Below are 142,063 nucleotides of genomic sequence, written 5' to 3' on the forward strand. Positions count from 1 at the left end.
TGGGCAAAATTTGGCTCTCAGTGATACTCATACAAATACTTTTAGTTCTTTCCTTATTGATTTTAGGCATTTGTCTGACACTTATCTCTGTAGAATCTGAACATGTCACTAATTTGAATGAATTTACCTTCACAACACTGCTGAGAAATAAAAAATTATTATCCCTGTTTTACAGGTGAATAAACCGAGGTACAGTGAGGTAAGTTACTTGCCCGAGATAATATGGAAAGTATGTAGCAGAGCAGGGAAAAGGACCCAGATCTTCTCACTCCAAGTCCCATTTCAGCCACCCTCCTTCATGAACCAAGTTCTGATCCTGGAGTCATTAGGTTTGCATAGAAATAACTGAAGGCAGAATTTGGCCACATATGGGTAAATCTTATGCAACTCTCGGAAAATTTAGAGGAACCCCAGTAATAACAGTACCCATCTATCTAAGGTACTTATATAAAATGACTATCATTTTGTTATTGAAGCACCAAACAAAATTGTGAAGAACTATAAAAGTCTAGAACAACAATCATTTACTCTCTTGGCTCTCCTGGGTTTGTGAATTTCTGTATGAAAGAATTTTTTAAAAAATATTTCTTAAAGTGTGTCATTCCTGGGGAAAGGCTTTACTGAAAAGGTGTGTCTGACACTCACACTGACTGAACAGAGTCTGGTATCTTGTGTCCGGGGTTCCATAGTTGGGGACCTGCCACAAAGAACACCACTCCTGGCAGTCTAAATGAGTCTCTCTCCATCTGTGTTGATTTTGTGAAGTGCAGTTGAAGGGTCACAGAAAGTGGGCAGTTTCTGAGTATGCTAAGCCTCAGTCTATTATGGTCTTTGTCAATTAACACCAGGGGTTTGAATTTTGTTCTGAAGCGAAGAGGGGGAGTCAGCGTAGCTCATGAAGCTCAGGTCTGAAATGTTCACTACTGCCTTTCTTTATGGGTTGTCTTTAGCAGAGAAGTAACTTTTTGTTCTTGTTAACTCACCCCCCCATTCAGACATGTAGGGCAGTGCATGAGTTAGTTTGCCTGGCTGTTTGCTTACTTGGTGTGTCCCTACTGAGAATTATGAGGTGCGCTGCTGAGCAATGTACCATTGTGGTGGAGGCTGTGTTCTTAGCATTTGGCATGTTTTGTCTTCAACAAAACCCTATATAAGGGTATTTATTATTAACAATATCTATAATGTTAACTATAATGTAAAAATTAGGCTGTGTCCATAATGGGTTTAATCCAGCTCCCACTGAAGCCAATGAGAGAGCTGGGTTCAGTGAAAGCAGGATAAGGACCAAGGGCCAGGTGTTCAAAGTATTTAGGTGCCTAAAGATGCAGATAGGCACCTAGAGAGATTTTCAAAAGCATCTAGGCACCTAACTCCCATTGATATGAGCTCGTTGCTACTACCGATTTTAAATGTTGTGGCAGCTGCATTGTTCTAGCCTGCTATCCCTGACTAGAAGAGACAGGGATTTTTATTTTATTTTTTGTTTTGTCTGAGAACTGTATTAGCCAAATCCTTCTATGGGTAGTCTGTAATCCCTGCCTACATTGGTCAAGGAAACCTTGCTAGCAATTACCACGTTGAAATATGGTGGTGGCTGTTACAGTTCTGATTCCAGAGAGGACAGAGTTTTAGTGGAATCATTTGACTAGTCATCTGTTCATTTCCTTTCTTTTGTCCCTGTGAGCTAGTGGAATAGCTCAGCAGGAAAAAAAATAGAAAAATGTATTTGTGGTTCAGCAAGATCTCCTCGAGAGTAAAGTAAGTTAACATAAGAAGAAAAGAACATGGAAATCTGCCCAGGACTGTGACCCCAAGGTAGAGCCTGGCCATCCCAAAACCATTTTCCCCCTCTGTCTCCTAGACAGTCATTCTTAGAACCATTCCTCTGAACTTCTAAACTGAGCTTCACCAGGAGCTAGGTAGTGCCCTTTACTGGGTCACAGTCTAATTGTCAGGTCAGTCAGAACAAAGCACTCGTTTGAATGCCCTTTTGTACGTCTGTAAGTTACATTTTTACCCTGAGAAATATTGATTTTTCTTTCATTATTTACTGATAATTGCATCTGCAGTTAGTGTAGTGTGACCCATGGTCAGCACATGGACACTGCTGGCTTTGGGTATACGGTCCATCATGTGCAGAGTGTGTGAAATAATTTTAGTTGAGAAATATGAAAATTGAGGTCTGGGGTAAAACAAGCCATTGGAAATGTATCAAGAAACAGTCACTAGTGGGAATGAATTGATAAAAGGAAGTGAGATGGCCAAAACGCTTTTTCTTGTCTCTATTAGTGGGTGGAACTGGTCTGGCATAAGAGAACATGAAGAAACCAACTGAACAGGTATGAAATTATCATTCCTGTTGTATGGCAAACTTGCTGTGTTGAGTTCTACATGCAGCCATCGTAGACTAACCCGCCCTGGTGATTCAGTCTAGACAAATGTTCATTACAGGTGATGGGGCTGGATCACTTTGCCCAATTAGTGTCTTCCTGAGCAATACAAAAAAAGCAGTCAGAACTATTATGAGTAATGTCCTCTGAAAAAAAACATGTCTCTCTTCAGCAGCCTAAACAATTTGAGCTGTGGAGTGCCTGGCCTGATCTAGTATCGGAGGACCTGGAGAAACCAAACTAACAACAAATACCTTTCTCCAGTCTCCTCCTGTTCCTGCACAGGTCAGTGGGAACTTCAGCAGCTATACTTAGCATGCAAACCAAAACAGATGTGAGTAACAATTAATATGGTAAACCTAAATGACTGTTTTCTGAGTAGCAGCCGTCTTAGTCTGTATCCGCAAAAAGACAAGGAGGACTTGTGGCACCTTAGAGACTAACACATAAATCGGTTAGTCTCTAAGGTGCCACAAGTCCTCCTTGTCTAAATGACTGTGACATCCATTGTAAGCTGCTACTTCAGTTCAATAGTAACAGAAGGAAGTGTATAGTGATACTCATATGTTTGCCCTTTATAATTCTAAAGGACAAAAACTGCTCTCTTGGACCAAGATGTAGATTACTAGCTGTAACAGAATGGACCTTAGCTGAGGTTTCTGATTAAAATCTCAAAAGTCTCTGAGACTCAGAGCCTGTATATAAGCCACTAAGTCCTACTTTGGGTGTCCAAACAGAACAGTCAAATTATCATAAGAACATGAGAATGGCCATATTAGGTCAGACTAATGGTCCATCTAGCTCAGTATCCTGTCTTCTGATAGTGGGCGGTGCCAGATGCTACAGAGGATATGAACAAAATGGCAATTATCAAGTGATCTGCCAGTCAGAGGGTTAGGGTTAGGGTTACCCAGAGCATGGGATTGCGTCAATTACCTTCTTGGCTAACATGAACTTACCTAATTCTTTTTTTAACCCAATTATAGTTGTGGCCTTCACAACATTCCCCGGCAATGAGTTCCAGAGATGGATTGTCATTGTGTGAAGAAGTACTTCCTTATGTTTATTTTAAACCTGTTGCCTTTTAATTTCATTGTGTGACGCCTGGTCCTTGTGTTATGTGAAGGGGTAAATAACATTTCCTTCTTCATTTTCTCCACACCATTCATGATTTTATAGATCTCTCTCATATCCCCCCTTAGTCATCTCTTTTGTAAATTGAATAGTTCCAGTCTTTTTTAATGTCTCCTCATATGGAAGTTGTTCCATACCCCTAATACTTTTTTTGCCCTTCCCTGTATTTTTCCAATTCTAATATGTCTTTTTAGAGATGGGGCAACCAGAACTGCATTCAGTATTTAAGGTGTGGGCATACACTGAATTTATACAGTGGGATTGTGATATTTTCTGTCTTATGATCTATCCCTTTCCTAATGGTTCCTAACATTCTGTTAGCTTTTCTGACTGCCACTGCACACTGAGCAGATGATTTCAGAGAACCATCCTTGATGATTTCTAGATCTCGTTCTTGAGTGATAACAGCTAATTTAGACCCATTCATTTTATCTGTATAGCTCAGATTATGTTTTCCAACGTGCATTACTTTGCAATTATCGCCACTGAATTTCATCTGCCATTTTGTTGCCCAGTCACCCAGTTTTGTGATATCCCTTTGTAACTCTTTGCAGTCAGCTTTGGCCTTCAGTATATTAATTTTGTATTGTTGGCAAACTTTGCCACCTCACTGTTTACCCCCTTTTCCAGATCATTTATGAGTTTGTTGAACAGCACTGGTCCCAGTACAGATCCTTGGGGGACCCTGCTATCTACCTCTCTCGTCTGTGAAAACAGACCTTTTATTCCTATCCTTTTTTCCAGTCTTTTATCCATGAGAGGACCTTCCCTCTTATCCCATGACAGATTACTTTGCTTAAGAGCTTTCGGTATGGGACCTTGGGACCTTGTCGAAGGCTTTCTGAAAATCCAAGTACACTATTTCAACTGGATCACCCTTGTCCACATGCTTGTTGACCACCTCAGACAATTCTAATAGATTGGTGAGGCATGATTTCCCTTTACAAAAGTCACATTGAATCTTCCGCAACATATCTTGTCTGATAATTCTGTTCTATAGTGTTAACCAATTTGCTTGGTACTGAAGTTAAGCTTACTAGCCTGTAATTGCCAGGATATCTGCTGGAGCCTTTTTTTAAAACTGGTGTTAATTAGTTATCCTTCAGCCACCTGGTTACATATCACAGTTAATAGGTCTGCAGATTCATATTTGAGTTCCTTCAGAGCACTTGGATGAATACCATCTAGTCCTGGTGAGTTACTACTGTTAATTGATCAATTTGTTCCAAAATCTCCTCTACTACACCTCATTCTGGGACAGATCCTCAGATATGTCACCTAAAAAAGAATGACTCAGGTATGGGAATCTCCCTCACATCCTCTGCAGTGAAGATTGATGCAAAAAATTCATTTAGCTTCTCACAATGCCATTGTCTTTGAGTGCTCTTTCAGCACCTCCATCATCCAGTGGCCCCACTGATTGTTTGGCAGGTTTCTTGCTTCTGACATACTTAACATTTTTTGTTGTTGTTAGTTTTTGTGTCTTTTGCTAGTTGCTCTTTAAATTCTTTTTTGGCCTGCCTAATTATACTTTCACGCTTGATTTGTCAGAGTTTATGCTCCTTTCCTATTTTCTCCAGTGGGATTTGAATTCAAACTTCAAAGGATTTTTTTCTTTGCCTCTGCCTCTTTTACTCTGTTTAGCCCTGCTGGCATTCTTTTTTGGTCTTCTGTATTTTTTTATGGTATACATTTAGTTTGAGCCTCTATTATGGTGTTTTAAAATAGTTTCCATGCATTTCACTCTTGTGACTATTCCTTTAATTTCTGTTTAACTAGCTTTCTCATTTTTGTGCAGTTCCCCACCCTACTCTGGTGAGTTTCTTCCCCCATGTTAAATTTAATTACATTATGATTGCTATTACTGAGTGTTATTCAGCTTCCGACTCTGAATGGAACCCTAAAATAATCCTAAACACAATCTTCATGGTGAGACAGAGGCAGAATAAGAGGACTCTGCCAGACTCATATGAAGAGGGGAAATCACTTGCAAAGAATGTGTGGCACTGGTTTGAGAACTTTTTTTTTATTATGTTGAAAAAACATACTTAAGAGTCTCTACATGACAAAGGAAGAACCCTCTTGGCTGAAGAGATAAAGCATTTGGAACATTAACAGAGGAAGAATAAACAGTATTAGAATTTTTTGTCTTATAGCAGCATTTATCAAGGTGTAGAATCCATCACTTGAATCATTTTAAACTAGATGGGACTGAACAGTTGAGAACGCAGTGGAAAGAACTCTTGCACTGGCTGGGGGAAGACTACGTGAGCTAATAGATCTTCCCATCACTGATTCCCAATAATTCTGTAAAAAAGAAAAAATAACAATACAGCTAAACAGCCAATCATGCCTAACTTTCCTACACTGACCTAGAGCTTCTTCCACATGGTGCAGGCAGAAAAAAAATGAACTAGCTAGGAACTCTGCTTTCTCTTGTTCATATCTGCTAGGGGGAGGAACCAAACACGTTAATCTGCACTGCTACAAAAGGATCCAGTCCCCTTTGTTGAGAGCACATTCATAGCGCATACTGTTAACACTTAACCGATAAAATGAATGTTTTTGTGTTTAAAATGAATTTTAGGCTTTTTTGTCTTTTTATTTGAAAATAGAGAATTTAGTGCTGGTGATGAAAAGTGTTGCATTTGCAGCTCTTGAGACCTAAGTCTCCACCAAACTGATACAACACAGGCAGGGACATCTTCTCCAAACTTCCTCCTGAAAATGTGCCTCAACCCTGACTTCTAGTCATGAAAGTATAGCTAAAGTCGGCCTCTCTTCTGAAACTGCCAACAAAGATGGCTGCTCTGATGTAGTTCTCCAGGAATGGACTGAGTCCACCCACACATTTCGCCCAGGCCACTAAACAGCCTTCAGATACTAACAATTTTGTCTGGTGCAAAACTTGACTTGTGACTTAGAGGGGAAAAGCTCTATACCTCATTACCAATTTCCTGAAAAAGTCAAAATCCCTGTATCCTTCCTCTCACAACTGTATGCTTTACTCTGCTAATTACATATCACTTTATTAGGAAGCTGAAGCAAGGAGCATAGTTGATGCTAATGAAGTGCTATGTTTGAATCTCTTCACTATTTTTAGACCTGAATATCTTCAGCACTTTTGACTGTGGGGCTAGGACTTTAGATTTCTCTAGTTTCTTCTGTGGGCCACGCTGTTAGTATAAAGCAGTGACTCAGCTAGTCAGGACAGTAGAATTGTTTACATGTTCAAAATAGTGAACACAAAAGCAGCTCTTTAGTTGATAGACGTATTGTGAAGGTGGTGGTAGTGGTGAATGTAATATTTTAGCTTTTAAAGATCCTTCCAAATATTTAAATCCTTTCTCTGTCAGTAATTTGGAGGGTGTTTTTATTTCCTATTTTTTCTATTCCTGGAGTGTCTCAGAAACATCAAACATTAAAATAATTTTCCAATAGCTTTAAAATGACAAAGATTCAAATAGATTTGGATAAAGTAAAATTGGATTCGTAGTCTACATGCTGCACCAGCTTATTAGAACTGAAGGAGCTACAGTCTATTCCATTTTATGTAGTAAAGAATGAGGGGGCCTATCTGGAGATCTAAGAATGGAGTAAGAGCCAGGTTCTGTCTCTAATGCTTTCCATTGCTTTGAGTGTAACATATCCTCTCTTCCTCTATTTTGCCATCTGTTAACGGGGATAATGTCCAGCTGTTCCCCAGGAAATGTTAGAATTGTTTAAAAAGTACGTTCAAGATAAATGCTAAGTATCATCATACACATTAGGCACTTAAATACAATAGTGATGGTTGCTTTAGAACTCCCTAAGAAAATTAGATACGTGTGGTCATCAGCTGAGCAAAGAGTGAGTATGATCCAGTTATAGCAATTTTTCCCATATAAAACATTCTTGTGAAAAAAATTAAAATTGCTACTACAGTTTCCCAGATATTTCCTAAGAATTTATCAACACAGTCTGAACACTGTATTCTATCTCGAGACATTGGAGGATCATACTCAATATTTCTGGATGTGAAAGAATCAGAACATTGCTTGCACCTGACTTGTCTTATGAGGACTCTCCCCGAGGGAGAGATTTTCCCCATTGTTCGGATTTATTTTACTTGAGCAAATTTAGGGCATATTGAAGTTCTTCCATGCCAGTGGTTCCCAAACTGGGGTTTGTGAACCCCTGGGGGTTTGTGAAATGTTACAGGGGGTTCTCGTGAAAAAATTCCCTAATGGTGGACAGAGCTGTCCCTAGAGACCCCGGGCAGCCCGGGACCAGCAGCCCGGAGCCCCTGGACTTCCAAGAGCTAAGCAGATCAAAGCAAGCATATCTATCCCACTGAGGAGATTTAAACTTCAAGACTCCTTATAAGAAATGCAAAGGGAGGTGGATATTTTTTGCTGTTTTTAAAATGCAACAGGCAGCTAGTATTGCTTTTAAAATTATGATGAAGAACAAGTTTAAGCTTTGTTGTAACATGCATGATTTGCCTGGACTGCTCAAGACCTGCATGTTTGTGTAGGAGGAATTCTTGATTTGAGTTGTCTTTTTAAATTCCTGCATGTTGTTTCACATCTGATACTCCTTGATGAAAGCTAGGAGCCTTGTCTTATAACAGGCTTATTCAAAGTGATACAAGCGATAGAAGTGAGATCTTGGAAAAGTGTTACCATTTTCATAAGGTAATAAAGGAGGAGAAAATCATGAGGAGAAAATCCCTGGAAATGTTCATTTTTAGGAGGGGGTTCGCGACACTTGACATTTTAGTGAAAGGGGTTCGCGGATTGATAAAGTTTGTGAACGACTGTTCCATGCTAATGACCATATGCTTCCCTTTGCTCCTTGCACATAACTTCAATTGGAGTTCTATCTGAATCACTGAGGAACCTGATCCTAGAAAGGTAAGAGTCACTTTACAATTTGTGATGGACAACAGGATTTAAGTGAGATTTTATTATTTTAAAGGTAGATAAGGTTGTGGGTTTTTTCCTCAATCTTGTCAAATATTGTCATATGACCGTTCCTCAGTTATTTTAAGAAAATGCTGAATATACCCCGACACACACTTCAACTACCCACATACCTTGATGAGTCACTGACAAAGAGCGCATCTAGTACACACTGATTCTGACAGGCAGGTTAAAAGAAGAACGGGACAAATGAGAGAAAATTATATATAGTTGTTCTCGAACAGTGGTTTTTGACCTTTCTTCTTCATTTGTGGACCCATCAAATATTTTGAATGGAGGTATGGACCCCTTTGGAATCTCAGACATAGTCTGCAGATGTCCCAGGAGTCCATAGACCACAGGTTGAAAACCACTGCTCTAGAGCTAATGTAGAATAATATTTGATATTTTCAGAGACATCAGGAATAGATAACACACAGGTCAACCTGCAACACTGAGTGACAGGACCTATAATGTTTATGGGCCCCACCTGCTTAAGGCTGGTTGAAAACTGCTCATCAACTCCCCCTGCTGTACAATGTACTTCATACATATGATCAGCAGCACTGAGCCCTATGCCAATAGTAACCAAAGAAAAACAACATCCATTAAGTAGGAAAGCCAACTATGCAGGCATTTCTGCAAGAGGTATTTGAAAGTGAGTGTTTTTTCTCTGTAATTGGGCAGAAGGTTGATTGCGAATCTGTGTACACAACTGTGATTTTTGAGAGAGAACTATTTATATTACTAATGCCATCCTCTTCCAGATATTTCTGTGCAATTTGAGATGGAAATCTGGAACCAATCAGGGTTGACCTTTCTTCATTTTAGAGCAATTTGCTCCTGTTAATGGACAAAGAGTGAATCTCCCCTTAAGTACAGATGATGTGCATAAATTCATAGGAACCCAGAATTTTAGGTAGTTGTAGAATAATGTATCAGGTTTCAAAATAAACTCAGAGATATGCTTATGAGCAGGGAGTCCTCTTTGCTCAGGCTAATGAAGCAATATCCCATACTGGGGCCAGGAGGGAATAGGGAGAAAGTATAGGACTTTAGAAGAGCTGGCATGTTAGGAAGTTGGTCAGGATAATGGTGCTACTTGGACAGTTTACGTTTTGCAGGATTCCACTTGGATAGGATATCCTGTTTTAAATGTGTAGTATCTAGCTGTTGTGGCCTGCAAGAAAACTGGTATAAGTTGTTTTGAGATTTCTACAGTGACTGGTGAATGAAAGGTGCATTTTTCAAATCCTAGCTGAACAAAGCTGCAGGAAAACTTAAAATGCTGGTGAATTATGTAGCAGTGGCTTGGAAGGGGCTCTGGTTATTCAGTTAAGGATACCTGAAGCCTTGGTCAAAGGCTAAGAGCTTTTCTACATAAAGAAGTTTACTGGTATGAGTGTCCTTAGTGGGAGCTTGTAATAAATCAGTAAACTTCCCTATGTGGGCAGATCCTCAGACAAGTCATTTGTATTTAAAAAGAAGACAGCTAAAATTAAACTGCTCATTTACCTTACTTGTACTAAAACATGTTGCTTGTTAGTGGAAAGAAGGTGCCCACCTCAAGGCAAATGGGAGGTTCTATGCGGACTAGAACAGAAGTGCCACCTACGTTGTGGGGAGCCGAAATCCAGTTTCACTCAGAGGGCTGGGGCACAACTTTGTACTACGCAGAGCCATCAAGCCATAGATCCTCTCCTGTATTTAGGTGTAGTGTAGTAGGGCCTAGGAACCCTAGTCACAGGCTGGGCCCACTATACTAGGTACTGTAAAAATAACAAAACTCTCCCCCATCCCACTGGGTAGAATATTGCCTTTGTCTTGTAACTCAGTAATTTGTTCACTTACTATTATCACATTCAACTTTGCTCAGTGGAAGATCATACTCACTATTAGGGCCCTCACTATTTCTGCCTCCTCCACCTCTCCCTTTCCTACAGCAACTCCCAGCTCATGTTCCATCTGCTAAAGTGATCAGCAATGAAATAATGAATGTTGCTGACTCTGGAAGAAATCACTGCATTGCTTCACTTGGGTCACATATGAAGTTATTTTTGCAAAAATGTGGGCTGCTTTTTTTTTTTTAAATATAAAAGATTTTCTAAAATTTTGCAGAAATCTGAATGTTATGAAGGCAATAAAAATACATTGAGTGGGCTGCTATCTTGTCTGTTGCTCAGTAATTTGACAGCAGTGGATTAGAGTGTATTCTGATAGATGCCAAGGTGTACATTTTTAGACTACTTTGCCCTTATGTAGCATATTGCAGTGGCAGATTTTTAAGAGCTCCATCTACCTTGGCCAGTGAGCAAGACATGCCTAACGGTCCAATGCTGCAAGATTCCAAGCACTTATGTGCTTAACTGAACACCTCAGTAGGCCTACTGACTTCTGTGGGACTACTTGCATGCTTAAGTGGTTTCTTAGATCAGGACCAGAGCGCTCAGCACCTTGCAGGATCAAGCTCTTGTATGTGAACAAATGGAAGCACGAGGCTTAGGTGATTTGTCAAAACACCCCCAGCAAGTCTGTCAGAGCCAGAAACTGAAACAGGACTTACTCCCACATCACCAGTAAGGAAGTTCAATGTTAGTGAAAGCAGAAATACCAGGGGAGTCATACATACACATGTGAACATTAAAAAGTTAATAGTTATGGATAGAATAGTTATGGACAGTTTCCTGTCAAGAAAGACACTTGGTCCATTTATGGCAGGACATGGAAAAATATAAGAACACTGACTAAAAACCTTGAAAAAGTTTACCCCAATTTGTCACTACTACTAGCCAGAAGCCGTAAGGACCTGTAGAGGATATCCTTCCCAAGCAGTGTGAGCACCAAGCCTAGCACTCTTATCATTTGGATTTTAAATGGGACTAATGGTTTTAACAGTGCATTTCTGAAAGCTGTCACTTGCTCATGTCATGTAAGAAACTCCATCTGTTCAAAATGCAGGGCCACATTCCTCAAAATAGCACAACTTAAAACCACTAGCAATTTTCTTATTCAATCCAAACTCTTAAGATATGCACGTTACAAAGCTAATTATAACTGGAATCAGACAAACCTCAGTTTTTTCCCAATTTTAATGTGTTTTCAGAAAATTTAGAACACCAATTTGTGAGGATAAACTCCATTGGAGAGAGAAAATACAGAACGCAGGTAGCCACGGAGCTGAGGCACCTTCTTGATTATTGGCAGGATTTGAGAGTCCACTGTCTTCTGGTCTGCCTTGCGTTGTTCTGTTATCTCATATTTCTAAAGAACAAAATTAAGAGAGAGTTAAAATACTGCAGAGATTTAGACACAGTTGGTTATCCCTACAGAGCTAAGGCTGGCTTCTTGCTTCCTGCCATGCCAAGGGCTTTTTCCACTGAGTAAGCATTTCTCAGCATGCACTTGGAATTTTCCTTTCCAGGGAACAAAAAAACCCAACCAAAAATAGTTCTATCAGGGCCACGGGACTCAAGTCACCTCCAGTAGATAATTAAAGCTGTTTGGGTTTACACAACTGATAAGAGTTTATCTAAAAGAATAGGAATAGACCTTAGCTAAAAGAGCTGTTGCTAAATTTTAGCAGCTGATGCAAACAGAGCCCCTAAAATCACAATACATGGAACACTTCTGGACAAGAGACCATAGAATGCACATTAAGAAAATTCAGGGCTATTTTATGACTCCATTTACAGTACACGATTGAGTCCATGCACAGTGGAGACGCTGCTTTAAGAAGCTGTGTTCAAGCACCTCCTCAGTATGGAGTTATTTTGATAACAGCAACATTTTAAGATGTCTTTCCCCCAGTGTTAGACACACTCCCGGGGGGGGGGGGGGGGAGAGGGGGTAATATCTGAAAAGCACTATATCTCGAAAGTCTGTCTCCTTCACCAACAGAAGTTGGTCTTAAAAAAAAAAGGATATTACCTCACTCACTTTGTCTCGAATATCCTGTGACCAACACAGCTGTTGTCAGATTCATGCATTTTAGTGGACTTGACCTTGCTTTCTTTTAAAATGTTCTTAAAAATTCTTAAATATTACATTTGTTTCCTTACTTCTTTCTCAGTGTCAAAGATCTCGCCTTCTTGATGTTTGGGCTTACGCAGCCTCTTCTTCTTAAAGTACGCATCAGTGAGATGTTTTGGAAGTTTCACCCCAGAGATATCAACCTTGGTAGACGTGGCAATAACGAATTTCTGGTGAGTTCTGCGCAGAGGGACACGATTGATAGCCAAGGGTCCTGGTGGCATAGAAAAATACTCAGAAGGAGTTGCAATGTCAGCTTATCACTGGAGAAATAGTACTCCCTTTCTAGTTTGTGTCTTTAGCTACACTAAAAGGAAGGTCACTTTTCATTAGGATGATTAGTTTGAAGTGATGGTCTTCTTGCAGAGGACAGTTGGCTTCATTTACTAAAATCCGAACTAATAAAGAAAATTAGGAGACCCCTTTCTCAAGGCTTCTGATAATGCTAAGAGTTTCCTTGCATTGTCAGTATTTCCAGGTGTTAAAGCACAGTGATACTTTATTAAAAATGTGTTCTTTAATGTTAAACTTTTTGAATCTCTCAGTAGCTCCACAAGGCTTAACTGCAAGTTATTGTTACTGCCAATGATGTGCCCTCTTTTTCTAAAGGAAGGGCACTTCACTCCCTTTCTCAGATTTCCAGTGCTATCCAGTGTTTTAGAACTGGAAGACTGAATGATATCAGAACTTAGAACAGTCATATCACGGATACCTCAGGCTAGTCAGAAAAATGTCTATTCACAGACAAGGGGTTTGGTGTTATTAGGGAAGTACAACAATGCCAATCATGGTAGAGTCTGAAGACAGGCTGTCTGGACAGACTTACAATGAATTCAACAGGAATTCAACAGACTTGAGTGAATAAAGTTTCTTACCTGTTACCAGCAACAGACCACTAGCAAGCTGCTTCAGGAAGACCACACGCTGAAAACCAAACACAATAGGACATTAGTCTCAGACAGCAAAGCTAAATGCGGTTTGATGTCTGGGAAAATATCAGGAGCTGATTTTTGTACAAAAAGTTTCAAAGGAGGAGACGCACACTTTAGCCAGAAAGGCAAAAGGCATAGCAGTACCAAATCCACAACACTGTAGAACAAAAACTATTCTGACAGGACCCAATGGCTAAGGAAACCAAACTAGAAACGTAAGTAGTTGGACTACGTTTAATTGTCTAGAACAGAATTTAAAAAACTGGAACAGGAACTGGCTTGGGACCCAACAACTGCATTCCTAAGCAGCCCCTTTTGTAAGTTATATGGGTTTACATTGGGCAAAGTCTGGCAATCAATCAACTGCAAGTCCCTCCAATTCTTTACCTATCACAGAGGTATAAGAAAGGCGTGTACTTCAATTTATAAATTTATGTACCTATGTCAGTCAGGGGTGTGGGGAAAACCGCCGCCCCTACCACTGACTGAAAAAACTCCTTCTGTTGGTGTATGCTGCATTTACAATAGGGGGCTCTGCCATCAGAGGCTCTGTAGTGTATACAGAAACTTCTTCAAAATATTGGTAGAGCAGATGTGGCATGGAAGGGTATATGAAATACAATTCTCCTGTACCTTGCCTCTGTGGCGACCAGTGAGAATGATCAGAACAGTTCCTGGAGTAATAGAAGCCCGCAGTTTCCTCTTGTGTTGGCAGAAGGGCTTTTTGCCATGACTCAAGAGCTTGCGAGGAACATCTTCAGTTGGATAATATCTAGGCTAGAGAAAACGCAGCAAATTATTAGCCAGAACTGCACTTTTACTATTCCATCAGTGAACTTAGTGAAAACAGTTTAATCTGAGTTTTGATCCTTCCGCTTTTAGTGGATGCAACACCTCTTCTCTCATGGGAAGACTATCTTTCCTAAAAGGCCATTTCCACCCTATCCCCCTTTAGATTTTGTGTTTCTCTCTTGTACACTGGATTCACTTTGCTGCAGGCTAGCCTCTTATAGAAACTGGCACTTCTGAGCGATACATATTAGGTACACAATGTTGCATTTTGCATCAGATAGCTAATCAGTTACACAGCATAGAAAAAAATAAAAGTATGTTATTTGTGATTGTGTTTACAATTCACTAGAGAAGAAATGCCAGACTGTGCCCTACTGTGCTCCTCATTCATAGGCCTATGCCCATTCAAACAATGAACCTAGTCCATCATGGAGGGTGTCAGGGTATTCCCATGGAAATCTCCTTAATGCTGCATGTAGTAGTCTCCCGTACATGTCAAAAGGCAATTAGCCCAGTAATATACACCCAGAAGCCAACAGTACACATTCTCTGATTCAGGCCATGTCTACACTGCCCCACAGAGGTGTGAATAGCAGTGCTTTAGCTCCCCCATGTGAACACTGTGGGTGTGAACTAAAAGATTCCTAGTTTGCCTAGAACAGCTGCTCCCCAGCTTTATTGTTAAGTGTACCACCTTCTTTTTAATAAAAAAATTATTGTGAAGTAAATGTATGGGACATCAAGCTCCCATAGCATCAGTGGTGCACACACCAGTTAGGGAACACCTGTTCACAAAAGCCACAGTAAATATAAACGTGATGTGCATATCTCTTTAAAAGCAAGACTCTTACTCCCCACCCCACTTCTTTTAACCCCCCCCCCCCCCAACCCGATATATTAATGAGTCACTATCTTAAATGCGAGTACCTACATAACAGTTTTACAGTGCTATACAGGCAATCTATAGTGGAGATTATACTGTCTCATAGCCCAGAAGTACATCAACAGCAGCACTCTCTATGGAAGTTTTTCATTACAAAATAGGAAGCATGTTCTCTTGTCATCTACGTCAATGCAACTCTGTAACTCAGTGTTTAGCTGGAACAAAATTCTGCCGGTCCAATGTAGTTATTTTTCCCCCACTAATCTATTCTTACCATTTTACGAACTTTTACCACACGGTTGCCTCCATTCTTATCTCCCCCAACTGGTTTTGTGAGGGTAGCAGGTGCTTTCTCTCTTTTTTTCTTTTCTATCTATTAACAAAACAAACAAAAATTTCAAACAAGGTAACTTGTGAAACTTGAGACACAATGTCATTAGTTAAATGTGGAAATTCATTCCCTTTATACCTTTGTTTCTGGCGCATCATACTTGCGCTTGTACATGGCTTTTCTGGCATACATTGCTGATCGGGAATATTTCCCAATTCCTCGGGCCAGCACTGGGTTACGGCTTGCATGGTGCTTTCTAGGCTTCTTTGCCTTCTTCTCACCTGCCTTCTTCTCGCCTGCCATCTACCAAATATCAAAATAAAGTATAAGTGATGTGTCACATCAACCAAAGAAACTGCACAGAAAAAATGTAATGGCTGCAAAAAACAAAAGCAAATTATACTTAAAAAAAAATCCACGGTGTTCCTACGGTGGTCTTGAGACTATTTGGCTATATTTACTGTACTATCTTTTGCATCAAAGCCACCTAATCTACATGGAGCCTAATCAAGATGCACAGGACACCACATCCACTGCATCTCGCTTGTAACACAAGGCCACCTATATAGTAAATATAGGTGCTACAATTCAGATACCTGACCATGTCCAAAAGTACTAAAGCAGAGATCCCAGGTAAGAGGAAAATGCAAATACAAGTTGGGGCTACAACTGCATGACAGCCCATAGACTAGGGAAGTAGAGAGAGGGGCAACAGCCAGCTTCTCATGCCCAAGGCCATAGCAACATGGTGACTTGGGGCTTTTACATGCTCTACTCTTATACATGCCCCAGACAGAGTCCCCAACCTAGGCAAGGCTCAGACATGATTTACCGCAAGGAGAAGAGACTGGAGGCGAAAGAAGAATCCCCGTCCTCTCTGTGCCCACCACCCATACGATCTGCCTCCGGCTGGAGCGTCCTCATACGTTTCGGACCAAAGGGTTCAAGCCGGGCTGGGGCTGCACTTTACAGACTCCCAACCTCTGCTCCGGCCGAGTCTGGTCGGCGCCCGGGGAAAGGGGCTCCTAGGATCACCCCCCACCCGAGGCGCTATTCAACCCATTGCGGCGGCTGCCGGATCCCCAGCCACACAGTCACCATAGCGGGCCAACCGCGGCCTACACCCCCCGGAGTCACCGGGGCCCGCGAACTCCGCACATACGTGCGCCCCCGCATGCATCCGGCCTCCCCGGAGCCACCGAGCCGGACCCGCGGGCCCTCCAGAGCCTCCCCAGGGCAGATGGCGGCAGATAGTAGTTACTGCTCCCCAGCAATAAGCGCCGCCACTCTGCCATTCTTACCTTCCTAGAAGGGAAAGGGAGCAATATCCGGGAACCCGGCTCTAAAGCGAGCCCAGCGTCTGACGTCACCCCGTCCACTCCGGGGCACGCTGGGAGATGTAGTTTGCGGTCTATAGCGGTTGCTGGCTGCCTGTCGGTTTCACTACGGAGCGGGGGAGGGTCAAGATCTGGGTCAAAGGGAGGACACTCTCGCCCTCTGGTTATAGAAGGGGGTAGTGGGATTTGGTCACGAGTGGGACTGACTGGATTCTATCTTGGCTGGGGTTGGAGAAGAAGGTATGTGATGTGTTGAGTAGTTACAGGGCTTATGGGTTCTGTTCTTGGTTCTGCAGATGACTTAACCCCCCTCTCTAATGTAGCAAACAGCTAAGTGTTTAACTTCACTACCTGGAACTTGTAAAAGTTAAGTTTGTGTTAATCTGCAGAATTGGGGCCTTGATTAATAATAAACCTACACCTATCAGCGTCATGGTTATATATAGTTTAGTTTACCAGTCTGCATATAGCTACTTCACAGAGTTGTATAAAGGTTACTTAAGGTGACACTATTGACTTGAAAAACACAATTGTAGACAAAAATTGTACCTATTATGTGTAACCCCCAATTATAAATGAAAGTTTGTTTTTTTGAATTTTTGAGAGCATTTTTAATACAGTATTTTGTAGATGGTTAGTTGCGGTTCCCCTCTCACGCAGTAGGGTGACTCCAGCGGTGGGAGTAGATGCCTCGTATTTTTGGAAGCGGATTTTTTTAAAAAATAGCACTGTTTAAAAAAGGATCTCGATCAGCAAACTGATTTTTAAAAAATACTCATTAAAATCAAGTTAACGTATCGCCTCAGATCGTGTTTGTAAAAGATTTCGATGAAAGGTGCTACTTTAAGTACAAGGTGTTAGCACGAGACATTTGAAATTGGATCCTGCGCATGCAGAGAGTTCTCAGAAGATGCGCCTATGGGCGCACGCAGAGCTCCTCGAAAACCTCCAGCCCTCATCCCGCGCCGATCCCTCCTGCCAGCTGAGCTCCCGGGACGAGGAAACGCAGCTATCAGCGCGTGCCCGCAGACCCCGCGTGCCCGCACTGCGCAGCCACCAGGGCTCCCGGCCGACGGGCGCGTGCAAGCTCGCGGCCGGCCCCGCCCCCGCCCATGGAGGCTGGGCCGGTCGCGGGCGGATGACGTGCGGGCAGGCTGCGCCGCGGCTCTGTGTCTCCGCGGCCTGGCTGCGGCTGCTTCTCACGCTTCCCTCCGGGTCCCCCCCAGGCCGCGTCCCGCCGGGGGAGGGCCCCTCCCCCCGTGAGAGGCCGAGACTCGGGGGGACGGGCAGCTGCGGGCGCCGCGGGGGAAAATGACATCGCGGAGGTGAGGCGAGGGGGCCGGGGCCAGCTGCCCCTTTCACGGTGGGGGGCGGGGCCCCACCTTCCCCTGGAGCAAAGGGCCCGGCGGTGGGCGGCAGAGACTCCCCCGGGGCAGGCCGCGCCCCCCTCCCCCTGGTGCGGGGCCGCTCGCTGCTGCGGTGAATTAAAGGGCAGCAGCCCAGCCCCCCTCCTCCCCTCCCCCCCCGCTGTCCTTTGGTGCAGGCAGGGGCCCTCCCCCTGCAGATCACGGTTTAATGTGCCCAGGGACCCAGGAAACTGGCCGTCCGGCATTCCAGGCTATGGAGAATGCCTCCCGTGTGGCAGTGGGCATTAGCAACAGCTGCGTTACTGAGCGTGCGGATTTGGGAATTAAAACGTGAATCCGCTTCTAGAGTTATCAGCTGCAGGCTCATGTTTTAGGTGGCCGATACGTTGTAAAGTTTAGCAGCGTACAATCTACTTCCAGATACCTGCAGTATTGCTGGATTTAGACTCTGAAAAACTCCGTTAAATTTGAGTTTATTGCAGATGTGTGTGGTTTTTCCACATCTCATTTTTACTGTGTAGAAGACACTCGTTTATCCTTTGTCATTACATTTTCCATTTATTTTCTTTTATTCTTTTTGGTCTGGTAATCTATCACAATAATTGAATTAAAGGAGCACTGTCAAAATAGAAATATCATATTTTCATTTTACTTGTATTAATTCCTTTGATTATGAAAACTGACCCATCTTTTTAAAAATCTGATTTGCTTTACACTGTCTGTTTACTTTTTCTTTTTCAGTTTACAATGATGAAGCTAGATTGTCAATTTCATTGTAGGGTTCTCTTCCTTCTTAACACTATGTTATTGTGTCTGGATCTCCAGCAGCTGGGTAGATGTTTAAAGTGGGAGGGAAATTTAAAAATTGAAATGGGGGGTGGGGGTGCAATCTTAAGTATTTCTTTTCATATCAGTTTCAGTGACACTTTCCCACCCCCCTTTTAAAATAAAGCCTAAAATACATGTGCCTGCATTAGTTAAGTGCTCATTTTACAGTCTTTGCTCGCTGTCTAACTCTTGAGAATTAGCCCTCTTAGCCCATTCAAAAGTTAAAGTTGAAAGGGGCTCATGAGAGAGAGTGAATAAAGATTAGAAATTCAGACAAACCAGTGAGCCTATAAGTAGGAATAATTAAACTAAAAGTCACCACTTTCCTGATCTGTCTAGTTGTGTCATCCAAAACCCAGAAGCACTCTGATTTGTTCTGCAGTTGAAACAGAGATCTGAGTAGCCCAGTCATGACATAGAGAATCATATTGATTTTGTTTCTCTTTTCAAGATGGTAAATCGCTACTATGCTCCTCTCCCTCTCTCCCCCCAATATTTTGCTGACCATTCAAACTCTAATCAGAAAAGAGAAATACACTGTTAATGTAAAAAGAAAAGGAGTACTTGTGGCACCTTAGAGACTACAAGGTGCCACAAGTACTCCTTTTCTTTTTGCGAATACAGACTAACACGGCTGTTACTCTGAAAACTGTTAATGTAGTGTGTGATTCAAGAATGTCCTAAACCTTCTGAGTTCTGCAAAGAGGGGTTTTGTACAGTCATACCTTGGTTCTTCAGAATATTTCTTTATCTGAAACAAGGGCATGTTCCCTGTTATGTAATACTCTTGGAAAAGGCCGCCTTCTTATCTGGTATCCCCATCGTCCTTGTTGTAAATGATGTTTGACTGTCCCTCGTTGGTTATCTTTCCACTAGCATTTTTGCCTTATTGTAAAATGCCAAGTAGAATGCTATATGACTGAAACTATTAAATCATGCTTTGGGGAACATTAAATCCTCTGTTCTCATTGTGGGCATAAATAGAATATATTGCTATGTATTGATTTTTGATTGTATTATAGGCTCTTGGTCAGTTTTACACTAGGAATAACTCCTGTGTCTGCTTAGAACAGAACTAGAAAAGGAAAGAAGAAAAAAAAATCTAAAATACATTCCATTCCTATGAAAGGAAACATAAGTGAAAATCCTCTATAGGGTTTATATTACTCCTGTCTGTGTCTATGCAATCCTCTCTGCTCTCCCACCAGTGTTGGAAAGGATGTGGCCAGCATGGTTCAAAAGCGCAAATGTGGTGGCAATATGCCAAATGAGGTTATCCTGATCACCGGTCCGGAACCAGTTAACATAGATCGCTAACACCCCCATTTCTTTCTATTTGGGGTGGTTGACAAATGCATCTTCCTACTCAAAGCCAAAAATACAAGGGTGAGAGAGCAGGAGAACCAGTTACCATTAGAACAGAAGTTATAACATGTGCAAAAACTTGGTCACTCTCCTGGATGTACCTTTTTTGGTCCCAAACCCCAGCTTTGGTGGGCTACAGGAAGAAAGATCCTCCTTTTATAATCTTACATGATTCCATAACCAATTTTCAAATATGTTGTATTATGGTCCCTTCTGTTCACTGAGATGTATTGTCTTTTGGCATAACTTTGCATGACGTGCCTAACTAGTAATGTGGTGGTATGTATATTTGTGTACTTGTAGGACCAGGTGTTGCAAGTAGCGTGTGTGGAAAGTCGTAGTGACGTTAATGGAAGTTCTGCATGTGGCATGCTTGTAGAATTGATTCCAATACTTTCACATTCCTATATCTATGCTTCTCTTTTTCATAAAAAGAAAAGAAGTACTTGTGGCACCTTAGAGACTAACCAAGTTATTTGAGCATGAGCTTTCGTGAGCTACAGCTCACTTCATCGGATGCATCTTTTTCATGTAATTATAATTAAAGTTCAGTGAAATCGTCACTTAAATCCCACATATATTAAAAAGTCCTACATGGCAATGTTTTGAAGTTATTGCTTCTCGTAGAAGTTCTATAGTGGGGTATGATTGTTGGAAACCTAACAGATGAACCAGTGTATTGCCCATCCTTCATAGCCAGATTGTTCCTTGGAGTTAAGGTGACCAGATGTCTCGTATTTATAGGGACAGTCCCGTTTTTTGGGACTTTTTCTTATATAGGCGCCTATTACCCCTTACCACCTGTCCTGTTTTTTCACAGTTGCTATCTGGTCACCCTACTTGGAGTACATTTTCAAGCATCCAGTCCAGTCTGGGTTATTAAAATCCCGGGCAATGCGGCTTGCACTGCTTCTCTTGGCAGACTATTCCAAAGATTAATACATTTCCCCATCAGGAAACTTTTCTTGACATTCAGGCAAAATTTCCCCATTATTAATTTCATCCTAGTCCTATCCCTGTGTCTCCTTGTATACCACATAAAATTCTTCTTGCAGTTTACACTTTCCAGGTACTTGTAGAATGTTTCTGTGTTCTGCACCTAACTGCTTGGTCTAGGTGTACACATTTAGGACCAGATGTTTAAAGGTGTCTAAAGATAACTGCTTTGAAAATTGTACTAGGTGCCTGCCTGCATCTTTTGGCATCTAAATACCTTTAAAAATCTAGCTCTTGGTCCATATAATCTTCATAATTCAATCCTTCTGACCCTAAGATTTTTTATTTTATTTTTTTGGCAGGGTCATCTTGTCTGTCATCCTATTGCCATTTAATGGCTGATCACCAGTGTGGGATAAGTCTGTCTTTCATAATCCACAGTCCACATAATACACACTGTGTTAACCATAGACTCCTCTTTTCTAAGCAAGTGTGATCATCTGTGGTCCAGAAGAGGTTAAAGTTATCAGTTACTTAATTGGGTGAAAGTGAGTAGCAGACAGTCAGGTTATGTTGCTGGGTTTAGTTGGTGATCATAGAAACTTGCCAATCCAGCTAACAGGGTTTACTCTCTCCAATCTTTCAAGGTAACTATGTTGAATATCATGCACATACCGTGTGTATTTTTCAAAGGAGATGAGGAAAGCTGAGGTCCTGCGTGGGCTTTGAAGATCCCATGACTCTCTTAGGGAAGAGTAGGGGTTTTCCCCAATTTTTTTAGCCAAAATACACGTCTCACTGTTGTGCTGATTGGTTACTGCCCAAAAGCAGCTGCATTTCAGTGGTATTACATATTTATAGTTTGAAAAGCTTTGGGGTCTTTCAGGATCATGGACATTGGATAAATATAAGATTATCTGTCAATTGATTAACTCTAGTCTGTTGTGACAACTCAAAGTAGTTGGATTTTTACTTACATTTTCCTGGTTTGAGCTATACCCAGAGTAGTTTATTTTCTTGGTGGCTCTGCTAAAGGTGCAATATTCTGAACGGGGTTCTCTTGGTTAGATAGGATATACACAGACAGATTTAAGGTTCCCATGTAGGATTACTTCCTTTTCAACTTGCACTTGGGCACCTTTACTTCTAGCTTCCATGGGTATATTAGTTAAACTGACTATGTTAGGGACTTGGCTGTTTTGGATGCTCTAAAAGCGTCCAGAGTATTCTTTATGAAAAATTTGCCAGAGCAGGGAGTATGGAATATTATATTATTGGAATAATGAAACAAGTCTTTCTCAATTTGAGCTGCCTTTCAAGAGTTGCTGAACCAATCAAAAGAGCAAAGTGGCTGCATGCACTTGCACAGCTTTCTGTTATGGCAGCTTATTGTGAAATGTGGATTTATGTTGGGAATAATCAGAAATGCTATGTACATTTTTAGTTATAGTATTCTTATAAGTGTAACAGAGCAGATTTCTGCAAAGCAGCCAAGTGTCTGGATTGCTGTGATGTTTTGCTTTACTCAGGGAAAAACTCATTGGGTTTTTCAAGAGCAGTGGATTCTGCTGCTTTCTCTCAGATATGCTGTGCAAGTCTATAATCAAAGTGCATATGTCCGAGGTGCATGATTTATAGCAGTTACAAAAATAATGAAGCCTTTCAAATGTCTAGGAAGACTTTAATTTCAAGAGTTGAGGTGAAAATAAAAACCCAAGAAAGTAGTCTGGCAAAGCCGCTGCAGTCAAATGGTTGCACGCTGTTTGCCCAGAATTTTGCATTTCTGTGACAGTACTGTATTTTGTTCTGTGTTCTGTCTTGGCCATCTGGGTGGCAGTGGAGACAGTCTTGCTTTTAGTCTCTCAGCTTTTAAAACATGTCTGGTTATATTGGGAACTCTCTTCAAACATCTGCTTGTGTATTGTTTCTCCATTGCCCCAGCTGTACCATGGGAATCAGACTTATGCTTTGGTCCAAAAGGTAATATAAATAGTAGATATTTACAGCTATAATTAAGTTTCTGTTGTAACTTTCTCGAACACCTTTTGGTCGAAATTTTCCATGCTCAGTCTCTGCATGAAGGTGAACTCATCTAAAAAAACAAAACAAAAAAACCACAAACTTTTAAGTATTATCTCTGTTTCTGAATTTTTGGCAAAGGAGCTGATCTTATTAGTATGTGTGCATTTTCATGTGTCTTTAATATACACAACTGTACTGATTCAGCTTCCAAACTATATTTCCCTAAGTCATTTCCTTGTGAGAGAGCATCCTTTGGCCTGTACAGGGGAACCATGATGGAGAGGGAAATAATGGATAGTGAGGGCTGATGCAAACCTCAGATTTTCTCTTCAGTTGATTGCATTGATAGTATAATAATCCCAGTCTCTCCTTAGTTCACAAAGCATGTGCCTGGAGGTCATTTCCAGTTACCTGAATCATAGGACTGGAAGAGATCTTGAGAGGTCATCTAGTCCAGTCCTCTGCACTCATGGGAGGACTAAGAGCATCCCTGACAGGTGTTTGTGGACAGTAGAATTGCTGGCCATCTTAATGTTGCATTACTTCTGTATTGCAGCAGAGGAATAAAACTTGTGTGATGATATGTAAAACGTGGACTTGTTAACTAAATCACTACGAATACGTCTGCTGAAATGTAATGCCATAGGTGGTGATGCTGAACTCTTGAGTTATAGATATAAGCCATATATGGTTCTCCGGCGAGGTCCACTGTTTGTCATTCAGGAGGCTGCTTGTGGGTGGTGAAAACCAATATGATGTTCCTCTGTGTTTTGTATTTTAAGAGTGTGATATTTTAGGACCATAGGAATTGACAGACCAGATCAGAACATTGCTCCATCTAGTCAGGTAGCCAATCTCTGGCAGCGGCCAGGACCAGATGCTTCAGAGGAAGGGGCAAGAAAGCTATATTTTGGACAATTGTGGAATAACTTGTCCACAAGGGAAGTTTTTTCCTGATCCCCCATCATCAGTCGGTGATCGATTTATGCCCTGAAGCATGAGGTTTTGTTTTATTTTTACTTTTTAAATAAAACTATCTTAATGTTACTTTGGATGTTTTCAGTATTCTTATGTATGTCTAATTTTTTCTTCAGTCCTAATAAGCTGTAGACCTCCATGGAATCCAGTGGCATCGAGTTTCACAAGTTGTGTGTGTGGTGGTGGTGAGGAGTGCATGTATTTGTTCTTATTAGTTGTCTTTCAGTTTCATTGAATGTGATTTTGCTATTGTGTTGTGAGAGGATAAATACAAGTGCCTGACTTCTGCTCTATACCATTTGTTTTATATACTTTTTATCATGTCTCCTCTGAAATAAACAGTTTCCAGTGGTGTGGGTATAGTACATTCACTTATATGACCTCTCTTATCAGAGGATCTCAGCGATATGTAGAAGAAAACCTGCTTTTAACTGGTGACATGAAAAGTACAAGTTAGAATTACATTGAAATTTTTTTGAGATGATTTTTTTCAGAGCATAACAAAATTCTTTAAAATCCAATATTGCATCCAGTGATTTTAATATTATCTGATATTTGTGTGGCAATGTGGCATCATCTAAAGAGAGATTCTGGTTTTAAATTATTTTCCTTCTTTATCTTGTATAGATGGTTTCACCCGAATATTACTGGCGTGGAGGCAGAAAATTTATTGCTGACAAGAGGCGTTGATGGCAGCTTTCTGGCCCGGCCCAGTAAAAGTAACCCGGGAGATTTTACACTTTCTGTTCGGTAAGTTAAGTGTTTGAGAGGCTCTGTCCTTAATACCCACTTGTCCCAAACATACAGAAGTCTACAATTGCCATTGTTCTGTGGAGAGCAATCCTGCTTGGGTAGAGAGATGAGCCTTGTGTCATCTACAAGTTCTCCATTTCTGAATTCTGAGTCTGTTATGTTGATAGTTTTACATTTTCTTCTGCATAGGAACCCAAATGCCTTTGGTTTTCCAAGTTGTGCAGAGCTGGGAAGGCCGTGGATCCTGGCTCTGTAGTGAGCCAGAAAGGTAGAGGTGATGTGGCAGCCAGTTCATAATTTCTCCATTCCCTACCCTTTTAAAGAAGTCCGTTAGGGTTCCTGTCCAGAAAGTAGCAGAGGTGACAGCATTACCAAGATCATGCATGTAAGATCTGTGCTGCTTTATACCGCATTCCGGCTTCTCTTCTCCCCTCATCACCCCATTAGCTATGCTGATAGTACTTAAAAACTTGCCAGGTACCTTAGATAGATATTTGCAGTGTAACTTAGTGCCAAAAATGTGCTTGGCACTGTACAACACAGCATGCAAATATAGTCTTTTCCCCAAGGAGCCCACCCCCTAAAAACCCATACAAGAAAGGGCTCATGGAGAAAACCCAAAGGAGGGAATAACATAATTTTTCTTCCCTTCATAATGTCTCACTTCTTAGGGGTTGCAGAAGAAGTGAGGGGGATTTGAATTAGAATAGGATGGTGGCTTGTCAAATAGAAAGAGATCATTCTACACACACACTCAAAATACTTTCCTATAACAAGAATAAGGAAGTATTGAGGTAATGTTGTTTGTTAGGAGAAATGACCAAGTTTTTAAGGGCAACTCGTGCATTCCAGCTTCATCTAAAATGTGACTTCTGGAGTACATATCCCCACATTGTCTCAGAGGACAGGGAAGGGGAAACAGGCATGTCTGACACTTCATTGTTGCCTTAGATTTTAAGGTAGTCTTAGTGGAGCTGAGTCAAGGGAAGGAGACCTCATCAGAGATCTATGCGGGCGGGGGGGCTGAAGTTTCCTGACTGAGAATTCCATTTGCTAAGTCCTACCTAGGGTGGTCTTAGGATGGCCATTGATCTCTGCTCTTCATTGATATTAGTGGAGGTAGAGGCAAATTGCTTACATCAATGGCTATCCTTGGCTGATTAGGGAGCAGACCTGTCTTTAAGGGAAATCCCCATGCTGGGGAACCGTGTTAGGATGTCTGGGTTGGTCCTTGAACGTGGCAGTTGGAGTCTGTCCAGCCTTTCCTAGAGCCTGACTGCTATACTGGGCAGAGCTGGACTCCACTCTGGAGAAAGTGGTAGCACAGAACCCCTAATGAGGCATCTTGTGGATGCTGAAGACTTCCCTCCGTCATGAGAATTGCAAGTAGAGGACAGGAGGTCTGTGCAGCTTCTATTGGACGTCGTGGGTATATCTGCACTGCAAAAACAAAAAAACCCCATGGCAGCAAGTGTCAGAGCCCAGGTCAACTGACCCAGGCTTGCAGGGCTCACGCTACAGGGTTAAAAACAGCAGTCTAGACGTTCGGGCTCGGAGACCCGGGGAGGGAAAGGGTCTCTGAGCCTGGGCTCCAGCCCAAGCCCGAACGTCGACACTGTTTTTAGCCCTCTAGCGTGAGCCCCGCAAGCCTGAGTCAGTTGACCCAGCCTCTGAGACTTGCTGCCGCGTGGGTCGTCTTTTACAGTGTAGATGTACCCTGTGGGGTAATGAAGACTGTTTTGGTTCAGTGGAGCCATTAAGGAATGGAAAAAAAAATCTTATTTCTCTACTAACTGTTAAACAGCCACTTCCTCTTCTTATAACCCTTGATACTGTTTCATTGCCCTGCTATTAGAGGTATAGTTGCTTCACTCACAGCGTTCAGTAATTTAGATATGCTGCAATTCATCGGCTGGAAGGTGACTGACCTATAAAGCTGAACTACTGAAATTTCCAAGCTAGTAGAGTGGAATATTTTAAAGTGGTTGGTTTGAAATTGGCGAACTTGTCTGAGTTGCCTTTTATTTTTCTTTTTTTTTTGGTGTAATAAACATTTAGGCGAAATGGAGCTGTCACGCACATCAAGATCCAGAACACAGGAGACTACTACGACCTGTATGGAGGAGAAAAATTTGCCACATTGGCTGAGTTAGTCCAGTATTACATGGAACACCACGGGCAGCTCAAAGAAAAGAATGGAGACGTAATAGAGTTAAAATATCCACTGAATTGTGCTGATCCTACATCTGAAAGGTTAGAGATAAATTGTGGTGAAAAATATGAAGGAGTCCATTCTCCTTTCCACGTATGCATGTGATTCCTATTAACATTAAGTATTTGCTTTTACTCAGTGTAAGTAAGGGTGGCAGTACCTTACCTTGCAAGTAGTCCAACTGTTTTCTTTGGCACTACTTGCAAAATAAGCTATTACTCAACTTGAGTAAGGGTGGGAGAATCTGGACTGAAGAAGATAGGCCCTATACGTTGCAGTAACTAAAACAAAAACAAAGTAAAATACACAACCTGCTTTCTGATCCTTCTTGGAAAATTTCATTTGTTGCAAAAGCTTCAGAGAATTATATGTGTTACTGCAGTGACTTCAGTATATATTTCAGAGCATAATTTTATCTTGGTAACAGTGTATTATATGTGGGTTTAAGAAAACAAAAGTCAAATGCAAATACACAGATTGCTGAAACTGACATTTTTAACAAGACAACAATGATCAGTAGGATCTCAGACTTTGAATACTTACTAAGGAAGTATAGCGAAGGAACTCTTCAGAAATAAATGTATTTAGTTCTCTTCGGAAACTGGAATTAATTAGTCTTGACCCATTAGTCAGCATTATGGCCAGTAGATGTCAGTTTATTCTCAGAAGTGAAAAAGCAGGGAAAAATAATGGAACCATGCCATCGTAAGGGCTGATGAAATTGTATTTCATGGTGTGTAAGGAAAACTTTCTGTTAACATAAGAGCCCTGAAATCATGCAAGTGCATAAAATAAGCAATGGCAAAATACGCGAGAGAAATTGAGGTATCTAATTGCAGTAACTGAAATTTTATTAGAACCCACTTCAGTTCTTGCTGACTTTTCTCTTGGGATTTCTTTCTTGTGATCTGTATAGATTTTTATTAAGCAATGGTGGCATTCTTCCAAGGTTTAAATGCATAAGAATTCAAGTATCTTAATCAGTTATCTGTGTATGAAAGTTCTGTTTTGAGAGTTGTTTTCTGGATAATGTTTTATTACTTCTGAAGTATTTCTCTATGTGCGCACACGCCCTCTCAATTCATATTTTTTCTAAGTTTATACTTTGCCAGGTTTTTTGTGTATCTTTAGCAACTCTTGTAGCCCTTGAAACCTCAGTTTAGTATGAACATTTTGGCTTGTTATAGCTGTTTAAAGCAGGTGGGCAAAGTCATGGGTACAGTGAGGAGAAGGGCAACTATATATATTTATTTTATTTATTGTAAATTTAAGGTGGTTTCATGGACACCTTTCTGGAAAAGAAGCTGAAAAGTTATTAACAGAAAAAGGAAAACATGGAAGCTTCCTCGTGAGAGAAAGTCAAAGCCACCCAGGAGACTTTGTTCTTTCAGTCCGGACAGGAGATGATAAAGGCGAGAGTAATGATGGGAAATCGAAAGTGACCCATGTCATGATTCGGTGCCAGGTACAATAAAGCTGGAACTTCTTGACTGTAAAGGCTTCTTTCCTGGTTTGCATGCTTATTCTGTCAGGAGAGGCATTACAGACTTCTCAATGCTATTCAGTCCACTGATTTTGGTCAGATGGTGCTGTATGTACAGCATATTGTTTGTTTGCTTAAATTGACTTCTTTGCTAATTTTAAGAATTCTATTAGCATTTTGGTTTTTTGACTGAATCGTGCCGTAGCATATCTATATTGCTGAGGAGCTTCTAAGAGGTTTCCCTTTGATTGCATCAAGAGTCTGTCTCAAGGCCTCTGCTGATGTAGCCTTTCGCATTCATGAATCTCTCTTAAGTTTGTTGCAGTCTTGTCTTACTACTTCTCTTTTCATATAATAGATCTGAGAATCCATTCAGGTGGGTTTTTTTGTAGCTATACTATGGAGGATGGTTATTTTGTCTTTTTCATAATGTCTTTCCATAATAACAACCAAAATACAGCAAATATTTAATCCAAGGAAACCTTGTCCCTACAGTTTAAATTTCAGGTAGGGTAGTTTGCCTTTACTAAAGAATGTGTTTAAACTATCTGATGCCAGAATTAATTCTTGATGGCTATTTTTATTCTCAAAACATTTTAATATGTGCCTGAGTATTGGTGTTAAAGGGTCAAATCTGTTGAAAGTACTTTAATCCTTTTTAGAAAATACAGTTCTTGTAATACCTTTATTTGTCTTTAAAAAAGCAAAAACAACCCTCCCCACATGCCTAGTATAGAGAAATCAGGAATTTGGGGTGGAAATGGTGCAACTGAGTGAGAGTGCCTGCTAGAGGTTTTTGTGTTTTTGGCTGTGCATTCAGTAAATGCTGTCCAAATTTCAAGGTACACCTCTACCCTGATATAATGCGACCCGATATAACACGAATTTGGATATAACGCGGTAAAGCAGCGCTCTGGGGGGCGGGGCTGTGCACTCCTGCAGACCAGCGCGTCAGCGTGTCTGGCCCTGACACGCCGCTCTGAGCATCATGTTAAGGGTGCTGGGCCAGGGCTGAGGGGTTGGATAAGGGGCAGAGGGTCTCGGCGGGCGGTCAGGGGATAGGGAACAGGGGGGATTGGATGGTTCAGAGGTTCTGGGGGCGGAGCGGTCAGGGGACGGGGCCCGGGGGCGTTGGATAGGGTGTGGGAGTCCCAGGGGGCCTGTCAGGGGCAGGGGTGTGGATAGGGGTCGGGGTAGTCAGGGGACAGGGAGCAGTGGGGGTTGGATGGGTCGGGGGTTCTAAGCGGTCAGTCGGGGGCGGGAAGTGACTATTAATAATGGAAATGCTAGAGGCCAAAGCAAGTTCAATATAATGCAGTTTCACCTGTAAAGCGGTAAGATTTTTTGGCTCCTGAGGTCCGCGTTATATTGGGGTAGAGGTGTAATTTCCTGCCTTTATTTATAGAATCGTAGGACTGGAAGGGACCTCGAGAGGTCTTCTAGTCCAGTCTCCTGCACTCAAGGTAGCACTAAGTATTATCTAAACCATCCCAGCAGGGGTTTGTCAGACCTGCTCTTGAAAATCTTCAGTGACAGAGATTCCACACCTTCCTAAGCAATTTATTCCAGTGGTGAACCACCCTGACAGTTAGGAAGCTTTTCCTAAAGTCCAACCTAAACAGCCCTTGCTGCAGTTTAAGCCTGTTGCTTCTTGTCCTATCCTCAGAGGTTAAGGAGAACAATTTTTGTCCCTCCTCCTTGTAACAAACTTTTATGTACTTGAAAATTGTTATCATGTCCCATCTGAGTCTTCTCTTCTCCAGACTAAACAAACCCAATTTTTTTTCAGCCTTCCCTAATAGGTCATGTTTTCTAGACCTTTAATCATTTTTGTTGCTCTTCTCTGGACTTTCTCCAATTTGTCCATGTCTTTTCTGAAATGTGGAATCCAGAACTGGACACGGTATTTCCAGTTGAGGCCTAATCAGCGTGGAGTAGAGCGGAAGAATCACTTCTCGTGTCTTGCTTTCAATACCTCTGCTAGTACATCCCAGAATGATGTTTGTTTTTTTTTTTTTTTTTTTTTTTTTTTTTTTTTTTTGCAACAGTGTGACACTGACTCATATTTAACTTGTGATCCACTATGACTCCCCAGATCCCTTTCTGCAGTACTCCTTCCTAGGTGGTCATTTCCCATTTTATATGTTGAATTCATTGTTCCTTCCTAAGTGGAGTAGTTTGCATTTGTCCTTACTGAATTTCATCCTTTTTATTTCAGACTATTTCCCCAGCTTGACCAGATAATTTTGAATTTTAATCCTATCCTCCAAAACACTTGCAACCCCTCCCAGCTCGGTATCATCTGCAAACTTTATAAGTGTATTCTCCATGCAATTATCTAAAACATTGAGGAAGATATTGAATAGAACCAGACCCAGAACTAATCCCTACAGGACCCCATTTGTTATGTCCTTCCAGCATGACTGTGAACCACTGATAACTACTCTCTGGAAACGATTTTCTAACCAGTTATGCACCCACCTTATAGTAGCTCCATCTAGGTCAGTGGTTCTCAACCAGGGGTCCAGGGCCCACCGGGTGGCCGCGAGCAGGTTTCAGGGGGTCTGCCAAAATAAACCAGAGAGGAGGGCCAGCGTTAAACTTGCTGGGGCCCAGGGCAAAAAGCCCAAGCCCCGCCGAGGTCTGCAAGCCAAAGCCAGAGCAACTTACCTTCACGGTGTCTTCTGTTGTGTGGGACTCTGGGCAATTGCCTTGATTGCTACCCCCTAACGCCAACCCTGGCTTTTAATCTACTGGATATGCAGAAAAACAGTTGTGGCCCAGGTGGGCTGTAGAATTTTTTTTAGCAAGTTGGGGGGTGGCCTCATTAAGGAAAAGGTTGAGAACCCCGGATCTAGGTTGTATTTCCCTAGTTTGTTTATGAGAACATCATGCAAGACACTATCAAAAGCCTTACTAAAGTCAAGATATACCCCGTCTCCTGGTTTCTCCCTCTCCACAAGGCTTATTACTCTGCCAAAGAAATCTATTAAGTTGGTTTGATCTGATTTTTTCTTGACAAATCCATGAGGACTGTCACTTATCGGCCTATTATCTTCTAGGTGGCTGCAGATCTTTATGAACATTTATCTTTATGTATATTAGCCGTTTTAACATGTTTAATTATTTGAGTTTATGAAAGTTTGGGAAATAAAGTTACTGTTAGAGTTCTCCATGCCCTTAATTGATCTGTGGCTAACCTCATAGATGCTAATGGTAGATGAGATAGTAACTATATTGCTGCCTTGCTTTTTAAACAAGGACTACAGTACCAATACCTGCGTTCCAGGACCCAGTGTAGATTCTGTGGTGCTTTTGTTTTGATTTATTCACAAATTCACATCTGATTCTCTGATTGTATCCCTCAAGTATTCTACTTGGGGTGAGTATCAGATAGGGGCATTGTTATCCTAAAAAAAAAAAAAAAGCAGGTAACATTAAAATGTTCTAATTAGAAATGTATTACAACTCTTCAATGGAATATGACTGTACCAAGTAATCTTTTATCATTTCAGTATGGAATGGAGGGGATAGTTAAATAGGTTTTTAAGTACTCATTTAAGGGATCTTGTGATTGGTTGAACAGTCTAAAGAGGTAATTAATGCAGACTTTATATTGTTGTGTACATTGCTATGAATGAGCACATTTTGAATATCTTTCTTGGAAGGAGCTGAAATACGATGTTGGCGGAGGGGAAAAATTTGACTCTCTAACAGATCTAGTGGAACATTATAAGAAGAACCCCATGGTAGAAACTTTGGGCACAGTACTACAGCTCAAGCAGGTGAGCTTAGTAAATGCTAGAACTTCTATCATAAACATTTAATTAACTCAGGAGATGGGGTGGGAAGGGTGGTGGTGGGGGGAGATCAACCTTTTTCTTACATTCTGTAAGGTGTTGGAAGACATTCATTCAGCGTTAAAACCAAAAGTGAATTTACCGTCGTCTCTTACAACAGCATCTTAATCTTTCAGGGTGGTCCAATGATTGGATTTAAGCTGCTATAGTTTTTTTTTTAGCCATCTATAAAGGACCTAATTCTCCATTTCTGGTGCATCTAGAACTCCCCTTGGCTTCATTGAGAGTTCTGGGTCTACAAGGATTTTAAAATCCAAAAAGCTTAATGCACTGAAACTGGAACCATGAAACTGTGTGACTTACATCAGATTCATGTGGTGGTAAAAAGAAAAGGGCTTCAAAATCTGGAGTGAAGTCTGGGTCCTAAAACCCTGAGTGGTACCTACATACAATATGTTTAATACAGGAGATCTGTGTAAACTAGCTTTCTCCTGTTCTTATTGCTGTGCCGTGGTTTAATATAAAATATCTTTCTTGATTAGCCCCTGAATACAACCCGTATTAATGCTGCAGAGATTGAAAGCCGGGTGCGAGAACTAAGCAAGCTAGCAGAGACCACAGATAAAGTCAAGCAAGGCTTCTGGGAAGAATTTGAGGTAATTTAAATGTTTCAGATGTAAAGCAGGTGAGTCTCAGTGATAGAACTATAATTTTACCACAATTTCCCAGCTGCTTAGGGCCCTCCACCCCTCAAATCTTTATTCTTGCTCCCCACCCCTGTGCCAGATATTGTACCTTCTCCAGTTTGCCACTTCCACTCATGCGTCGGCCAAAGATGAGTGCTTGAAAGGTGTGCCTTTTCTTTTAACCCCGAGCATTGTCCCCCACCCCTGTTTGAGCTGATCTTGTGCTGGGCTAAGGAAGACATTACTTAACAGGAATGGCTGGGATTTTGGCACCAAGTCCTGTTGTCTTTCAGTGGGAATTCTTGTAGGCTCTCCTGAAAGTCCCAGAGGAGAATAATTTTGCATTTCTCTAATTCTTCTTATGAGAGGATTTCAAATTATTTTACAAAAAAATTAAGCCTCGTGACATCCCAGTGTGGTAGATAATTTTTTCTGATGAGTAGAAAAAGGCAGAGGTACTATAGTTGGTCAGTGGCAGAACCCAGGAGTCCTGATTACCAGTTCCCCACTCTGACTACTAGATGACACTCCCTTCCTTACAAGTGAAGTACAAACAAATCTGGTATTCGATGGCTCGTTAGCAACTGCGCTAGACGTAATAGTCAAAATAGTGACTTTTGTTTATGCTTTTATAGGATTTGACTCTGATTTTCAGAGGAGCCTGTGGGAGATAGGTGCCCAACTCTTATTGAAATTTGGTAGGATTTGGACATCTGAGGCCTGGTCTGTACGAGAAAATGAGGTCAGTTTAACTATGTTGGTCGGGGTGTGAAAAATCCACACCCCTGAGCAGCATAGATAAGCCAACCTAAGTTCCATGTAGATAGTGCTAGGTTGACAGAAGAATTTTCCCATTGATTTAGCTAGTGCCTCTCGGGGAGGTGAATTACCTATGCCGATAGGAGAACCCCTTCCATTGGAATAGGTGCTATCTACACTGCGCCACTGTAGCTTTTGTAGACAAGCTCTAACTCTACACAAAAATTTAATTTGCAAGAAGCTGGGAAGTGAATCTACTCTACACTAGCTTGCCATGGTCTAGTTGTCTTTGTGGATTCTGCTGGCCTGTATTACTAGTTGCACTTCGATCTACTCCCATTTCAAAGAGGTCTAGATCATATTTTTGATGCATGTCAGCAGGGACAGCTAGTTTGCGGCTGGCTAGTGTAGGGTAGTATCACATCCCATCTTGCCGTAAGCTAAGTGTTCATGTAGACAAGCCTTTTGGTTCTTTTTTTTGAAAATTCCTGCTTTTCTCTTCTGCAAAAACTGCATTTTGCATGGAGAAAATTTAATGCAGTTGTTCCCCAAGAAAACTCTCTGCTTAAATTGCCAGTTAATTTGAAAAGATTTTTTAAAAACCATACTTGATGGCAATAGAAAGTTTCCAGTGATTTAGATTGAAGACTGCATTGTTTTTACAATTACATCGTGTTAGCCAATACATATATGTTACATGGTGTTAGCCAATACAATATTAATATGTATACCATATTAATATTGTATTACATCCAACATGTGGACAGTTAACTGACTTGTATTATGTCTTTCCCACAATTCTGTCCACTTCGCTCACTTACGTCAAGAGATGTATATCTCTCAACACTCTGCAAAACAAAATGTAGCTTTTGGCATTAGCAAATATAAAGCCTGTCAAAGGCAAGATATATTTGTTCTATGTCCTAGTGCAGGTACCTTCATAGGCAACTGGTTTAAAATATGGGACATAGGAAAAGATATAGAACAACAAATTAAAGAACTGGTACAAACTGGGTTAGATCTTGGGTGACCTATAAAGTGCTTTCTAATTTGTAAGCACTTGTGTTATAAATATAAGAGGGTTTAGGGGTGTATTTTGAAGCACACTTAATGTGTAAGGTCACCTGAACAGCACTGTGAGAAACTGCTTCCCAGAAAGATTGGTATTGTATTAACTTTTTCCTTTCTATACTGTTCTGCTATTGACTTCAAGTATAAATTGGCTATATTTGTGTAGTCAGGTAATCGACTATGCATTTTGAGCAACAATGGTCTTATAAAAATAGAATCCAGGATAATTTTTCACATAACTCCGCTTGCTAGAAATTTCAGAAAAAAATCTACAAATGTGACCGTGAAGTTTTTGCTTAAGCAGTTATGTGCAGTAGAACAAAATGTCATTCCTGAGTTTATGCTCAGTAAATACTAGTAAACATTTCCAACATAGCATGCTGCTTTTTCAGTGTTCCTTTTAGTGGTAATAAGAAATGAATGTGTGAATACTGATATGGCTACAAATGGGGAAAATAATCCATTTAAAAGCTGTCCCATTCAGTTTTTTATATTATACCTTTTTAAACTGCGGGGAAAGAAATAAACAATTTAGAAAACAAAACTCCCCAAGTATTAGTGTGCTGACCATGGCAGGATGGTGACGGACAACTGGTCAAACACACTCACTGCAATACAAATCTTCCTGTCCAGCTATTTATATAAAACACTCTCTCTTGCCCTTGAATTCATTGCTTTTTTGACACTCACATTTTGGAAATGCTAAAATAAAACTACTGCAGAGAGGGACCCTTTGAGCCATTTTCCAGGTTAATTTTAAATAGTGTTGGGATGACAGCTGTATAATCTGTATGCTTTGCTTAGGAATTTATTATTATTTTGTTTGGGTGCAACCCCTCTCATCTGGAGCTAGCATTACCGTCATCTTACCAGAAAGGGAGTAAGGGGGACACCTCCTCCTCTCCATGCGATATTGTATGTACCTTCTACATTTTTAATAGCATCTGGTGCTGGTTTCTTCCTTTAAAAAAACAAACAAATAAAACCTATTGATTTGAGAGTGCTTCTTTGAACGTAAATTACCAGTTTCAACAGTATTCCCCATTTTCCCCCTCAAACGGAAGAAACGTTAAATGCAACCACGGTTTACCGTATCCCAAACCACAGTGAGATACTCCTGGCTCTGAAACTTTCTCTACTAACTGGAGTGATTCAGGAAAAGAATGAAGATGATAGCCATTTCTAAAGGCCCTGGTGTAAATACAGTGAAGTGGTTGCCATAAGACAGGTTTATAGTGAAGAACTTCTTTAACTGATTACGGAATATATATTATACCACCAGCAGATGGAGACAGGAAATCAAGGAATCCTGTGATGTCAACTTCTTTTATAAAAAGGCCGGTTCCGGCTGCATAATACTGTTTGAGAAACTTCTTGCACACTGTAGGGGTTTGAGAGTGGGTGGGGAGAGTAACTATTGTCAGATGAGGATATATATGCAAATGCATTCATTAGCTGAATCAAGTCCTTATGACTATTATTCAGCCAGCTGGGCATCATGGGAGACTTAAACAAATGAAAAGCACAAAGGAGCATCACTAGCTGAGGTAGGAAATTGCTCTCTACCAACATGAGAGTGAAATAAACAGTCTCTTGGTCTTGATCAGACAAAGGCAAGAGGAAGAAGGAAACAGAGTTTCTGGTCACCATTCTTTCAGAGTTGAGTGTCTCCTCTTCCCACGAATTTTCTGCCCTCTGAGGTCAGAAAAGGGACTGTCAATAGAATTATCTCAGCTGATCACTGTAATGAGGGAAGGTGGGAGAGAGAGGATTGCAGCCTTGGATAACAAGGGCCCAGCAGAAATAAGGGTCTGTGTATCAAACTAGCATTCATTGGCTTCCATACAGAACAGGCAAATATGCTCCACAAAGTAGGCAAGCAGCCACATTCTGCTCTAGCTAAATTTTCCACGTGGATGTGAACAAGAGCATGTCTGCAGAAACCGTGGTCAGTGGTATACTTTAATAGCTGCCATATCGTGGCATGACATGTGTTGCATGTGACAGCTACATGACTTGGTTTGAACCCACAGTAAATTGGCTTTTCAATCTGGCTGAAGAACAAAAACGAGTGTTGCAGTTCACATCCTTTCCCGGGGACTCTGAGTTTACCGTTCCAGTACTCAGACTTCACTAGCAAAGGTCCCAAAGCTATTCTTGATTTCCCTCCTCCTCTCCCTGTTGTAGGTGGTGCTGGCTGATTAAATGATTTTGGTGGTGGTATTATGTGGATTAATGTCTAGCTGCCCAGGAATGGAAGAGACTGGTTTCCACCCTGTGTGTCCATATTGGTGCAGGAGGGATGTAATGTAGTGTATCCAGAGGGCTAAGCATTCCCATACAGTGTCCTTCTGAATGTATTGTGTATCATCTATGTAACCACAGAGCTAGCACTGTTAGTGTACCTCTTGCTTCCCCTTCTGGCCTGGCCTGAGATGATTTGTGGCCTGGTGGAGTACTGGGAGAGAAACTCATAATGTAGCTGATTCATTGTGGCTGGCCCTTGGAGAAATGGGGCAGATAAATGCGCTGACTTTCCTGAATACATATATTCACCAGGCCAAAAACTTATGGAAAGGGAAAAAGTTATAAAACCAGAAAATCTTTATTGTGAGCTATTTTATCCCTCCTTCCTTTCACCTTCACTGCCCTTTGGAAATTGCTGCGTTAATCCTAAATGTCTCTTTACAGTGTCATATGGTGGTCTCTGAAATGAAACCATCTCATAAAATGTTAATGTTGCTGTTTAATTCAGCTCTGACAGCCATTAGTTGTCTGTCTCTGTGGAAGACTCTAGGATGTCCGTGAAACTCTGCTTGTGCCATTTATGGTCTTACTACCCAGATGGTGCTTATAAATTACTTTCTCTTTAAGTATATTTAAGGATGTAATCCCTCTTTTCCTGTGAACTACTGGATAGAGATGTTGGCAGCGTTCTTTATTCTTTTGCTTCTGAAAAAAGGCTTTTTGGTGAATTTAGTGCTTGGATGGTATAGTGAATTGAGAACCTTCATTTATTATTGCAACCAGATTTATTATCGTACTACGTACAACTTTAATGGGCTAGCTACAAGCCACTGCTGCTTATGGGTCTCTCCTCAGGGATGCACAGAGCAATAATAATGAATTGTATGAAGCAAGGACATGTTTGTAGTCTTTTCTGTTTGAATCCCATGCTGAAAGAACCCGGGGGCAAACTTCGCTTGCAGATTATAAAATGGACACAGTTCAGTGTGCAGTGACAGTAGCGTCAAAGTGCTAATTAGACACAAGGTGTTCAGTGTAATCGGCTTATCCAAGCACCTGAAGAATCTTGCAGTATGCCAGGCACATGTTATCAGCTGAAGTGAACCTTCTGTGGAACCTTGCACCATAAATTATTACTGCTACCAGTACTTTGTACTAATAGAGCATCTTCTGTTCTTGGCACGTTGCAAACATTAAGAATCACAACTTCACTACAGAGACCGTATCTGGATTCTAAAGATGGGGAAACTGAAGGGCAGAGAGGCTCAGTGACTTGTCCAAGATAACACAGGAGTTTTGTGCTGGAGTGGAGAATTGAATCCAGGTTTCCCAATGCCACAGGACCATCCTTCTGCTCACTTTTGCTATGTCACCATTTTTTCCATCTGTGAAAAGGGGATGATAATACTTGCCTCCCTTCAGAGGGATACCTCAAGGCTTCCTTAAGGTTAAGCATATATAGCACTTTTCATGCAAAAGTGTAAGTCCTGTTACTGCTCTGGGGGCTAATTTTGCTCTCTGGTCCTATTGTAGCACATGTCTGCCTTGATTATTTTTATTCTAGTATGGCATGCATTGAGATGAGAGAATAGTTTGTAACAAGGCTGTAATATTTATTTTAAGGATGTTTCTTCTTGTTATCGCCTTCTACTTTTCATCTAGAGTTGCTTATAGAGGGTCTTTGTTAGTTTTTCTCTTAACACTCCCCCCCCCGCAATCTTCCCTCGTTATTTAGGATTTGCCTGGCTGTTGCTTACAAGAATCCACTCCTCTTCTTGAAAGCTTGTGTTGTGGCAATGCAATATAATCTCTCGCAGCTTGTCTCTGGCACTTCCCAGCAATATTGCTACATATTGGTAGTGCTGGAAGTGGAGGAAGAAAGCCAAATAAGGCCTGAAGTAATCCAGTTCAGGTAGAAAAGTCCAGACCACAAAGTGCCACACTATCTTTATAGAGCTCAAATGGTTACCAAAGTTAATTGTTGTTTGCAGTGTTGTAGCCGTGTTGGTCTCAGGATATTGGAGGGATAAGGTGGGTGAGGTAATATCTCAAGAAGAGTCCTGATTAGCTCAAAAGCTTGTCTTTTCACCAATGGAAGTTGATCCAATAAAAAATAATACATTGCCCACTTTGTCTCTCTAATAGTTAATTATTAGCAGTATTAAAAGTAGTACCAGACAGCTAAGCAGACTTTCTCTCCTCCCTTTAACTCAGCAGCTGGGAGAAATATAAGCAAGTATCTTTATGTTTAGTTTTAAATCTTAGAAGGAGGGTTCAGACCGACCCCCAATGATCTGTGACTCTGTTCTTCAGACCTACTTGGCAGAAACTCTGCTTGGCTTCTTTTCTTCTCTTCTCTCCTCCCCCTCCCCCTCCCAACCCCACGCTTTCTCCTTGAGGACCTCCACTCCTTAATCCACCCTATGTTTAATTTCCTTCTTAATGTAGGCAGCTACTCTAGCAAAAATCTAGTATCGTCTGGGCAAAATGCTCAGTTCTTTTTTCACGTCATTGTGGGGGCGGGGGAAGCATCTCTCTTTTGTTTGCTTTAATTGTATTGGTACTTTCCCTTCAAAGCAGTGTGAACATTGATTGGTACTCCCAACTCTGTCTGAGGTAGTAGGGATTGCCCCTTACTTCTCAAGACTTTCTCTGTGTCCCGCAGTGAGTCCATATCAGAAACTGGGTTAGAACTTGGTGCTCCTTGGGTCCCATTTCTCTGCTCAGTCCCCTAGACCACATTTCCTACCCCTTTGTGAGTCACTGCCTAGGAAACAATAACTAGCTGTTTGTTAGCTGTGGACTTTAAATTGAGATTCCTGGATTTTCTTCTGGGCTTTGCCAGTGTCTGTGATTTTGGGCGAGTCCCTTTAAATCATTCTCTGCCTATTCTTTCCATCTGCAAAATGGGCATGACTATGTTACTGGTGTGTTATGAAGCTTAGTTACCATTTGTAAAAGCTTTTGCGATTCTCTGGTTAAACTGCTTGGAAAATGCCAGCCCAGCTTCTTGCTTCATATGATGACACAAGTTCTTTGAGTATGCTTTGGGAGGTCCCTTAACTTAATTGTTTAAATGCTGAATGGCCATATATCGGCACACTCTTCATTTCTGAATTCTTTGTAACATGTTACCACTAAATAGTGGATTTTAGGAATTAGACTTGAGGTGATCATGTTTTAATGCTTACCTTAAGTTAGAAATCTAGCCAGAAGATTTAACACTTGGAGGATCCGGCCCACGGTTCAGTCTGTTCACTTTCAGGCATTCACTTTCATTTTGCAGTTGGCTTGTTGTTTCCTTCAGACTGCCAAACTTCTGCATTTAAAAAAAAACAACAAATTTTATGCCAGGTTTATGTACCAAATATTGTTTCTGTATATAAAGTTCCATAGGAAGTTGAATTTAAAAAAGACCAACCTGTACATGCAGATACCTGCCTCAAAGCAAGAGAATGGAAACTTACTGATGCAATGGTTACTTGACTTACAAAAGTTTGGATTCCATACATAAGCTTTGGCCTTCAAAGCCATCACGTATTATTTCTAGTAACGCTGCTGTTTTGAATTTCCTAATTCAGTGTGTTTAACCCTTTGAACCAAGCTTATTAAACCAACTTGAATGCTGACGCATGAGATTTCATTTTTCTAATGATGTCTAATATGATAGTCAAATGTCAGATTTTTCTCTACAGCCACCGCTGTGTGTGCTGTCTCATCATTCCCAGTGTGATGCAAGTTTTAGTGAAACCAGCTGTTTGTGCCCTTTTCATCTAGACTTTACAACAGCAAGAATGCAAACTTCTATATAGTCGTAAAGAGGGTCAACGGCAAGAAAGCAAAAACAAAAATAGATACAAAAACATTTTACCTTGTAAGTAGTATTCACTTTTTTCTTGTTTCACTGTTAACATTGGGCTGGTACGCTCACGGATCCTTTCACGGGGAAGCTAATAATTATTGGCCAGTAGTACAGTGCTTTTCTATTAAAACACCAACAAGCTAAACTGTTGCTCAGTGATCAGCACTAGTGCTCAGTAAGTTTGAGGATTAATTTGTGCTGTAGTGGTGCAGAACAGAATAATTATATATACTTTTTATATATCTCATATTCAGATTAATTGCAAATATGAAGCACTGACTAAATAAGAGAACACAAACAACTTGATGTTTGATTTTAATTTCTTCGGAAATTTGAAATTGTCCTAGGGAGCAGGGAGAGAGGAAAGGTTGAGTCATCTGGCTATTTTCTTAGCTATTAGAAATGGTAAGTAGTCAAGTACATGCAAAAGTTGGCCTTCATGTAGTTTGTTTGTTTGGTACTAAAGAACCAATTACAAGTTGGCTAGTTAGCAATCACAGAATGCAGCAGTTTAACATGCTGTTTACTTATCCTTCCTCTAGTTGATCATACCAGAGTTGTTCTACATGACGGAGATCCAAATGAACCAGTTTCAGATTATATCAATGCTAATATTATTATGGTAAGTGTGTTATTGCCTCCTTCAATCTGTCACTGGCACAGAGCATGCTTGCTATTGTATCCCCTCCTAAAAACAAATTAGTTATTTTACGATCACATCATTCACTGATATTTGTTTTGATCTCTAGCCTGAATTTGAAAGTAAGTGCAACAATTCAAAGCCAAAAAAAAGTTACATCGCTACTCAAGGCTGCCTGCAGAACACAGTGAATGACTTCTGGAGAATGGTATTCCAGGAGAACTCTCGCGTTATCGTTATGACAACAAAAGAAGTTGAAAGAGGAAAGGTAAAATGGAACCTTGGGCGGGCCCCGGTAAAAGTCATTAAGTTTCAACACAAGTAAGGGTTAACCAGACTTCAGTCACATCGACTTACAAGCTTAAAAATGGTGACATGGTGCAGCTGCAGCTGCCATTGGAGACCCAGGCCCTGATCTGCAAGATGCAGAGTGCCCTCTCCTCTCACTGATAGCACCTGGAATCAAGGGCACACTCGTCTTACAGGATCAGGCTCTTGTTTAATAAAGGCTGACTAAGTGACAGCTGCCTTACGTGAATTTACTTACTGCAAAGTTACTTAAGGGGAGGGGACAGTGAAGGAACTGGTGCAGCCAGGCTGGCAGACTGTACACTGTAAGGGAGTTAATGCCGTGTGCTTGAACCTAAAATATTGCTGCTTATTGGTATCAAGCCGAAAGCAGGAATGATTTAGCACTTTTATTTCTAACATCCTGTCTTCTGCCTCCAAGTGCCGTCTGCGAGCCATGTTCTGCGTGAGCACAGCTGCTCGCTCACTAGAGACTCACAGATCACTAGGGTTGAACTGCTCTGGCAATACCAGCATGTTTATTACTTTGAAAGAGAACTTTTACAGCTATGTATCCCAGAACTTCATCTTGTTTCTTTTAAATGCAGAGAGATCTCGTTTATTCCCCTGTCCTGCGATCTTACTCTGTTTCTGGATCCTAAACTTGTCATGTGGGTGGGTGGATGAGGGGAAACAGAAGAAAGAGAAATGGCTGAGAAATCTTGACAGAGTGTAACAATAGTACCTCACTGCTTGTGTGCAGCCTGGTTTTCTCTCTCAGGTGTCCTTTGCCTTGGATTTTTGCAAACACTTTTGCTGATAGTCTGTACTTGTAATTTCTGTGTCTTTTCTGCGTTCTTTCCTCTATCTCTTTGTGAATATGATACTTCGTGTTTGAATCTTATACCTCATATCTTCAATAAAAAGAAAATATCCTTCCACTCAGCATGATGAGGGCCTGGAAGAAGGCTGAGTAAGAAGATAGCTAGTGCTCTCTTATGTAACAAATAATTGACAATGTTTTTTCCTTTGCTTGACCATATAAAATAATGAGGAATTTTAATACCCTTAGTACAGAAGCTGGATATTTGTAGGGTTTTTTTGGCATTTCCCCCCACCTTAAAGTCTCCAGCCTGTCATCAGCGGGGCTGTGGGTTAGCAACTGGTTTTGACTTCTGAGTTGTTAAAATCCTGCATGCCCTTCATTTAAAAAAAAAAAAAAAATCAATACCTCTCCCGGGGTGGCTTGATGAAGGACTATGGGACAGGTTCCCTCTGTTCAGAGTGCAGTGAAGAAAGACCAGCTGGCCCATTGGAAGGAGTTGTGCCTTGGCTTCCTTACTCCTGGAACAAAATGAAGAGATTTTGGGTGGCTTCAAAGGAGTCATGCTTCAGAGCACCCTCAGGATCCTGTAACTTCTGTGATGTTTGACCAAGTGGGCCAGGCTCATCTTGACTTTCAGTTTTTGCTCTATGTCTTTCGTAAAGGATTGCTAGATGCTGCTGCCGCTCTAGCAATAGCCATTTTGCAGAGGCTTCACTCCTTGTTCCACCAGTCAACACTTCTGCTGCACACTCCCCAAGTTTCTTGGTACCTCTCTCTCAATCGTGCCGGTCTGCTCTCCACATTGACGTAGCCCTTTAAAATGATTCAGTAATCAGATCGTTAAAGTGCTGCATCATGTGCCCAGGGTTTTTGAGATATGCTTCAGCCTTTTCTCTTCAGTAGACACTGATTGCTGGCCTGGTTGGATATGACACCTCAGGCCAAGGTGCTTTTTGATATGCAGGAGGTAGAGGGAAGTATCTTTCTCAGAGAGGATGACTTTAGGAACAGTTTGCTTCAGGCAGTAGGGGATCCTGAAACTGGCTCAGATCTATCTAGGACTCTTAAGACTGCAAAATATGGAGTAGGAGAAGCAAACTAAAGCACATCATTACGAATTAAAATAATTCTCTCTCTCAATAATTGTCTCCACCTTGTCTCTCTCAAATTAAAATAATGCAGTCTTGGAAGGGATCCACTGAGCTGATGTACAATGCATCCCCTTTCCCACACTGATGACTCTTTAAGATTACACATTACCGTTGAGACTCTTTATTCCAGCAGCTGCTTCCTTGTTCAGGATCGTGCATTAAAACTGCAAATTGTTATCTCTGTCTACTTAAATACAAGATGTGGGTTTCAGGGCAGCTTGTGCTTTTTGCAGAAAATACAAACAAACAAACAAACCAAAGCTTAGATCCAAAGCATTCTGGCAAATGGTTGTGCATCCAGCATAATATCGTCTCATGTTGGCAGCAAGATCCTTTCCTCTGTTGTGTTTTCTATCTGCCGTTGAGTTTTGGCAGTGAAATTATTGACCTTCAGATGCACATTTATGGAGAAGTTGTTCCCTACAGCAATCTGTGGGTGGTCTGCATTTGATATTGCTAGAAAATCTGTCTCTGTCTACTACAGATGGACTAGGCTTGCATTCTTAGGTTCTCAAGAATTATTGCATCTAGCTATTCCCTATTACTGTTTCACTTGGTTCTGGAGGACTTGCTCCTTTTTATATAGAATACATCATCACAGACTATAGAATAGTCTTCCAAGGGAAGTGGAGCACTCTGAACCAAGCTTACATAGCAACAGAGACAGCATTCTGCACCCCATGGAGAACAATTCCTTATTGCTTGGTGGATGACCTGAAGAGCCCAGTGAACCTTCTGTGCCCTGATTTCTAAATGAGGTGAAGGACAAACTTCTTCCAAGATGAAAAGGAGTACTTGTGGCACCTTAGAGACTAACCAATTTATTTGAGCATAAGCTTTCGTGAGCTACAGCTCATGTGGAAAATACAGCAGATGTTCTTATACATACAAACCATGAAAAAATGGGTGTTTACCACTACAAAAGGTTTTCTCTCCCCCCACCCCTCTCTCCTGCTGGTAATAGCTTATCTAAAGTGATCACTCTCCTTACAATGTGTATGATAATCAAGGTGGGCCATTTCCAGCACAAATCCAGGGTTTAACAAGAACGTGGGGGGGGGGGGGGGGAGGGTAGGAAAAAACAAGGGGAAATAGCCACTCGTCATTATGCAAGGTAACCTATTTTCCCTTGTTTTTTTCCTCTCCCCCCTCCCTCCCCCCTTCCTCAGCCGTTCTTGTTAAACCCTGGATTTGTGCTGGAAATGGCCCACCTTGATTATCATACACATTGTAAGGAGAGTGATCACTTTAGATAAGCTATTACCAGCAGGAGAGTTGGGGTGGGGGAGAGAAAACCTTTTGTAGTGGTAAACACACATTTTTTCATGGTTTGTATGTATAAGAACATCTGCTGTATTTTCCACAGTATGTATCCGACGAAGTGAGCTGTAGCTCACGAAACCTTATGCTCAAATAAATTGGTTAGTCTCTAAGGTGCCACAAGTACTCCTTTTCTTTTTGCGAATACAGACTAACACGGCTGTTACTCTGAAACCTTTCTTCCAAGATGCTTCTATACTAAAAATGGCCCGTTTCTTTGACTTATGTTAAAATTCGCTTTAAATATTAGGTTTTAGAGCTACTTGTGAGGTTAATGCATTCCACTTGAACTTCTCCATGTATTAAAAGTACTTCTGAGGTGAATGTGTCATATGCTTCTAGGCTTTCCTCTTTGCTGTCACTGTGATGTGGGTTTTTTTTTTTGTCCTCTACTGAAGCTAACAACATCAGGAATGCTGCTAGAAAGCAAACCCTCCTCCCCCAATCTATCCTTATTGTCTTGGACCTTCTGAGCTTTCTTACATTCTCTTTTCTCCCCCATCTTGCACAGGAAAAAGAAATATTCACCTTGAATGGACTTTGGGTGAGACAGGCAAACCTAGCTTTGCCTGTTAAGCTAGTCTTAGCAAATCTGCACCATGCTAGTAAATATGTGAACTTTGTATTTATATAGACCATGAAATCAGATAGTAATTACTTTTTTTTTTGTCTGTCTTCCAGAGTAAGTGTGTCAAATACTGGCCTGATGAATACGCGTTAAAGGAATACGGGGTTATGCGTGTTAGGAATGTTAAGGAAAGTGCAGCTCATGACTATACGCTAAGAGAACTGAAACTTTCTAAAGTTGGTCAGGTAAGTATGTCAGTACCTTTTCTTTTTTGCCTTTTTTTTTTTTTTTTGGTTAGTCCTTTAGAGTTTCTCACAAATATTCATCTTTTAATTTAGGTTGCAAAAAATAATTGCTGAAAGGACTAAACCTTTTATTGGCCACAAAGAGAGAGTCCAGGAACAGGCTTTTCGTTTTAATAAATCAAGCCCGGTCCCTCTCTTTGAGGCTCGAGTTCTAAGTCAAGGAATTTGGTCTTTTGAGCTTGGAATAATGTCTTTATTCTCCAGATTCTTGTAGCCAGTATTTAAGCACTTCAGCAGAGAACATGTCTCTGTAGATTTACTGGGAGACCTGAAGTTAAGGTGATTTTGCCCTTAAGTGCAAACCAAACCATCCTTCAATCTATTTAGGTGCTCACATGTGCCCCTTCACTATGGTATGAGTGCCTTGCATCACCTTCATTCGTAAGATACCTATGCAATGACTGTTGTTAGTCTGCTCCTGATGTGGGAGCCTCCCTGTTCGCTAGTACCAGAGCAATTCACTACTACCATATTGCCAGGTTTAATTGTTTTACTGTTTTATTTTTCTTATTTATTCTGCAGTACGCAAAAGCATGCTAAGTTTGGGTATATAGCCCAGGGTCGTTGCCCTGAAGAGCTTAGTCTGTGACCGAGGGAGCTGCATACCGATGGGGTGGCAGTGAGGGAGGAGATAGCCATGGTTACTGTATGTGATTATGCAGCAGAAGCATGTGCATGGCATGCTTGAATTACGTATGAATGAAAAGGAAACTGACTTTTCTTGAAGGTGTTAGAAGTGACTCTCAAAGGAAGGATTTGAAGGATGGGAGGGTGTTAGGTTGGCAGAGCATTCTATGTGCAGGGGAGAGTGTGGAAAAAGGTGCAAAAACTGCTGAGGGATAAACAAACAAACAGGTTGCTTAGGCTGATGTCACTGGCAGAGTGAGACCATGAATGGTGGGTGGAGTGGGAGGAGAGCACAACGTGGTAAGAGACTAAGACCTTGATTCAGCAAGTACGAAAGCATGCAGATCATCCCACTGAAGTTAGGTTAGGTCAAGGTCAGGGGCAGGGTCCTGAAGTTGAGGACAAGAAGCTAAAGATTGATGCAGTAGAGAAGCAGGGAGCCACGAAGGGATTCAGGGAAGCAGATGGCATGGTCAGATTGTCAGGCCAGGAAGAACTATTGTGGAGGCTGTGCTCATGTGGAGTGGAAGGAAGCAGTGTCGGTGTTGGGGAGTCTAGAGAGAAGTTTACTGTAATCAAGAGGAATGCATGGCCTTTTTAGTTTTTGATGGCGTTAAGAAGTCTGTTGTGTTTTCCTTTTTTAAAACCAAGACTGATTCATCCTGAGTAAATGGATGCTTTTGGTTGGGTTTCTCTTGATATATTTAATTTTTTCACACGTGTGGTGGTGGCTCTTTTTCAGGGGAACACTGAGAGAACAGTCTGGCAATATCACTTCAGAACCTGGCCTGATCATGGAGTACCCAGTGATCCTGGTGGTGTCCTGGACTTCTTAGAGGAAGTCCACCACAAGCAAGAAAGCATCGCTGATTCAGGACCTGTTGTGGTGCATTGCAGGTACAATAATGCAACTTATCTCCTAGCGTCTGCAATAAGCTTCTTCTTAATACCACCGTCTGGAAGTCCAGTACATCTTTATACTGGACACTTATTTGGGTTGGGCTACTCTGATTTTATTGCCTATTCAGAAAGGAAACCATAATCACTTCCTAATTTTTTTTTGACAGCGCTGGGATTGGACGAACAGGAACTTTTATTGTGATTGATATTCTTATTGACATAATCCGAGAAAAAGGTAGGTCCTCAGTTTAGTTTCTTCACAAGTGCTGTGAAAGTGCCATTATCTGTGAGAAGGAGATAATTGGTGAAGATCAGGAAGAAGCTGCAAAGTGTATGTTTGTGCCTGGCAGAAATCACATCCTTTGAGATGTGCTCCCATTGACTTCAAAGGGATGGGAGGGTGTTAGGTTGGCAGACCGGTGGCCAAAGCCCAGAAGGAGGATTTTGCATTTCACCTACAGTGATTTTGTAAATTCCATATTTTTTTGCTCGCATACCCAATTTTTGCCAGCACCTTTTATTCTGCGACTATCCATTTGTACCTACGGTTTGCCATCTTTGCTGTCGAAAGCATTTTAATGATCTTGGTTTCCTATTTGCAAGGGCAAGTTGTGAGGTCTTCTTGTAAAGTTATAGTGGACAGACAATGCCATGTTAATATCCTTTATATAACTTAACATAAAGTTAACACTATACTGATATAAGGTCTTTCCTGATCTGAAGGCTGCTCATCACTTGTCTCCTTTCTCAGTTATGGTGGAGTGGACTTTTTTTTCTTTAAGTTCCAAGTATTCCACCTTTACCTTGGTGCCTCTGTATTATGATGAATGTTTTCAGCTGAAGACTGGATGTGACTTCATTTGGAGTCTAATATGGCAATACAAAGTGACGGTTCCTTCATCCTCCAGAACAGCTTGGCATCTTGTCTTTACAGTACTGCAAGTTTATGTACAAATGGCTAAGCAAGGCTCTCAAACTCAGATTTCCACACCAAATCATTATTACAGGAATGCCCAAGTGTGCTATGTGTTTTATATTCACAAGGGGAAACAGAGTCTCTGTCCCAAAGAGTTGACAGTCAAAAAAAAGAGCGTGTGTTACACTGCTGCACTAACACTGGTGGTCTCTTCTAGGTGTGGACTGTGATATTGATGTTCCAAAGACCATTCAGATGGTGAGATCGCAGCGGTCAGGGATGGTTCAAACAGAAGCACAGTACAGATTTATTTACATGGCAGTACAGCACTACATTGAAACGCTACAGCGTAGAATTGAAGAGGAGCAGGTATGTTGGTCCCAAACCTACCACGGTCTTTGTGCAGTGATTCTGATTAGGAGCTTGCTGCGATGATGGGAACGAGCAGAATTGTCCTGTTGCTGTCTGACTTTTTGAGGCATATCTACTGTATGTTGATTATATATATATCATGAAAAGGCTTGTTCTATTACACTATTTGTTCAAAGAGCTTTACTATCTATTTCAAGTCACTATCTTAGAAGACTTGATGAAACTGAAGGATTTAGATAATTCTAAAGTAGTAAGAACACTTAGTTTTCGGCCATCTAGGAGTGGGAGAAGATTCCTCCATCACTATTTCTACCTACAGTATTTTCCTGGAAGGTGCAGCAACGTCTGTGGCCCAGTCCTGCATTCCTGGTGCACTCAGAACTCTTATTAACTTCACTGATTAGGTTAGGATGTGGAAGGAATGAAAAGTAAGACTCTGTCTTAATAAAGAAGACTCCCTTCTGCTTCATTGTACATAACGTGGATTTCAAGAGTTATTTCAAGTCTCTCCATTAAATCTCTGTTTGACGTGTAGTAATTGTATTCGATTAACAGTCACGGCAACATCTGTTTTGGAAGTCTAACGTTTTAAGTGTTTAGTGATTAAAAGGTGGTTATGTTGGGCTTAGTTTAAGTCTTTGGAAAGAAATACTTTTAAACAATGGAGCCAATGTTATTGCAGCAGAATAGCCAAGGAAGAGAGAGCATTTAGAGCAGACCCCCTCGGAACAAGGTAGAGTGACTGCATTGGAATGAGTGTTGGTCAGCTCAGGATTAGTTAAAGTGGAATCATGGAGGTATTCCTTGCTCTAGAAAGCTCCAGCAGCCCCAAAATGCCTTTGCAGATTGTTTATATTGTGTTGTGATGGAGCGTTCATTCTTTTTCTGTCCTTTTCTTCCTTGGCTCTTTCATTCTTTCAATCCTTACCCTAAATGACTGCCATCCTGGGTTCTTAGCCTTGTCTGGAACAGCAGGGGCTGTTCTCCTCTGCAGTTCTCCATACTGCTGCAACGATTATAAAGCTAAAGCTACTGATCTTTCTCCCTCTTCCAAGACCATTCACACCATCTGTTACACACCTAATCACCACCTGCAGAACAGGAGTCCCCAGGCGCTTCAAACATTTTTCTTTTATGACTCTGTCCTACCTTGCCTTAAAGCTCACTGAAGTTTGAAAATGCACGGAGTTCTCTGCAAAGCTCTTACCCTCAAATATTATATATTGTTCAATACACTTGCAGCCCTTCACTAAATTGCCTCTACTGTCTCTTGGCATTTGTTTTTAGTTCCAATATAAACGGAACTAATACCTTTAAATAGCATCTGATACTAGAACAGAGGAATCTCTCTCTCCTGTGATGGTCAGATTAAATCTGTAGTCATGTAAAATTTATACTACTGTGCTAAAATGGTAACAAGACTTAAACTGGATTCCAAGCTTTTCTTTACTCTAATACAGTAATAGTGCTTCTAGTTTTGGACTAAAAAGCCCTTTGAAGCTCTTGTAGGAAGCTAATGTGATCCTGAGCAGCCTTCTGATGACCTGATGGTGCTCCACATGTGCAATGAGAGAGAGGAACAAAAATGGATGGAAATGGGTTGGGAGCAGCAGTAGACTGAAGGAAGCAGCTAAGTGTCTTCTGTCCCCAATTTTCAGTTTATTTGGGGGTGAAATTTACTGTTTCCGTCATCCTTTCTGCCAGTGGAACAACCTCCCCTCCCAAAAAAATAGTTGTGGAAAGAAAAGCAAGTTCAGTATCTTATTCTTGCCCTAATTCAGAAAATGTGTTGAGTCGTTTGCCCAGCTCTACTCTAGAAATCTTCCCTGTTTCCTTTCGGCATTGAGAGCCTCTGGAGTCTCGATGTAATCAAGTAGCATGTTAAATATTGCCTGTCTCTTCTGGATATACGAAAACTACAAAGTAAACTTGTTTGGTTAATTTTCTTCTTGGAAGCAGTAAATTTTTTTTTTGTAACACTGAAGTAACTTGAGTTATTATTTCTAATGAGGAATAATGGAAATGTGGTAGGAATAATTAAACTAAATAGGAGGAATAATTATAATGAATTAGCGAAGTCAGGGGAAGAAAAGCCTCAGATTTACATCTTCATGGTTTGTTTTCTCTAATTTAGTCAGATCAAAGAACAGAGCAGACTCTGATTCTGCTTCTCTGCTGCTTTTACACTTAAGATACGCCTGCTGGTTGAATTGGCATTTATCACAGGGTTAGAAGAATTCAAAATCCAATTTTAGCCTGCAGCATAAAATTGACCTTTACTAGCTGTGTCTAGGTGAGAGGTGTGAACCTCACAGATTCTAAAATTGGGGCAGCGTCTGAACCTTTATTCCCCTTAAATCTGATTTTTGGAAGGTTACAACAACTAAATACTTAGTTTTGACTTGTGGTCCCTGCCAAGTGATTTGTCAGGAGAGGCGGAAGTGGTAGAGAACATCCCATTTCTAGTGGCAGCTACATATAGCAAGATAGGCCGAGATTTTCAAAATTGCCTTAATGGGAATTAGGAATCCAAGGCTATGTCTTTACTTAAAATGCTACGGCGGCATTGCTGCAGCTGCCCTGCTGCAGTGCTTCAGCGTAGACACTCACGACAGCAATGGGAGAGGTTCTCCCGTCGCTGTGGTTAATCCTCTCGAAGGCGGTAGGTAGGCCTACCGAAGGATTCTTCCATCAGCCTAGTGCTGTCTACACCGGGGATTGCGTTGGCCTAGCTATGTCTCTCAGGTAGGGTTTTTTCACACCCCTGAGGGACATAGGTACGGCGATGTATTTTTTTCAGTGTAGACCTGCCCCAAGTCTCCTAAGATGCTTTGCAAATCTCAGTCATAGGATTCATTGGATCATTAGGTGCTGCTGGTCTGAGCACTTCAAGAATACACCTTGGAAAAGTCTGGAGTGGGGCTTGCACTCATACTTGACCGTTTAAACCTTGACTTTGGTGTATATTTAGCTATTGTTAATGTCTATCCTAAACTGGAGAATGATGCCCATTTGCCCTAGAGACCCACTGGCTGACACTGCCTACTGTACAGTGAAGGGCGGATCTTTTTGCCAGGTTTGGATGAAGAAAATACATTCATGTTCATATTCACATGTGTGAATTCATGAAGTTGGCACATCTGGTTTGAGACGGGGGGGAGGGTGGGGGGGGGCAGGCAGGCAGGGTTTGAGCATTCTGTGAAGATTTTTACCAAAAGCTGCCAATAGTCAAAGATAACCTCTACCTCTAGCAATATCCAGACTGCATGTTGTAGTGACAGAAGTGAAATCTTTCAGGCTTTAACTTTTGTATAAAATAAAAAACCTCTTTTCTGGGAAAAAAGTAGGTTTGGCTAATTTATATTTAATTTCTTGAACTTTAGATCTGTTCTCTTCTAAAAATGTAGGGTTCTGTTTTTATTGACCATTCTAAACCTGTTCAATTTTTGTGTTCCCCTTTTTCAGAAGAGTAAGAGGAAAGGGCATGAATATACAAACATTAAATATTCTTTATCGGACCAGACAAGCGGGGATCAGAGCCCACTTCCACCATGCACTCCGACCCCAACCTGTCCAGAGTAAGTAGCAGTTTCTCAAAATATACAAGTGAGTTCTGAAATGCCTGTGAATTCAAGCAGATCCGGCAATAGAGAGTCAAATTGTGGACTGTTTTCCTCGTAAAAGTTTATTTCTAATCCTAGAACAAAGAGGAATTTCCTGAGCAAACTCTTGCTCTGTTTCTCTACTCACTTTCACTTGAGGGTCCTTTATTAATTTTTTTCTGGTGTCCCCACAAATGGAATTTTTCAATCATGCACTGATTTTTCATTTGACATAAATGGGGCCTTGGTGATAAACAGTGGTTCTCAACCAGGGGTTTGGGAGCCTCTGGGGAGCCCGCGAGCAGGTTTCAGAGGGTCCGCCAAGCAGGGCCAGTGTTAGACTTGCTGGGGCCCAGGGCAGAAAGCTGAAGTCCCACCACATGGGGCTGAAACGTGGGGCCCAGAGCACTGGCACCCGAGGCTGAAGCCAAAACCTGAGCAACTTAGCTTTCCAGGGGCCCCAGTCAGTTGCCCTGCTTGTTACCCCACAATGCCGGCCCTGGGTTTTATATGCAGAAAACCAGTTGTTGTGACACAGGTGGGCTGTGGAGTTTTTATAGCCTGTTGGAAGAGTGGGGTGGCTCAGAAAGAAAAATGTTGAGAATCCCTGGGTTAAAACATATGAAAAGGATATCTTGGGTGTGAAGCACTTAGATCTGAAAAATATATCGGCTCTATTCGTAGAGCACAAATTGTACATGGGTCCCTGCAGCCACCAATGAATAGAGGAACTGTTTAGCAAGCATACATCAGTATTGCCTAACGATAGTTTAGGACAGAAAGTAAAGAATACCATACCCCATTGAAATGATCTGTCTGTCCTGTGTATTTCTACAATGACAATTACTGTGGTATCTGAGCTTAGGGGAAATGTAGATTGAAAGAATTCAGTGACCGAGGTTAGAATTTAGCCAGGACACCAAGGTTAATACCTCCATACTTGGGGGTGCAGTGGTGAAGAAAAAGGCCCCTGGTTCTCAAAAGCTTGGCCGGAAAGGTGGAAGAAAATCTGTTAATACTTTGTCATTCTGTTTCCCTACTGTGTTGGGTTTTCTTGTTAACCTCCTCAGTGACTAGAATTGTAATAAGATTGCAATGCCACCCTATTGTAATCTTGCCTTCAGCCTGTCCCAGGTTTTGTGCTGACTTAACTCTGTGCAACCGTATTGATGTTCAAGTGGGCAACTTCAATGCTTGCATGGAGTTGAGTTGTCGCAGAATATGCCCCCATTGACTGGGTCATGCAGCCAATATTCTGAATCCAGATGCTCTGTGCTTTGAAGTGAATGGAACAAGTTATTAGCTAACTTCATTGAATCATGTATAGGTATTTATTTTGTAGTAAACCTGACCTTTTTTCCCGATAAAAATCTGTCATTTTAGAATGAGAGAAGACAGTGCTAGAGTCTATGAAAACGTGGGGTTGATGCAGCAGCAGCAGAAAAGCTTCAGATGAGATGTGCAGAAACTTCCCCGCGAAGGAAGGTATGTACGTTAAAATTCTAGTATGATCTGGCCGAAAGCTGCTTTTATTGCACTATGGCATATTTTAACATAATCACAATTCAATCGTGAAATGGATTTAAGCCAAGAATCTTTGCCATAGTGTCAGTTGGTTTAGCAGCTAAAGTATTCATCATCATTTTCACAGCAACTTGATTTACCGATTAAGGAAGGTAATATTTTGGACCCAGCGGAGCCAGATCTTAATGGAAAGAATTCCAATTCCAACACAAAAGTCAGGCCGTTCAGAGCAAAGACCAGAGATCAGAGCTAATATGCCACCTTGCTTATAAAGTTTGAACGCAGACTCCCATTATAAGTTAAAATTGGTTTTGATTATTGCACGTCAGCAAGGGTTGCAGGATCTGACTGAAACTTTAACTGCTAAACCAACTCACACTACGGCAAAGATTCTTGGATTAAATACATTTCAGAATTGAGATGGTGGTGCTCACTGTGTCTGTGGGTATTCGTGAGCGTTGCTGGATTGGGCTGTAAGTGTTTTTAAATCCTCTCATTTTGATCTATTGACTCAATATGTTTTATGCTCATGTTCCCATTGCTGAGCTGATACAGCTATGGGAGGGTGGCGTGGATGCTGTTCTGCCTCTGACGAGAATCTCTATTTTTGGCACCAATGTAAGAGGCAAGCAAGAATCAGATAAACTTTTAGATTTCAGGGAGAGTCTGCAACAACAGCCACTTTTGTATCACATTGAATAATTTTGGACTTGTAAACTGAGCCAATTTGCTCTGGAGGTCAGTGATAGAATAAATATAGGGGGTCCATGAGGTCATTTGTACATGGAGCCCCCTTTCAGAGAATAACTGAACTTTCAAACTTCTTAAATTAAAACTTTGTACAATATATTAGCATATGGGTTTAATGTGCTTATGTGATAGAACACCTCTGCTTCAAAGAGGTGGCTGGGCCAGTGATCTGCAAACATACGATTTATGTCGGCCTTTATATGATTGATTGTAATGGTCTGTCAGAGCCATTATGGCATAGAAAGGACCCAGCACCCACCCCGACCCAATAGACTGTGACCCGTATCAGAGTTGGAAAGTGGTCCATAAACTAGGCATTTGTTAGATAAGTCACGGTCCGATGATCTGTTTAATGGGTTTTTGCAGTATATCCTGTTCTGGAGTCTACATTTCAATAGCTCCCTAATTAGTATTCCCTATAACCAGGGAACGGTACACATCTTAAAATCCTCTCAGTTATGTATTGCCACCCACTCAGCCCTCAAGGGAGTTAAACTACTAAAACCAATTTTAACTTACAATGGGAGTTTGCCTTCAAACTTCATAAGCAAGATGGAATATTAGCTCTGATCTCTGGTCTTTGCTCTGAATAGCCTGACTTCTGTGTGTTGGAAATGGAATTCCTTCCTTTAAATTTAAGTGAATTGCAGGCTTACAGAAGAAATTACATAGACAGTTCTGAAGACTAAAACATTCTATCTCTGGAACAGATCCAACATAGACAGCTGCAATGTAAGCTTGCCCATGCTGCTTTGGAAGTACGCTTTGATCCTGGCCTACGCTAGGGGACTTGAAGACCACCTAAAGAGAAAAGGCAGCAGTCTGTCTAATCCTTGGCCTCTTTACTGACACTGTCAGAAAAGTGCCAACTGTCTTTGTATGATGTGGACAGGTGTCCACAAGAAACTGGACTGAAACCACTGACTGACTTCAGGTCACAATTGGATACGAATGACTTTGTCATTGCCAGCTCAGGGCAGATTGGAGCCAAAGCTCTGGAGTAGGAAGTGAAGGGTCTTCATCCTATTATTGATATAATATCACTAAATTAAACCCTTACCATCACTCAAATAAGTACTTGGATTTTGTCTTACACTATATTTAAATAAAGAAAAGGAGTACTTGTGGCACCTTAGAGACTAACCAATTTAGTCTCTAAGGTGCCACAAGTACTCCTTTTCTTTTTGCAAATACAGACTAACACGGCTGTTACTCTGAAACCTATATTTAAATACCTATAATTTTTTGGCTGCTCCCCAGTCAAATGTAATTGGATATATTTGTTTCACTCTTTGTGGTTCTCATAAACTAGCCTAGTACTGTTGTTCTCAATTGGAAACATTGCAATTTGAATTTAAGTTTTAAGTGAACTTTATTCTAAAGTTAGGTTTCTATATTCTTTTGGTGCATTCTTACGTTTTGGGCCAGAGCTACCTTATGGTGACCCTTTCAAGAATTAACAGTTTAGACTTTTTTTGTTGTCCAAGCCAACTGAAATGCAAAATGAACAGCGTAAATAGTGAAAAGTAAATTAGATCTTAATTCTTTCAGCTTCTTCACTAAGAAGTTGGTAATCTCCTTCCTTTTGTGTTAAAAAAGGACTTCAGACCTGTCACTGTCCCTTTGACAGAACATGTTTACAATTGTACAGTGAACATGGAACAGGTGGGATATGCCACTCCACATGAAAGTTGGGAGAAGACCAGACTATATCTCTTTAAATTGATGGATGCCTCTATGTGAAGTGTCAAAATGAAGTATTTCCATGTAAATTCAGAATGATGAATTATTATAGTATATGGTTCTAAAGAGCTTTTAATTTTTTTCCCTTTCCCAGAAATGAATATTGTTTTTTAAAAAAGGTCAAGAAAGAGATGGAACAAGCTTCACATGAAGAGTGAACTTTGAAGGCTTGGTACCTTTTTATTTATGGTGTTTAACCCTTCAATAATAAGCAAAACTTAAGACCATCTAAAGATCATTATATCCTTTCTCGCCAATACCTGATTTACAATTGCTCATTTTTCAAATAAAAAGGAAATCCTCTCTACAATGTAGAAAGATATTTTGTAGAATCTTAATTGTGAATCCAGCCAACTGTTAGACTGGCATTCGTTTCCTTCAAATAGCATTTTTGTTTCAAAATCTGGTTATTAGCATTATTTCTTCTCAGAGCAGTTGTGGGGATTTTTTTTGAGTGGGGAAGCCGATTATATAAAAATAAAATACTAATGGGAACAATTCTTGATTGTTCGAAGACAGTGGATCACCCATATTAATAGTCAGCTACATGATAAAATTAGTCCTAATACATTTCAAACTTGGTCTGAGTTTGACAGGGGGGAGCAGTTAATCTTTGAGATGAAGGTGTTTTTTGTGACAGCTGAGTTGCTGGCTGGGCTATTTTTGAGTAACTACAAAAAGTACCCTTTGTATCAGACTAGAACGTTCTCTAGACGACCTGTACCCCAGAGACCAATTTACAGCCACTCTGTCGAAAAAAGAAAAAAGGCAGCTGTCTAGCAGCTGTGGGGATGCTGCCGATGTGAATTTTTCAGTGTTCATTTACTAAGCAGGAGCTCTGACCTGTGGAGTTGAGACATTTTAGGAAGCTCCACAATGACCCTTGACATCGTATTAAAACAATGAAACTAGTAACCCCCTATGCAGGCTGTTATCTTAGACTGACGTGAACCCCGTCTTAAAAAATATAGTTATTAGGCCTTCTGGTTCTCAGTAAGGCCTTACACTAATGGCGGTAGCCTGGGGAAAAGGACTCTATGGAAACTAGCTATCACCTAAAATTGCCTTAATGAAAAGGGCAGCGCAGGTACCAGTCAACAGCCTCTTGTTCTGGTCTGTTTCATCAGGCAGGAGTTTGATTAACATTCTGCCTAAAGTGCCTTTCAGAGCCACATCCAATTTGCTGTCCATGTTTTAATTAAAAAAAATACTGCATCTATCTCTAAAAACACTTTTTTGATTGTTATTAATGAAACAAAATCCTCCCAGAGTGACGTCAGCAGTGAGAGATGCTGTTCTGTGCCATGGGTTTCTTCATCTGCAGAAGAAGGGCTGTAAACGCCTCTCAGTTTCCTGCATGAAAGAAACTTTGCCCTGTCCTGTTGTCTGAATCTGGATCTCCCATTGGAGCCTACAGCAGCTGAGTGTGTGCTCATGGCAGGATCGGGCTCGAGGAGTGTCTTAGTCCAGTGGTGTCTCAGCAGCATCTTTCCCCTCACTGCTGGTGGAGTTCTGAGAATTGTGGTGACGCCACCAGGTAGTATTGAGGAATTATCATCATTTTTATTTAGAGTATGCAGATAATGGTAATCTCTGCATTGCATTGCTGTATGTGCAGTGAGGGTGCAGGAGTGATGAAGTTACATTATTGGCCATATTAGTGAAATTACACAAAAGCCTGGAATGTAATTAGTGCAGCATTTGTGTTCCATACATTGATGTGGGGATTGCATTAGCTTTCCCTGAGAATGCTTTGCAATGTCAAATGCTTCACATTTTGTGTGTTGTCTGAACTGAATGAAGGTGCATCTTAACTTTAAGCTGAACTTTGTTACTTTGCCTCTTGTACTTTGTTATAATACCTCTTGTCTTCTGGTCCTGGAACTCCTGTCACCAGCACACCATAATATTGTGTCTTAATGTCATTATCTATAGCACAGTCGTTAATATTTGCACGCTCTGTAGAGCTAAAATTCTTATGGCTTGATGAAAGGATAGTCTGTTTTCATCTACTTGTGTTCGTTCAGTCACAAATAGAACATTTGCTTTATATCCCCTTCCTTCCCCAGCCTCCGTGTACAGTTTCATCATGTTGACGTTTTCTGCAAAGGTTAAATAGGGATCATTTAAGTGCCGAGTTGTGATTTTGAATTGAGTAATTCAATAACAGTCTAAATATCTGTTAATTGAAAATTTTGTGTAGCATTATGTGGTGCTATATTTCCTTGGATGCTGCCAGGTTTTAAATCAGGAGGAAATGGAATGCATGTTCAGGATTAGAAATAGTGTATATCAAAATGAAAGTTCAAAGGAAGATCCTCTAAGCAGTAGCTTATGAACTGCACTAATGTGACTTGTCCTAAAGATTGACTTGTATTGGCTGCAACCAATAATATGGTGATGTATTCAGCATGAAGTTGCCTATCATAAGATAGCATTTAAAGTCTGTGGAACTCAGCTCTGTAGTTATTTGTTCTTGGAACTGGGGAAATCTCATTTGTCTAGAATGTGTGTTAATCTTAAAGAGCACATGATGGATGAATGTTTTTTGTTTTTTTTTTTAAATTAGAAAAGATTCCAAAAGATTGTATGCTAGGGAAAGCTGTTTCTTTTGCATTGGAGTGTCTGGCCCTGCTGAAAACCAAAGGGGGGGATCTTGCAAGTTACAAACCAGCTGCCTTTCAAACATAGCCGACAGAGGGGTAACTCTTTTAGTGTGTCTTTCTCTTTTAGTATTATTTTAAACATTGGTTGTTTTATTACAAATCAAACAAAAGATATAAATGTTCTGTGGTACAGGGGGAAAATGGATACTTGGGTTCATTTAGTATTTTTAGTGGGTTTTTAAAAACTAATGTAACATCACTCTACAAGCTATTGCTGTAACAATGGAATGGAAAAGGGATACAGTTTTGAAGTATTCTATTGTAGAAGACTTTATACCACAAGGGAAATTTAAACCAATTCCGAAGGCACAATATCGTATGCCAGCAAGAATCTGCTGCAGACCCTCATTTACCGACTGTTTTATAACACACACTTTAATTTCAGGTAACCTTTATTAGGACTGATTAATTCTTCTATTGACCAAACTTTTTTTTTCTCTTGAGGTATGTGTGTTCAAAAATACAACTTCATTAGCTGTATCCTGGCTATACAGCTTGTTTCCTTTTTCATTGTAGGGATGGGATAGATCAAACAGTTGGTACTAGGACAGTTTTTTCATAACTTCATTATTTCAAATTAATTTTTATTTTTTTTCCATTTTAAAATAGCAAAACATGTAATTAATTGCAGACCTGGTTATTTATGACACTATTGTGATTTTTTTATTACAGTACTACAGGCTAATGAAAAAAAAAGATCCTTTATTAGGTGGACTAGACCGTACATTTATTTTTTCCTGCAATGTATGAAGTATTGTACCAGAGTATTAAATGAAATGTAATATTTTATTGAAAATCTCTATCCTTTAAAAGGAGGACATTTAGGATGTCATCAATTTGATGTGAATCATGTAAATGTTAATAATGATGCGCTGTTTTATTATACATTTAGTGTTTCAAAAGACTCACTTATTGCCTTTTGCCCACATACATTCTGTAGATCATTTACAATTGTCAAAATGTGACATTAAAAGACTAGATCCTGTATAGAAATATTAGTGGTTGTTCATTGTTTTCCCTGCTGGTATTTATGGGTGTTAGTTCAGCTGCTTTTTGAGCTGCGCTGTGATTTTTATTGCTGCAAGGTTATATTATCAGAATAAAAGCATATTTGTAAACAGCAGAGTTAAAAATTAGGAATAAAAATAATTTTTCTTATAAGATGGTTTTTGACCATTACTCCAACTCTTTTTCTGTAGCGCTTATATTAAAGTCAAGGTTTCTTTTGTTAGGTAACCCCACTCTAGACTGGGAAGAGGTTCTGATCTAAGTCCAGTCAGCCTCCCTCCATGGTGTAGCTCTGTGTTATGTAGAGGGCCTTTGCTCCCCACAAGAAGAGCTTGAGCACAGCGAAGCTTCTTTTGTAATATATGGTATTTCAGTGTTATTAACCCACTGCTTTTACTGCCCACTGCAAATTGGATAGCCCTGTAGCAAAACACTCAGTTCTATCTCAGTACAACTCATCCATTTAACTTCCAGAGGCCTGTGATTTTTTGTGTGCCTCATCGGACATGTACAAGAGAGTCTCGTTTCCCTCCTCTCCCTTTGTGGACATGTGCCTGGTTGACTGGACCTGTGTAAATCTGCTGCTGTTTTCACTCAAATAGTGCAGGGAAAATCCCTAAAGCCATGATGGGCAATAGCTTCCTCTCCAGCTGAATGTTTAATGTGTTGTTGAACCCTTTTAAAGGGAGAAGGGAATATAAAGTTCAGTGGGGAGGAGAAGAGAGAACAGCTGTCTCACCCCTCCCTTTGTGTATTTGGGGACTTCATTTGAGTACTGTAGAGGGAGGGAAGCTGCTGCTTTCATTTATTTCTGATGTTTTCTTCTCCGAGCTGCTTCCTTGTTTCTTGCAGAGATGTCGACTGTACTGCTCACGTCTGCAGGGCTCTGATGTGCCCTGGGATCCTAGTATGCCAGCGCCACGCAGTGATTCAGAGGAGGTGCTGGTGCTTTTGGAGGGGCTGTGCTGCACCTTAGGCTTCTTTCTGCCCGCTGCTGCTGAGGCCCTTCAAAAGCTATTGAAATCCTTGGATCTCTGAAGCACTTGGAGCAGGGTGCATTTAAAATCCAGTGCTCTGTCTGTTCCCTGGAGTGGAGCAGAGGATATGCGTGCCCCCAAGCCTAAATACAGCAGCTCAGTCTAATTTTAGGCCTGCCAACCCAGGCAGTATCACACCATAAAAGCAATTGGGAACTAACTCTTACTCGGCGTTTTGTTACCATTGTTGGCTCTCCAGAACCAAGCAGCCTGCAATATTGAGTCTGTTTCACAGTAATATGAACTAATTACAGTGAATGGAACAATGACACTGAGTCAAACCCCTTGGTAGATTGTGCTTACAGATGCTGATCTGTGGAAATATAAATGAGCCAATCTGTGCTCTTTAAGAAGCAGGCGCTGCATTGCAATATGGACAGCGTGAGGAGACGCCAGTTGGACACAGAGCAAATATCAGCCAAGTTTGTTGTAAAACAAGCTCAGTCTCAAAGCAATGGAAAGGCATAAAAATAATCCACCGAAATATCGGGAAGAAAGCAAATCTCCACTGTTAGAGCCTTTAAATACAAGCTGAATTCAAATGAGGACAGTAGCCACGTAGAGCATCTCCGTTTTAAGATTATAATCCTGCAGGGTAAGATGGTATGAATGTGTCTAACAAGGGTGTGTTGGGTTTGGATCCACTTTTCTGTATTGCATGATAAATGCATACCACTTAGGGGGTTAGAGTTATTCAGTCCACTTTGAGAACTGTACTTCAGAAATCAGAATAATCAACAAAGGAATGATTGTCCTTACGGTTAAGGTATTGGGCTGAGACTTAGACTGGTATAGTAATGGCTCCTATCCTGTTCCTCTCACTTTTGCCCCATGACTTCTCTGGACAAGTTCTAGTAATATCTTTCCTCCCACACTTATTGTCTTAATCTGTCTTATAGACGTGAACCAAACTCCTTAACACACCATCCTGCTGCTCAATATGTTACACACCCAGCTACTTAAGTACAAAGAGGCTTCTTTTACTTTGACTGCCCCATCAATCTCTACCCATTTGTATCATCCACTAGTAGCAGCTTGTCAGTAACTAAGATTGAGCCCTGTTGGGCAGTGACTATTTCTTTACTATAGGTGTGTGCAGTCACCTTGCACACTGGGGCCCTCTCACTGAACCCTTTAGGCTTTACCGTGTGATACAAGTGAATCATTCTATGAATATCTGATAACCATTACAGGAAAATCCTGAGCTTCCCCGAGGGTTCCACCTAATGTTCCGATACAGTGGTGATGAATGAAAAATACAAATACCGAGAAGGGTGGTTAACTAGTTAATGACAATATTGTGGTCTTTCCCCTTGAGACTGCCCACCTGTCCTGTCTTTGGTAGAAACTACATGATACAAGAAATTAGGCCCAGATTTTTAAAGGTACTGAAGTGTTGCTGCATTCAGCATTGCAATGCCTAGCTGATTTAGGAGCCAAAATCTCATTTAAAAAAGAGATTTAGGTGCTTAGTGACCAAAATCCCATTCACAGTCAATGGGGTTTTGGTGTCTGAGTGCCTTAATTCACCTGGAAAATGGGGTTTAGGTTTCTAAATCAGTTAGGCTTTGCCATGCTGAGTACATTAACGCCTTAATACCTTTAAAAATCTGGCCCCTAGTGTTCAGGGTGGGGTACTTAGAAAGATGAATTTCATTGATATTTCTTTATACATTTAGCTGTACAAAGGATCAGACAACCATATAGGTAACAAAATAAACCTGAAAGATTTCAGACCATTGGATTTCAGAAAGGTGGAAAATGAAGGTGTCCTTTACTCAGCTTATTTGCTGTTTATAATCAAACAATTTGGCACATGTCTGTCTTGCTAAGCACAGCCAGCGTAAGGCAGCTGTTTTGTTTCCACGACGACGTACTTTTCATGTTAAGTCCTTGTACGCTACAGCAGTCTGAGTTTTTAAGCACACCGACACCTAGTCTCTTTGTTTTTAGAGCCATCTTCAGGCATGTTGTATAGTGTCTCTGCTTCATCTGCCTGAAACTTTGTCTGCATTTTGTTAAAGGGCAAACATAAAATATGTATAAACCTCTCTTCGTGATAGTAGTGGAAGAAGTTACCATTAACAGTCATCTAAGGAGGTGACGTTCCAGCCATTTCCAGAGGCACCATAGGCGCATGTCTGACCATGGAGTAGGGTTCATAACAGTTCATTGAGCAAAACTCTGCATGTGAAGAGAACACAGCTCTCTTGAGGAATGTCATCGAGGGGTGATGTGCTCTGCTGTACTTCACATGTTTAAATTTCTCTGAACTATAAGTACATCTACCCCTAACATAAGGGAGATCCCCTGGATCGTGTCATAATGCTTTCCCCCGCCCCCTTCTCCTTTTTGGTCTCATTGCTCATTGGGTGGGTGAAATTCTCTGGCCCGCATCATACAGGAAGTTATCATAATGGGCCCTTCGAACCTTAACATCTAGTAATTGTGTTGTATCTAAGCTTAGTTTACAGTCCTGTCTCTTATTTGTCTATACAGCACTACGCACTGTTACCTTTATATATAAAATAAATTGATTAGTAGTTTGGTCTTAGTCAGTAACAATAAAATAGTGAGACAGGATTAGTGAAGCTTGATTGCCTTATTAATAAAGTTGCTTTTATTATTTAAGAATAGCACATAACAAGGAGCGAGATTCAGTACTCAATCCTTATGGAACCACATTTGCAGCTGATGACCGTCCGAGCCCAGTTCTGTTTGCTCTGATCAATAACGCAAACTTACTTTCTATAACTTCCCTTTTATCATACATGTGACCCTTACGTGTGTTCCCCTTGTCTGGTACATGTTGCATATTTTTCATTCCTAATAAAGGCTACACAATTTAACATTATGAGTACATATTATTTGTAAAGCTTGCTAGGGGTTTTGCTCAGTTAATAGGCCTTTACTTAGCAATAGGTCCTTTGGCATACTGGTCAGCAACATGAGTAAATGATATTTGCTGAGTTGTTGTCGCTGTGTTGGTCCCAGGGTCTGAGAGACCTCCACCTTGTATCAATGATAGTTATACAGCATCTCATTTCCTGCTTTAACCGAGACAGGAGAGAGAAGAAATAGTTAAGACGCACAAGAGGTAATGTTTATCAAACTGGCACGTCTTGTGCTCCTTCTTTCCCCTTAAGGCTCTTACAGGGAAGGGGGTTAAATGTTCTTAAAATAAGCAAATGGCTACATCTTGGCTGCTGCTTTCAGACCAAGTATGCAAAGCAGCTCACCAATTGGCTACCTTAGATATATTGATTGATTATGCTCACTGTTGATGATACGTCCGGTTTAGCTCTGCCCAAGGATAGCAAATCTTGTGTTATTTTTAATTAATTGTCTCCATGTTGTAAATCAAAGTTTATAGAAAATGTTCAGCTTTTTGTTGTTCCACTGTAATAACAAGAAGCTGGGTGGGGAAAACATAGTGTCCCTAATAAAATCTTAATGGACACTGTATATCTTATTGTAAAAGAATGTTTTCAATTGCGTTTTAGATAAAGGACAAGCTTTGAAGGGTGAAATCTACAGATTTGGAATGTTAGTTAAATTGTCTAATTTTTTTCTGCTTAATTCAATACTTATGACAATTGTGTGTGTGTGTGTGTGTATATGCATCATCTGAACTTCTGGTACCAGATTTTGCATTTTTTGTTTTGTACCTCTGGCTGGACATGGCGCTCCCAGCTCTGCATCACTAGTAAACCAAACTGACTCAGTAATGTACATGCTAGGTGTTTGGGATAAACCATCACTGTGGGCTTCTGCTGTCTTTCCCAATACTGCATGTATGGAGCTCCCTGCCTGAAACTTTGCTGCAATGAAGAATGGGCATCTGTGACCCTCTGAAAGTATGACACGCAAAAGAGCCAGTGTCCCAAAAGACAACTTGATTCCGGAGGCGGGAAACAAACGTGAGAAATGCAATGCCTCTGAAGAAGAGCTGTGTGTAAGCTTGAAAGCTTGTCTCAGTCACCAACAGAAGTTGCTCCGATAAAAGATATTACCTCCCCCACCTTGTCTCGCTCATACATGGAGGCAGTTCCCTTCTCCTAAGTAGTTGGAATAGGATGGATTAGTGGTTGAAGCAGCAGTCTTGAAATTCCTGTGATCCCTGGAACCATGCAGTTCCACTCCCAGATGGTTGACTCAGCCATTCATAAAAATGAGTACCACGCCATTTAGAGTTTGTGTTCCTCAGAGGCACCTGAAAAACTGAGGTCCTGTCATAGAATCATAGAATATCAGGATTGGAAGGGACCTCAGGAGGTCATCTAGTCCAACCCCCTGCAACTGTCTCCTGTGCACAGGTGTTGAAGCTCTCATGGCTCCTCATAATAGGTAATGGTTTGTGCCGGTTGTTTCACTTTCTCTCCACACTATAATGGGCAGTGGGTCAATTATTTACCTGCTCAATGTCCTCCAACCCAGAAGTATCTGAATGTGGTGGGCCATGGACATGTGGTTTGCGAGGGACTTTAGGACAGAAGGTGCTATAGAAATGTAAACAGTTTAACTAGCAGCAATTGAGCAGGCAAGAGAACGTGGCAACGTCTCCTCACGCCTCCCCTGGAGAGTAGCAGACTCCGAAGTAAAATGGGTTTCTCAGCATCTAAATCATTGTTCAGTTTCCAGGAACTTGCTTGATTATAGGCTGCACAAATAATGTCTTTACCGTGTTCCATGCCACATGAGGAGTGTTCCTGCTGGTGATCGTGTCCAGCAATGAGCTGGGTGTTGCAGTCCAGTGGTCATTGACATGGTCTCCCATGGTGCCCCCTTGGTCCTACACTCACCTGGCCTCCAGGACTCTGTGTCCGGGCTGTTGGCAGCACAGGTCTGGGTGAGGAGGACTGCAAGAGTCTTTCCCATCTGAGGCTATGAAAGGTCTGAAAAGGAGAACAACCCAACTGTAACAAGCCGGCAGCTGGCTTCCCTTCCCTCACGGAGCCTGCAGCAGGCCGTTGTGCAGTGCCCTCTGGCGGATCACTTGTAAGTTTTAAAGTAATTCTTTGGGGTCTGGCTCATCTTCCCCCTCATGGGGCTCAGACAGGCAGTGGTTGTCTTAGCAGTCCCTGTCGTCAACCATGCCCTTCTCTGGGAGCTGGGGTGCGAAGATCTGTTCCCACGTGAGCTGGGTTTTCCCTTTCTATGCCCTACCAACCGGCCTGCTGTGCCTTACAGAAGTGACAGGGTGGGACTGCTTGTACTTATGCAGTTCATGAACCCTTGCCTGGCAGCTCTGGGGTTTGTGCACCCCGCCACATCAACATACAAACCTGGACACCCATCCTGGTTGGGTACAGCATCTTCCGAGTGGAGCCAAAATCTGGTGTCAGGCTCTTTTAAAATCCAGAATTCCCACCCAGTCCACACTTACTTGGCCCTGAGTTGCACCAGCTATCCCTGTTGCTGTGTACTGGTGATAGTTCACGGGTGCCAAGCGTAGGGAGAAGAACGCAGCTCTTAGCCGGACCCTGCATTTCCTCTTCCTAAAGCTGTGCGCCACGTGCTGAATTTTAGCAAGGTACCCTGCTGCTGCTCTGGAAGGCATCTGATGAAAGGGGTGGTTCTGTGAATGGGTATGATCTCCATAAGAGCACGCTCCAGACTGCTTGGATCCATTAGCCTGCCTGCACCACAGGGCGCTCGTTCCATTAAGTCTTTTGAAGCCGTTCATTGCATTCTATTGACTCCGTACTGTGAAACGTCTCACGATGATGGAAAGCAGGGAGAGCCGTGTTAATGCTAAAAACAAGAAACAAACCAGCCAGCTCTGTGGGAAATATTGTGACTGTAACACTTTGATCTGGCTGGAGACCAAGAAGCCGAGCGATTCCAATCTTTGCTCTGGGACTGACGCTTCTCATGGCCTGCTCTCAAACTGAGGCTCAGGGAGCATCTTGGTGCCCCTGCTTATGGCAGGTCCAGATTGTTAGCCAGGAGTTAGAGCCTCTACCTCAGAAACTGGGAAAGAGAAGAGTACAAGTGTTCCTGGAGCAGCAAGTGTGAATGCTCTGCCCCTCACAATGCCCTCCATGAACTGTTACAGCCCTGTGTAGCACAGCGTTGTCATTCTTCATGGAGCTGGAGGGGACCATCCTCCTGAAGCCCTGCGGGAAGAGCAGAGGGACCGTTTAGCCCTTGGGCTATGCACTTAGACAACCAAAATGCTTTTCTTGCTCCTGTCCGATAAGCTGCTAGCACTCTCAGGCAGACGCTGAAGGAATTTTCCTGGTTGAACATAGCAGACAGCTGCTCTGATTGAGGTATTCTCGGTAGGCTTGTGTGTAAATAGTAGAGCTATCTGTTGGGCCTTCTTAGACACAAACTCTCACCGACTCCCAGAGTCTTTCCCCAGAATGCCATCTTGTTCTGAGTGCATAATATTCACTCAGCACCAGGGCTTTGGAGCTGTGCTCCAGCTCCACTCCAGCTCCAGGCGAAAAGCTGCAGCTCCACTGCTCTGGAGCTTCTCTGCGCTCCAGCTCCGGGCTCTGCTCCAAAGCCCTGCTCAGGAAGAGTGCATTACTCACTGTGCATTGCCCTCAGTTGGATAGCGGTGCGAATTCCCTCAGTCTCTTGTACTTTACTGTGTCAATCACAGAGGTTTGCAGTGACCTCAGGAATAGTAATTAATGACTTTCCGATATATCGCACTCCATTCACATTCATCATGCTTCCAGAGATGATGATTCTGGAGTATTTACAATGCATCAAAGTCGGATGCCGCTCTCTGTATTGTTCAGCCAACCGGGTTGCAAATATGTTGAAGTTGCTTTAAAATATCCTGAGATGCTTTTTGCATGTGTAAATGAGGCACTAGAAGGGCAGGGGCTAAGGAAGCCAGGACACTCTAAGGTACGTATGGTATATACTGTATATGATCTTTAACACCCAGGATTCACATATTATAGAGCTCAGAGGATTCTCTGCAGTTTACACCCAGATATAGGGGCCAAATAGTAAGCTGTTAAGAGAGACAGCTGCTCAAAATGTCTGCACAAGCCTGGGTTTTAGAGAGCTGTTAGGAATTCACTCTGCATACTGTTAAACTGGACTTCCCCATCACTGAGAAGGCTAGCAGTGCTGGGAGACAGATAAGGGACTTGCATCCGCAACTCTTGGGGTAGTTTGCAAGTGGATCAGTAACTAGTTCAAGACAGGAAGCAAAGGGTAGGAATAAATAGCTCTCAGAATAGAGAGAGGCAAATAGCAGGGGCCCCCAGGGGTCTGTACTGGGGCCAGTCCTATTCAACATATTCATAAATGATCTGGAAAAAGGGATAAACAGTGAAGTGGCAAAGTTTGCAGATGCTACAAAACTACTCAAGATAGTTATGTCCAAAGCAGGCTGCGAAGAGCTACAAAGGGATCTCACAAAACTGGGTGCCTGGGCAACAGACGGGCAGATGAAATTATTTTGATTAATGTGAAGTCATGCAAATTGGAAAACATCCCAACTACACATACAAAATGATGCTGTCTAAATTAGCTGTTCCCACTCAAGAAAGAGATCTTGGAGTCATTGTGTACAGCTCTCTGTAAACATCCCTTCAGTGTGCCTTGGCAGTCAAAAAAGTGAACAGAATATTAGGAACCATCAGAAAAGGGATAGATAATAAGATAGAAAATATCATAATGCCACTATATAAATTCATGGTATGCCCACATCTTGAATACTGCGTGCAGTTCTGGTTTCCCCATCTCAAAAAAGATACATCTGAAATGGAAAAAGATACGTTGAAGGGCAACAAAAGTGAGTAAGGGTATGAAAAAGCTTCCACAAGGAGATGTTAAAAGCACTGGGACTGTTCAGCTTGGAAAAGAGATGACTAAGGAGGGATGGGAGTGAGGTCTATAAAATCATGACTGGTGTGGGGAAAGTGAATAAGGAAGTGTTATTTTGCCACTTCACATAACACAAGAACCTGGGGCCACCCAATGACATTAATAGGGAGCAGGCTTAAACAAAAGGCAGGACATTCATCCCATAACGCACAGTCAACCTGCAGGACTCATTGCCTGGTGATGTTTTGAAGGGCAAAACTATAACCGGGTTCATAAAAGAATTAGATAAGTTCCTGGAGGATAGGTCCATCAATGGCTATTCGGTATAGTTCAAGGCTGGAAGAGCTAGATTCCTAAAGAGACATGGAGCCAGATCCATGTTTTCCAGTACCAACTGGCAAGTAAGAATTCTCTGTAGCTAATGTACAGAGCAGAGATTTCTTAACTGGAACTGTGCTAGGCCATGCATATTCCCCAAAGGTGAGTCTGATTTTTAGATTATATCTCCTCTCTGCTGGGGCACCTCATCCATCACATGGGCCAGAGAGGGGGGTACTAATTTTTATCTCTGCTCCAGCTTCTTTTGCATTGCTGCTCTATTCTGCATCCCACAAAAGACCCTCTTTACACTGATTAATGTTGAATTTCTGCTCCAGCTCTCCTGCACCAGTTTTCTATTCCCTGCATAGCCTCCTGATCTGTCATTTACATAATGCCATGACTACGGTCTCTGTGTAATAAAGAGATTTGGCTAACCATTATATGAAATTTCAAAGTGATCTCTGAGGATGCTTCTGCAAGGATCTGGCTGCAGATTAACCTTTTGATTCATAGCAATTCATAGTTGTACAAATCATTGGTGACTGTAAATTTCTAGGGCTTGGACCATTTTGTAGGCCTAGATCTGCCTAATGTCATAAATTTCAGGACAACATGTTCCTGTGATACAGCAGAATAAATTTAAAGGTTTGTTGAGCCCTGATTCATTGGTATAGAACTTGAAATTTCTGCATAATTTAGATTGGAGGTGGGTGGGGGAGACAGACCATGTACTAAAATTAAGCCAATTGTTGTTTCCCTATCTGGATCATCAGGCATAGACTGGACCGTTGCTTTTAGGAGGGGTGGGAGAGAAAGACAGAGCACTACACTCTCACATATAGTCCTTACTTCATACCTGCTGTTGATGGATATCTGTTTTGCCAGAGGAAAAAGCAAGGGTTGCGTACAGAGAAGGGCTACTAGGATGATCCGAGGAATTGAAAACCTGTCTTATGAAAGGAGTCTCAAGGAGCTTGGCTTGTTTAGCCTAACCAAAAGAAGGTTGAGGGGAGATATGATTGCTCTCTATAAATATATCAGAGGGATAAATACTGGAGAGGGAGAGGAATTATTTAAGCTTAGTACCAATGTGGACACAAGAACAAATGGATATAAACTGGTCATCGGGAAGTTTAGACTTGAAATTAGACGAAAGTTTCTAACCAGCAGAGGAGTGAAGTTCTGGAATAGCCTTCCAAGAGAAGTAGTGGGGGCAAAAGACCTATCTGGCTTCAAGATTAAACTCGATAAGTTTATGGAGGAGATGGTTTGATGGGATAACATGATTTTGGCAATTAATTGATCTTTAAATATTCATGGTAAATAGGCCCAATGGCCTGTGATGGGATGTTAGATGGGGTGGGATCTGAGTTATACAGAGAATTCTTTCCTGGGTATCTGGCTGGTGAACCTTGCCCACATGCTCAGGGTTCAGCTGATTGCCATATTTGGGGTCGGGAAGGAATTTTGTTCCAGGGCAGATTGGAAGAGGCCCTGGGGGTTTTTCATCTTTCTCTCTAGCATGGGGCACGGGTCACTTGCTGGAGCATTCTCTGTACCTTGAAGTCTTTAAACCATGATTTGAGGACTTCAGTAGCTCAGACATAGGTGAGAGGTTTATCGCAGGAGTGGGTGGGTGAGATTCTGTGGCCTGTATTGTGCAGGAGACCAGACTAGATGATCATAATGGTCCCTTCTGACCTTAATATCTATGAATCTATGAATCCTCACATACAAAACAACTTAAATGATCATTTATCCCTTAGATGTGATAATTGTCCAACTGAATGTGAGTTCCTGCCCTCTTCCAAGTTGAGAGTTGTTTAATGTAGACATCCAATCCGACACACTTTGCTTTCAAAACAAGAAGCCAATTAGCGTGGTTAAATTAGAATAGGCTGTAATTAACATGGGGAAGAGACTACAAACTTCAAGAACTCCCTGTAACCGTGAATGAAGAGGTCTTGGCTAAGAGGCCAAGTGGGAGTTGTAGCAGGGCATGAGGCAGGAGGATGCCCCTGGGTGGAGCTCATGGCTTCTTTCTACCCTGCAGTGTTGCTGTGTAGGAGGAGAGGGTGTCCCTGGAGCTAGGCTTCCCTCGAGGAAGTAATGACCTATTTTGGTTGGTACATCATTGAAATCCAGTCTTGCTTGCAGTGTGGCCAAAGGCAAAGGATCATTCACACCAAGCAGAGGCTGTGTTCAAGCTTGCACTATGCTCTTAAAGTGGAATGCTTGTACATGGATGAAGATCTTGAATCCTTATTTTATCTTCCCAGCAGACTGCTTGGGGATCTAGATCTCTCCTGATAGAAGGCCCACGATTACACATTTGAGACACACAAGCAGGCCTTCAAACCTGCCCGGAGCATCAGTAATGGCTCAGGAAAGACCGTGAAAAGCACAGAGAGCAGACAGCATTTCTAATCTTCTATTTTAGCTCAGTCACTATTGGGCATGTCTTTTTCTTTGAGGTTGGTATGTTTTAAGTATTTAATTTATTTCAGTGACAAGGAATTCTGAGTAGATCATGATGTGGCAAGAGGGGACACTCTGTCTGCCTCTAGTGGGAAGCTGGGAGGGCATTCACACCGCTAGTGCTGATCCAGTAAAAACACAATGGAACAAGCTCCAGGAAGTCTCATGCTGCCGGATGTCTTTGAACCAGCTGTAATTTTACATGGAGACTAAAGCCGTGTTGATGATGATTTTCCAGCCCAGGAAGAGAAGGATGAAACGAATCAGTGTGGAAAGCGTCTACTGGAAAGTTAGCAACAAGCTCTATTATTTATATTGCAGTGATGCCCAAAATGTGCCAGGGCTGCACAAGCACATGCGAAGGCATGATTCTTGACCTGGAGGATTCACCCCTGAAAAGACAAGAAACCAGTGCAACATTTGAGCAGCTAGGCAGGCTGGTGGTAGTTCCATAGGTTTGATGTGGGATGTGTGTGTCCACAGCTCCTGTCACTGGGACTAGATAAAACCACTAACTGTCGAGAGCTAGCAGCTACAAACGTGTCCGTGTGACAAATGCCATCTTGCCAGACAGCGGGGATTGAGCTCTGGGCAGCCCCAGTTCAAAGTGTGAGTCACCTGCTGCTTCAGCTAATGAACCAGACCCTGTAGAATGGGGCTGTACTGTGTTCCCGACAGAACCTAAGGGAATGAGTAACATCCTTTTGCCATGGGGTCACAGTCTCACTTTAAAAAAATAACTCTTTATTTATTGAAATGCCCCGGGTGAAGATTAAATTTCTTGTGGCTTGGGACCTGGAGATGTGGGCTCCGTTCCCTTCTCTGCCACAGCCTCCCTGTCACTTCATCTTTCTGTGCCTCAGTCCCCTATCTGTGATATGGGTATAACAGCACTGCCCTACCTCACAGTGGGGTGTGAGGATAGATAGGTTCCAGATGGTGAGGTGCTGGCATAGTACGGTGGTTTGTCTGGTCCTCGTCACCGAACAGACCGCGTCACTTGGGCTGGTCTGCAGCGTTCTCTGCTTTCCCTGATGCCTCTCAGAGCCCCACAGCTGGAGCTAGGATGTTGCTTTGGACAGCAAAGCGCCTCCTGATTGAGCTGTCCATGCAGTTCAGTGTCCTGTCCAGCAGCATTATAATTAAGGAGACAATTGCTGCTCCTTCTTTAACAGCTAAAATACCAGGCTGGTCCCAAGGCAGGACTAATCTGTATTGATCCCAACACGGTACTGCCCAGTGAAGTCAGTGGGCTGCAGTTTGCATTCAAAGTACAGTTCTAGGTCCTTACAGCCTCCAGCTCCAACCATGGACTCTAATGGGGGCACCACCCCAGACCCCTCCGGTTTCTCATCTTCCTGTCTCATGCAGGCCGCAAAGCCGGCGCTCCTAAGGGTGCAGCAGCAGTTTACCAGTATGGAGAGACAATCGTCAAAAATGAGGGTTAATCTTCTCTGGCTAACAGCACAAACCAGCATTACACAGTATCTGAGTGTCCTTAAAATAACTTTGCCTCATTCCTCATGCATGATTAACATTCATTCCAGAAGCGTGTGTGCGTGCACACACACTGTCTCTCACACCAGGACAGACAACATGCTAGACAGCTGCATGGTAATTATGATTTTAAATAAAGCATTTTACAAATCTCTCAGAACTTAGCAACAATTGCCATGGATACCCATCACTGACATCCCTCTGTTACTATGGCAACACTTTCCCCATCTTGCCTATTTACCCTGGAACTGAACACATCATTTATTGTGAACGACAGGAAGGGAATTTGAGAGCAACCTTCCAAGTGCGGGGAAGCGTAAAAATCCTCATGGAAAAACGTATCATGGCTTAGACTTGGGTTTCTTGAAATACAGTCTGTGTGTGTGAATGCATAACACTGTGTGATATATACAAAATGTAATCCCCGCCCAAAATATATTCTGTCATGAAAATTGGCCATTCAAAAAGTTTGTCACAGTGTAACAAAATATATATAAATGCCGAGTGCTGACAATATGCATGTGATGTGATATATTTACGTTCCGATGATAATATATTCAGTTCTGTATTTTGAGCTTGTTTCAGATTTTAGCACACTTAAAATATGAGCAATCAGTGCGACAACCCAAGCTGAGTCATTCATACCTCCGAGGGACTCTGGCCAGATAGTGCTTCCACATTTATCTTCCATGAAGCTGGTTCTGTCTGAGTTACCAACGACCCAAACAAACAAGATACCTTTCTAGACAAACTCTGGGAAGATGAGTTAAGCTTGGATGGGCCTGAATGAGAGCACAGGGTTCCTTTGTACCTGCAGCAAACTTTCAAGGTTCTAGTGGGACAGCGTTGCATACGACTGCTCATGCATCTTGCAAAGGTTGCTCTAAGCCACCTTGATGTGCCCTCCGATCCTGAGATTGCAGAAGTCTGAACCAGACCTAGTGCCAGTTACAGCAGCCACAGGGCTGCTCTATTTTATGTCACCCTGAGTGGTTCCCTAGAGGCTGTTGCGCCAGCCAGGGATCTACAGAGCACATTGCACTCCAGCCCAGGCAGTCCTCACTTACCCCCTGGCTAGCAGGGGCTGATTATACCAGATTTATGCCCCTCCAGTGCCGGGGTAACCCTCAGACACTCTTCCAGGGCAGGTTTATAATACCTCTACCTCACTCCAATAGCACAGAGACTTAGCAGGGGCAAGGATCTGCCCACTGAATTGCTTATTGCCAAATTCAATCTTTGGTCCTTGCAGGTGAATTTCACCAAGTTATTGCCAGGGTTTGAACTGGGGGAAAAAACCCCACCCGAAGTCACAGTCATTTTCACTCAAGCCCGTCTGCCCTGCTGAGGGTCACTTTGTGCAGATTCACCCGCTGGCCCGTGAAGCTTCCCATCTGGGTCTCCAGTTCTGTTACTGACATGCGGTGAGGGTCTGCCCACACTGCTGCTTCACAGCCGGTCCGGGTATACCGTGCGCCCAGTCGCCGAGCAGCCTGCCGCCGCTCTAGTTCTGTGTTGCGTTTGGATTTGTTGTCAAGCTGTGCCTTGGGGCATCTAAGTGGAGTATATAAATCATCTGGTGAGTGACAGAATTAGCGTCTTAGGAGTGGAGTGAGAATTGGAAATAGAAGGAAACCAGCACATTCTTGCAGCAGTCTTTGCTCTTGGTTCATTAAAATGTATCTGTGTTTTCTCCCTCCCTCCAACCCCACTTATTTCTCCTGCTGTGCTGTGCCTATTGCACAAGGAACAGGAAACCAAGGGGCGGCTAATCCTTTTAAACTGTAGAGACTGTGGCTAAATTCTGTGGGAGAAAGGCAAAGCTTTTCCCTCTGATTTGCATCTGACATTCAGGTAAATAACATGACCCGTTGGCAGGCTGTCTGGTATTCATTAGGAGAGGTTTGGCAGTAAATGATATGCCACAGCTTTGAAAGCGCTCATGCCAGCGGGGTGGCAATTCCCTTGTGGCTTGATGTATGTTTTCAGAGGTAGGTGCTGGGGCCCCATAGCCCTTGTTACCTCGATGCTCAGCACCTCTCAAAGTCAGCCCGTGTTTTGCCTTTTCACTGGAGCATTCTGGTGGAGGCTTTCATGTCACACAGGAAGAACAAGCAGAGAAGCAAAAATAGAGAGAGTGAAAAGTGGTTGGTGCAGAAAAAGGAAATGCAGCCAAAGAACAAAGAGGACCTAGCAAAAATTAGGTCAGGAAGCAAAAGTCTAACGTAAGAATTGCCAGAAATATCAGAGCCCCGGTCCAGTGTCTGGGCTCTGACAATGACCAGGTGCTTTAGAGGAAGGTGCAAGAAACGCTCCAGTAGGCAGATGTGGAGTCATCTGCCTTCCATGAAGGCCTCATTCTAACTCTGAATAGTTAGAGATTGGCTTAAACTTCTGCCCTGTTGGATCTTATCACCCTTCCCAAATGTGGTGGTCGGTATCAATATTGTCACAGACCATTCTTGTGATTCATTTAAACCGTTAACAGTTACCGGGTGCCCCTTTATTATTCGTGAGCAAGAGACGTCTCCTTGAAACGGGGGTTGAGAAGATGCCCTACCATCCTGGGGGGGAGAGGCCATTCTGCCCTGGCAGCAGGGGGCAGCAATGCTGAGGAGGCTGCTCGCTCGGGGAGCTGGATTTGCGTGCACGTTACTGGACGTCTCAGCTTTGTGTTTATGAGCAGAGCAGCAGCTGCTGGAGTTGAAGTCCGTTTCATTTAACGTTCCCTCCCAGCAGGAGGGCTGGAAAGAGGCAATAATGAGAGCCAATGAAATGGCTCATTGTAATGATCCTACAGGCCAGCCGGTGACTGTTTTATTAGCAGGGATGGAAAGCGATAGAAACCTGCTCTTCAGGGACCATGTTCCTTCTTTTAGTTTTGCTCATGATATAAATATTTAACTCTTTAGTTATGGAAAAGCTTTGAAATTGAATTCAGGGCTTGGGAAATGGGTCAGACTGCCTGCTCTTGAGAATGAAGTCCCCTATTATTCGCCCTCGGAGCAGGTACAATGCAGTCAGGGACAGTGAAAGCTGGGCAGGCCAGTTATTAGAGCTGACAGGCTGGTTTGCTTTCAGCACAGCTCTAATCCATCTGGACACCTGTCCCGCTGGGACCTGGACTGACACCAGCGGCTCCTTTTGCCTAGGCTACCCAGCATTAGATGGTAAAGATTTTTGGTCAATACTAACTTGGATTGAATCTGAACCAGCAACCTAGAGGTGATCAAACTCTGCAGCCCATTACCTGTGGTCTTAGCAAGTCCCCCGACTAAAGATTTAATTTTCCAGAAGTCATTAAAGAAAAAAAATGACGAGTGATATTGACTGGTCCTTTTTAATAGCTCTACTTTTTTCTTTGTTTCTGATCCCAAGTCTGAAAACTGCTGCCAATTTGCTGCTACCAATCTTTTCACGCTTCCATTTGGCAACCATTTAAGATTGTTTTCTAGCTTTTTTAAAAAAAACAAAACTATTTTATATAGCACAGTATTGTGCCCAAACATCTTGGTTGGTGTCAATGTAATCATCTGTTCCCTTGTGAGCTCTGCAGCAACAATAAGCCAAGTACAAAATATTTTGTAGGTCCTACAAAAAGCCTGGCCTTGTTTGGGTATTTTTTTAGGCTGGGATCCTGCAAACACTCACATGTATTATGTCACCTCCTGTATGCCCAGTGTATGAGGGTTGTTTCTCAGTATTTAAATGAATTTGGGTGAGATTTGTTAGTGTTCTTATCACTAAATACACTCGCTGTCCTTCTCTTTACTATGCAATTGTATCAGTCGTAAAAGTAAAGAGGTTGTTGTTGACTGTGTGTAAAGCCATGTGCACATTTTAAAATTTATTTTTTCTTTATAGAGGACGTACCTGTTGCATTCTATTGTGATTGTTGCACCAAGTGTTTTTATATTATGATTTATTGCTTCTAAACTGATAACAGAGAATGTTTCAGATCAGTTGCACAATTGCACTGGAAAATTCATCCTCCTGAATTGTTTCATCAGGCTCAGTTATGTAGGGTGTATTAGACTATCACAGCAAATGCTATCTACGAACAAATCCAGGTTTGGTGGACTGTTATCGTCCCATAATCTGCTGTTTGTATTTGCAGCCAATGGTTGGCTGATCATCCACTGAGCCACATCACCTGATGAATTTATTGAGCAGTTATTACCAATGGGAATATGCTGTACCTGGTTTGAGATAATAAATTCTTTCCTATTTCTACTGGAAACATAACCTCATTCTCCAAAGTGAGCAGCTCTGAAGTAGGTCAGTTGTTGAAAATGAAAGATTCTTTTGTTTGTTTTTAAGGTGTACAACAGCTACATCAGTTTTAATAAGAGAAGGGGTAGGCTTCATATATTTCAGAGACCAGACTGTCTATTTTAGATGAGGGATGGCGGCGGGGAGGAGGAGGGAGTATTAAAAGAATTTCCGAGGCAGAGCTGCTTTCTCCTGGGAATATATCAAACCTTGCCACAGCATATTCAGTGAAAGAAAGAGCAAATGTATGTTTGCCAGTCCCACCTGAAAAATGAAGTGCATGGTAAAAAACAGAGTTTGTTAAAGGGACCATTTTAATTAGTCAAGTTGCCCAGCTCAATTTTCAAGCTGATAGATGTGATAAAATACTAGCATTTAGCACAGTCGAGGCTGTGATGAGGTAGGATTGTACATCATAAGAGTATATTTCCTCCTCAAACTGTGCTGACATTTGATTTAATTTTTTCAGATGTTGCATCCATTATATTACACTGTATCGTACCTGATGTATAAATCTGCAGCCTTTGGAATACGAACAAACAGATTATTTAAACAGTAATGCAATTGTTAAGTGGAGAATATATTCCTTGTATAAATGGCCTTTTATCTCTCTTTTCTGAAGAAAATAATAATATTCTAGTGAAATATTATCTCTCTGTTTTTAAGCAGAAATCTCCATGGTTTTTAAGGGGGGGCTCTGCTTTAAAAATAGCATCACAAGCTGCTCTGGCCCATTGAGTGTGGGGAGGGTGGTACGGACAATCCTATACGTATGTTTTATTTAAGTTCCTCATTTCTCATGTAGCTGCACCTGAACAATGACTATTACAATAGCTTGTACAAGCCTCAACTGAGATCACCCCCCCTTGGGCTAGACACTGTATAAGCATATGAGAGTCCCTGCCTCAGAGAATGTATAATGCGACTAGACAAGGCAGACAAAGGATGGGCAAAAGGAAGCATCATTAGCTCTGTTTTGTAAATGGGGGGAACTGAGGCACAGAGAGGTCGAGTCACTCAGGGTGTCCACTGAACTCAGCTCTTCAAGAGCCACCAACACTGTAGACCTGATTCTTTACTGCCTAGCAACATTGGTGACCATCCCTTATTTCCCACCCGCTCCGCTATCATTCTGATTGGTAGCGAGTCACTTCACCCCTTGGTACGGTGAGATTCAGTGAATCACCTGTGCGACCCAACGGCCTCTTGATCCCAACTGGCAGAGGGCACGGGGTCACCTGGATTCACCAAATGGGGTCCTCTAAGGTCTCTACTGAAAGCGGGTGGCCATAATGATTGTGAGATGTACGCCTGGCAGATATGGGAAGAGTTATGCAAATAGGCTGAACATTGTTCTCTAGGCTTTGTAGTTTAAAGGCAGGACACTCGAAGGTAGGGTGCCTTGAGACCAACTTCTTCAGACAGGAGGTGTGAGGTGCTTATCCCTGTGGTGAACCATTGCATGTGTTCGGTGCCTCACAACCCTGGGTACTGCTGGGAAGCATCACGCCATGGTGTGGAGGATCAGTGTTAGTACCATGAGAGGCGGGGGCCGTGTGCAATACAGGGAGCCCAGTTCTAATACTAGCTCTGCCACTGATTTGCTCTGCGATCTTGGACAATCGCTTCACCTCTGTCTCAAGCGCCCCAGTGTGAGATGAGGACAGCAAGACCCCACTTCCCCAGGTGAGATGGCAGTGCTGGTGAATCACTTAATGTTTGCAAAGGGCTTTGTGATCCTCCCTTGGAAGGCGCTGTAATCACCATGGACGGCTGTCTGTTCGCTGTGCTGCTGTCAATGGGAGTTTTGCCTGAGGACGGACTGTATGGTCCCCTGATATCTGTGCGCACTCAGCTCTGAAGACCTCCATATTTTTCTTCTCTGAGGAGAATTTTCGGTGGCATGTATAAACACAGAGAGCTGCAGCAGAATATTGGTGAAGAGCACAAATCTAACTCCAAATTTCTTTTCGCAATCCAGTTACCAATGTCTAAACGCAACGTGAATCTGCAACAAACCCAAGACAGGCAGTCAGAAAGTCTCTCTGCCGATTTTAAGGGAGAAATAAATTTTGAGCTAACAGGTTATTCTGAGCTCTGTCTGTAAGAATAAGACATGGCTATTTTTTCCTGCACGTTGTATCTAGCCTTGAAATACGCTTTTTTGCCCTTTCTGCATGTGCGAAACAAGGGGACAATGTAAATTCTCCTGTAACACTCAGCCAAAGAAGCTGGAGCAGCTATATTGTCTGAAACACACAAGACAATTGACACTCTTAACCTTGCTTCTTGTATCTAAAATTTTTGAATATCCAGGGCCTGATCCAAAGCCCCCTGAAGTCACTAGAAAGATGTCCTCAGGCTCTGGATCAGGCCCTTAGTGGAGTGAATTTGGTTCCCAGTTAAAACCTGTGCATCCCCTGTCACAAATATGAATGAACTCTGGGTGTGGCAGGCAGGGCCGCCGACGGGGGTGGAAAAGGGGGCGATTTAAAAGGGCCCGGGGCCCCTGGTCGCTGCTGCAGTAGTGGCGGAAGCATTTGGGAGTCCCAGGCCCTTTTAAATCACCCGGGCGGGCTGCAGGGCTCCGAGGCGCGCGCGGGGTGGTACCGGTGGCGGCGAAGGCAGCCAGGTGGGCACGTGGAAACCCTGGCCGTGCCGGGAGAGCACGTCCAGCAGGCCCATTGACTCTGCCCTGGGACCCAGAATTGCTGTCGGCGGGCCTGGTGGCAGGAGGTAACTGAGAGCAGAACATGGCCTGCTAGGTGCAGTGTTTTCCATGCTGTGTGTATGACCAGGAAAACTCTAGCCGCTCCTGTGCGTAACTGCCCCAGCAATGATAACTACTGAGTGTGCGTTTCAGCCCAGAGAAGAGGAGAGGTACCTGGGGAGCAACATCGTTGTCTTTGTGTGATGGAATACATGTTAAAGGCCAAGATCTCTTGCTCCTGCTTGGCTGGCTGCATGTGTCAGGGCTTTGGCTGCTGTCTGGGCTGAGTATCCCCAGGCAGATACCTGCCCTCTGTCAATGCTTGGTCCATTGCCCAACGTACCTTTGGAAGCTGGGTTTTAGGAAGCTGTAATACCAGGCCCTCCAATCAGCTAAATGATCTCTGTCATCATAGAACAGGCCAAAGAGGTAGTGTCCTGCGGGATTGAGCAGGGAGCTGGGAGCCAGGAACTCCTGAATACTAATCCCAGCACTGCCACTGACTCCCTTTGTGATTCACTTTCCCCATACTGCTCGCCAACCTCCCCAAAGTGCTGCAAGGATGCATTAGGGTTTGGAATGATAAAACACTGTGTGAGTGTGCTGAGCACTATAATTAGGTTAATTAATGGAGGAGGGAGTTGGCTTTGTTTGTCGTCTTCTGCTGTAGTTTAATTCTTCAGCAGCAAGGAAGCTAGATTGTTGACTCTCTAGGGTAGGGACTGTCTTGTAATAAATACCTGTACAGCGCATAGCACCTTGATCCTGATTGGAGCCCTGCGGCACACCCATAGTACACATTAATGCTAAGAAGCACAGGATGCTGTGATCAGCTGAGCAGGTCCCCTCCTCCTGACAGGAGTAAATCCGTCCCTCCTGAACTGCACAGAGGAAATGCGCAGACCTTTAATTTTACTGTTGGAGAAACTCTCTCTTTCCTCTCTGTATCAGCCTCTGGTGCAGAGGTTGTAATTAGAGCGAATGTAGTGTTCTATTAACTGCAGCAGTTTAGATCTTTGGGTTAATTGGTAATACCTGTGTGTAGCGTTTTCCCTCGAGATATTTTCGATCACAGTAATTAACCTCCGCATTTGGCAGCGCTGACATTAATCATCTGACTTCTCCAGATCCTGGTGAAATCTCTCTCCATTGGCTTGGCTGGACTATCAGAGGCAGGTAAAATAAGGAGACCAATGGAAAAATACTCTGTCACATGAGTTAGGATGCTTTAAGGGGAGCATCCTATAGAACATACATTGGGAATAGCATGTATGCTATGGGAATGTGCGTCCAGTGCTTGAGATAGGGCAGCAGGAGTCAGAATTTTATTGCAAGATCTGCCATGGACCACTTGAATAAGAGGGGGAGGGATAGCTCAGTGGTTTGAGCATTGGCCTGCTAAACCCAAGGATTGTGAGTTCAATCCTTGAGGGGGCCATTTAGGGATCTGGGGCAAAAATTGGGGATTGGCCCCTCCAGGGGGTTGGACTAGATGACCTCCTGAGGTCCCTTCCATCCCTGAGATTCTATGACTTGACCACCTGTAAATATGGCTGTAGTGTTACCCTCCTGGAAAAGCCCTGAAGAATTCAATGGAGAATGTTTGGACCATCCTACAGAACTCAATGGAGAATTATATCGCTTCTACAGGATGGCTCCAAGAACCTATAGAAAGGAGCTAATTCTCTGTGTTTGGAGTCATTCCTATTAAATTTCTCTAGGAACATATTGCTTTAATTCCTCATCAATGCTGCAGGAATTTCCCATAAAGCAAGGCCGTCGATTCTTAAAAGCTGGTGAGACTGAAGAAAGAAAAAAGCAGCCAATAATCTTTCCCAGGAAGGAGCCCTGAAAGGAATTACTGTGGCAGCAAAATTATTTCTCTCTTCCTCGGGAACTGGTTTATTTCTCCGTTCTTTTCCTTGGCAGGATGAACCCTGGAGACCCAGCGCTGCCGCTGCTCTTTCACGCACTGTCAGGCGCGGCCTCACCGCATTTCTCATTGCACAGCAGGCCAGTATCGGAGGAAATCTCCATAGCAACTGGTTCAGGGGACAGTGTAAGGAATCAGGAGCCAGATGAGAGAGAGAGACTTTCAGCCACTGATCTCTCCTCGCACTCGTCGTCAATGTAATGTGGCCTTATGCAGGTATTTGCATTGACTTAAACCAGCAGCAGAGATCTCTTTGCCACGCTTTTCTCAACACTTCCTGTTGTAGCTGTCTGGTACGTGCCTGCTGCAGGGCTTGTCAGCAGTGGCTGATCCACATCCAGAGAGGTACTCGTGATGTAGCAGTTATTCGGAATACAACTTCACAATACCAATCCGAATTCATAAGTTGAACAGGTGCAGTCCCAATTCATGGCAATGACACTCTCGCCACCGAGGCACTCCATTTCCAAAGGAGGAGGTTTCAGAGGGGCTTGGCAGGTTACAGTCTACTGACACTGCTGTCATGGTCCGAGGCCTGGCCTACACTAGAAAATTCAGTCATCTTAACTACAGTGCTCAGCTGTATGATAAATCCACACCCCTGAGCAATGTAGTTAAGCCAGCCTAAATCCCCCTATAGACCATACTAGGTTGATGGAAGAATTCTTCTGTTGACTTTAGCTCCATCTCTCAAAGAGGTGGATTACCTACACAGACTGGAGAACCCCTTCCATTGGCATAGGTAGAGTCTACACTGAAGCAGTACAATGGTGTCGCTGTAGCATTTCAAGTGTAGACAAGCCCCTGGTGGCGATTCGCATAGTCAAAGCACAAAGAACTGGCACGTTCTTCAAAACTGGGAAATCAGTTTGGTGAAGCGAAGGAACCTTTCCATTACTTGGCCAACGTGACTGGTCCCAAATATAAAGGGCAGAGCCCACCTCGAGAGGAGGTGGTGCTGTTGAGGATAGAATTCAATCCTAAATTTGGTCTTTCTCTTCCAGCATTTAATACCGAAGATCCCAAAGCTGTGTTTTGCACATGAGGTTGCGGGACTGTTGAATCGAAAAGGTGGAAATAAAATAACGGAAGACGGGGGGAGCTGAATTTTTAAAAAGCTGGCACTGAATCCATGGCAGCTCGGCAGCAACGTAATGTGGTTTTAGTATATTCAGACTGGTTTGGCTGAAACCTTTCAGATGGTGGGTACTTGGCACTTTCTGAAAGTCTGACCCTTAAAGGATGTGTCAGGTTGGGTACCCTAAAATGGAGGCCCCACAAATCACTTGTTATGTTTGAAAAATCAGCCCAGTTTGCCTGTATACTTACAACACTGCAAGCTCTTCTGGACCTATGTGCCCCCTTCTGATTGACCTCAGCTGACGGGCTGGCTCATAGGCTTACGAAGGGAATCAGGTAGCGTAGTTTGCATTTCATGAAAAAAAATCTTTGTGTTTCTCTCTCTTCCCCTCCCCACAGGCTAGTTTAACAATAAAAACAGTGGGCTCTTTGTGATCTGGGAACCTCAGAATAACACCAGCCACATCTGTCCATGTGTTTCCCACAGTTACCTCTGGATGTTCGTTCATTCTATATCTGTACAGCATCTGGTGTGACCCGGGGTGTCTTACATAGCCCTGTCTGTGGCCAATCAGCAGAGGATGAGAGTCTGTTACAGTTTCTATAGAGCCTGGTTCTTTAGCTACAGCTGTGGAAACTCATGCTTTTAGCTCTGCAGGTCTCTGGTTCAGTTCCTGGTGCTGGACCCTAGCACAACAGGGCCAGTCTGCGTGTGGCCTTTAGGTCCTATTGCAATATAAATATTAAATAATAATAATTTTCTAAGACTCTAAGCCTAGCTCCACACATCCTGCATCGTGTCACAGGCTTTAGTGCAGTTGTTTAAATTTAAATTTTACGTTTCTTGCCCTCTTGTAAATGTGAAAGACCTGAATAAGTTAACAAGGAAGAATGAAGCCTAAAGCTCTTTGGTCAGTTTCTGGGATGGTATCATCTTATACAGTCAGTGCCTTGCAGCATGGATTAGCCCATGTAATTAGGTCTTGGGATGCTCGGCAGGAGAAGTATCATCTCTGGACTAATTAATCCAGTGCCCTGCAGTGTAAACTAGAAAACTACAGCTAAACTTCCTAATTGGGTAAACTTGGGAATTAATTTAAACAAAAATCCAGATCTTCAATCCAGATCCCGGCTGGACGGGTGCCTGGAAATGGGACATTTAGCCCAGGGTGGAATCGTGCCATTCTTATTTCAGTGACACCCATTGTGCCTTCCTCTGCGATAATTTTCCCACCATTTGTCACAATTTGTTTGCTGTGTGGACCTTTGTTTAAAATCCCAGGTTTGCTCATTTAGGGAGCTGAGCCATAGTTTTCTAGTTCGCATTGCAGAGCGCTGGGTTCATTAATCCCAATGTGATACTTCTGCTTCCCATCTTCCCAGGGCCTAATGACATGCGCTGATCAGTGCCGATGGACATGGACTGTGTCCACTTAGGCACAGTCCTGAGACACTGTCCTGAGACACTGACCTGCCACTTTAGGTTTCGTTCTTCCTTATTAACTTATTCAGGCCATTTGCATTTACAGGGGTGCAAGGAAAGTAACCCAAGTGGCTTTCTTTAACTGAGCGAATGCAACACTTCAACCCCCTGTTGGAACTTCCCTGGCCCTGATGTTCCCTCAGTGGCCTCTTGGTGTCTTATTGGGTTGGCCTTCCAGGGGCAGATAAGCCCTTGTGGAGTCATGTGGCCGGATTCAATCACTGAGCAGCCCGAGGGGAGCTGGGCTTTTTATGGCTGTTTCCCCTACCCCCCTTTGTCTTGTCTATTTAGATTGTCTCTGCCCCGAAGAGCTTACAGTCCTCTGCTGTCACGCCTACCGCTATCTAGTGCGGACATTTCGAAAACCAGTGACATTTTCTTGTGGACGGGCCTGGTTCTGTGACAAACACGGTGCCCCCAATGCCTGAGTGGGAGCTGACAGCACTTAGCACCTCCCATAAAGAGCTCAGTATCGTCCAGCGTTGGCTCTAACGACCCCGGGGATGCGTTGCTTCAGTGTAACTGTTAAGGAAAGAATTTCTACCTTCACTTTGAAGCCTCTGGCTCTGGTTTACATTACAACCGTAATCTTGTGATCAGAGCGGCTCGTCCCTCCTCCCCACTTCTCCTTCATATGTAAAACGATGCAAGAAACCGGCTTACAAACAGCTTCATGGGCCTGATTCTGATCTCATTTACACCACTGGTAAATCAGGTGTTTCTCCTCTGGATTCAACAGTGACACATGATGTAAGACGGATCTAAGTGTGAAGAGAATCGCCAGTTGCCTGTGCGTAGGGCTGGTCAGAGTAAACCCGTCCCAGGGCTGGGTTCGCCCATGGCTTAGTCCTGTTTCATGCTGGTGTGACTCTGCTGAAATCTATGTATCCACCACTGCTCAAATCTGGAGTAAGGAATTGGTGAATCCAGCCTATCCAACTTCGCCTGTGGCAGATATTTACCGATACTCAGTGAAGGTGGGTGGCCGTGGTAGTTGTGCTAACTGCGGGTCTGTGATGGGGTGACCACCCCACACAGGACTGAAAGGGGTTAGGGTGGCCAGACAGGCCAATTAACTCCACAGCCTGCACCTGGAGGAAAACCCAGGGAGCAGGGAACTAGCGGGAAGGAGGTTCAGCTGTGCAGGAACAGGCAGGGTCTGTATAAAGCCAGGTATCTAGCAACAGACGGGCTGCTCGGAAAGGCTGCAGGGGGGTAGGCAGCAGCAGTCACTGCCTGGGAAGGGGTTTGGAACTAGTACACCCAGAGAGAGAAGGGGAACCAGGTGAGATAGGTAGCAGTGAGGCTGTTGAGAATTAGCCTGGCCCGAAGTACCTATAGTGCCTAGCTCTTGTTGCTCCTTGCTCGCTGCGTAGGAGGACAGCTGGCTTCCGAGGAGAGCTTGGTCCAATATGAGCATGGTTCAATCGGCTGCCAGGGAAAAGAAATCGAAAGCTCAGAGTGGGGGTGGGGGAGAAACAGTCAACACTATGCAATCCTCGCCTTCTCCCTCAGTTTTAATTATCCCTTCTGAGGGCTCCTTGGATCAGAGGCCAGGCTGACTTGCCTTTTGAATTTGCAACAGTAAACCCCCCACCACGTAGTATATCTTTAGGAAGGAGCTGGTGCTCTTCAGGCAGCTTGGGTTTCTTATTATTTTCATATGACCGTATCGGAGGGTATGTCTGCAGGCTGCCTCCTGCTTTGCTATCCTACCACAAAACAACACTGTCTAGTTATGGGGACTTTCCACTGTCTGCTCTTCTGCTGTAGTTCTTAACGAAAACGATGACAAATGTCTCACTTTGGCTGCGGACTGGGGGAAAAATCAAATCTGTAAAGGTCAGCATAAAATTTTGCCTTCTATGCACTGTCTCCCCCTTCCTCCCACCCGGCAGCCTATTACATTAAATGTTTGATCATACGTAAAACTAGTAGAGACACTCTTCTGAAAGTCCTGCTTTTGACTGTCGCTTTTTAAGGGCACACTTCTACATGGGTTGGACTGTTGCTTTTTCTTTAATATTTCTGTTGTCTCTCAATGTTGGAGCTGAAGAAATTTTGAGTCTACAGGGATGTCTGTGAACGTCTGGGATCCAATTCTTCCCTGGTATAACATCACTGAAATCAGTAGATTAATTTGGGCTCTTCCATCCAATCTACTAGAAATAATCGTCTTGTATTATGATAGCACCTTGTGTCCCCAAGTGAGATTGCCATCCCATTGTGCTAGGCTCCGTACAGACTCTCCCAGCCCCAGAGAGTTTACAATCTAAACAGCCAAGGCAGACAAAGGCTAGGGAAAAGAAGTGTTGTTATAATTCCCATTTTACAGATGGGAACTAAAGCGGAGATAAATGACTCCTCCAAGGTCACACGGGGAGGCTGTGATGTTGCCAAGAACTCAACTCTGATCGGCCAGGTCCCAGCCCAGTGCTTTAATCACAACTTGTCTCAAGCGTGAGGGGAATTGGTGAGCTTGTTGAACAAATCACACAGGGCTGGAGTTCTGGCTGCTTGGTGGTTTTCAAGATTTGGCCTTCCCATATCTAATGAGCATAGGGCTGTATGGCAGCATTGCCAGTAACTCTTGTGATGTTATCGTGAATGTTGCAATAGTTGGTGGGTTTTTTTTCTTAAAGTCCCAGCTCCTGTGGTCAAGGGACTACATAAAAATCTCAGCTTCCATTACAAAGAAATGTTACTAGCCCTCATGGCTGCAGAGAAAAGCTTGAAAAGGTGACCTGATCCTCCCCAAAAGGCTCAAAACCCAGAAAGCAAAGAAAGGACCCAACATGTATTAAGGGGAAACAAAACACGACAAAAACTCTCATGATCTTTAAGACAATCTCATAATTTTGGGGGTCTTCACTCGTGATTTTTCAGTGCTTGGGATTGGCCATATTGTGAGTTTGGAGATTTAGCTGGAGTAACAAATAACTGAAGCCAACAGCTGTTAAAATGAGCCTAGTTTTCATTGGGAACATAATTATACTTAGTGCTTAAACAGTGCTGTGTGGGCCAAATTCACACCTGGTGTAAGTGGATGCAACTTCAGCACTCTGTAAAATGCTGGGCAAATATCAATTCATTCATCCTCCCAATCACCCCCTCGCCTAAGGTAGGGGAGAATTATTATCCCCAGCTGGGGAAACTGAGGCACAGAGGTTCAGTGACTTGCCCAAGGTCACCCAATAAGTCAGCAGCAAAGCTGGGGCAGGTTTGTCCATTTCTAATGCCCACCCTGCTCCTCCGTCCTCAGGATGGTGCCTTTTCTCACTGTTCGGCTATTTCCATTCACTGGATCAGAGACCTTTTCCTTTCATGGTTAACTTGCAAAAACTCCCATGTGTGACTCCTTCGGAGAATGGTTGTTGGGAGCTAGTTGTCTCAGGTGCGGTTACTGTGAAGATGTGTTGTACGCTTACAAGCTGTAACAAGTACAGAAAAGTGCTCTGATAATTAGTGTCATCCACACCACAGTAACTGTGAATAATGTGGCCCCGCAGACTTACAACAGTCTCCTAGAGTAACACAGCCTTTCTTCAGGCAGTTTATGGTTTGACTTAATCCTTAGTCTTTGATAGTAATCTAAAAATAGCAACCACCAAGGAAAACAGCCCTCCTCCCCTCCCCCCCCCGACAGTACAAAAATTTTACTTCCTGAAGTCCATTTTTTTAAGTGTGTTGGTATGTGTATATTGAGCATATTCTTTGTTCTTAAATGGGTTGGCCAAAATCATGCCACACTGAGAGACCCCTTTGTGTTCGCAAGGCATCGTCTACAAACGTTACCTGAATAGCAAAGATTAGGTGCTTCCTGATCCCTTACTCATGTGAGTAGCCTCATTTTGGACCCTAGTTTTGTAACATTTATTTTTAAAATGAACCCTATTTTAGCTGACCCTGGGCCAGGCCCTTTCTCTCTGAAAATGGTGGTAATAAAACCGTCTGTTTTTGTTACTAACCCCGGGACAGGGTGGACTGGTATTCTGAAGAACTACAGAGTGGTATCTCTCCGGTATTGGCTGGTTTCACATGCTCAGGGTCTAACTGATTGTCACTTTTGGATTTGGGAAGGAATTCTCGTCCCTTCCCCCTCCCCCAGCCTGGTCAGACTGGCACTGACCTTAAGTATTTGTTGTTTGCCTTCCTCTGCAGCATGGGGCTCAGGTCTCTTGCCAGGATCATCTTGCTATATCTCACCAAATTAATTCTCTGCTACTGCAGGGGCCGCACGGATTGGGGCACCTTGGACACTTCTACACGCTGCCGTTGGCACACAGTAGGATAGTCTCCAAACAACAGTCAGACTTTATTCCAGGTGATTTGGCTCCATTCAGGGGCATGTGAGTGGGGGTTAGTGGCCTGTGATATACAGGAGGTCTGACTGGATGCTCTGGTGGTCTCTTCTGGCCTTAAACTCTAGGACTCTATTTAAAACGAAACATGGTTAATAGCTCAGGCTGAGATTTGTAAACGACTTTAAAGGCGTTAAGCATCCAACTCCTCTTGAATTTCAGTGGTGTTGGGGCACCTAACGGGTTCCTTTGAAAATACCAGCCTAAGCTGACCTACAACAAGGGATGGTTTATCTTCAACTGGCTTTCACCCATTTTTCTGCTTTAAATCTTTAAAAAATCCAGCCAATAGCTCCCAAGGCACGCCCCAGCCAAATGTCAATTGAAGCAGGGGGTGGAAACAGCCTAAACATTCTTGCTGACTAGAGGAAACAGGACCTGATCCCTTAGGTAAGGGGTCTAAATGAGTAGAGACCTGATTAGCTCTCATTGCCTCCAAAGGACAAAAGCAGAAATAAATTTAATTGTGCTGAATGTCACAGTGGAGGAGTTTGCAAAGGGGAGCCTCTTAATCTGAAATGAAGCGAGAAGGAGCATTAATCAAAACACTTATCTGTTCGCAGTGGCACCGTTTTGGAAACGTGGCATGCTTGAAAAATATGGCCTGGTATTATTATTCCTGTGCTATGAATGAGTTTATTTAATCTTCGCACATAGTATCTCATTATCCACGTCAGCTTTAAAAGCCTCTTGGATGGGTAAACAACAAACAGATTTGATGGAAATCCATCAAGAGACTTTTTGGGAGATTATCCTTCATAATCTCTTTTAAAATGATTCAGAGAAACATTGTTACTTTGCAATTTTGCCAGCGCAATGGGGCCATGATCTTGGCTGGGGCGTCTGGGGAGATCATAGAAACCAATTATCACCCAGAACTGAAAGCACTCATTGGGTCACAAAAATCTGTTATTAACACGCCTATTTATGAAAACAATCATTCCTCATCCTAAATAGTGTGCCGACTCCAGCAGGTGTCTTCCATGTCAGAGCAAAGCTCATCTCCTGTTCTCCTCACAATGGGGACAGAATGGTTTGTCTCTTACTGAGACATAATTGCAACTCGCACTCAGCAGGGATAAGCGATTATGAAGTCACTGAAAGTAATTCTAGACTGTGTTAAAGTTATTTACTTTGCAATGATTCTGTGATTACTTTTTTTATGCTACAGATGAGGGAAAGGTTTGCTTGATGCTGACTTCCAATCTATACTCTTCTAAGAGCCTTTTTAGTAGGCTATTTTTTATCACTCAGACCATTAAGGAACTGTGTGGGAGAACCTTACATATTTTCCCACTTTTAATTTTCCCAATTAAATAAAACAGCTAATGAATTGTGCAGATTAATGCAGTTTGCCAGGAGTATTTCACATTTGAGGAGACAATTGAAATAATTTCAATGGTCAAAGGCTGCTAGAGTGAACTTGCCACCCGGGTCTGTGAATAATGCTTGCTTTTTCAGGTGAAGTTGCTGGAGAGAAGGGCAGGGGTGGGAGGAGGAGAGAGAGGGGGGAAATCAACAGCTGGAATAACACAAATATACACCATGGAACAGAGGAGTTGTGGGGCAGAGGGATGGCCCATCCTGTCTGGTATTTTACTATCCACACCAAAAGAGCGGCTATTACTAAAGAAAAAGAACCCGTGCTTTGGAAAACCAGGTTCCCTGCTGTGCTGGAGTTATACGTTAGTTGCATTGGCTAAATCTCATCATCCATCACCTTTCTAGGGACAGACTTATTAAACACCATATCCGCTAGGAGGTACCATTGCAACTGGTGCCTATGTGTGACTCCCTTAATGGGCACCTGCAATAGCAAGCTCTTCCTGACAGGCATGAGACATGCCAATCTATCAGTTCTAGGAGCAACAGAATGCAAACATGGTGGGAGCTGGCTCAGCGTAGCTGATGATAAATATCTCAGGAGATGACAGTGGTTTCTTGCCTTAAGCATGAAAGGCAGAAGGGGACAGGAATGTCACGTTTATTGGATGTACGATTCTACCCCATGGTGCTTGCTATTTATATAGCATCAGACATTTATGTGGGATCCAAAGTGAGCTAGGCGCTTTAGAGACAGTGAACAGGAGACTACGTCCTGAAGAGCTTAACCTCTAAATAGACAATTTACAGATGGAGGTAAGGGAATGGGAGGCAACCAGAAGCAAGGTGATTGAGTGGTGAAATTTACCACGTGGATGAATGTGGTATAAATGCCCAGATAGGGTGTGGGTAGGTATGTAAGACACCAATTCCAGCTCTTGGGATGGAGGTAGATGGCTCACATCTTGTTAATTTCCCCTGGTTTCTGTTGTCTATTTTGTCTTTATGGGGAAGCCTATAACCATGCTGGAAGTGTGGTGTTTAAGTAGAGCCTTAAAGGAAGAGAGGATGCTGGCCTGTCAGACAAGGGTAGGAAGGGGGTTCCGAGAGGTGTGGGGTGCTTGGAAGAAGGTGCTGAGATCGCTGGGGAAGGGTGACATAATGGGACCATGAGCAGTGCAAAGAGATGAGACCAGAGAAGTGTCTCCAGAGAAGAAGCTAATAACTTCCCTGTTAGGAGCACCTGCCTGACAGCACTCGAGACTTAAACTGCCCACTGCAGATCTCAGTCATTGCATCCCAGCAATTGGCTACAGACTGGGGCCTGTTCCAGGGATTGATGAAGGAGTTTGGTTTCTAGGGTGATGAGTTTGGCACCTTTCAGGAGTAAATCACCTTAATTATCAAATTGGGACAAGCACACAGCCAGCTTTTTACAGGCTCGGGCTGCAGCTGTTGGCTCCTCTTGAATGCACTGCAATTATGCATCTGACGGGGAGACTAGAGCCCTGAGGAACAGGTGGGTCTCATTTGGCTAGTGCAATTCACTTGGAGCAATGAAAATAGCGTGCCCTGCCTGCGCTGGGCTATTTGTGCCCCATCGAGCTCTGCTGCCTAGGTCCCAAATTGAGATGTAGGCCATAAATATCACATTCCACTTCAGCTGCTCAGAAGGAGATGGGTCTGTCTCATACTTTCTCCATTTCCCCAGGCAGGTGTAATGTACAATGTTACCACTGCTGTACGAGACCTTGCTGTCAGGCTAGCACTCACACCAGAGAGCAGGCTTTAGAGAACACACTGTGGGGTCCCTGCTCCCTCCTTCTTCTTTAATCAAATATTTTTCACGTCAGGGCCATTAGGCGGGATCTGAGAGGAAGTAGGGGCTTGTACCTGCCCCAGCTGCTGGGTCGGAGGCCATTTCCCCTTCTAGGACAGTGTATGTTTTTGAGAAGGTTACCGGGAGGGTGAATGTTGGTTCTTTCCCCCAACTTCATTCACTCATAAGCCTTGTGTAGCTTGCTTTGCTTCCCCTCAAAGGGATTTCTCTTAATGAGTCCTCTCCTTCCTCAGCCATGTGTTGAATGTCAATCCTCTCCTGCCTGGGGAAATGCTGGAATAGAAATTAAGGGACTTGACAAAGGTCACAGAGGGAATAAATAGCAAAGACCAGACTGGAACTCTAGAGTACATGGTGCCCTGTCCTAGGCTCATTCTTGCAAACTCTTGTGATATGTGGTGTTTTTCTTGAAGCCTCAGCTCCTGGAGTCATGTGATTATGTGTGACTCTCAGGTTTCCTTTTTATTTAAAGTTAGCTCCTTAGATTCTGAGTTCCTTGGGGCATGGACCATCCTCAAGTGTTGGAAAAGTGGCTGGCACATAGTGGGAGATACCACTAACTACTACGAATAAAACATGCATTTCCAGCCCTCATGGTTGTGAAGAAAAATGTGAAACTGTAAACCCTAAAGACTCAAATGTGAAAACCAAGGGACCCAACTGCATTATTTTTAAAATCTCATGATTTTGGGGGCCTAACTCATGACTTGAATGCTAGACATTGACAATACCCTGGACCTCACATCTCTTCCATGACAGCAAAAGGTGCAAATCTTGTAGCTCTGCATAGCCGTAGTTACCTTCACAAAACCCATTTCTGACCAGTCTTCCATCACTTCCCACCTCATTGCCACATTTTGTCCCCCTAGGGTTTGTACATGGCTGTATTAAAGCTTTCAAGGCATCCTTACTTGCAAAGTATCCTAGTCGCTAATGAAAGCAGAGCACATAATACAACAGTAAATCTACAGGAGGGGCATGAACACCATATTTATGTGTGCTTGTATTGTACAAGAATGCTTGTAAGCAGAACCATAATGTACATCCTTCAATGTCAGCCTTCAGTTTGTCATCATCCTAAGAGGAAATAAAATTGGCCCAACAGTCAGAATCCTCTTTTCCAGGCGGGAATCTTGCATTTTAGAATCCTTTTCCCCCCATCATTCCACTCACCTGACCTAGGATGGGAACTTTTTTCCTGAGAGGACTATTTAAGTCACCCTTAAGTTTGATCATCTTCAATTTAACTGGGTCATTATTTAGCTACTACCCCTTTCTCCAAAGGTTCTATTTTATCTGATAGAGGTTCTTAGGCCCGTTCAACACTACAGTATTGGAGCATCTCTGTCCTGCATGAAGTGACGTGACTGATATCTGTCATGTGTGGTTCATTCTCTCTCTCATCCTCTTTCCTGGAGGGGAAGGGGAAGAGAAGTGGGCGCACAGCGGAGTGTTTTGTTTCGGTAGGATTTTGGTTCGTGGGGACTTAGTAAAATACCCACACTGCTCTGTGTCTGTCAGAGAAGTCAGACTGAAGAAATGTGCCTTGTGCTTGGAGTGGAAGGTGATGAGGTTTGCGATGGCCTTCAGTTCCTGTGGGAGTTCGTTCCTCAGTCCGGGACTGGCCCCCGACACAGATCTGCCTCCTGCACAGGTGACCTTTCCCCTCATGGTAGACAGTTCCGTTGTGTTCAAGGAGCAGCGTTGCACAGGCAATTTGATGGCTCCTGGCTACCAACAGAGACACGTGAAGAAAATTTGGCTCCGCTCACAAACACTCTGCTAAATGAATGGGGTCAAAGTTTGTAACTAATATTGTTTCCATTGACTAGTTTGATCTTTCCTTTTTGTTTAAAATGTTGAGTCCTTTTGTTTCTGGTTGGCTGGGGAGCTAGGGTTCTGAGGGTTACCCATCACTTCTAGGTCACTCGTTCCATAAGGGCTTCTGGCTGCCAGGTGGCTTAAGTGGAATAAATTGGTTGGTCTCAACCCAGTCCTTAACTGGGCAGTTGTGCATGTTACAAAACCCGCTGCCATAATTGGCGCAGAGTGGCTGGCTTGCTGGGCACCTCACCTCAAGAGGCCAGTTGCCAATGGGCCACAGACTGATTTGACCTTCTTGCTCTTTAGGTAAGGAATGAAATGGACTGGGGCCTGTTCCAGGGATTGATGAAGGAGTTTGGTTTCTAGGGTGATGAGTTTGGCACCTTTCAGGAGTAAATCACCTCAATTATCAAATAATTATTGACCAATAGCCAGTGGAAAGCAGTGAGGACACAGGCTCTCCCTGGCCATCATGTCTTTTCTTTAATGGCCATTCAGCATGGATTGAGTTAGGAACTTTGGCTTCTCTACTCAACACTGCTCATTTTGTTACCTCACCCTTGCACCCTGGCTGTTGGCTTGTCTGCCATGTAAACTGTAGGCTCTCTGGGGGCAGGGAATATCTTCTTTATTACATATATGTATAGCACATGAGACTGTGGGGCCATGATCCTACATTGGGGTTCCTAGGTGCTACCATAATACAAATAATGAATAACTGCTTCTGGGACATACTCGTTTTGCTAATGATCTGCATTCCTTAGGCAGGCTTGACGGGGCTATTGCGTGGTTTGGGCCATTGGGAGTCTGGTGGAGATGGTAGGATTTATCCCTGATTAGGGTGCATGTAGCTAGAGATTATAGTTAATAGGCTTATGTAATGGTGTGGCACCCACCTCTCATGAGCACCCCTTCTGGTTGGGTGTGTCTGCGGTCTTTAAACAGTCCTGGCCCTGGTATCAGGCTATACCCCTAGGGCTTTGCCCTCTTGGTCTGTTCTGGCCCTAGCTCTCCAGCTGGGCCTCTAACAGTTCAGTTCCTCTTCTGGGGTTTATTGTTGTCTGACTGTAGGTCACTTCTCCAGTGGCCTATGTGCAGGACCTGGGCCCACCCACTACTCCAGGTCCCAGCCCAGGGACCCTAAGAATAGCAGCCAGGCACCACTGTGTCCCTTTAATAAACTGTTTTTGGTTCCCTGGCCCAATTCCCCATGGTCCCAGCCTTCACGAATGCTTCACCGTTAGCTCAGGGCTCTTCTCACTCCCCCAGTCTCTGGCAGAACTGAGCTGTCCATGGTGCTGCAGTTCCCTTCGGCCAAATAGAAGCATCATCTACACTAGTGGTTCTCAAACTTTTGTACTGGTGACCCCTTTCACACAGCAAGCCTCTGAGTTTGACCCCCCTTATAAATTAAAAACACTTTTTATATATTTAACACCATCATGAATGCTGGAGGCAAAGCGGGGTTTAGGGTGGCGGCTGACAGCTTGAGACCCCCCATGTAATAACCTCACGACCCCCTGAGGGGTCCCGACCCTCAGTTTGAGAACCCCTGATCTGCACTCCTCTGGCTCCAGCAAGAAACTACCTGTATCTAGCTCCGCAGCTCCTTGTTATATGGTTTTCCTGGGCCCTGATTGGCTGCTCCCTGCACAGTCTCTCTGATTGGCTGCTTGGAGGACTTAGCTCTGCTGCTCCTTTCCTGGGATGGGTGTAACAGAACCCCAAGGCTTCCAGCAGGGGACCTCTCAGCCTAGTCCACCCCATCATAGCTTGTTTATATGCAGAAATCAAAGTACACGATAGGCCTTTGAGATAAGAATTTCCATGTGCCATATGGGTGAATCAAACAACAGTGCATTGACGTGAGAACCACAGTGCAAGAGTGACCACAAGGGAATAACTCTTATCTGATGGAAGATACATGGCACAAGCCCATCCGAAAAAGAATCCCGGGGTCCCCATTCCCTACTGCTCCCACTGCCGCAATATTGCAAGGGAAACAACGGGATTGATGTTTCAGTGGCTGGTGACAAAGGGAGCTGAAGTGCTTTTAGGGGAAAGAATTCCCAGGCAACCACCATGTTGTATCACAATTCATGGCACTGACATGCTGCAAAACAGCCGCCGCGTCTCTCTGTCTCCAAAGAGGTGACATTTGCAGCAGCTGTCTGGCGGAGGCTATCCGTTTATTGCTGCAAAGGTAAAGAAGTGTGCAGATTGGCCACCAAGGTGCTCTCCTGCTTGGTAGGAGCCTTTGCGTCTCACTCAAGGACGTGACAGCTTTGCAAACGAGCAAAGGCTTGGAGGGTGATGGTGTGCGCGTGAAGGTATGTGCGCACTATTCATTAGCAATAAACTTGCAAAGGAAAATGTAAAATGACCTAAAAGGTGCATCATGCACATGCCCAGCACAGCAGGGAGGAAAATGTGCCATGAGGAGTAAAGGAAGTTTTGATTCCTCTTCCCTCCCTAGTTGTTCAAAATATGCTTTTCTTAGATGCCAAAAATACAGCCTGCCCAGCTCTGTTCTCTCCTCCAGCTTTGACTCCTTTGCCCCTTGCTCCTGTAGCATTGTCTGTCCTGTCCACTCTGCATCTCACTCTTGTACACTCTTACTCTGCTCCTGCACTGCTGGACCCCTGCAGAGGGAAACTACCTGGGTCCCTTCCACTACGAATTCAGAGCTGCCCCCTGGCTCACTGAGCAGCTCCATTTCCCCCACCGTCTCCCTTCCTTTACACGCCTTAATCTACCTCCTTCCCTCTCCGTCCAGGGCCTCACTGCCTTCAAGGTGAAGACCAACAAGTTCTGGTGTGACTTTCTCCCTCCTGTCTCTGCTCTGTACCTAGGCGCTGACTTAGACGGCTCTCACCCCCCGCTTACAACCACTCCAACTGGCTCCTTGTCTCAGTTATAGATTTTAAGGCCAGAAGGAAGCAATTATGATCATGGGGCATAGAGTGTCCACCAGTGATTCTGGCATCCCCCAGTAACAGTGTGTACATTCTAGGAAAAACATCCAATCTCCCCCCAGAGACTGACCTCCCTCCTTCCCCTCAGAGCACTCGGTATTGTCCCTCAGCCTCACAACCAACCCTTGACACCATCGTATCCTTCAGTTATTGACCCATGTGCCTTAACCTCGGAGAGCTTCCCGTGGGCTGTTTACAATGGCTGCCCTGACTGCTGCTGCTGCTGTAGCTCATTCCTGGACCACCTGCCCCTGACACAGCTCTTGCTCTTGCTAAAGTTTCAAATGACTTCTCCATGCTCAAAAGTCAAGGGCTTCTCCTCATCCCCAACTTTGTTCATCACCTCTCCTTGACCTCCTTTGACTTTTGTGGCTCGTTCTCTCTCTCTCTCTCTCTCAGCATTTCCTCCCCTCTCGTCCAGTCCTGATGGATCCCGCTCAGGGTTCAGTAGGGGAAGCTTGCTCTGATTCACCTCGGCTCTGTGGAGAGACATCGGCCTTCCCTCTCTTGATAGGTGTCAATCTAGCACCTTATGAGCATGACATGGACTTCATCGGTCTAGAGCAGGCGTGGCCAACCTGGGGCTCTGGAGCCACATGTGGCTGGTAGGTAGTTAATATGTGGCTACTTTTATAGGCACCGACTCTGGGGCTGGAGCTACAGGCACCAACTTCAGAATGTGCCTGGGGGGGGTGATCATGGCTCAACCCCTGGCTCTGCCCCAGGCCCTTCCCTCACTCCACCCCTTCCCGCCCCCTCCCCTGAGCCTGCTGTGCCCTCGCTCCTCCCCAGAGCCTCCCGCACACCACGAAACAGCTGATCGGGAGGGATGGGGAGGCGCTGATCAGCAGGGCTGCCAGCAGGGAAGTGGTGGGGAGGAGCTGATTGGGGGCTGCTGACATATTACTCTGGCTCTTTGACAATGTATATTGGTATATTCTGGCTCCTTCTCAGGCTCAGGTTGGCCACCCCGATCTAGAAGTAGCTATGCGGGGAACAATTTTGGACAGTAGAAGGCTCTTTAATCTAGAAGAAAAAGGCATAACAAGATCCCAGGGTGGGAAGCTGACGTTAGACAAATTCAGACTAGAAATAAGTACATTTTTTTTTTTTTACAGTGAGGTTAAGTAACCACTAGGACAACTCTCCTAGGGATGTGATGCATTCTCCATCACTTGAAGTCTAAATCAACATTGGATGATGTTCTAAAATGCATGCTATAGCTCAGCCAGAACTTATGCACTTGATGCAGAATCCCTGGGTGAATTCTATGGTTATGCAGGAGGCCAGATGATCTAATGGTCCCTTCTGGCTGGAAAATCCATGAATCTCTAATGAAACCACAGTGATAGGTACCACCTAGAAACCCTGTGGAGTTTTGGGGTTGGGCCACTGGGAATCTCCTCTCCAGAGCCAGTGGTGGTGGGGATATGTCCAGAGCTGGCTTTTTTGGTTGTAGTAAATAATTCCGGTATGGTACTTGTGGTAAATAAAGCTCTGCAACCTTTTTCTCTCCAATGAAGGTTGTGAAGTGGTAATGAAGCTTTGCAAGGGGAAAGGGATGGCGACTCGCCAATAAGTGGAGGTGAGGCAGAAGGTGTCTCCTGCTTTCAGTGTGTCCTTCCTTGTAGATGTTGCTGGGGATTGGGGGAAGAGGGTGGAAGGTGCCCTCTGGCAGGTTAGCGAGGACAAAGAGAAGGAAAAACAGCAAAAACTCCTTGCACATCTTACTAATGACTGTCCCCAGCCTCTCACAGTCCTGTTTGATGTTGGGGATAACTGTCCCTGCACCATCACTTGTCCCTTTTCACAGCAGCATTTCACAATAATCCTCTGACCCTCTCAGAACTCCAGCAGTTGGGGAAACCAATCAAAATGTAATGCAAGGAGAGGAAAGTTTAGTACAGGCCTCTTAAAGTAACTTGTTCTTCAGCAGGAAAGGTAAGGGGAGGAGATTTGAAATAACTGGCCCTAGAAAGCTCCAGGTAGGGTTCTGCCAATGCCACCCCTCTGACTTCTGCAGGGGAAGTGTCTCCATCCACATTGCCATGAGAGGATGGGCGTGTGAACTCTCCATGTCCCATTGCTCTGTGCTTCCCATGGGGACAATGGCTCCTTGCTCTTGTGACCTAGGGGGATCCAGCTACATGCCGTTCCAGGGTTCTCGGCGCTCCCTAAGTAAAGGCACTCTCAGGCTTATTGAGTACAGCTACCCTCAGAGGACATATACCTGCTTGAGTGAAAACTTGCCAAGCCCTATCTTGGAATGGATTTGGGGTCTGTGTAAAGTCAGGGCTGGATTCCTTGGAGACTGTCTCTTCTGCCGTGGTTCCTGAGTTGTGGAACCTGAGGGGGGCTTGCTCCTGGAACATGTCGCCTCCTGCCACACTGGGATAGCCCGAAAGATAACAGTGTTGCCCCTCAATCTAGACAAAAACTAGCACCCTGAAGGACAGCTGGATCCTTCTATGTCCCAGATCTCGGCAGTTTGGAAAAAACAGGATTTGGATTCCATCCAGCCCTGTTCTTGGGTTTTCAAAGACTAAACTCGATCAGCATGGCTACAAAAACCAAAAAACAACTTTAGTCACACTAGATTGGATCAGCCAGTTAGTCTGGGCCTTTAAAATTTAACATTCCATCGAATAACAGAGTTTTCATTTGCTTAAAAGAAAGAGACGCATACTTCCCGCAGGACTGGGAGGGCTGGATCTATAGGTGTTACCAGAAATGGGCAGCAGGTATTTCTGTCTTCTTCCCCACACTAGCCTCATATTTCTGGCTTTGGTTATACCCTGACACATTTATTTACAGTCTGTTGGAGACCAGTTGCTTTGCACCTTAGATTTGTATATGTTTATTCCTATGATGTCAAGCAACAAAACACATACAATTAGCCATAAGTTGAGTTTAACATTCTTACAGTATTTTGGAACATCACACGCACATCCTCAATGCAACTTTACTGTAGCCACAGAAAAATGTCTAGGTCTCATGAAAGTACTTTGTTTTAATGCTGCTTGACCTCTACTTTGTAGGCGGGCAACAAAAAAGATGGTTACTATCAAGTCTTAACTTCAAGTATGTTCAAATACTCCCTATGAATGTTGCCCATTTGAAAGAATTTCTAACTTTCATCAGCTTGGTTTGGCCTAAGATGACAGTTTAATTGCTAACCTTTTGAAATTAATGAACAAACAGTAACACATCAAGTTCTTAGCACATAGCCTGTGATGCTCTTCATTGAGTTGGGTGCAGGGCGGGGAGAAGGGATTGCAAGCTCTCTGATGGATTTGTATCCAAATGCCTCGTCCGGGATTTTGCATCCTTGTATTTTCTGACTTTGAAATCCTGTCAGATTAGATGGACCCTAGGAAGCCAGGCATCTGTAACACTGCAGGATGTAGCGCAAAGAGCGGCAGTAGGAAAATATTGATTGTTCTGAGCTATAGGAAGGCTGGTCTGGAGGATCCCTGCAAAGAGGGATCCAGCCCTTTGTGTTCAGCCCCGGATGGTTCTGTACTGTCAGCTGAGCATTTCAGCAAAGCTCCCTCTGACTGCAGCACTTTACTCATCATTGATATGATCTTTGCAAGTATGGATTATCTAGGACAGCCCACGGCTATTTATGCCTAAACTTCCAGATCATTGTGTTTGTTGGACTCTCAGAGAATTTGGGCACTATAATTTCCAGCCCTTTCTTTTTTTTTGCTTATGCTAATATGTGACTGCTTATTGCAGAGCTTGCTATTGATTTCCCTGGAGAGAAATTAAAACTCAGACCAGCAGTAGGAATTATGGAAGATAACCAGCACTGGCCATATCCTTTGTGTTGTAAAGGGAGCCTTGTTTGAAGCCTTAGCAATATAGCAGGAAGCGGGTATAAGAACCTGAAATGCTTTGCATTGAATTAAAGCTCAGACTAGTCACTCTTCAAGCCCTGATCTGCGTGGCAGCGTTCAGTTCGCTGTGGTTTGTATTGCCACACTATTCCTTATTTGTGAGTATCCAGACAGTTGCCAGGTGCTGCGGAAAATGTTTGCCAATTCTGAAAGCTTCACTAATTTTAGCACAAGAAAACGTTTATACTGGACGTTTGCTTTGTGCTATTTGTTCTCCTCCTGGAAAAAATCCAGTCAGGGAGCAACAACCACACCATATGACTTTCACGACCAACTATGCTACACGGATAGTGAATAGTTGAGCCCGACCTCCAAAAAGTATCCATCCAATCTCTTTGGCAAACTCTCTTTCCACTCGTGAATAAGTTCAAAGGGTTGGCTCACAAACCAACTTCTAACCGACACAGGGACTAATTCAGGACAAATATTATTCAGAATGGATAGTTCAGTCAGTTGTAATGCTGCCTATTTAATCTTGTGTGATTCTGGTTTTCAGAGTCATGCACCCAATATACCATCTGTCCTCTCAGTATGCCTGGATGAGAAGGTAGGTCAGTCTCCATGCCCACTGGATTACTGGGTTCTCTGCTGAGATGGGCTTTTTGTGTTGAGTGGTAGGGCTGAGGACTAATCTTTCTGACATAACCCACCAATTGATGTAGAGTAGACACGATGAAAAATGCCAGAAAAATTGCAGGAATTTGTTTTAATTTCATTTCCCCCCAAAACTTCCCCATTAATTTCTTGTTTGAAAAACCTAATAAATAAATAAATAAAACCACCCACCCACCCACCAATGCAACTTTTTTTAAGGCTCAAAAAATAATTGACTTTTGGCTAAAACAAATGAGTTTTTTCCAAAGGCCAAAAAATGCAGAAGGTTCTTTTTGGCTTTACATTGAAAATCCAGAAAATTCCAACCAAAACAAATTTTCTGTAAATGTTTTTGATTTGGCTGAAATGTCCTTTTAGTTAAAAAAAAGTTTTATATGCAGGTCTAGTGATGTATTTTACTAGTGATCTAGTAAATCCTTCAAGCTATTCAGAGGAACTTGTTTGACTGGCTTAGTCTGTGTCAGTGGTGTCGCCCTCTATTGGTCCTCAGAGGATGGAGGCCCTGCCACTGCTGCAAGCTAAGGGAGCGCTCCTTTAGGTCAGCTAGTAGAACGTGCTCTGTGGAGACCCAGGGTAATGGATCAAGTCCCAGCCCCGCAGGTGTGTCCATGGATTCTTTACTACCTGCACATATTGTTCTCAGCACGTAGATTTGATACATTTGCCTCAGTGTTTCAAATTAGGATCAAGCCTCTTTGGCTCCAAGTTTATGAATTTCCAACTCCCCATCTCTGGGTATGTGTGGTTTTATTTTTTTAAATCATCACTTTTTTCTAAGATGCTCTTACGATGGTAGGGTACCGTTCTTTATTTGTTTGATGTTCCCATTTGATGTTTTTCTTTTGATCCCAATGTTTTCCTGTATTATTTTCACATAAAATTAGGCAGGCTTGGATCACTGAGTCTCTTCCGCCGCTGACAGCTTTAGAAGCCTTTCATGAGCCAAGGCAGCGATTCTCTAAGGCACTGCTGCACTTCCTGAGTTTGCTGATTCTTCCTGCTTCTTTCCCAGTCCAAATGGTGAGCTTTTGAATCCTCTCTGAGCTATTGGACTGTCACTAATGCGAGTTAGCGTCAGGGAGTGGGGCAGGGACAGTCGAGCCCAATGGCTGGAGCAGGAGTCAGAGTAGGGAAATGGAACTGAGGGTCAGAGCCAGGAATCCAAGCCGAGAGTCAGAACTGGGTTACCTGGAGTCAGGGAAGGCAGGAACAGAGATGGGTCTGAGGTAGGAACCAGGCTGGGACGCAGGAAAAGGTAGGGTCCATCTCTGCAGCAGGTTGGGGACCTATCTTGTTGCATAGACAGCTTCCTACTGTTTGGCCCAGGCATGCTATTTAAGGCCTCAGGGCCTCTGTGGGCAGGACATCCAGTGGTGCCTGGCTGCTCACCGCTCATTGGACACTGCTGTGGGGGTGCGAAGGTGGCAGTCACTCAGGGACATGCTGATCCAGGTTCTAGCACTGTGGCTTCTCACAGTTAGGGCCAAGTCTTTCTGTGTGGGCAGGAGCTTTGTTTGCACAGACACTACAATACTTGGCCCTGAGCTCTGGGTCAAAGGAGAGAATTCCTGAAGAAGAGCTCTCTGGAAGCGTGTCTCCCTCCAACAGAAGCTGATCCAATGAAAGATGTTATCTCACCCACCTCATCTCTCTAATATCCTGCGACTGACATGGCTACAACACCATGTATGTTATGAACTGGCAGTATACAACAGGACAAACTCCAGGAGGTAAAGATCTGGTGGTGGGAAAAATAAGTATTGTCTAAGTAGGCCAATGTTTCTTTGCAAACCTGGCAGTGGTATCTTACAATTCCCAGCAGCATGACCTAAGAACTGTGGGTCTGATTTCATTTCTACTGAGCTGGGTTTGTCACTGTGTTATTTAAACCTGGCTTCTGCCCACTGATTTCAGTTAGTATTTAGTATTGGAAATAATGCCATGACCTTCTCATGCACTATACTTAAGGAACTGTTGCTCCTTCCATGATGGTGGACTCTGTTCCCCTCAGGGTAGGGATTATATAGTTAGGTGGAAGAGTATTGGCCACCGTGTCTCACTGAGAGAGCTTACGTGAAAACCTTAAATGGATGACAAAGGGCTGATGCCAGAAATGAAGCATCATTTCCGCCAGTTACATAATGGCTTGCAAAATTTGTTTTGGTGCAGTAGTTCTTACAGGGGGATGAAGAGACATGGGAGAATTAACTTTGCTCCAACCTAAAATAAAATATAAAATTAGCTCTCTTGCTGTCTTTTTCAAGCTTTTGCTTTTTTCTTTCATCTTTTGCTTTGCACATCCTCTACCGGTGTCCAGCAGCTCTGAAATCCTCAGGACAATTCGGCTCTTCACTGAAGGAATGCAGACTTCAATGACGACTGCCCCCGTGTGAAATCCAAGTGCTTTCCTTTTGTCTGAGAGGAAACAAAAATGGCTTTCGTGGTAGAAAGTTGCCAAAGGCCACCCTGACTGAAGTTAGGTTTGTTTAGCTTAGACTTCTGTGACTGGTCTAAAAGACCAGGGTATGCAAATTGGTGAGGCGGAAAAAGTCATAAAGATCTCCATGTAAATATATATGTGTATTTTTGACCAACTGGTAAAGATGGAGCGATCTCTCATCTACAAAATGGACTACAAGATAAGGGATCAGTTGGGAGCCATGTGCTTCCATTTCCTGGCTGATAGATCAGTACAGAATGGAAAAACTTAGAGCCATCTCTGGTCTTCTTTGGCAGAGGGGGTGTGTGTGGGTGGGGGGCAGGGAAGTTGATGACAAACACAGCCACACATGCTTTTGCAAACAAATCTACAGGTAACAAGTGTTTTATGCTTTGGATTATGGTCAACGCCGAAAGTGATGCAATCAGAAAACAGTCAGTGGGTAATTTTAGAGAAAAAAAGCCCAGCAATTGATGATGAACGTACAATGTTTCTGCAACTGCCGTTTAACTGCTTTTTATGGCTTTGTTACTCTGAAATATCACACCTGTGTGTCATTGTTTTTCTTTTGGTGAGGGCATAGGGCCCTCTCTATTTCTGATTCCTTTTTCTGTGAAGCATAGGGACACGGATAGTCTTGAAAATGGGTTGCTTGGAATTACGAACACTTAAAATATGAAGAAAAGTCATGTCTTCAGTCTCCTCAATGGGTAAGGGTCTGAAGAAACTCAGGCGGTGAAGTACAACAAAACTGATATCAACAGGATATTAGCTGAGCTCATCACAATGAGGTGCTGTTCGTTGGTGCACAAGTGTTTCAAGTGCGTTCAGTCTGCACTGGGCTATTCTGACCTACATGAAACAGACCTCCTCTGGGGGCTAGATCATTAGCTGGTGTCAATTGCGGTAGCTGCACTGAAATCAACAGAGCTATGCCAGTTTACACTGGTTGAGGAGTGTTTCCTATGAGCTAATGCCAGAGGATGGTGGCTATAGTGAACCAGGAGGTGCTGACCAGTTGTAAGTATAATTAACATTTCCGAATGGGGAGGGCAGAGGGACTGATTGCATTGCCCTGGGGAGAAGAGTTGGCCGCCGCCGCCTCCGCTGTCTTTGCTTCACCTGAATATCAACTAAGTTCTGTTTGTTTCTGGAAAAGTTTAGAGGACAGACATTGAGACTTGGCCCAGATCTGTCGGCTCAGCCTCTGTTTTTCTGGGATTTATGCTGTCCTGTGGATGTCAAAGAAGCTTGAGGGGAACGTGGTGGTCATGAATTTCCTGTCCCCACTCACTTGGGCTGCTTGCAAGTCATAATGAGAAGACATTGGGATGCCTTTAAAACATCAGCCTGCCTTTGTCCAGCATCAGGAATTAAACCTTCTCACCTCATGGAATATTAGAAGGTCAAACCAAGTAGAAGGGAGACCCGATGGATATGTCCACTGAGAAAGGCACTTTCCAGTGTGGGGAGACAGGCTTGCACTAGCCAGTGCACTCAAAATAGCACTGTGGTCGTGGTGGCACAGATGGCCACTCAGGCTAGTGGTCAGAGGACAAAGTTGCCCAGTCCCCTGGGTACGTACTTGGGTGACTAGCCCTAGCTGTCAGCCCTGCTGCCGTGGCCCAATGCCACTTTTAAGGTGCTCTTAAGAGATTGAGGGGGCACTTGCATAGCAAGATTGCTTCCTTTGCACCCAAGCGTACCCACTTAGGCATGCACAAATGGGCTGCATGCAGCTTGCCTGAACTTGAACACATGGGACCGTCAGTGTGGCGGTGGTGATTGCTGGAGCTTTTTTCCAACAGGGGAAAAAGGGACAAATTGTGTGTCGGATGGGAAGCATCTAGGCAAGAATGGCGGGGCGTGAATATGAGGACTGGAGACATGAATACCCTGAAAATTCAGGGGTGGGCTGGGCTCTGTCCTGGCTCAGGCCCGTCACCAATTTAAACTGGGGTGATGGATTGCTGTAGCCTGAAATAAATCAATGTTTGCTTCTGATTTGCATAAATGATTGACTTCTCATTAATAGCTCATTAGGAAGACTGGAAGCCATGTGCTAAGAGCAAATCCAAGGAAGGAAGAGATGCGGGCAGAGTCCCTACTTGTAAATTGCACTGCAGACTCCACCAGACTCACAATGAAGGAGCTGGGAACCCGACTGCTTAGCAACAGATGCATGGAGCTAAGCATTCACCTGCAAACTTCACCAGAGACCAGCACCTGAGAGTCACCCCAAGAGGAAACTAAGAAAGTGCCTTGAAGGCCCTTGCATGAGGAACGCTCCCACCTGGAGGTGGTAGAAAAGGCGAATCATGCACAGCTTGGTAATGGATGACAGAGAACTGGCTAGGCCAGGCCTGGGCTGCCTGGCAGCAGGCCAGCGGGAGAGCTGCGAGAGATGAATGAACCAGTCCTTTCTGAGGGAGGCCTGACGTGGGCTGTGAAAGGAGGTGGCCTAGCTAACGAACAGCTGGGACCCGGGATCGTATTTGCCAGAAGAAGGTGTGGGGTGGCAGATGCTGCATTCAGCCCTTTGTTTTTATTTCCCCCCCACCACTCCATACGCCCCTATTCCCCCCCGCTCCCCGTGCACCTGTTGGCTGGCTCTAATGCTGGGCTTCTTTTGTATCGTTGTGGTGGGGACCTGTGTCAACGCTGGAAGGAATGGGATGGACAGCTCTTTATCTGTTCGAAACAGTCTTTTTTCAAAAAGTGCCATTTGTACCATTCCCCCTTCCCGCCCCCCGACAGCAAGAGCCTCCGGCAGCGAATGCATGAGGCAGAGACGATGGCCCCGGAACACTGGAATTTGGAAGGATTCCGAGAAAATGAAGAAATTGGCAGCATGGAGAAGGCTGGTTTTCTTTATCCTCAGCATAACCTGCAAGGGGCCAAGTCTCTCAACTCTGAATGACTTCACCAGGAGCTGCGAAGTTCACCTCTTTGCCAAGACACCACATACATCTCTCTGTGCAGGTAAGTCCCCACCCCACACTGGTCATTTTCCTTCTAGTATCTAGCACCTCATCTTGCCCTCTCTCCATAGGAGGGATATGATATAGCCAGGATAAGGGGTGGGTGGCTACCTGACACTCCCCCATATAGCCCATCAAAACTGTTCTCTCCTGGGGTTCCTAAGATCATCCAGTGCCTCACTCCTTCAAGGCTGGACTGTAGCTGCTTCCTACTCCCATGCAACACAGAGCTTCCATCCCTTGGGATGTGATGCGCACACAGGGGCTGTGGCCTGGGAGAACACTTGAAAATGTGACATGCAGGCTGCAGTCCTGGTGACACTTGTTCCACGTGTCCGTGGAGCGAGAGGCTGGCTGCACATCAGCTCCTTGGCCATGGTAGGTCTCCGAATCTGTGTCATTACTAGCATAGGAAGCATTCCTCAGAGAGAGAGCCCACTACTTTTGCTCTGCCTCCCTCACCACCTCTTCCACTCCGTCAGTGTCCCCAGACTGATATGCCCGTTTTAGCAGCTTCTCACATAAATGTCTTCTCCTTCGCTACACCCTAGGCGTGCAAAGCCCCCAGGGCCCCTCTCCATAGCGAGGTCCTCCTCAAAGACCATGATGGCTACAGGAAATCTAGCTGCAGCAAACCTTATTTTACTAAGATGTGGCCAACTCTCGCCCATGTGCCCCTCTCCTCTCCCCTTTGTGTGTCAGTCCTTAGGTTGTGAGCTGCGTGGTGCAGACCATCTTCTGTCTGGAGAGCACCTACCATATTGTAGGCACTTCTAGAGGTGCCTACATAACAATAACACTCCTGGGAGGGAATGCTTGGAGTAAAATAGCCAGCTCAATGTGACTCACTCTGAATAGAACGAGCCTCTTGCCTTTTGTGACAAAGCATCATCGACTGACATCCTTGAATTGTGTCTGACATCTTTGAATTGTGTGTGCTTGTAATGATATCCATGCAATGTGATGAAAGGAAAAACAATCCCCTGTGATGTATTACATTGCAGAGAACCTCCTTTATCTGCCATTAACAGTCAAGCAAAAATTATTGCTTGCCTTCAAGTTGACAGGGCAATAAATATGGACGTCTGCTATGTGAAGCCTATTTGTGGGAGCAGTTTATCGATATGTACTTGGAGGCAAGATGAATGACAGCCTACACTGAGTGTCCGTGTAAAACTGTTCAGTCTGTATTTTTGCTACTCCTTTCTCTCTTGTTTTAGGAGGTTAAGTTATTTGTCCTGAAAATTGGAGTCAGTTGGAATTGGGAAGGAAAAATACCCAACCTCCTTGACTATTTAAATTGGGAAGAACAGTGATTCACTAGGAATATTTTTTTTAATTGATCAACGTGTCAAATATTAGCAGTTTGGTGAACCAGTGGCTCGTTGCAAGGAGGCTGGAAAGGGGAAAAGCTGTTATTGCAGTGAAGTAGCTGAAAAGATTAGCAAAAAGAGGAAGAGTGCAGAGAAAAGGCCATGAAAAGACACTTTACTATTCCAGGATTTATTTTTCAAAAGTAACACCTAAGCGTGTTTTTTTCCCCTCCAAAATCTGTTTTGATCCAATGAGATGCAATATGCACATCACACAGCAGCTGATGGTATCAGTAAGTTATACCATAAATGATTGCTTTTTGAAATGATTCTTTATCAAGAGTATTATGTCTGTGCAGCCCAATTGCCTTCAAATTCTTCCATTGGTTATGCATGAGCAACCCTACCATATTCAGTATGTTGCACCAGGGGAAGCTGAAGGGAGAATTGGGTTAAGCCCTTAGAAATGAATTGATGCTGCACAAATCAATACAGATTCCAGCTCCCTCTCTCAGGGCTGTGTTAGCTCTTGCGGGGCTAATGGGTAAAACGTAGCTAGAAATTCCTTTGTCACTGAGTTTGGCAAACACAACTCTGGATACGCACCAGGAGCAGATCTCTTTAGTGAGAAGCTGCCGTATTTACAGCGCAATTTTTCTCACCTCAACTGAGCTTTTCCGTTGAATTCCCCAAACCATTACATTACTGAGGTTGAAGGACTGTCTTTTTGTTCTGTGTTTGTGCAGCGCCTTGCACGATGGAGTTCAGGTCTGTGATTGGGCCTCCTAGGTTCTACCACAATACAATTAATAATAATAGTCTGGTCCTGAGATATTTCTCATAGCAAAATATGCAGTGGAGTGATGAACTCCAATAGCTGCTTATAATGGGGGAAGCCATAGTTTCCTCAGGGAAATATCCCCATTCTAATAATGACTATATTTCTGAGACAAGTTTCCTTTTTAGATACTCTTCCAGTCCTTAATCCTAAAGCTGACCCAGCTCTCATGGTGATCAAAGGAGCCTCTTAGCTGGTTAATGCATTTGATTGTTTTCTCAAGAAGGCTGTACTGGAAGGAGGAATTTAATACAGGCACAGAGCTTGATAAAGATTTGTCTTCAATTAGCAAATAGCATGTGTTAATCTATTTGGTCTGAAAAGCAAGACCTGAGATCTGTTTATGTTAAGATGTTATTTAAATGTGTTTATGGTGGGATGGACTCAAAAGAGAGATTTATCTTATCTTGGTGAATGGGTAGATGTAGCTGTTCTTGCACTGATGTTGAATGTTGCTAAAATGCTGGATACACCCAAGGTATGAGCATCAACTTTCTTGATGAGCAACTCTATGAACAGAATTAAGCTGCCCTGGAGATGAATGAGTGGTGATGGAATCTGTCAGGAAACATGTTGCTCCACACAGAGGATACTTCTTAAGGCTTGCCTTTTCGGATGCTCAGCACGCAGGAAACTGGCATGTGAATCTAGTGTGCTCCAGCTTGCCATACACTGACCAGCCACATGCTTTCTGCTACCGCACATTAAAGTTCTGGGCACTATGGAACATGTAGTGCATGGTGGTAGGCTCAGCATGGCCAGTTAGTGCATGGCAGGCTAGGGCACTGTAGACTTACATTGCAGCACCCTGCACACTAACTCTCCATATCAACCAGCCCTTGCTTTGTACCTAGCGCACTGAGCTTGAAACATGTGATGTGTCCAAATAAAAAACTCTGCTCAAACTAGGTAAGTATTTTGGCAAATGTAAATTTCACCGATCTGATTTACCAACCCTAGATATCACTTCGGACCCATCTTGTGCTGTTGATTACACTGGGGAGTTCAGCTTCAAAAACTGAAGGTATCTTACAGCCATTTACTGGTAGAAGTTAAACTGTTAACAAGGTTTCTGGGAGAAACTCTTGCCTATGTTCTGCAGGCCTGTGAAGACCCATGGGGAAAATCTAGCTACCTACTCTAGTTCTTCATTTAGATGCTTTTCCTCACTTGGGGTCCCAGTAAGCCCCTCTTTCAGACGTGCTGTTGACATCTTGACACAATTATGCACTGTATAGTCCAATAGGACAGAATTGGAGCATTTTTAAGGTAGGTCTGGGAGGGAGTGCTATGTCAGTATGTCTTAATTTACTACAGGCTGATTCCCTGGGCACTGCAGAGCAGATGGAAACATATGGCCCTTTGCTTTTAGACTTTTTAGACAAGTCTTTTGTCTTCAGTCCTTTGAGTGGTGATGTTTCAATGAATTTCAAATACATTCTTAAAGTCGTGTAGCTAAACATGATGAACCAGAATCTGGTCTCATTTATTCTGGTGTAAATCTGGAATAACTCCGCCGGTTAAAATGGCATTACTCTGAATCTACATTGGTGTTGTTGAGCTCAGAACCTGGCCCACTGACTGAGGCAGAACGAAAAATGCTTTATTGTTATAGCAAGTCGGGAATCCATGAAGCAGAGAATAGATTTAAAATCTAAGGTGGCTAATAAAGTAAAGGACAAACTGTTCAGGACACCAGTGTTTGAGAAACAGATGGAAGAGGAGGTATGGACTATATTAGCTAGGAACCTGAGAATTGCTGCATTGAATGGGACCAATGATCTGTCTCCTCCAGGATTCTACATGACAGTGGCCAACACCAGCTACATCAGAGAGAGGGGTAAGAACCCCACCACTGGACAATTCTGGAATAACTTGCCAATAGAGGAAGCTCTTCCCTAGCTAATATCAGTTTGTAGTAGTTTTTGTGAGAAGAACAGCCATTTCTTAAGATCCTTCAGAACATTTGGCTGTACATCCAGTCTCACACCCATGTGGTTCTTTCGTTTGTCAGTTTGTTCCATCTCTACTATTTTGTGCACCTCAATGTCTGATGATGCCTCGTCTTGAGGATCTAGAAAAAGTAGGTATCTCCCCTACAATCTCTATGGTGAAGACTGATGCAAATAAATCATTTAGCTCCTCTACAATGTCCTTATCTTCTTTAACTGCCCCCTTTACACTCTGGAGCAAAAATGGATCTTTCATCCTGGAAGTGCCCAAGGCAAAAGGATGGTCATGGGGATCAACCCTCTTATACGCATAATGAGAAGAATATGAGTCAAGATCCTCCTCTGACCCCCCCGCCTTCCTAGGCTACGACTTCTGAGCGCAGCCATAATTCCCTTTTGCTCTTCCAACATGTCTCTGAAAGCACAACTTTGTCTCCTATATTCCCTGTGACCTGCCTGGGTCTCATCCTGGAACCCCTTTGGCAACTCAGCTAAAACCATTGCTGCTATCCACATTCCCAAACTAACCCACGTTTCCCATTGCTTAGAGCTGCAGGAACGCTCTGGGGTCGATAAAGTCTCCAAGCTTAGAAAAATCATTACCATGTTCCTTTACAAAATCAATCAAGCTGTTTTCCAACACTGTCTCTAACTTTCCAGATGTTCCCTTTCCTTCTGTCATATTTTCTCACTTGACCAGGCTTATTAGCTGGAGCCCTGAATCAGTAATGGAATGTATCCGTAAATCAATTCAGGACTACAACATGGAAAATTACAGGTTTATGACCCTGCTCCACGTCCCCCTCCTCTATGCCAGACAAACAGTTTGTATCAATCGTTCCTTCCTCTCCATCACTCCTAGCAACTGGCTTGCCAAATCTGTTACTTGGGGTTTTTTTGAAGCCAAAGCAGTGGTAACTTAACTGTTCGGTTTTTTTTAGGCAGTGTCAGGAATAAATGAACAGGGGGCACAGCTTATTCATTTAAGAAATGATGGATACAAGCAAGCGTGCTAGTTCAAAGAAGAACTAGATAAATTCATGGAGGGTAGGTCCATCAATGGCTATTAGCCAGGATGGGCAAGGATGGTGTCCTTAGCCTCTGTTTGCCGGCAGCTGGGAATGGGTGACAGGGGATGGATCACTTGATGATTCCCTGTTCTGTTCATTCCCTCTGGGGCACCTGGCATTGGCTACTGTGGGAAGACAGGCTACTGGGCTAGATGAACCTTTGTTCTACCCGGTATGGCTGTTCTTATGTGCTTTTATTTAAAACTATCTATTAGATTTTAAGTACATACACAATAGGTTTAGGACATTTTATCCACAGTTTGAGATGGTTTTGAGTGATTACCAGCTGGGCTTTCAGGAGCCCTCTTTTTGGCCAGCTGATGGTGAGTTTAGGTGCCAGCTTTTTGCCTGAAGAACCTCGGACTGCTTTGAGGTATTTACTTTTATCTAATTTTTTATAGCTAACTTTAACAAAGCACCTAACTTATAGTGACTTCTAGTGGGTTAGCATAGTAACCTTTAATGGGTTACCAATCTTTTTAAATTTAATAACTTATTTTAAAATACTTTAAATTTTTAGTTATAACAATAATATGTTCAGGGCACTTAAAATCAAGGTTGTTGTTTTCATATTTTTCATGCTTTTTTGTTTTGTTTTAATTGGAAAACTGCAAGTATGCAGCTGTTTCCCCTGGCCTTACAAAGGCCTAACTTTTTTTTAGCTATGCAGTGTTTGGTTTTTAGCTGGCAATGGCTAAACATACAGAATTGCTGACTGCAGTATTGTCAAGTTCTAAAACACACACAAAGATCAAATTTGGGGTTGACAGAGCCGTGAATTCCTTTTGCAGGGTTCCTGCTGCTGATAGTCTTAAATGATTTCTTGTTGGCTGTTTTTAACTTTGGCGACTTGCTCTTAAAATTCCCTTTTTAGCCTTCTACTTACATATTATTTCCCATAGCATATGTGTCTTTCTATTGGCTTCACTTGTGCTGGGTTTCCAGAATGCCATTTTAATAGCTATTGATACTTTCTTCTGCAACAATTAAAACCAAAACCTGTGAACATATATGTAAATTGGTTAGTGTTTATGAAGAAAATTAATGTAGTAATTTGCAAGGCACAGCCAAACTGTCCCAGAAGATGAGTTCACTATCCTCTATAATTTAAACAGGGTGATCTATACTAGATCATTTAGAAGTAATCACCGTTATTTTAGGTAGATTGAGAAGTACTGGCAAGTGCAGCTGGCCTCAAACACGGGTTTGTGGAACATGGCCATGCTCTGCTAATTGTGCTGAAGATGTGGCTAGGTCAGATTGTTGCGTCTTCCAGATGGCCAAAGCCCCTGGTTAGGACAGTGTTTGGGTTCAGATAAATTTTGGGGGCTACTAATCATCATTGTAATGAATTTTTGGAGGAGCTCTAGAAAACATTGCATGCCAAAAAGGGGACCTGAGTTCAGTTAGACTGAAATACATTACTGGGATAGGTCAGGTCTTGGAGGCTGACAAACGTGTACTTACCCCGTCTGGCTTATTTCTGTCCCTTCCTGTGCTGGGGTGAGTAGATTTGTTACACAGCTTCCATTAGAACTACACTGAAAATAAGATCCATTTCCCCCCATTGCTGATGCCTTATCATTTTCGGCATGAAGGCTCTTTCTGTGACTTGTGATTTGCCCAGCATATAGCACTGGGAAGAGATGGGATTGAATATTTTTCCTTCGAGCACATGGCATAGGAAATGACATGCTCATTTTTCCTTGGGTGGTCCCTGGAGTCTGTCTTCTACCCAGGCATTGATGGATTCTGGAAGAAGCACAGTCCACCATGATGGCTTCAGTAGATGTAGCCATCAGACTATCTCTACAGCTGGGTGAACCATCAGCACATAGGGAGGGATTAAAATTGGCTCGGATTTTTCAGCACCATGGAGAGATCACACCTGGTTAGATGACGTGCCTGTTGCTTGTTTCAGGAGGGGGCACTGGACATGATTTCTGATCTCTGGGTGCAAATTGAGAGCAACTGCAGTGAACTGGGGTTAAACTAGTACAAAACCATTCTGAGATAAGAACTAGACCATTTAAATGTATCCTGTACACGGCAAAACTCCTTCTAATAGCAACTGTGTACTCCGCTATAACTGATCAGATGGGATCTTGTTGGAGTGGGACAATGGGCACCACAGTCATGGCCATGACCAGTCACTTGGTCTGTGGAAATCTTCTCCCTCCACTCTTTTCATTCTCTTAGTGCTCTGCTCTAGACGAGTATCCTGTAGCAGGGGGATGCAGGAGATCAGCACTCAGTGGGGTAACGGCCTGCACAAGAAGTCATGACAAATTGCAATATCAGGCTTGTTTGGGATGTACCAGGCTGAAATGAGCGCAGCTCGCACAGTACGGAGAGCTCTGTGCTAGAGGGAGCAGTGCCCCTCTAGGCTTGAAGACTCATGGAGAGCATGCTTTCTTGGACTGTTAAATGTCCTTTTCATGAGCTGTGTCATGACCGGGACGTGGGCTGTCTGACCTAGTGGTCAGAGCAGGGGTCAGGCAGGGTCCAAATCCAAGACAGGCCAGAGGGCAAACCAGGAGTCAGGTGTCAGGAGGCAGACAGGGTTACCAGGAGAGCAGCAGTAGGAGCAGATATCGCAAGGAAGCAGCCTACACCAGGGGAGCCCAGTTGCACGAAAATCTTCCTGTTCTCGTGCTTGGGTTAAATAGAGGCTGGGGACCAGTCAGGGCTCCAGGGTTCCAGCAATCAGACACCACAACCGGAGTCCTCTGTCGCAGTTCAGCTGCTATTCTAGCAGCTGTTAGCAGGTCACTGGGTGGCAGGTTACGACTGCCCAGCTCTCAAAAGCCCTGTGGACCAGGGTGCGAGACCTGTGGTTCCCCGACATCCAGAAATCTCATAAAGGTCAGGCCCATCCCAGTCCCAGAACAGAAACAGTACATGTGACTTACATGACCACTCACAGATCAGTACAGCTGGAGCGGCACTTTTGGAGTATCAAATGGCAAGCTGTACTGTGAATGGGATTCGTGAAGATGTCTGTCCCAGTTCCTTTGAATGCATTAAAGAAACAGGCACTTTGCTTGCAGACATGCTGCAAAAAGGGGCGGGGGGAGGGGGGAACTTGCTCACTGCGTTCTGAATTATGCTCAGTTCTACCCAAATGTTATAGCACATCTTTAAAATACCTCCCCAACATGTGATTGTGACCCTGCAGCTGCAGCATGGCCAGTTTCCCACCCAGGGAAAAATTAAAATGCTCACCATTCTCATGTAAAAACCATTAAATAAGTTAACCAGGATTGTTGCCTTCTGATGAAAGGAAACACTGTGGCAGAGTGCCCTTTGCAAAGGGTCCCCAGTTCTTTGCAAACATCTCTCTCTCACCTCAGAACTGACAAACTCACTACACAAAATGCATGTCTTGCAGGGTATTGATCTACAGAAAGCTCATAACTTGTCAAGATTCATAATCATAGCGATATGTATGTATAGCTAATGATGTGTTTATAGTGAAAATACACTTTGTGGACTTTATGTAGAAATTAGCCACCAGGAGATAATGTGTCTCATAATGGCCCATTTGGGCAATGGGGAATTCTGACCCTGTCCTCTTTGACTCAGTTGTTTAGCCTTGCATGCTTTCCAGACTTTGAATAGGAAACCATCAGCAGCCATGACAAACAATTGAAACCACTTAAAGGCAGAAAAGAAACTTTACAAGAAGACAGGGGTTCACCCTGGCTGTGAATAGAAACAAAAAGCTGTTTTCAGTATAATGCAGAGGAGGGAGAAGCACTTTGTAGCCCATCACTGAGGAAACCCCTTGTGGAGCCGGGGTTCTTGAGGAAACCAGCCGGCTCTGCAACAGACTGAACTTTGGGTTGGGGCTGGGGGAAATCTACTTTATTAGGTGGAAAAGTAACTATTGATAAGTGTCGACTCAGGTTCACGCTTTGTGATTTTGTTTTGTATTGTAACCATTTGCTTCTGCCACCCTTGGTTCTAGTTGCATCTTTATTCTTTCTTAAATAAACCTTGTTCTAAGTGTCACAAGTGCCGTGTGGCTTACAGGAGTGGTGATTTAAGGTTAAACTGGTAAACTTGGGAGCAGTGCACCTTTGTGTGCAGAGGATCTGGAATTTCTGGGAGTGTCAGGGGCTGGATATCCCAGGGAAATGAGTCAAAGGGACTCGGGGGGCTGGGTTGTTAGCCTGGAACATGAAGACAGGGCTGGCATTGCTCACAGGACAGTGCTTGAGTGGCTGAAAGGCTGGTGGTGTAAGACAGCTGATGACCAGCTGGGCCCAAACAAGACTCCCTCATGCTGGAGGCAGGAGGTAACAAGGTGACTCTCACAGGCACCTCGAGAACTGTCACCTCTGTCTGAGGGTCTCTTTAAATCCTTCTCTTCTCACATCACAGGAGAGTGACCTGCTCTCTCCGGGTGTAACCAAGAATTCCATCTTCCCCTCTGGCAAGATTTGAATTTGCTCCAAACCCTATGGCCTGTCTCCATAAAGGCAGCATAGCTTGGGCCACAGGCTAGAATTACAAGCAAATTAAATAATAGTGCTGTAAAATGTAAAACCAAAAGCCAACAAACCTGTGATTTAACCACCTGAGCTGAGTGTGCATCTGACAACAGAACTGTGTGTGTGAGGGGCAGGAAATAATTAGCAAAGTTGGTTAAATAAACAATTGAGCATATGCAGATGTGATCTCAATGCAGTTCTGGAAATCAGGTCACGTCAGGCTGTTCCTGGAAGAAGTAATAATTTTTCCAAATGTTTTCTCGGTTAACAAGCTAGAAGAGTCTTCTGAGTGATGACATACACCCAGGAGATTCATATTAAACACATGGTACAGGCTATAGGTCACAATTGAAAGAGCTTATATTTATAGTATGCTTTTTATAAGATTCAAAAAGATTATAAAAGTTCTTTGCTCTGTGTGTGTGTGTGTGTGCGTGCGCATGTATGACACACACTAACGGCTTGTCTACACATGTTTGGAGCGATGGCAAATCATCCCCAGACTTAGTGAAAAGTGACAGGGCCAAGAATTGCTCCCCCTTGATTTCCACTAATAGACCATTTCATTTCAGAGGGACCTGATGTGGTTAAACACAGTGGTGGGGTGAGGAAGGCGGCGAGAGAGAACATGGAAGCAAATAAAGTTTCCTTTGCAAGATCAAGATGTGCAGCAGTATTTGGGTGGTATGGACAGGGGAGTTATACAGAAGCTGGGGGATGCCCTTTGGGTCACAGATCTATTTACCTGTCACACCATGTAATCAGCTCAGTGTTCTTCTTGCAATTTAGCAATCCCCAGTACAACGGATACTGTCCAACAGTGATGATTAGTTTCAGAGTGGTAGCCATGTTAGCAAAAAGAACGAGGAGTACTTGTGGCACCTTAAAGACTTGTTAGTCTCTCCTCATTCTTTTTAATGATGATTAGCTGTACTATCCCATCCTTTACCCAAAGCAGGTACTTAACACACTCTGACCATGGTAACGCTGATCTAAAAGTAGATGTTAATGGGGAACAAGGAGGCCAGGAAGCTGTTTTCCCCAGGTATTAGACTAGCCCATGCAATCCATTTTCACTAATGGGAGAGATACTCAGACCAAGGATTCCACTTTGTGTATATATGTATTAACCCTTCCCCGAAAACAGCGCCTTATAGCCAAATTTCTTCAGAACAGGTCCTTTCAGCCAGAACATTCATTTCCCTTAGAGGAATGGAGAAATAGGGCCAAATCCTTGATTGATGTAAACTGGCAACTCTCCATTGATTTCAATAGACATGCACTGATTTATACCAGCTGAGGATCTGGCCCATAGATTTTAACTAGATCTCCAGCAACTGTGTCTGATTGATGATGTGATTTATAGGCCAGGTGAACTCTTCTGCCTCAAGCCAACTTTCCCTAAAGGTGTAGGGGGTCGAAGCTGTTTGCCACACAGCTCTCCCTTTAATAACCAGCTGTTAGTCTCTTGTTCTATTTGTACACTGGCCCCTTGATGAGTGATGATGGGAGGGCTGTTTATGATGAGTATAATGAGCCCAGACGTCACCTCGCAATTTAAATTCTATAATTAGGGCTGTGATTACCCATGCTAATCCTTTCTCTTGACATACTTGTACGGTATGAAACACTGGCTATGAACTTGATTGAATTTCCAAACAAAATAATTCCAGGGGCACTGTCGGTCTCTGAGATTAGCTCCACCAGGCCCCATGCATCTAAGAAAGGGATTAGTGTCAAATGTTATGAATGAATGAAGCAGACTAATTTTGGGGGAGACGAGTTGGTGGATGTCCTCCAAGCCTAATATGCAGCAGAGAAGCTGCTAAGAAAATCCAGCAATGCTGCGGAACTAGCAATATCTTCTGGCCTGCATCTCTAGGCCAATTGCAAACTATCTGTTACTTTTATGTTTTGTTTCTTTGAGGAGCAGTTACACGCACAAAATGTTATTTGTCAAACTGCTTGCTAATTTCAGTCCATTTGCATTCTGTCCAATCAAACTCAGCCACAATAAGTTACCCCATCATTGCATTAAAGGCTGAGAGAATCGGCCACTGCAACATTAGCAAAACACACAAGTCTCTGCTAACGGCCTAGAAGTATAACTCATAGCTCTCTGTGTTGTTCATTTTAACTGCAAAGGCAAAAGTTCAGCTAGATTATTTTGATATCTCTGTGTTGCATTTACACTTGGTTTGCAATGAACTTCAAATAGTACGTATCCCTGACTCCATTCCTTATCCAAAATCATGAATGTGTGTTTGCATGTCATTTAACCTGGAAAATTCCTGAGATCTATTTTTTTAAAGCCAAGCAAATTACATAGCTGTGTTTCTTTAAGGGCTAACACATCAGGATCAGCTTCTACAAACAAGACTATTCACTTTGTGAGGAAACTGTTTAAATCCATAGAGTGGGAGCCACTGCCCATCTCTTTAACTTGTTACTTGCTGCTGAGTTATCAGTAAATCAACCAACTGATAATCTGCCCAGACACTTTTCTGTGCTCCACTTAATAAGAGAAGGAAACTGAAATAAAACACCTCAATTGATTTTAATATGGTGCAACTAATCATTGACCATCCAGGACTCCACCCCCATCCCTCTTCTGCTCAGGATGGCCACTTGTAATGGCATAGCAAGAGTGGGGCGCGAACACCCTGCTCTGAAAGCACAGCCTCCTGCCACGGGAGCTGAGGGAGAATTTTCTTTAACTTAGCCATTCTCATGCTGTCTCAGAGGAGCTATGCTCCACTCGATGAAAGACTGTGGCCAGTGGACACTTCTCCTCCCATCTCTGATGCTGGAGCCCAGCCACCCCCTCCCAGTCTCAATCACAGCATCCTTGAGGCTTTTGTTCTCCATTCCATCTCCACCATCCACCTGTTCCCCTCTCTCTCTTTCTCCACAACCCTGCCTGTGCATCTCTGTCACTTGGTCCCTTTCTTCTCCTCTTCCCAGTACATGCTCCCCAGATGCTTGGTGTCCTGCTCCACTGTCCAGATGCCTCATTCCTAGCCCCCCAGCCCCTTTCCTCTCCTAAGGGAGTGCCAGTCAAGTTAGTCGGTATCAGCAAAAAGTTAGTCGCTATCAGTGTTAAGTTAGCTGGTATCAGTAAAAAGAACGAGGAGGACTTTTGGCACCTTAGAGACTCACAAATTTATTTGAACATAAGCTTTCATGGGCTAAAGTCCACTTCATCAGATGCATGCAGTGGAAAATACAGTAGGAAGATATAGAGAGATATACAGAGAACATGAAAAAATGGGGGTTGCCATACCAACTCTAATGAGACTAATCAATTAAGGCAGGCTATTATCAGCAGGAGAAAAAAAACCACAGTCAAGTTAGTGGCTCAAAGGCCTTCCCTTTGAGAAACTTCTGCTTTCTCTTCCTCGTTGTGTGGCTGTGCTTGCTGCTCCTTATTTCCCATGGGTTGTTTTATTTGTCTTTTCTTCAGACCTCCAAGCGCTTGCGATTCACAACCTGGGACCTGCTGCTTTAGTGGTTAGCCCATGACTCGAGCGGATTGGGAATTTTTTGACAAAATAATAAAGAAAAATGCCGATTTGTCGAAACGGAAGCTTCTCGGGGGAAAGGGGTGGTTTCTTTGAAGTCTGAAAAAAGGTTTCAAATTGCGGAAATGCCCCATTTTGATGTTTCAAAATAAAAAAAGATTGGTTTTCTGGTTTGAAACAACTTTTTGTCGCGAAACGTAAGCTAATTATGGTGTGGTTTTTTTTGGTTAAAAAGAAAATATTTTGATCTGAACTGAAAATTTTTCTGACTTTTCAGTTCATGGAGATTTTTGAAACTGATTCAGGATGGGAGAAATTCCTGAAATCTCAAATATTTTGGGGGGTTGGAGACACCATTTCTGGCCCAGCTCTACCTATGACACGCAGTTGAGTAACTTGTCATTCTATCCAGTAGAGGGCAATGACATACATAGAAACTAGTTACTAGGCAGTTCTTATTAATACTTCATTTCCTTGCTTAGCCCCTAGCTTTTATCTTGCATCAGTCTAGCATTATATCTTCTGGGGAAACCTTAACAATGGAGTGGGATAAAGCCCCCTCACATCTCCAGATATAAACTAAATGATTACACTAGCTCAGATTCTGGTAGCATTTCATTACTAGCCTATGATTTTTAGCTCACTTCATTTGACACCCTGTATGTTTATCCTGGAATGCAAATTCCACAAGTATTCCTCTGGCTGATGCTCAGTTTAAACCTTGATATTCTCAGTATGTGTCATTATCTAGCATAACCTAATTGAGTGTGAATACAGAATTAACTACTGGGGATTTTTTTCAACCTGCTGTTCTTTCATAGTGCTGTGTATTTGGAATATTTTTTGGATTTCCATTAAAATATTTAATATTTATTTAAACACAGAAATAAGACTCCACAGTGCCAGAGATCAAAAATCCAGTCCTATCATCTGTCAGACTGCTCGCTTACACTGCTGTCTCCAGATTAAGCACAGGTGTTGCCTAGAATGTCAGTTGCAACAATGTTTCAATTTTTAAATGTTCCCAGTCACTTCTAAGTAAATGGCATCTGACTCCAGCTTAGTTCATTGCATCAGTGAGCGAGTTTGAAGCAGCATATTGCAAGAATGGCCTTTCTGCTTGCCTTTCGTGTGTGAACAGAGGATTTTTGCACGAGTCTCACCTCAAGGCTTGCTTACTGCACTGAGTAGCTTAAAGACGAGTCAGCTGTTTTTCTTCCCAAGCAGGGCATTATGCATATAGCTAGGGCAGCTGTATATATAACTTCAGCACATACTAGGAGCTTGAGTTATGTGGGGGACAGACTGACTAGCACTTTCCATGAGCAATGCATGATTCTGCTAGAGCTCTGGCAGTGGTTTCCAACTCTTACAATGGTATCACAAGTAAGTCTTGCAGTGACTCGTGTTTTCCCTTAAAGCCCCAGCTCCTGGAGTCATGTATGTGAGAATCTCAGCTTTATATTTTTTAAAGTAAGTTTCTAGCCCTCCTGGCAGCGGAGGAAATCCTGAAAATATAACCCCCAAGACCCTACAAGCTCAGGATCCAGAAAGCAAATAAAAAGAACCCAACATGGGCATTTTAAATCTCAAGATTTTTAACCCAATCTCATGATCTTGGGGTCCGACTCTTGATTTTTGTATGTTCAGGACTGGCAATTCTGACCGTGTAAGATGACGCTTTGGGCTCTATTCCTCGTCTATACTGTTGTTATCACAGGCTCAGCTTCAGCCGTGGCAGCATTTCTGCAGCAGGGTCATTACTGCGGCCACAAGAGCCTTATCTACACTAGCATTCCCATGGCTGCTGCCTTTGGTTCTGCTTCACCCGTGGTAGCAACACTGGGAAATCTTTGGCTTTGCCTACACTAGGAAGCTTTACCTGCCCAGGCTGGGGGTTGCTTAGAACCTTAGCAACTGTGTCTTGCTTTCAGTGGGCTGCAGGAAAAGGTCCGATCCTGCACATGCCTGCATTCCCTTGCCCATGTGAATGGGATGGGAAAATAATTAACCCTTTAATTACCCTCCCAAAAGAAAGCATGTGTGCAAAGCATAATGCTTGTGTATATTGTAGAGATTTTAAAATGGTTTTCAAACCTGTACGTAAGGAATAATAAAAATGGATTCCATGCAACACATTTGCACTCAGGTTCTGTATTTCTGTACATTGTGTGTGTGTACTTACTACTAATGACAAGTACCAGCCTGGCAGTCCTGGAGACTGAAGGCCTGCATTTCAATATGGACCAGATCCTCTTTGGGGCAGAAGCAATGTACATGCCTCCATCCTGAGCTGGACAGATCCTCTTGCTGGGGCGTTAGGGGAGTTCAGTCTTCAGGCCCAGCCAGTTCTTGGACTCTCTGTGGTGATGACTGTATTATGGCCTAGGGGTAGAACACTGGACTCAGGAGGCCTGGGTTCCATTCCTGTTTCTGCCAAGGGCTAGTCACGTCATGGCTCTGTGCCTCAGTTTTCCTATCAATCAAATGCGGAGAATGATACTGACCTCCTTTGTGAAGTGTGTCGGGATCTACTGAGGAAAAGCTCTATATAAGAGCTAGGTATTTTTATTTATTATTGACACGTGGCAAATCGTTGTGGTGGTTTTGATGATGTGGGCACTCAGAGCTGGGCTATCAGTTCATTTGATATACTGCAGCATTTTTTAGTGATCAGACTATTTTATTCTTTTAGGAAAAGAGAAGGGGAAAAAATTCCTCTCTCTGGCAACCTGGAAAATAACTGGTAGAGAAGGATCATAGCTCTTGTTCTTAATCACAATAAGCGAGTGCTACACTGTAATTTCTTGGAGTAGATTTATGAATGCCCTAGTAAAAATTCCTCACAGATTTAGGTTTAAATTTGTTTTCTTCTCTCCTCTGGATTTAAATTTAGGAAAATTTTCCTGCTCTGACAAAGCCTCCTGAAATAAAGAGCCAAAGAACAAACTGACTGGGAGAGTGGGTGAAAAGGAACTTGGTTGAGTTCTCCAGAAAAATGAAAGGGAAAACAACAAATAACCATAACAACCTGGGATCCAAAATACAATGGCTGAAGCTCCCTGACCTGGAAACAAACAGTATTTATCACTCCTAGACTCGCCAGTGGTTGAATATGTTGAATGAATTGTTCATGTCATTGTTCTGGTTCGTAGCCAAGTTTGGAATTTCCAGTGTCTCAATTAAAGATGCCCTTTTCTATGGGCCACATAACTGGCACTTACAATGCTCTAAGAGTTCAAATATTTACCCCTTTATGGGACCAAAAGTCAACTCAAGCAGATAAATTGGTATCTCATGCATGAAAGGTGAAGATTAAATGAAGCCAAGAAGAAAACAATTTTTAAAGTCAGAAATAAAATTTACTCCATGTAAATAAAAGCAACTGGATTATCCAATATGTAAATCGACTAGGGGTTAGCCTGCAAAGGGGTGTGCAAAATAACAACAGGAAGGAAATATTGTGTTGCCCTGCGCGTATCAGAAAGCTCAATGTATGCATTCTTCTGTGTCCTGAGTGACAGCAGTGGTGTTTTGACAGCTTGAGTGCCCCATTAAATTAGCAGATCTCACAGAAACTACATCGGTCCCAAGAAATGTGAGGAAATACTCATCCTTTGGACAGCGGATGAATTCGCTGTGCATTTTGGCAGGAACAGCCATAAAGAAAAGGCTAGAGAGAGGACATTATAGTCCAGCCTCTGCGTAGAAACATAGAAATGGACCGTCCTAATTTAACAAGAGTGAGATCTGCCTGTAACCACAGGAAAAAGGTTTACAGGATTGCCTACAGCAGGAACAGGTCTACAGGATTGACCTCAGTGAAACTATTTTCTGTGAGCTAGATGCCCAAGTTTAGCTCTTATTCTGTAACTGGTTTCTTCCTCTTAATACATTTAAATTTCACTCTCTGTACTTCCACCATTAAGGTCTCAGAACTGAGATCAGAATCTGGCCCGTCAGTGTAAATTCAGTTCCATGGACTTCATTGGAATTGCTCTGGATTTCATCCTCATTCAACTGAGCCCTGAATCCATTATGTTAAGATTAGCATGAGCTTCAAAACCCAGGTCTCTTCTTTGAAGCTTAAAATGTTTAAAGGGTTGTGGAGCTGCTCGTCCTTAAAAAGAGAGAGGAAATAAACATTCCCCCCTGAATGTCAAGCCTATAATCTTGAAAACCTTAATTGCATGTTTGTTTGCTTTTTGTTTGAGTGATGAGGGTTTGTGTGTGAGAACTAGCCCATGCGAGTGGAGAATCGCCTTTGAAATCAATCTGCATTATTCCAAGAATAGAGAGATGTTCCTCTATTCAGATTCAAATACATAAGAAAACAGACACCTGCATATCCCTTGTTACCATTCTGATTAGTTTCTCTATGCAGAAATTCTCTGTCTGAATCATTGTATACACAAGACAAACCAAATAAAGACTGGAATATTACTGCAAAAGAGACTGGCCAGACGTTCATGCGAGATTATTTCTCAGTTTCTGGCCAGCCTCTGATTGGGAGCATGGCCGCTTGCTGGGTTATGAACATTTGCTGTAAGTTGATGATTGTTGAGTTTTTTTGTTTTTTTTTAATCATTGTTGCAAACTGGCGTGTTGTCGGTTAAGCTCTTTGGGACAGGGACTGTCCCGTCATATATATTTGGACAGCACTTGGAGCAAGGAAGCCCTTGAGATGAGGCCATGAGATGCTACCGCAATACACAGCTGAGTAAAAACAACAGAGTCTTGGGACACGGCAGTGAGTTTCAGAACCCTGAGTCTGTCCACATGGCAGGGTGACCGGTACAGTGTTCCCTACAGCACTAGTAATGCAGCAGAATCTACCCTAGCACCCCCCTTTGGGCTATGGGGTCCATCTGCCCGAATGCTGCTGTGATGCACGTGGGAGAGCTGACTCCTAAATTTCTGCCAGCCTGTTCCAAAATCCTGGTCAGGAATCCACAGGGAAATTCCTCAGGTTATTATGGCAATTATAGCTAGGGAGGCAGTGTGCCCTAGTGGCTAGCATACCAGACTGGGAATTGAGAGACCTGGGTTCTATTTCTAGTTCTGCTGGGTGATCTGGGGCAGGTCTCTTTGTGCCTCAGTTTCCCCATTTATAAAAATGGGGATCATGATATTGCCTTTGTAAAGCACATTCTGATCTGCTGAAAAGCACTAGATAAGAGCTAAATATCATTATTATTCCAATGTGTTAACTTCTTCAGAACTCTTTTTGTGACCTTCTTGATTTTACCTGAGTATGTCAGACAATACGATCAATTCTAGCCTGCTTAGTAAGCGAATAACCCAGCTGATCTTTCGACAATCTACACGAGCCTTTATGCTATGCACTGACCTTGCCATATGTTGTAACATCTCATGATTAATTTATCTGGAGCATGTATTAGATACAGGGCAGAGTTTGCCTCTCCTTGGCATGTGAACTCTGCCCTCTGCGGCTGAGAGTGGGACGAATAGCCGGAAGGAACTAGTACAGCTTGGAGCCTGCAACAGGACTAGTGTGATGGTACCACCATACTGCATGAGTCTATTCTCGTTTCCAACAGTCTTTTATAGCTGGGATGTGTTGTTCAGTTAATCTTTGGCTGGAGAATTTGATAAGCTGTGGAGCCTTAGCTGAAAATAATGCAACTGTATTTTAACATCTTTTTGTACCCTAGAAAACCACCACGGAAAGTTATGGTGCATTTACACTGCGATAAAAGACCTGTGGCATGGTCCCGGTTCACCTGGGTTAGCTGACTTGGGCTCGTGGGGCTTGCACGGGGATGGGGGGTGCTATAAAATCGCAGTGTAGATGTTGAGCCTTGGGCTCGAGCCCGGGCTCTGAGACCTTCTCCCTCACCGGGTCTCAGAGCTGGGGCTCCAGCCAGCGGTCGAACGTCCTCTACTACAATTTTCAGCCCCACTGCCTGACCCCTGCGAGCCTGAGTCAACTGGCCCGGGCTCTGAGGCTTGGTGCTGCGGGTTTTTTTATCACAGTGTAGGCTTAACCCAAGAGTCCAATCTCCCGCACATCTGCATCACTGTCTCAGCAGTAAGCACCTGGTGACCTATAAGGTAAGGCAGCAGAATAGGGCTGATATGGAGCTATATTGACACTACTTAATAAGTAAAGCCTACGCTAATTATCCATGCACATCTAAGGAGGTAAAGATCCCCTCCCTCTCTTTTTTGAGCATTGCAAGCCATTTTATCTGATAACTTGTTTCAGACTGAAGGGCACATTCCGTTTATCTCTCTCTGAAATTAAACTAACCCTAGTTATTCTTGGTAAAATCAGTACTTTTCAAAAGCTGTATTCAGTTTTGTGGAAAATATGCCAGTTAATTACATCAGTAAATAAATTACACTAATCTCATTAGCAAAAAAGGAATTGTAGATTAAATCTTTTATTGCACTTAAAAATGAATGCAGGCAATCTTTTAGGAAATGTATTCTTCTCATCACCTCGCCCAGGATAATAGTTCTGTTATACATAGACAGAACATTATCTGAAATGAAAAATGAATGTAAAACTAGCACATATCTTATTAGAATATTGTAATGAACTGGCTAGTGAGTCTGTTGGATAGAATCAGAACTACTCAGCCATGAGTGTCATAGACGGCATATTACTAAGAGAGCTTCTTCTTTAGCTCCAGGGGCAGGGACCTTTGTTTTTCGAGCAAGAGGTTCCAAGTTCTAGCTTCATTGTCGCTGTGAGGTTCTGAGCAGCTGTGGTTGGTAGCATGGCATGAGTCATGAATTCCCTTTATGGCCCTTAGATACATCTAACTTTGTTTTTTGAAATGAAACAATGTGGGCAAAAGAGGTGGGACTGACAGCCCTTGGAACTAAAGTCTGATGCAAGCTTCCTCATGCTGGCTGGCCAATGTTCTCCTGCCTTGACTCCAACTGCCCTAGAGACAATGGTTCATTCTCCATGTGTGGTCTTTGTGTTGCCAGCTGTCATGAAGGACGTCTAATGATGTGGGTCCCTAGTAACTTGGGAATAAGGCTAGATGTCTTAGGACCATGAACAGCCATCAGATGGAGTGATGCTCTGTACCTTGGGGGAACACCCAGCACCCCCATGTTCATCTTGTAAAATGATTGTATGGTATCCAATGCAAAGTTTGTCATGTTGGGTGTCTTCGGAAGGCTCATGATGCACTGAGCATTGTTGTTATAGTGATGTTATAGGTTATAATTTCATGTATATAGTTATGAGGCTGAAAATGTAACCTCATGGCTTAAAGCAAGCGCAGGCAAAAACTCTCCAAGAGCAGAGAGGCAGTTCACACCTCATCAGGGCAGGTATGAGACAAACCCAGCCCAGCCTCACAGGAACAAAGGACGCTGGCCTAGGCAGCAGCAAAAGGATCTGTTTGAGTGAGTCACCCCTCTTCCTTTGGTCAGTATGGGACTGTGATGAGGTAATGCTCACCTGACTCTGAAGGGGTGGGCGGCAAAGCCAAGAGGGAAGAAAGGACACGATAAAAGGGAGAGACATTTTTCCATGCTCTCTCTCTCTCTCTTCCACCTACATCTACAGACACCACAGCAAGCGACTTAAGCGCTGATCAAAGGGGAGAGCCTGGCTGAAGAGCAACCAGGCAGCCTGTGGTGAGAAGCATCTAAGTTTGTAAGGACACTGAAAGTGTTAAGATCACCTTAGAATGCGTTTTGCTTTTATTTCATTTGACCAAATCTGACTTGTTCTGCTTTGACTTATAATCACTTAAAATCTATCTTTTGTAGTTAATACATTTGTTTGTTTATTCTACCTGAAGCAGCGTGTCTGGTTTGAAGTGTGTCAGAGGCTCCCCTTGGGATAACAGGCCTGGTACATATCAATTTCTTTGTTAAATTGATGAACTCATACAAGCTTGCAGCATCCAGCGGGCATAACTGGACACTGCAAGACGGAGGTTCCTAGGGTTGGAGATATTGGCTAGTGTCGTTCGGTTTCACAATCCAAGGAGCAGCTTACATGCCAGAGGCTGTGCATGAACAGCCCAGGAGTGGGGGTTCTCACAGCAGAGCAGGGTAAGGCTGGCTCCCAGAGTCAAGGATTGGAGTGACCTAGCAGATCATTGGTCCAGATAACTCCAGAGGAGAATGTCACAGAAGGCAACTATGTTCAGTCATTACTGACCACTGTTCAAACAAGTCATCAGAGGCAAAATGCTCCATATTTCATTTCCAACCCCCAGAATCACCCACTTCTAATCTGTTTTACTGAATACTGTGCAATTAGATTTACTTTGATCAAATATACCTCCCAGGCATGTTTGATATAAATAATACAGGATTCTTTCTAATACCCTGGCTACATGTTTGAACAGTTGGTCAGGCCCACTGACAGCAATTCCAGGCCCCAGGGCAGAACTGTCAGTGTGCCCCCATGCACGCACAAGCCGCGCCCCTGCGGCCACCGTCCACCTGACATTTGAGCGGTGCTTTGCCTGCGCTGGGTGGTGCCCAGCAAGCTGCCAGCATGGCAAGGGCTTCTACATGCTTGCCCAGTAGGGTTGCCAAATGTCTAATCGTGCAAACCCAAAGACCCTTGTTCTGCCCCAGCCCTTCCCTGAGACCACACTCCTGTCCTGCCCCTTTTCCGAGGCCCCGCCCTCTGCTCACTCCATCCCCCCTCCCTCCATCACTCACTCTCCCCCACCCTCAATCACTTTCACCAGGCTGGGGCAGGGGTTTGGGGTGCAGGGTGCAGGCTCTGGCAGGGAGTTTGGGTACGGGAGGGGGTACAGGCCCTGGGAGGGAGTTTGGGTGCAGAACGGGGTGCAGGCTGTAGGCTGGGGCAGGGGGTTGGGGTGCAGAAGAGGGTCAGGGGGTTGGCACTTACCTCAGGCAGCTCCCAAAAGCGACCGGCACACCCCTCTGGCAGCAGCTCCTAGGCAGGCGGGGGGACCACGGGGTCTCTGCATGCTGCTGCCTGCAGCCACCGCCCCCACAGCTCCTACTGGCCACAGTTCCTGGCCAATGGGGGCTGCAGAGTTGGCGCTTGGGGCGGAGGCAGTGTGCACAGACCCCCTCCTCAGGGGCCACAGGGATGTACCAGCTGCTTCCAGGAGCGGTGTGCAGCGAGGGTGGGCAGGAAGCCTGCCTTAGCCCTGCTGCACTGCCGGTGGCGATGGCAGCGGCAGGGGGCTCCTGGGTCCTTTTAAATCGCCCAGGCCCCTGGGCAATTGCACCCCTCCCCCCCGGCCCGTCGGCGGGCCTGCAATCGGTATAAGCAGGTTACCCTTTTAACAGCAGGCCAAATATATCATACAAACTGGAACGCTCTTCTCTTACACCGCATTCGCCACCCGGTAGCTGTGTATCAAAATGGGCCAGCTCCAAGTAACCCTTTCAGATCTCCCGAGTTCAGGGAGGGCCAGCCGAGCTCCTGCATCCGAGTGCCTCATTAGAAGAAGCTGCAAGTCAGGCAGACGAGCCCGTTCCAGAAGCACAGAGTCACTGGCCTCCTTCAGATGACATTATACTGGACAGCAGAGTGCCTAATAAAGATGTTTTACGGCTCCTTCCCCAAGCCGTCCGCAGGCGTGGAGTTAGTCACAGCTGGCACGCTCTGGAGCGAGATGAAGGAAAGGCCTCAAGGCACTGCGCTGAGGTGGAACATGACAAGATGGCTCGGCCTTTTGAACTGATTCAGGTGGGGTTAGTGACTAGTACTACGGGATGACTCAGTGGCCTCATAGGGTTCTTTCTGTTCCACTTTCCTAGCACTCACGTGTAATTGCCTCATTGCATGGCTTCAACAAGGACAGAAAGAGACACGGGACTTAGTGACTCTTCTCCCCCTCTCTTTCTTCTTGCCTGGGTCTCAGCAGGAACTGCACTTGTCATCAGTGTCTGTCTCTGCTCCCCAAGCAGAGAGAAATCAGGCTTTAAAAGCCAGCAGAGAACAGTGACACCCAGATTTAAAGAGCCATATATTACATGGTGCTGACTAAGTCAGGCAGGTCTGGCCTGCTGCACTGATTGCATGTTAGCTGAATGGGGTGCAGTTAAAGAGAAATGAATATAGAGTGGGATAGACATCGTTCTTACAGCAAACACTAGCTCCTGCTGAATACTGTTACCTAGAGGGGAAGCTTTCCTGTTTCAAAAAGCAATTGCATTGATTCTCGGGTCCTCACTAATGGTGTGAATATTTTTGTTTGAATGCTTGAGATTTGGAAGCATTGAGATGCTTGAGATGTTGTTATCAAAATGTCACCCCCTTGATAAATCTGACTGCCGGCTTGGTAGAGATGCATAAACCGCTGGAAAGGGCTCTCTGCTGCCCACTGCCCAGAGACGAGCGGAAATCTCGCGGCTGCAGCATTGCTAGCTCTCTCTCCTGAGAGCTGATTTTTCTCCCCCGTAAAACCCCAGCTCCTGAAGCCAAGTGATTAGGTGAGAATCTTGGCTTTAATTAAAAAAAACAAACCAAGAAGCCCGCAACAAAACCCTAAATAAAAAAAACCCCTAAGTTTCTGTCCCTCCATGGTTCTCAGAGAGAGATTCAAAAATAAGGCTTGGGTGCCTCACTAAGAACCAGAAAGCAAAATACAAGAACCCAAATGTATTTTTTACAAGACTCTCACGGTGTTTTTGGCGTGTGACTCGTGGTTTTTTGAACGTTTGGGGCTGGCCATTACACTGTTCCTTGTGCTACAAGACTGCTGTTGCATGCTTCACAGCAGACAGCTATGCCCAACAGGCATGAGCTATGGGAAGCGCAGGCCATGTGTCTCTGTCACAGATTTTAAGGCCAGAAGGCAACACTGTGACGTGACCTCCTGCATAATGCAGGGCCACAGGATTTTCCTGAATTAACTTCCTCCTTCATGTCCAAATCAGTCCTCTGCTTCTGTATGCTTGGTGTGTTCACACAGCTTCATCTCAAGCATTAAAACACCCGCTTGCTGCTCGAGACTGATTTCGGCAACGTGTGCTTTTAAACGCATTACAGAGAAGTAATAAAGCACAGATTTTATCATTATGCAGAAATGGCATTTGCACTAGCGTGGAATATTCCTCTAGAAATGCAATTCTGTTAATGTGGCTCAACTGTCTTTAAGCTGCATCCTTTTCCTCTGGTACTAAAATAGATTCTTTCCCACTCAATAAAGACTTCACAAGAAGATGACCTGTGGGGATGTAGCTATTACGAAATAATCATACCCTTGGGAGAGATTAGATGCTTTTGGATCTGCCTAGAGGTTTTATAACACTGTCATGATCAGTGTAATCAGTTAACAATGGCCACACCCCTCGTCATGCTCTGCTGACTAAATATAATCTAGACACCTTCTCTCTCCGCTCAGACAACTGATAAAATATGGTATTTGCTCAAAAATAAAGTAAAATATTATGATGGTGGTTCGTGTAGGGCCGGGAGGGAGGCTGGGTTAGTGGGGATAGCAAGGGAGCTAGGAATCGGGACACCGGGATTCTGTTTCTGTTTCTGCCACAAATGAGCTGCATGACCTTCAGCAAGTCCCGTAACCTTTCTGGGTCTCAGTTAACTTTCAGCTTTAGAATGCCCTGTATCTGCCAGTATGTGAAATCTCTGAAGTCTGAAATACAAGGAGACACACAGGGAGCCTCTTGTAACGCATTATTTTAGGAGAGCTGTTTTGAGGAGGGACACTGTGGAAGCTATTTTGTTTAAAATAACTAAAGGTAAGGACTGGCCCTCTGAATTGGTACCCATATGGGAAAACTGTCCCAAGTTCAAAAGGATATCATGGCCCAGCTCCAACAGGTGCTGGAAAGCTTCACTAATATTTAGAAATCTCTTTGACATCCTTGGCTGAAATGGTCCATGTATATACCTATTACTTATTTAGGTTTAGACCTGTCATTCCAACACGTCAGCAGCTAACCGATGGTGTACTGCTTTTGATCAGGAAAAGTCACACAACATACCATTAAAGAGGGTTATACACTCATTTATAGGGACCACGTTCTGACAAATTAGCTCCTTATCCATGGCATTAGAGTTTCAGTTCCACAAAGTATTGGTACTTAAGCACGTGTTTAACTTTTAAGCACTGCAGTGACTCTACTCCAGTACTCAAATGTAAGCGTAGGTACCTTGTTGAATCAGGGCCTAGGGTTTTATTGCTGTGTTCCTTCCATCTCCCTGCTGTAAGTGTGTTGTACAGCTCTAGTAAACTCTCTCATTACAGTATTTCTCCATTTGGGATCAAGAAAATGATTGTCTCGCTCTGAAATGTTGGCCAGTTGTTCCCCAGCTCTCCTACCTCATAGCAATTGTTCTGGTCCTGAGATGTTCTCTCCTGGGTGAGTCTCAGATCTGATTTATCTCGATGCCTTCAAATTGAACGGCTACAGGTGATTTGCTGCACTTTAGCTATACCTCACACATGACTAATGAGGAGGTAATTGCTTGAGTTTACCCTGTAACTGGAGGGATACCTAATATCGGAGAAAGAAAACTTGAGTTGGCAGGACATGTGGCTCATGAGCAGAGAGAGGTTGCCAAAGTCAGTTTTGCAGGGACTGGTGCCAGGGGCAGAGGGCGCCCGTGGCAAGTCTGGTTTGACGATGTGGCTGATCGGCTGGGGTGCAGCATAGCACACTTCTCAGGGCTATTTGAAGACCACGAAACGTGGAGGAAGATTGCTGGCCAGTAACTCCTGTGGGTTGTGTTTGCTGTCCATTGTGATATGACTGATATTTTGTACTATGACAGAACGGAGAGAGTTTTTGAAAGGTGTGTTTTATAGTCTCAGCACTGTCTCTTCCCTCAGTTCCTTGGGAGCAGTTTTATTAAGCAAAGACAGATGCTCAAAGCCCTCCATCCATTACCCAGGGTGCCAAGTTCTTTCAGACACCTTCTGCTGCCAGGAGAAAAGGATGGAGTGTATGGGTGTCTGAATGCTAATGAAAGTGACAGGTTTTAGTGTATATTTTGTCATAAGTGGTCCAGCCAAAGCTGTATTTAATGAGGGCTATGCCCCGTGACTGTCTATGCCCTTCAATCCGCTGCTTTTCTGTCATGCCCATGAGGTTGCCAGGAGAGCCTTGAATGATGTCCTTACTGCACTCAATAGCTTGGTGAGATTTTGACTCCTCTGTCTCTTGGCTTACTTGTTACTGTCTGCGTCAGTAGGAAGTGGGGCGAGGGAGGGGAGGTGTTAATTGCATAGGATCTGATCCTGCAGACTTCTCCTATTTAGATGGGACGCTGCTTGGCCAAGCAAGGGCTGCTCATGCAAGCAGGGCTCTGCAGGATCCCGCCCATGTAATGGGAACACATTTGGCCTCCCTTAGAAGTGAAATTTAAAAAGGAATTTGAATCAATTCTGTACCTCGGCAAGACGTCCTCAGCAGCTACCATTTCAAATGCAGAAATTAGCTTTGCTGATGTCACTTAGGAAGATTCTGAAGCTTTCCTCCCCGCCTCTGCTAACCTAAATAAAGGGTTTGTATCTATTTTATCTAGGGAATAAAAAGCAAATGGGCTAATCTTCAGGCATGCTGGGCTTCCACCCCTCCCACTGATTTCAATGGGAGATGCTGTCACTCGATCCTCCTGAAAATAAGGTCAAAATCTCTTAAGCATCACATCCGGCCATGCAAAATCTCTTTCTTCTTTCACCCTCGTTTGATCAGTACATTTTCCCAAAGCTTAATTTAATAGACAGAGGTGGTATCTCTGTACCCGTTATTAAGTTTGTGACTTTGGGATGGCTAGATTTGACTAATTTCCATTTCTTACGAGTGTCAAATAATTACATTAGTATTAAACCGCTTTGTTGTATGGCCATTGAGAACATGTCCTCTGGTAAGTTATCGTTGAGGAGTTATGATGAGGGCAGTATCACTTTAGCACTGGCACATGTCTGGAGGGTGGGGGAGAAAGGTCTCTGATATCGTGTGTGTTTTGTGGACGAGAATGTTGTGTGGTGTGTGACAAATACGTGTTTTCCTTTAGGAAGGGATCAGCTAACATTTTTAGTGATGTTGTGGAGGCAAAAATACCTTCTCTTGTGGGACTGAGTTCACATCAGTCATTTTAATTTACCTTGCATAACCATCTTTGCATCAAAGCTACCAATGTGATTGCAAGTACAAACTCAATTTTTTCTTAGCACTGGAGTTAGTTATTTTTCTCTCTCTCAGCTTTCATGTGTTTGAACATGGAGAATCTATGGGTTTCCACTGGATTCTTTGAAATGCTTCCATGCTTATTAAGATGTACGTTTATTTTAAAAGCTAATGCTGATATTCCTTTTTTCTGTGGGATCGTCTTTGAATTCCAGCCTCATCCTACTAAACTAATCACTCCTTTAAAGATATTCGAACTGAATGGTTCAGAACTTGCTGCTTAGTATTCCGCAATGAAACAGAAGGTGGTTGATGGCCTGGGAAATAACAGTTGAGATATTTAAAAAGAAGTTGAACCCCAGTAAATAAAACTAGAGAGACAATGGAGGTGAATGGGCCCCTCTTGAGTCGGGCCTTTGGATAAGAGGGTCTTTAAACTTGGGGCTTGAGCCTGCACCCCCTTATTCTCATGCGTAGTCCTTAATTGGCCAATGGACACGTGAGCAAGCAGCTATTAAGACCCAAGTAATGACTGCAGTTAAACGGGGTCTAGTCAATGCTCCTTCTAATCAGTGAGCGTCAGTTGTTTCAATGGGAGGTTTGTCTGAGTAGTGCCTCAGTTGTGCTGCCCAACACAGCCACCTTGCAATTTCCCTCAGGTGAACTGGAGTTTTCTTAATTCCCTTTATAGTCCCATGCTCACGCATCCATTGCACAACTGGTAACGGTTTAGTGTAGAGGTGGGCAAACTACGGCCCTTGAGCTCCCTGCTGTGGAGGCTCGCCCCCGGCCCCGCCCCTGCTGTCCCCCCTCGCCCGCAGCCTCAGCTCGCCCTGCCTCCAGCCCCCCGGGCGGTGGCGTGGCTGCCAGTCCTGCTGCTCTGAGCCGCATGGTAAAGGGGTGGGGGTCCTGGCGGGCGGACAGGGGGTGGTTGGATGGGGCAGAGGTTCTTGGGGGGGGCAGTCAGGGGACTGGGAGCAGGGGGGGTTGGATAGGAGGTGGGGCCTCGGGGCTGGGGGTCCCAGGAGGGAGCGGTCAGGGGACAAGGAGCGGGGGGGTTGGATGGGTCGGGGGTTCTGAGGGGGTTGGGAAGTGGGAGGGGGCAGATAGGGGGCAGGGGCCAGGCTGTTTGGGGAGGCACAGCCTTCCCTATCCCGCCCTCCGGAACCCCGATATGGTCCTTGCCCACCCCTGGTTTAGTGGCTATATTTTCATTCTGGCGGGAATTTTCTGTGGCTTTTCCTTAACCTGAGGCCAAATCTTGCAGGCTTCCATCAACTGAAATGGGAGTTTTGCTTGTGCAAGGACTGTAGTGTTTGGCCTCTTTTAAAGGATTTACCAGTTAACAGGAAAAGCTCCTTGAGCCCTCCAAATTATAACAGTAGCTGTTAACTGGTGGCTATTTGCATAATTTATAATTAACCAGATTAGGATTGGTTGTTAAAAAACCAGCGTTAGTGTTTTGTTTCGAGCCAGCGCATGTTGTGCCCGTAGCATCAGGCGTTGGCTAGAAAAAGACACCGTCCAGTTCTGAACTAAATCAGTCACGCCCCTGAAGTCAGCCGAGTGACTCTGCATTTACACCACGTTAACTGAGAGCTTTACTCCATTGAACTCAGTGGCGTGACCTGGCATTTACACTGGAATAGCTTGGTTCAGAAATTCCTTCCCCATCACTTTGATCATATTAATAAATGAATAACTGATCTATTAATGGGGGTCCATTTTCAGTGCTAATTCCTTTGCTTAGCAGGAGACTATTAATGGCCTTTCAAGAGGCAGAAATAGCTCTGCGTCGGGAGGCATATATTGCACTTGGGTTTTAATTCTCCAGCCTGGCCATGCGCTAACAGAGTTAAAAATGATGAGGGTCACTCCACATTATGCTATCCACCACTGAAAGATTTTTATCGTTACCACTGACTGGTCATGTACCAGTTGGAACTAGTAATATTCAAGGAATGAAGAAGACAGGGGAAAGGAAAATGTTTTACTGCTCTAACAACCGGTGGGATCTTTGCTTCCAGGCTCGAATTTTTCCTTCCAGGTGGGAAATTGTAACGCTTGTAATAGGTTGGCTAATTGCTAGAGGTGAGCCTGAACCAAACCTTTGGACAACTCTGAATCTAGAGCAGAACTTTGCATTTTGCCACACGCTTGGCCAGCTCCTGTGTTGGAATATAATGAATTCTTAACAGCTACAGTATCTGAAAAGTTAAAAATAAACTGAGGAGGAAATAAATAAAAATCCCTGCTTTGATCTGCTGCATGAAACTGACAGACTGCCAAAAATGTATTTATGATTCAACAAAAATCAAACAGACCCTTACTGTCAGAGCCTAGCCCTATCCAAGCTTCCAAAGGAAATGAAAGAGCCAGGTATTTAAAACATATAATTGCAGGTATTCTTTCTTGATTTGAAAGTAGCTTAAAATCAGGTTTTCAAATTTGTGTATAGGTTTTTATTTTATAACTCTTCAGGGAGATTGTCAGGATGTATAAACTTTTTAAAATCTATAAACTCTTGTAGTAGCCCCTCCAACCACCCGGCATGAATTGGAAATTCTTTAACCAAATGCAATATGCTTTTTGAGAGAGGACAGAATAAAATATCCATCAAGATTATATAATAAAGCCAGTCAAGAGTCAACCTTGAATTTTGGAATAATTTTTTTGTTAAAAAAGGGAAGGGAACATTCTATCTTCCAGCTCTGTCTTTTCAAAGCTTGCCTTAAAAATGAAAAAGAAAGCAATTTAGAAGAAGAAACTTCTAGAAGAGTTATTTTATTCTTATTGAGGCAAACTGAAAAATGAAATGCCTTTTCTTTCCTTTTCCATACCACGAAATTATACTGACATAGTTTCCTCATTGTCTCTTCATGAAGAGTTTGTTAAATAGGAATTATGGCTTATTCTCTCTGCTTTGCACTGTAGAGCTAGAACTGGGTGCATACGTCACAATTATTTTGGGGGGTGAGTCTGTAAACATATTTCTTTTGACTGTTGTGGCCCTTTTAGTGTTTTCCTTCCTCAAATGTTCTAGCAAATTCTGGAGAATATTTACAGAAAGACAATTTAAAGGGCCAGATCCTTAGCACAGCTCTATTGAAATCAAAGTTACTATACACAATTATACTGGCTGAGGATCTGGCTTATAATTCTTAACCATAAATATTCACATCAGAAACCTGCGCCCATGAGAAATGGCATTTGCGGAAAACAAAACCGCTCAAGCCGTATGTGTTCAGTCAAAATTAACCACCAGTTGAAAGCATGACTAGTGTCAACAAACTGCTGGCATACAGCATTCAGGTCGAGAGTTATCAATGATGGAAAACCATAAGCGGGAAAAGGAAATGAATTTGCTGAATGTTAGACACCCCACTCGGATCTTTCACTCCTGTGCATTATCTGTGTTATATATATCTGTATTATTATATACACTGTGCCCTAGTCTGTTGCCACCTGGGATATCGCTGCAAACCTTCAATGAGCATTGCTCTCCTCACCTTCTTTTCCAAGCAAGCGGTGCCTCGGGGGGAAGTGGAAGAGGGGAATGCACCAAGGCAACTAGGGTTTTTGAGGGTTTACTTTGGAGGAAGGTTCCACGAGCTCCCTCTGTTAGAAAAGCCATCAACTTCGCTATCGCTCTGGACAAGGTCTGCCAGGCTGCTCAGACACATTGGCAATGTAACCAGATTCCACTGCTCCTTGTGTGATCCAGCATGCAGCGAACTGCTTTACTGCCACTTCTCACAAGCGCCTCCACTTATCTTCCACCTTCCTTTATTACACAGGTTGCAAAAGCCAGAGCTAGGTCATGGCCAGGAAGCTGAAGAGAGCAATCGAAGCCGAGGCCTTTTGAGAACCTAGGAATCTTTCTAATAAATCAGCTCTGAGAAAAATTGTATTGAAAAGGTTGGAAAGAGCCTATAGGTAAATGAGAGGAGCAACTTGATTTGGAAAAAAAAATCAAAACAAACAAAAAAACAAAATCCCCCAGCCACGTCCTGTAGTTCTTTGTCCTCCAGATTATCAGCTTTGATTATCACCAAGCCATGGCTGGATAGGGATCTTACAAAATGGGTGTTACATTTCCCATTTCAAGGGATAGTGCTTAAATACATTGATTCCTGCGAGTGAAACAGTTATCATTCTTAGGAAATTTCCTGTCTGTGATATTCCTGTCTCGACTGTTACTAGGTGATCATTTCTGCTCCAGAGATTGTACCGTCTACTCCTCTGAAAGCTCCCGATGAGAGAGGATGGGCTTGTCTAAATCACCCAAAGGATTCGGACACCCAGTTCCCATTAAAACGGAGCATCCAAATCCCTTACTATGTCTGAGATTTTTCAAAGCACCAGGCATGTTTGCCCCTTTTCCCGCTTCTAGAGCCATCGGTGCTATGCCGATTTAGCCTTGCCAACATATGATTTCCCAGTTTCCTTTGGTCTAACTCATTTGATTAACTTTCCTGTCCGTTTGTCTCTTAAAGGGACTGGTTATTTCATCATGCCGAGAAGCTGCCTCTGAATTCAGAAAGAGACACTGTGTTTGTCAAGATTCTACTGGGCTTTCTGTCTTCTTTAGAGACAAAAGGCGTGCTCCAGCTTTCCTTCTCCCAGTCTCCTCCTGCCCACAGATCACTGGGTATTAGCTCACCTGGTGAAAGATGATCCGGTAACAATTGGTAGGACACTTCTTTGAAAAGTAGCTAAGCCAACTCCTGTTTTGCTTTCCTCCTGAAGTATTAAGTGATAGTCACTTCCCATAAATGACACCCACCAAGCAATACTTTACATCAATGCCACTTTCACAGCAAGGGGAGGTGTGGTCTTGTGACCAAAACCGAAGCCTGGAATTCAGGAGACTTTGTTGCTATTCCAGACTGCCTTTTGACCTTGAACAAGGTCACTTAACCTTTCTGTGCCTGTTCCCTCATCTGTAAAATGGAGATAATACTTTCTTACCTTGGAGCGATGAGAAAGTGCTGATAGACAAGCATACAGTAGGCTACGGATTTAATATCTGAGCATGAAAAAAACATTCAAGGCTGGTAAATGGCTGAGGCTTACAAAATAAGACCAGAAAAACATACCTTGGGACATAGGAATGCCCAGACTGGATCAGCCCCAAGAAGCAGAGCCGTCCCTTGGATAGGGCGAACCAGGGCAACCGCTCCAGGCCCCGCATTTTGGGGGGCCCCGTGGGCAGGTGCGATTGGTGGGCGCAGTCAGTCCCAGAAGAGAGGAATCCGTCACTTCCGCCCGGGGCCCCGCACCCAGCTAGGGACGGCCCTGCCAAGGAATAGCTTTTCTCTGATAGTGCAGGCGTGAGCACCCTGCAGTATGCAGATGCGGGATAATGCGTCACCCACACTGGGTTTCAGCCTGATTCGTAGTAATTAGATTGGCTTAAGCCCTAAGGAATGAGGTTTAATATCCTCCCCAACATGTTTCTTGTTAAGAATATCTGGAGTTATAATAATTGATGTCCTATAAGTCTCCAATCCCCTTTTGAATCTTGCTCAGTTCTTGACCTCAACAATGTCCCGTGGCTAGGACTTCCACAGTCTGTGTCCTGTGTGAAACATTTATTTCCTTTTTATCAGTTTTGAATTTGCCACCTTTTAAAATTCATTCGATGTCCTTGTTCTTCTGTTCTCCCGGTCTCATAACACAAGTTTCACCTCTTCCTTCTCTATACTGTTTGTTATTTTACAGACTTATTGTGTCCCCTCTTATTCACTTCCTTTCTAAGGTGAACCATCTCAACAGAAGACCAGTCACAATCAAGTTTGTGCAGCAAACTTGTGGGAAAACTGCTTGAATGGCTAGGGTTATGTATTTTTGGCTGCAATGCCACATCCTGGATTATCCTTTCCTTGGTATTGCTGTAAACTTCCTTCAGTCAAATCTCCCCCATGTTAGGGTGATCACCATTGTATGATCATCACACATTGCTCCCCCTTATCATCATCAGTGGCCTGGATGGAGTGTGACGAGCTTTCCCATGGGCTTGGATCTTATGTGCCAAATTTCTGCTCGGCGTGAACTTCAGCAATAGAGTTTAAAACCTCAGAAAACAGAAGTCCTCAATGGAGACAACAAGCATATCTTCAGCTCAGTAAATGGTCCAGGACTCCCCCCGTGGTACTGTTATATTTTCACATTTGTACTGTGGTAGGCTTAAAGGCCACAGTCAGTGTGGTCCCATTGTACTGGGCACTGTACAAATATATACGAAGTATCCCTAGCCTCTGTTTGCCAGCAGCTGGGAATGGGCGACAGGGAATGGATCATTGGAGGATTTCCTGTTCTGTTCATTCCCTCTGAAGCACCTGGCATTGGCCACTGTCGGTAGATAGGATACTGGGTTAGATGGACCTTTGATCTGACTCAGTCTGGCCGTTCTTATGTTCTTAAATAGAAGTTCCTGCCTGTGATGGGCACATACACCCCACACTGTGCAACATGGGGCTAAGGAGCTGTTGTGGGCTCAGTCAGCCCCACCTAGTCACACCTGCCAGGGCTGTCAGACTTGGAGGGAGGAGCTTGGAAGGGGACAACATAGCAAGGATGGTGGCTGACCAGAGCAGAGGGCAGGTCTCCAGGTCTCAGCTCCTGGAGAAGGGCTGGCAGAAGGCAAGAGCTCCGTGGAACCTAGCAGCCCCTCCCTGAAGGAAGGGAGGGCTGGATGCTTATCCGCTTTTGAGTGGACTATTCTTCAATAGTAGCCTGTGAGCTACATAGCAGCCTCACCACACCCTGGGGACAACTCATTTGTGTTCACTTGACTGCCCTGGACAGAGTGGATTGTCCAGGGCTCAGCCGGAGGCCTTACCCCCACGCCAGTCCAGTCACAAGAGGGTATGTCGGCATGTCGCAGACCAGAGGCCAGATGAATGCAGAGGCCTGGCCCTGGCACCTGGGCACTCCGGGCAAGGAATGCAGTGACGCTGCCCCAAAGCACGCACAGTCTAACAGGTGGACAAGATGAACAAGTGGACCAGGGAATAAATCAGAGCGGGTGTGCACAATTCTTAGCCAGATGGCAGCAGTGACTGGTGACCTGTCTGCCTTTGACCTGTCTGCCCTGCTCCACTGGCTGATGAGGGATCTGGATGCATTTCTTTGGGGGTGGCCACCAGAGGCTCTCAGTGTAATGTTATCTGTTTCCACCGCAGGCCAGGGCTGTCTCCATCGTGCTCCCAGCCCTTTGAGCCTCATAAGGTAAAACTACCTCCTCTCTAACTGCTTTGCACCTCTGGCTTTTTTATTAAAGGGAGGTTCCCTGAATCACTCTAGGGAGCGTTTTATCGCTTGTCACCCTACGAACATCATCGTTCACTTGATGGGGAGGCAGCTTAGCACCATCCTGCACGTTACATGATGACAGCGGCCCTGAAAGAATGGTTGTTTATGTTCATTTAATGCTGTTTATAACTCAAGGCTTAATGGACAGTAGAGATGGAAAAGGCCTGTTCGATCATCTGGTCCATCTCACAGCCTATGCAGGATTGTTCCCTATGGTATCTTTTCCTAGTGTTTTATGGAGGCTCTAGTATTAAAC

General features: G+C 43.5%; 2 protein-coding genes and 1 long non-coding RNA gene across 6 annotated transcripts; 1 reads left to right on the forward strand and 2 right to left on the reverse strand.

The window, feature by feature from the left end:
* Positions 1 to 11,538: 11,538 nt before the first annotated feature.
* RPL6 (ribosomal protein L6) lies at positions 11,539 to 16,904 on the reverse strand. Of its 4 annotated transcripts, none has more exons than XM_007058324.4 (7): positions 16,736 to 16,904; positions 15,573 to 15,737; positions 15,378 to 15,476; positions 14,062 to 14,205; positions 13,372 to 13,420; positions 12,526 to 12,710; positions 11,539 to 11,728 (listed from the first exon to the last, which is right to left on the reverse strand). In XM_007058324.4, the coding sequence occupies exons 2-7, from the start codon at positions 15,735 to 15,737 to the stop codon at positions 11,576 to 11,578; spliced, it is 795 nt and encodes a 264-aa protein (XP_007058386.1). In that variant the 5' UTR covers positions 16,736 to 16,904; the 3' UTR covers positions 11,539 to 11,575. The 4 variants fall into 4 exon arrangements, with proteins under 4 accessions (XP_007058386.1, XP_043385092.1, XP_027676621.1 ...); XM_043529157.1 differs by having other exon boundaries at positions 16,267 to 16,755; XM_027820820.3 differs by having other exon boundaries at positions 16,597 to 16,753.
* Positions 16,905 to 17,738: 834 nt separating this feature from the next.
* PTPN11 (protein tyrosine phosphatase non-receptor type 11) lies at positions 17,739 to 60,499 on the forward strand. Its single transcript, XM_037879178.2, has 16 exons — positions 17,739 to 18,096; positions 24,895 to 25,017; positions 27,079 to 27,273; positions 28,505 to 28,697; positions 32,384 to 32,500; positions 33,058 to 33,171; positions 41,056 to 41,152; positions 41,683 to 41,762; positions 41,890 to 42,048; positions 46,047 to 46,178; positions 47,608 to 47,762; positions 47,933 to 48,000; positions 48,899 to 49,050; positions 52,519 to 52,631; positions 54,039 to 54,140; positions 56,767 to 60,499. The coding sequence occupies exons 1-15, from the start codon at positions 18,083 to 18,085 to the stop codon at positions 54,109 to 54,111; spliced, it is 1,785 nt and encodes a 594-aa protein (XP_037735106.1). The 5' UTR covers positions 17,739 to 18,082; the 3' UTR covers positions 54,112 to 54,140; positions 56,767 to 60,499.
* A 37,651-nt stretch (positions 60,500 to 98,150) lies between these two features.
* On the reverse strand, positions 98,151 to 110,107 carry LOC122463066. The gene is made up of 4 exons (XR_006286046.1): positions 110,095 to 110,107; positions 103,868 to 103,875; positions 99,857 to 99,858; positions 98,151 to 98,262 (listed from the first exon to the last, which is right to left on the reverse strand). It is a non-coding gene; the product is annotated as an uncharacterized LOC122463066 (long non-coding RNA).
* Between the last annotated feature and the right edge of the window lie 31,956 nt (positions 110,108 to 142,063).

This window comes from Chelonia mydas, chromosome 15 (assembly GCF_015237465.2).
Source record: "Chelonia mydas isolate rCheMyd1 chromosome 15, rCheMyd1.pri.v2, whole genome shotgun sequence".
Taxonomy (NCBI): domain Eukaryota; kingdom Metazoa; phylum Chordata; order Testudines; family Cheloniidae; genus Chelonia; species Chelonia mydas.

What these genes read in the sequence shown, in the direction of transcription:
- RPL6 (XM_043529156.1), bottom strand. Translation starts at nt 16,610, where the DNA reads ATGCGGGGGCGCACGTATGTGCGGAGTTCGCGGGCCCCGGTGACTCCG. An exon ending in ATGATGCGCCAGAAACAAAG is followed by an intron (nt 15,477 to 15,572) that starts GTATAAAGGGAA and finishes TTTTGTTAATAG; the next exon opens with ATAGAAAAGAAAAAAAGAGA. An exon ending in TCTTTGACACTGAGAAAGAA is followed by an intron (nt 11,729 to 12,525) that starts GTAAGGAAACAA and finishes TTTGTTCTTTAG; the next exon opens with AAATATGAGATAACAGAACA.
- PTPN11 (XM_037879178.2), top strand. An exon ending in ATGTCATGATTCGGTGCCAG is followed by an intron (nt 28,698 to 32,383) that starts GTACAATAAAGC and finishes CTTTCTTGGAAG; the next exon opens with GAGCTGAAATACGATGTTGG. An exon ending in GCTTCTGGGAAGAATTTGAG is followed by an intron (nt 33,172 to 41,055) that starts GTAATTTAAATG and finishes CTTTTCATCTAG; the next exon opens with ACTTTACAACAGCAAGAATG.